General features: G+C 41.9%; 1 long non-coding RNA gene across 3 annotated transcripts; it reads right to left on the bottom strand.

The window, feature by feature from the left end:
• Nucleotides 1-54,223: 54,223 nt before the first annotated feature.
• On the bottom strand, nt 54,224-101,900 carry LOC149976925 (uncharacterized). Of its 3 annotated transcripts, none has more exons than XR_016487366.1 (3): nt 101,607-101,900; nt 101,177-101,238; nt 54,224-57,286 (listed from the first exon to the last, which is right to left on the bottom strand). It is a non-coding gene; the product is annotated as an uncharacterized LOC149976925 (long non-coding RNA). The 3 variants fall into 3 exon arrangements; XR_016487367.1 differs by lacking the exon at nt 54,224-57,286 and adding an exon at nt 86,354-88,349; XR_016487365.1 differs by lacking the exon at nt 54,224-57,286 and adding an exon at nt 88,358-90,570.
• Nucleotides 101,901-128,129: the final 26,229 nt, after the last annotated feature.

The following is a 128,129-nucleotide window of genomic DNA, read 5'->3' as shown; positions in this document are numbered from 1 at the left end:
CTGCACCTCGTTACTGTGGCACATCATATGAGCATCCATCCATCCTCTCTGTACCATAGACTAACCATTCATTCATCCTCACTATCTCCAACAGCATGGCCATCTATCCATCCTTAGCGTCCTACAGAACCTGGCCATCAATCGCCGGCATCTCCTCAACGGGAATACTGTTCCTGTTAATTCCTTTGCTATTTATCTCCCTAGCCTTCCATCACATTACTTCAAAAACATCAATCGCTACCTACTTCTCGCACAAACAGTGCAAGAACAAGTTAGTCAAAAGTTGCATCAGAACCTTCCCACCTAAAAGTTTGGAGTACAAAAGCTGCATTTTTTTACACCATTCCCCAAAGAGGACCTCAAAGTTCCCCTGTACCCCCCTGCACCTCCCTTCCCTCCATTCTTGTAATATGGAGGGAGAGAGAAAAATGTTGAGAGCCTTTTTTCAGCAGCTGCTGTGTGTGTCTCTGTTGAGGTTTTCCTAATTACCTCCCAAAGGAGCTATGCTGCTGTCAGACAGAGACAGAGAGAGAGAGAGAGAGAGAGAGAGAGAGAGAGAGAGAGAGAGAGAGAGAGAGAGAGAGAGAGAGAGAGAGAGAGAGAGAGAGAGAGAGAGAGAGAGAGAGGGGATAGAGCAGAAGAAGACAGAGAGAGGGAAAGAGAGAGCGAGAGAGCGAGAGAGCGAGACATGCATGCAATCCCTCTCTCAGCCCTGTGCTCCATGTTGGCTGTCACTTCAGCTATCTTAGTGGTAATAATGCGCACATCTCCAGTATGCACTTTAAAAAAATGTATCAGCCCGCTGCCTCTCCAAAGAGGCTAGATCTAATTGGTCATAGCATAAGCATATAATAACTCTTTCATCATGCCGTGTTACTGTAGTCTCTTGACATTTTGATGTCGAAATTGGAATAATGGCATAACTAATTGCATTTGTTGAACATTTCTCTGCAGGTCTCAGTAAGCAACTTGATTGGTAAACCTCGGGAGGCCATGTTGGTCTGGACAAGACCATGCTCAGAACTTCATGGTTCCTCTTAAAGTAGTTAATGAAGTATTTATCAAGTGTAAGTATGGTTCTTTGAGATATCATGATATTTCACCATTACTTTGTGTTGACAGATAAGACTTGCTCATTTTGTTGGATTCCCACTCTGAAAAGTGAGCTGCACGTGTCGCATTTACCTTCCGTTAGCATTGATGTTAGCATTGTTTTTAGCCTGCTACACCAGAAGCAGCTAACAGAGGCAGAAATCAGAAGTACAAGCCACTTTATCAGTTGAGGCTACTTCGGAGACGTGTAGAAACACTTGAAATTGTCTTGAAGCTTAAAATGACACTCGCTTCACTGACATGCTACTTCTGCGGCCAGTATAGAGTGTCTCATTGATTACAGAGAGTCTGTTTTAACTGTGGATCAACGCTTGGCAAACCGTCTCATACGGTCAAGTCCAAAGTTATTACTTGAACCCCAATAAAAGCTACTAAGGTGGATGTCTGAGCCCCTGTGGAAGTCTAATTAGCATAGAAAAAAAATCCCCATAAAAATCTGTCAGTTTAAGCTAGAGTTGTGCTCGTGGTTACTGAAGGGAGCTACAATATGTTTTTTTTGCATTGGATATGCAATCAACCGCATCCACCTATGTCACACTTACTCATCTGCAGTGAAAGGTGACATATCTAGAGAAGTGTTTGTCAGACCATGAGACATCCCGAAAATCGGTCTATTCACAAAATCATCTGTAGAGTCCAAACTATTATGACCCATCTATGGATAGATGACACTCTCAACAACAGGATGGTGTTCTCCGTTTTGCTCTACGACCCCCACAAGTGTCTTGGGACTTGTCTGAAGTCGGCACAGCTGATCTGCCAGCTTCTGTCTGTAGTGTCCGAACCGTTTGGGCTACACACTAATATGACACCTCTGTGGAAACACATACATGTCGGTTATTTTACTCTACGATGCCCACAGGCCTCACAAGACTGGTCTGAAGGTCCCCGGTACCAGTTGAAAAAATGAATGGAAGTATATATAGAAACCGTTTAGCGCTAAAACTAAAGGGTTAAATATAAAAAATATAGAATCTCTCAGATATAGGACAGACACTTCAGAACAAAAAGAACAACTCCCTTTAGATTTTTTTGGGGACAATCTGTTGCTCCATGAGGTGAATCTGTTATTCAATGTGTTTGTATAGGCGAATAGCAGTAAAGCTTATGGTTTGAGTTAAAGAGGGATATCCATAGGTGCAGACGAAGCATATCAAGGATCTGGAAACATTCTATATGGAGGAATGATTTAGATCTTTCCCAATGTGTTCTCCAATTTCATAAAACATTTTAGAAAAAGGCTCAATGTCATTATCCATGTAAGGGGAGGGTGCTGGAGTATTGAAAACAATGTTTACCTCTATCTTTTTTCTATGTTTTATTATTAAACAAAATCTCTTTCTCTGAGCTATTGTATTAGTAAAATATAATATAATTTCCTTTTTTTTTTGCATACAATATAGCTCAGTATTTGTATATTTTTTGCTAATCTTTATCAAGGGTGCCAGTAATTTTGGACCTGACTGTATGTCACTTACAAGCCCAATGTTATTTCATCAGAGGGAGACTCTAGTGATTCAGTATATTTTTGGAAACAATTATTGTCATAGCACTAAAAAAATGTTCCCTTCTATACTGAATAATGAAGAGAACTCAACTCGATCATCTCCCTTCAATACAGTACGCTCAATTTCAATACAGGTATTCATGCATATTTCTAAAGTGTAGCATGTCTCTTTCCTGTGCGCTGCTTAGTCCCTGGTGGTCTATCACTCGTGCAACCCAAACAGAGAAGCGAGGCAAGAAGTGTCATCACGCAAGAAAAAAACAAGAAAATCAGTTGTGAAAAATCTGAAGGTAAATTTCGCCTCCATAAATTCACTCTTGGTAATGAAATGGGCCTATTTATTTATTTATTTATATCAGGGGCATTACCTCAGTGGCATATTATTTATCTGGGCCCCTTGCAGCCGGCATTAGTAAATGTGCACAGACAGCAGAGGTTACCTTGAGCCAGCCGCTGGACCTGGGGGCTGTATGTCTTCATTTACCCCAGTATCTGCAGATGCCAGGAATAAGGGAAAGTTATTTTCTGTGTCTGGCCCGCAGGGAAAACTGAGGCTAATGATCTTGGCCATGTTGATTGTTACCTTGCTCCTAGAATAGCAGTGCTTTTAGAGGAGCTGCATGCACAGCGAGAGAGAGAGAGAGAGCAAGAGGGGCACGCTGGGGCCGACACCCCAGAACCCCGGTGGCCACTCTGTGATTATTCTGCACCTATGGGTGTCCCTATTAATCATCAGTCTGACTGCTATACAGAGATTTTGGAGGTCATGCTGTACATGAAGGTAACATAGTTGCCTAGATAATTGTAATGCATTTGTGTGATTACACACAGTAACTACACTGGTAACTCATTGGAGTTTCCTTTCATGAATTCAATTATGCACTTTGAATTAAGTACAAGTTTTATATTAATGTCAAGTGATTAAAAACAATAACAGGGAACATTATGGTCCTGACATTTATTTTCAAGTGACTATAGAAAAGGATGCGCCCATTTTGTCAGGAGAAGCGACCTGAAACATCAACATGTTGCGTAACCATATCGGTTGTGTGGTGTCTCCACAACGGTTGGGTAAACAGCTTTGAGCAGACAAACTCATGAAAATGATCTGTTGTATCACAAACGATGTGTCAAATGCACTGTACATAAGTGGTACAAACTGTGTGAACTAAGCCATTGCGTAACCACTCTGGAGTAAACGTTTAGACATTTTTGGAAGAACTAAAGCAAATTCTTGACCTCCTCCCTCATTCACCAGTAGCGTTTTCTTCCCACCATAACCATGTCTAACTCCCTTGCCCTCTTCTCTCCCCTTCATGACAATTGCAGAGGTGCAGACCATTGTAGATGCCCTAGAATTGGAGCCACACTGCCTAAATGAAGGGTTATTAGAGTTAAACACAGGCCGACAGGCCATCCACTAATCCTGAGGGTGGACATTACTGAGGAAGCTAATGGAGACATTTGTAATCAGGCTCTCCTGCTTGACGCTGATCTCTCACTCCCGGGTCATCGGCCTGCTTCAACAGATTTGTAATGGGAATTCCACAGTGGAAATGATTCACTCCGGTTGAATTATCATCCATATCCCAGCAGCTCTGGCGGCAGTCTCCTTCTCCTAACCCCAGCGGACTGACTTACTGTCCCTCCCTCCGGCGATGCTTTGCACATGCTAAACCCCATCTATCTCTCCTTTTGCCATTTTCTTTCTCTTTTTGTATTTTTCTCCTCTCTCTCTCTCTCTCGCTCTTCTCTCTGGTCCGGGTCCCCGCAGCAGCCGCAGGTGCATTTAGGGGCACATAGGGACTGCCAGGGGCCTGAATGGAGCCCTTTATAGGGCCCTTCAATAGCTCCCTGTTCCCACTGTCATAGGAAACCACTATCATGGTTGTTATGATCTAGAGCCCTGGCATTTGGCTCCCCTAGCGAGGCGGGCTGCGGGACCCACTCAGGGGTTTATGATGGTACATTCCAATCAGGCCCCAGATTCAGATGTCCGGACAGGCTAGATAAGTAACTGCAGCACCCCGAGCACGATGACAGAGTGGGGGAATAAACAGGGAAGCAAGACACCCTTCTTAGTTAGGATTTATGGGGAATATAACCCAGTGAAATGAACAGGGAGATAAAATGGTCAGTGCATTGTCACTACTAGCTACTATACCAGGGCTGACTGCATGGAGAACCAACCACCTAGCTGGAAACATAACTACTGTACTGTATGTTAGGAGGTCTCTGCAGTACAATAGTCCTTATGTGTACGACTCGTCATGTTTTGGTACTGGCTCAGAGGATTCAATAATGCATCTGACAATTACTAATTTACTCTAATCTTCATTAGTGCTTTGGGCCCATGAGAGCCAAGTGAATTATTAATCATTAGAATCGATAGAAACCTATAGGACTAGAATAATCACCTGGAAGCCTGTATGGTGTGTCTTTTCGACAACCAGATGGTGGTCACAGCCTATGATGATGACGACAGTGACAGCAGCGTTTGATATAGTAGCCCAGCTAACAATAAATGTTCCCATAACTTTGGAAAATGTTCTCATAAGAGTCTCATAAGGTCATAGGTCTTTTTCATAGGAATGTTCCAGTGATGTGCAAGGACTGTTTCCAAGAGCCCATTCCCTTAATGTCAAACAGAACTTACCTAGAACGTGGTTACCATGTTCTGAGAATATTTTAGATCAATGTTCTAAACATGTTTCATTGGAACGTTGCAAGAATATTCCAGTGTCTAGTTTTCTGAGGGTTAGGAGAATATTCCATAAACATCACATCAAACATACACAGAACAGAGTTGCCATGTTGTCAGAATAAACTATTTTAATGTTCTAGACACGTTTCATGGGAACGTTGCAAAAGCATTTCTGTGTCCAATGACGATTAAAACATAGGACTTTCTGTCATGGTCCCCTGGAGGTTTTGTCTAGTCTAGTTTTTGTCCAGGTTTTTGTCCAGCATGTTCCGGGACATCCCTAAAGATGTTTTTAGGATGTCGCTTGATGGTCCGAAAGAAAAATTCACCCCCCAAAAAATATGTATTTCTGTAGACACAAGCCCATCAGGGTCTAATTGTTGTACCACTGATCTATTTACAGTTATTTGTCTGTTGTCAAGGTTAGGGACACCCACACACAGTGCTTTTAACATACAATGTTTTCAACTTAAATATTCAACACACAATTACATTGTGGATGTTCATTTATACAGGAAATATTACTCAACATGTTTTAACCTGGGATTTGACAACAGCTTAGCCACAAAGTGATAAGCCACACAAAGTCAAAGAACCGGACTGCCAGGTGCTGAAGCGTGTAGCCGTAAAAATCTGTCCTCGGTTGCAACTCTCACTACCGAGTTCCAATCTGTCACCGGAAGAAACGTCAGCACAAGAACTGCTTGTCAGGAGCTTCATGGCCGAGCATCCACACACAAGCCTAAGATCGCAATGCCAAGCGTTGGCTGGAGGGGTGTAAAGCTCGCCACCATTTGACTCTGAGAACGTGGATTCACGTTCTCTGGAGTGATTAATCACGCTTCACCATCTAGCTGTCCGACAGATGATTCTGGGTTTGGCGGGAGAATGTAACCTGCCGCAATATATAGTGCAAACTGTAAAGTTTGGTGGAGGACGAATAATGGTCTGGGGCTGTTTTTCATGGTTTGGGCTAAGCCCCTTAGTTCCATTGACAGGAAATCTTAACACTACAGAATACAATAACATGCTAAACTATTCTGTGCTTCCAACTTTGTGGCAACAGTTTGGAGAAGGCCCTTTCCTGTTTCAGCATGACAATGCCCCCATGTACAAAGTGAGGTCCATACAGAAATGGTTTGACAAGATTGGTGTGGTAGAACTTGACTGGCCTGCACAGAGCCCTGACCTCAACCCCATCGAACACCTTTGGGATGAACTGGAACGCCGACTGCGAGCCAGGCCTAATTGCCCAACATCAGTGCCCGACCTGACTAATGCTCTTGTGGCTGAATGGAAACAAGTCCTTGCAGCAATGTTCCAACATCTAGTGGACAGCCTTCCCAGAAGAGTGAAGGCTGTTATAGCAGCATAAGGGGGACCAACTACATATTAATAACCATGATTTTGGATGAGCAGAATTCAGAAGAGAAAACTGGACACTCAAACATCAGGGGAACATTACAAAAACAGTCTCTCTCCCTAATCATACTTTATCACTAAGAGTACATACTTGGAGTAGGTTAATCCTGTAAGACATTATGGTAGTCCTTTATTTGGTCGTTCACCTAGAGTAGTTTGAATGTCAGCCCTCCACTTCGTCCTTATGTATTCATGAAGGTCCTTCTTTGACCGGTTTCAGGAAATGCTTCCAAGTCCTCATCATTGTCGATGCTATTTTGAATGAAAAAGCCCTCGAAAGGGCAATTTGTTAATTATTAATTGACACATGCACTTATGCACCACGGAGATGATGATAGGCTTCCAGGAATTCCAGCAAATTCCAAATGACTTTCGATGTCCGCTAACTTTTGTCCTTTGAGTCCAAAAAACAACATAAGAAAACACTAATGGGGCAAGATAATCTATTGACGTTAACCCCATAGTGGACACGTGTATCCAACCTTCTCCACACTGATCCTTTATTATAAAAAAGGCAACAACAAAGGGACAGTTGTCCTCTACCAGATGCATTACCCATCACTCCCATCTGGATGAGGGGGTTTTAGTGCTGGCACTCTCACTCAATCACAGGTGCCTCTATGGATTTCCCAAATGTATTCACCCTGCCAAAGACACCATTGCCTTATTAAAGTCTCCCACCACCAGTCTATGGGGCTACCACTGAAGGAAAATGTAATGGACAGGCTGACAGAGGAGAGTGTGAGGAATGGGTGACGTGTATTCATTACTTGCTCCCTGTTGACGCCTCGAGATGGAGAGATAAAGGTTGTCGACTGTTCACCTGTGGTTTTTAGGGAGGATTTGGATGACTGAGTGAGTAGGCCAGCGCTAGAGACCTTGATGTTTCACACCCTTACACACAACATATAGATTTTTTTACTGTCACCCTTCAATGTGTTTGTACAAGGCTGAACAGTGCATTACAGCACATCTGCATGTCTCTATGTAGATGTGTGTTCATGGTCATAATTCGATATATGACCAACATCTGCGTCAGTAAAATTGGGCTATATTCAGTATAGTCATGCATAAAGGCAGATTCTGTGACAGTTGTGTAAAGTGGAATAGCTCATGAAAAAACGTTACACTTTTGAGCAGGCAGCAAAATACCAGTTATCAAGGACAACCTGGTCCCTAGTTTATTAAGATCCTAATATTGGGCATGTATTGTATGAGTAATCAAGTAATTGCCAAACTGGTGGTGATAAAGGGTTTATTAGCTGCTTACAAACATTGAATACATGTTACATATATTGTCCTCCATTAGATGTGACAAAAAAATCTACACAACTGTGCCATTTACCCAGCACTCATAGTACAGTCACCGTGCGGGGGAGCCACGCAGCAATTAAAAAGTGAGGAATATTTAAAGATAAAAAAATACTATGTTAATCTGCTGGTCACTCCCCAGCTCCTTATACTAAAACAAGTACATGTCCCTGTGCTAAACTCATCATTTATATAGCAAATAAACTATATGCTAACACTCGGTTTGCGTCAGCTATATGCTAACATTCAGTTAGCACCAGTTAGCACCACCTATATACCTACACTATAGCAAGTTAGCTACATGCTAACACTATATGCTATATGCTAGCACTCAGTTGGCTGGTTCGCTCCTTGTATTCTACTCATCATATCACTACACTCTTAGAAAAAAGGTTTCCAAAAGGCTTTTTCGACTGTCCCCATGGGAGAACCGTTTTTTGGTTCCAGGTAGAACTCTTTTGGGTTACATGTAGAACCCTCTGTGGAAAGGGTTCTACATGGAACCCAAAATGGTTCTACCTGGAAGCAAAATGGTTATATCTGGAAGCATAAAAGGTTCTCCTATGGGGACAGCCGAAGAACCCTGTTAGAATGTGTTTTACTAAGAGTGTGTGGCCATGGTTTCAGATGGTGAATCACTGTGTAAATATGTATCTATTGATTTGTTTTTGCATCTGCAACTATGACCAGTGGCTTACTGAGAGGACGTAACATGACACTCAATCTTGTCTCTGAAGCCAAGGAAATGGAATCCTCTGAATAATGTAAACATCAATTCGAGTTCAAACATTTCTGCCAAAGATTATCAAAAGGGAATATTCAAGGTTGGGAAATATCATGAGTGTTGACATGTCAGGATGTAAGGAGCTCTGAATCAAGATGGTTCAAGCATTCCACAATTAGGAGAGACACCAGCAGCATCACATACACAAATCTATGGGCATGTCTTCAAATGCATATAATCAGAAACCTTTTTAGTGCAATCATATCCTTCCAGATTCAATGGTTTATGCTGTGAGATCAAGGTAGGTACAAATTATAAGTATTACATGTAGAAGTAAAATAGAGACAGTTGTCCCAGACATATCTGACATCAATACATTCTAAGAAATAAGGCTGCAATCTAAGAATCTAATAAGGATGTTTATCCTTTACTGAGGATTTTTTTGTCCTCATTTGTGCTCATAGCATTTTAGATCAATCAATCAGTACACATTACCTTGAATGTCAACAAGGCAGGGAACTTAATGGAAACAATGAAGAAGCAACATGTTTACAAAGTGTCAAGCTTTGATGGCTTGAAAATGCTGTTAGTCTCAAATAGTGTGTCAAAAAGATTGTTGAAAATGCATTTGCAATGTCTTCAATAAGTCTTTCAGACCTTCTGAAACGCTTTGCAGAGACACAACACAACCCAATCACTGTGAGGAACAGTTGTTTCTTGTGAAACTTGTAAGGGTTGTGAAGCCGTCTCTGTAATTTACATGTCCCGCACTGATGCCAGAGACTGCTCTTTTCCGACAGCCAGGAAATACAGCCCCTTCACTGTCCACAAGGGAAGAGTCAAACAAGGGTGTAAAGAATGGAGCAGCCTCTGAGACTGCTGATCAACATACACCAAACTTTCTCCACAGCGCTCTGCCTCTGTTCCCTGTCTTCCACAATTAATTATTCATATGCAGAGCATCCATTTGAATAAGAACCAGTTTGGCAACAGGACAGTGAACGTTATTAGGCTGTGTTAATGAATCCATCCTGATTGCTAGATGGCTGGCTGATGCTGGTTTCCATTTGTTGTTTCAATTAAGAAGACCATGCTCTGAAATATGTGACTGACATTTCGGAATGCAATGGCAGAGATCTATGAAGTTGTTCAAAAGAGGTCTTGCAAAGCACTGATGTCAGAGAGTCTTTGACAGTGTACTCAGAGCGGAAGGTCTGAAAAGGAAGGAAGAATGAGGATGCATGTGTGGAACAAACACAAGTCATAGAAGAAAGGTTGACCCTTTCCTCTGGTTGTTAGCGACTATCAAGGACAAGGTGCCAATCATCCGAGTTGACCCCGGCTTGAAAAAATCTCCACAAAATGTTGTTTTACAAGCCGGGGAGTGAATCAAATACTTTGACTTAATTGTTTGTTTTCCCCTCAGCCATTGCAGTGACATGTGCAAGGTTTTTTTCAATATGTCTCGGAATAGCATTGTATGGTTTTTCGTCTCTGGGAATTTCGAGGAGCACTCGCAATTCCTTTGATATCCCCACTCAACGCTGGTAAAAAAAATGCATCTGAGAATGAGCTCCTCTGATGTGCTAACGGATACTTCGCACTCACACATGACAAGATGTTTTACATGACTCAGCCTTTATGCAAACTTTCTGCTTACCACTTAGAGAGTGCTGTGCATCAGTGGACATGTTTAGACTCCTCCAAAGGGAGAGGAAGCAGCATTATAAGAGGTGATGAGCAATGCAGTTTCCTATGCAGAACCCCCCCACCCCCCAACCCCACCCCACACCTGCTGAGTTTAGGTGATGGAATTTGTTAAGTGAAATCATTATCTCTGAAACTTAAAGTATTCTTCATTAAATAAACAAAGCTCTTTTGGTGTTTTTTGACTTGAAGTGTTTTGAAATGCAGCCATGTTCCACTCTGACAGAGATTCTATGTATTCATGCTGCATGGCGAGAGGGCCCTCCTCTTGCTTCGATGACAGGGAGGTAAATTCCTCTGGTTTAAGAGTGATGAGAATATCTGAGTCTGGTGGAGAGTCTCATCAGTCTCTCTGGCAGTGTTTGCTGATCTGGTGGTTTTGCGTTAATAACTCACCCCCTCACACAGAGCGGCAGCCCTCCCTGTCAGGGATCAAGCTACACAGCCACACAAGAGAGGAGAGAGAAGATTGTGTGCCGGAGATCATGGAGAAATCATGGAGTTGTTTACGGCCGAATCACTGGGCTAAAGAAGTGGTTGGCCCTTGTCAAAGGCAGATCGTCAAAGTGTTGGCAAATTATGGACTGATTGGTAATGGAACACAAACACTTTCTGATAAGCTTTCAAAGATTTTCATTAAAAGATCACTAAATATTTATGAATTTTGCAGCACCATGTTTTAAGAGAGAATTGGAAAGAATAGTGTCTATAGAGTTGTAGATCTTTGATGAAGTGTTTGTAAAATATCACTATAGCTACGGTTTCTTAGAACTGAAAATTCCAATCAAAACATTAAACGTACATCATCACGCACAGCGCCGAGAATCAACAATTAAGATAGGAATCTAGGATGTTGACATCTTCGCTCCAGCAATCCAGAGGACGGCAGGGTAGTGAAAATCATGACAGAGTCAAAACAAATTGATGTGCTCCTCATCTGCATATTGATTGCGAACTTCATCAGGCATCGCTAATGAGTACAGAAAAAATGTCTTTCACAATGAGATTGGTGATTATGATGAAGCCACCCACCACCCAGTGTCACATGCAGCCCTATAAATCAAGATCTGAGCACATTTAAACATAACGCAATCAAGTTAACACTTTTTTTCCCTACCTGGAGCAGAGAAAATTGGCTTTGTAGTTGTTTACAAAAAAATGATATATGAGATTGTTTAAATGTATTATGATTACTACTTAATGTCACATTTCGATTATGCCTAGCTCATAACTGATTTCCACTTGTATATTTATTTGTTGATTGCATGATTTGGTTTGAGAACTACTACATACTGTAGCATCTGACAAACACTTCCCATCCTATATACGCACGTGTAAGTCTCCAACTGTGATACCCTTCTGTCCGTTTACAATAATGGAAAAAAATGCTTGTTGACTACTGTAAACAACTTACTTAACCCTCAATTTACTCTTCAGAATAAAGAACATGTATAATAACAGTAATATTGAGAGGCCGTAACTTCTCAGTGTCACTTGTCTCGGTGTCAATTGATGCACGGAAATGCCTTCCTCGTTGCTAAAAACAAACAATCATGAAGCAGAAAAAAACGGAAACAATGTCTTGAAGCATAGCTCCTTGGCTCTGGGGGATTCTCCCGCTGGGACCTTGGGATGTTTGAGTTTGTCCACATTAGTTTTGGGCTGTAATCGACACTGGCGAGTGTTTTTCCCGGGCTTGTGCTCCCAAGACATACCCGAGTCAACTATGTTTGCAACAAACCAATTACCTGGCGCTCCAGAACTCCCATCCCATCTGACTGGTTGTCAGGGAGAGTTCCCAGTTAGTCTCTTAGTTCTCCTAGCTGCTCTAATCTCATTGAAGTCACAGCCTGCTAACCCAAATCCTTCAACCGTTTTAGAGCAGGAAGGGTAAGAGGAATGATTGAAGACTCTTGGAGCCTCCTGCTTTAGTAAATAAGGCCCAGAATGTGGTGTCCAACATTTCAAAAGATGACTAAAGGTTCCAAAATGGATCAGGACCAGAAGCTGAGCGACATAATGACTGTTATTTGCCCATTTATTTTTAAGATAGTGGTCTGCCCGCTTATCAAGAGTCAACCAGTCATTTTGACTCAGCTGTTACCACATAGTATTGTGTGAGCTGATTTAGCATGTTATACTTCAGTCAATGGTCACAATATTTTCAGGAATATTGGTTCATCAATCACCAGAACATCAATTTGCCAAAATGAAGTTAGAAAATCCTGGTGCTCATCAACCACTTTGTGGACCAGAAAACACTCCCAGATTGCTTCAGCTTCTCTTGGGTTCCTTAAAATGAAATTTCCCCAAAAAACATTTGTAACACTTCTAGGTCAGTGAGATGTGTTTCACACATACAGTAATTGGCCCCGTAATGTGGTTAATAGTTCTGACTAGATACAGTGGCAGAGTTTAGCTGAAATGTACCTTTAATGGGTCAACAAAGGTAAAGTGAAGTCAGTCATCTGAACGGAATTGCTGACATTTACCGCTCGATGAGAGCTTTTTCCTTGTAAAGGAGGGAGGGAGGGCACGGAAATTACAGCAACTACTAGGAATGGGCTCCCCGGGGAGAATACCAATCTGGCCATTTATTATTTAGGCCGAGGAAGTATATTTTTGTTTACCAAGCTTGAAGAGTTCTGCTGGACCGATCAAGGAGGGGCTTTTGGGAGTCTAAAGTCCTCTCTAGATTTCCCAAAATTCCCTCTCCACTGTATTAGGAAGTAATGGACTGTGTCCATAAGCCAACCACCCAAACTCCTCAACTTAGCACCCACACCATTGGCTTAAACTGGGGGAGTCTGACAAGGGAGATTTGTTGTGTTGGCTAAATCACAGCACAGCTTCATCCAACCCCTTGAGGCTGTTAGCAACTCAGATGGACAGGGAAAGTAAATACAACTGGTTTTCATACCATGATGCAACCAGGTTATAAAAAATGGATGCAAGTGTGTGTTACAATCAAGAGAAATTACAAAAAAAATTAATGGTAATACAGAGATATAGTCTTGTTTCTATCTGCAGTTCTTTGAGAGTCATTGGCTTAATCAATAATGCAGTGCAAATGGCTGCCGGGCTGTTCTACTACAGCAGGGAGCTGTGAGGAAAGAGATCTCTAACAGCTCCCATTGTTATTAATAGAAGCCTATTAATTAACCACGGCCGTGTCATATATAGCACAGACAACAGACCCTGGCTCAGCTGGAGAGGGCTGTCCGTGCGCAGCCAGCAAAGGTGTATCTGGCCCAGTAACAGTTGCTCTGGGTCTTGCACCTGAGGTCTGCTCGGCCCAGACAAACCTTATCCTCCCCATCAGCACGGATACAAATTAGTGTGGCGTCCATCACTTTGGCTGGGCATGTTTCAATGGCAGCCCATTCTGGAGGCCCTGCTAAGTCATTGAGACAGGTTTCTTCCCACTTCCTGTGTTGACTTCCTCAGTAGGCTAAATTTTGGGTTTTGCCCTAACACTACACAGCTGGTTCAAATGATCAAACCTTGATGTTTTTACAGGCAGACAGAATTGTACGATATGTTATAGACAAGTATATAATTTTCCCTTGATTGCCTATTCTACATGACAGCCTACATTAATAAGGGTTGTTCCTAAAAGCAAATATAAATATGGTAGCCCAGAACATGTACATTACTTTAGATGCAGCATCTGGCTTTTTCCATGGAGTGGTTTGTGTTTACTGATGCCCACTGACAAGCTAGGGTTTTTGCATCATTCACAGGCGGCTTCGCTTATAAAGAGTACTGTATTGACTCATTATTTCATAGTACTCTACACAATGGTATGCTGTTGAGGAACAGCATATCTGTCACAGCTGTTGAAAGAAGAGGACCAAGGTGAGTGTACATTTTCTTTGGAAAATGACGCCGAACAAAACAATAAACACTACAAAAACAAACCGTGAAGCTAAAGGCTATGTGCCCTAAACAAAGTCAACTACCCACAAACACAGGTGGGGAAAAAGGGCAGCCTAAGTATGGTTCTCAATCAGAGACAACGATAGACAGCTGTCCCTGATTGAGAACCCTACCCGGCTAAAACATAGAACTACACAACATAGAAAACCCACCCCAAATCACACCCTGACCAAACCACAAGAGACATAAAAAGGATCTCTAAGGTCAGGGCGTGACAATATCACTCTATGACACAGAGAAAAAAAAAAGGTGATGTGTCAAACTCTGAATGTTCTTTTTATGGTTTTTGTTCGGCATCACAACATTGTTTGTCTGGTACTGCACCCTGATACTAGTTCATCAGCTATCTTACCATGTTGGTCAATAAAACAAATATTGCATTTTTTTCAGGAAAGGTTTTGTGTTCAGAAATAGTTATTTAGCCTAGCCAACATGCACAGATTTATTTAGCTAGTTAGAACCTTATGGTGTCTCAAACTGGCATATAGGCCTACTGTTGATCACTGGCATTTGGTGTGTCATAAACAGTTTTCTTGCCCACATATTAGAAACGATTGAACCATTAATGTTTTAAAGACAAAACTAACCTGAAATACTTTTGTAACCAACTGGGTGTTCTCAGAGACAACCTCCCTTTACAAAACATGAGGATTTTCTAAAATGTGAACAACTATGTGATGATAATGGCACTACAAGCTGTAAGACCCACTCTCAGAAGATTGTTCCTGCTGGCTGAAAAATTGCCTGTAAACCATAGCCTTGTTGCAGTCAAAGGCAACTTCATTATTTCTCTAACCTTTTGTAGAATGCAAGAGGGATCAATGAAATTGCAATGGCCTTACGACTTCTATAGTGCACTCTCTCACATATTGATTAGATAGTGTCTGTGGCTGCAGTCAATAGCCAGTGGATGTAACTTGAGACCAGCGTAATCCAGAGCCGAATCACTGGGAAAGGACTATCAGCAAAAGGCCACTACAAGCTCCCGCCAAGCATGGCCATTAAAAGATGATTGCGCCACCCATGAATCGCTCAATAGAAACAGCCGCCCAGACGAATCAAAGTTGTTTTCGCTCTCACCAAGTCTCACTGTCCAAAAGTGGATCACATCTGAAGTGGATGAAGATGAATACTAAGGACAGGTAAATGTTAAGGCTGACATGAGAACATGGAACACTGTCATCTACCAGGTACATAACCGTATGGTGGTTTAACATTTCTGATAATATTAACCGTATGTTATCTAAGTGTAATTATAGTGGCATATAAATAGGCCTTCATTGTAAATTAGAATGTTCTTAACTGTCTTGCCTAGTTAAATAAAGGTTAAATAATAACATAAATCTCAGCCTTCAACACAATAGTGGCCTCCAAGGTCATCACTAATCTCAGGGCCCTGGGTCTGAAACCCTCCCTACACAACTACAGTTGAAGTCGGAAGTTTACATACACCTTAGCCAAATACAGTGCCTTGCGAAATTATTCGGCCCCCTTGAACTTTGCGACCTTTTGCCACATTTCAGGCTTCAAACATAAAGATATAAAACTGTATTTTTTTGTGAAGAATCAACAACAAGTGGGACACAATCATGAAGTGGAACGACATTTATTGGATATTTCAAACTTTTTTAACAAATCAAAAACTGAAAAATTGGGCGTGCAAAATTATTCAGCCCCCTTAAGTTAATACTTTGTAGCGCCACCTTTTGCTGCGATTACAGCTGTAAGTCGCTTGGGGTATGTCTCTATCAGTTTTGCACATCGAGAGACTGAGAAATTGTTCCCATTCCTCCTTGCAAAACAGCTCGAGCTCAGTGAGGTTGGATGGAGAGCATTTGTGAACAGCAGTTTTCAGTTCTTTCCACAGATTCTCGATTGGATTCAGGTCTGGACTTTGACTTGGCCATTCTAACACCTGGATATGTTTATTTTTGAACCATTCCATTGTAGATGTTGCTTTATGTTTTGGATCATTGTCTTGTTGGAAGACAAATCTCCGTCCCAGTCTCAGGTCTTTTGCAGACTCCATCAGGTTTTCTTCCAGAATGGTCCTGTATTTGGCTACATCCATCTTCCCATCAATTTTAACCATCTTCCCTGTCCCTGCTGAGGAAAAGCAGGCCCAAACCATGATGCTGCCACCACCATGTTTGACAGTGGGGATGGTGTGTTCAGCTGTGTTGCTTTTACGCCAAACATAACGTTTTGCATTGTTGCCAAAAAGTTCAATTTTGGTTTCATCTGACCAGAGCACCTTCTTCCACATGTTTGGTGTGTCTCCCAGGTGGCTTGTGGCAAACTTTAAACGACACTTTTTATGGATATCTTTAAGAAATGGCTTTCTTCTTGCCACTCTTCCATAAAGGCCAGATTTGTGCAATATACGACTGATTGTTGTCCTATGGACAGAGTCTCCCACCTCAGCTGTAGATCTCTGCAGTTCATCCAGAGTGATCATGGGCCTCTTGGCTGCATCTCTGATCAGTCTTCTCCTTGTATGAGCTGAAAGTTTAGAGGGACGGCCAGGTCTTGGTAGATTTGCAGTGGTCTGATACTCCTTCCATTTCAATATTATCGCTTGCACAGTGCTCCTTGGGATGTTTAAAGCTTGGGAAATCTTTTTGTATCCAAATCCGGCTTTAAACTTCTTCACAACAGTATCTCGGACCTGCCTGGTGTGTTCCTTGTTCTTCATGATGCTCTCTGCGCTTTTAACGGACCTCTGAGACTATCACAGTGCAGGTGCATTTATACGGAGACTTGATTACACACAGGTGGATTGTATTTATCCTCATTAGTCATTTAGGTCAACATTGGATCATTCAGAGATCCTCACTGAACTTCTGGAGAGAGTTTGCTGCACTGAAAGTAAAGGGGCTGAATAATTTTGCACGCCCAATTTTTCAGTTTTTAATTTGTTAAAAAAGTTTGAAATATCCAATAAATGTCGTTCCACTTCATTATTGTGTCCCACTTGTTGTTGATTCTTCACAAAAAAATACAGTTTTATATCTTTAAGGTTGAAGCCTGAAATGTGGCAAAAGGTCGCAAAGTTCAAGGAGGCCGAATACTTTCGCAAGGCACTGTACATTTAAACTCAGTTTTTCACAATTCCTGACATTTAATCAGAGAAAGAAATCCCTGTCTTAGGTCAGTTAGGATCACCACTTTATTTTAAGAATGTGAAATGTCAGAATAATAGTGGAGAGAATAATTTATTTCAGCTTTTATTTCTTTCATCACATTCCCAGTGGGTCAGAAGTTTACATACACTCAATACCACAATAAGTTGGGTGAATTTCGGCCAATTCCTCCTGACAGAGCGGGTGTAACTGAGTCAAGTTTGTAGGCCTCCTTGCTTGCATGTGCTTTTTCAGTTCCGCCCACACATTTTCTATAGGATTGAGGTCAGGGCTTTGTGATGGCCACTCCAATACCTTGACGTTGCTGTCCTTAAGCCATTTTGCCACAAATTTGGAAGTATACTTGGGGTCATTGTCCATTTGGAAGACTAATTTGCGACCAAGCTTTAACTTCCTGACTGATGTCTTAAGATGCTTCAATATATCCACATAATTTTCCTCCCTCATGAAGCAATCTATTCTGTGAGGTGCACCAGTCCATCCTGCAGCAAATCACCCCCATAACATGATACTGCCCCCCCCCCCCCTTGCTTCACGGTTGGGATGTTGTTCTTCAGCTAGCAAGCCTCCCTCTTTTTCCTCCAAACATAACGATGGTCATTATGACCAAACAGTTCTGTTTTTGTTTCCAGAGGACATTTCTCCAAAAAGTATTATCTTTGTCCCCATGTGCAGTTGCAAACCATAGTCTGACTTTTTTATGGTGGTTTTGGAGCAGTGGCTTCTTCCTTGCTGAGCAGCCTTTCAGGTTTTGTCGATATAGGACTCGTTTACTGTGGATATAGATACTTTTGTACCTGTTTCCTCCAGCATCTTCACAAGGGCCTTTGCTGTTGTTCTGGGATTGATTTGCACTTTTTGCACCAAAATATGTTCTTCTCTAGGAGACAGAATACGTCTCCTTCCTGAGCTGTATGACGGCTGTGTGGTCCCATGGTGTTTATACTTGTGTACTATTGTTTGTACGGATGAACGTGATACCTTCAGGTGTTTGGAAATTGCTCCCAAGGATGAACCAGACTTGAGCAGGTCTACAATTTATTTTCTGAGGTCTTGGCTGATTTCTTAGGATTTTCCCATGATGTCAAGCAAGGAGGCTCTGAGTTTGAAGGTAGGTCTTGAAATACATCCACAGGTACACCTCCAATTGACTCAAATGATGTCAATTAGCCTATCAGAAGCTTCTAAAGCCATGACATAATTTTCTGGAATTTTCCAAGCTGTTTAAAGGCACAGTCAACTTAGTGTATGTAAACTTCTGACCCACTGGAATTGTGATATGGTGAATTATAATTGAAATAATCTGTCTGTAAACAATTGTTGGCAAAATGACTTGTGCCATGCACAAAGTAGATGTCCTTACTGACTTGCCAGAACTGTATTTTGTTCATTAACATGAAATTTGTGGAGTGGTTGAAAAACGAGTTTTAATGATTCCAACCTAAGTGTATGTAAACTTCCGACTTCAACCGACTTCAACTGGTCCTAGACTTCCTGACTGGTCGACCCCAGGTAGTGAAGGTAAGCAACAACACCCCCCCCTACGCTGATCCTCAACACGGGGGCCCCACAGGTGTGCATGCTCAGCCCCCTCCTGTAGTCCCTGTTTACCCATGACTGCATGGCAACGCACATCTCCAATTCAATCATCAAGTTAAATTACGACTTACAACAATTACTAACAACGACTAGAAAGCCTACAGGAAGGAGGTGAGTGCCTTTGCGAAGTGGGGCCAGGAAAATAACCTTTCCCTCAAAGTCAACTAAGTGAAGGATCTGATCATGGACTACAGGATACAGCAGAGAGAGCACGACCCCATCCACATCAACCGGGCCGTAGTGGAAAGGGTCAAAAGCTTCAAGTTCCTTGGCGTAAACATCACTGAGAATTTGAAATGGTCCCTTCCCAATGACAGAGTGGTGAAGAAGACGAAACAATGCCTCTTCAACCACAGGAGGGTGGCGAAATTTGTCTTGGCCCCTAAGACCCTCACCAACTTTTGCAGATGTACCATTGAGAGCATGCTGTCGGGCTGTACCACCGACTGGTATGTCAACCGCAGGGCTCTCCAGACGGTGATCTGGTCAGCCCAACGCACCATCGGGGGCACACTGCCTGTCCTCCAGGACATCTACAGCACTAGGTAACACAGGAAAGCCAAGAAGATCATCAAGGACCTCAGCCACCTGAGCCACGGCCTGTTCACCCCACTAAAATCTAGAAGGTGGAGATCATACAGGTGCATCAAAGATGGGACCGAGAGATTGATTAACAGCTTCTATCCCCAGGCCATCAGACTGCTAAACAGCCACCACTAGACAACCTGCGCCCAGTACCCTGCCCTCTGCCCAGTACCCTACTCTGCCGCTCAGTCACTGTCACTAGCCGGCTACCACGGGTACTCTACCCTGCACCTTAGGGACAATTGCTGCTGCCTTTTGTACATAGCCATGAACACTGGTCACTTTAATAATGTTAATAATGTTTCTATACTATTTCTCTAATGCTGTACTATATATTTTATGCTTGTTGACATTTACTGCATTGATTAATAGGAACTAGGAACATAAGCATTTCGATGCACTTGCCATAACACCTGCCACGTACGTGACCAATGCATTTTGATTTGATAATGTATCAAGACACTTCAGCTATATTTTTTATACAAGATTATCAAATGTAATATAGTGTAAGAATTCATGCATATCTGAAAACGTAGGACATTAAAAAAAGTGGCATCATATAATGGAGAGTCTTGGATCTGACAACCATCAAATGAGCAATAAATACTATCAGATGTAGGCGGAATCTTCTCAAGAGTAGGGCGATTCCATTGGGAGGAAAGATGTTTGACATATTGTTTTTACATTTGTATCACAAACAATAATACTTTTTTTAATCATAATGAAAGTGGCCATTTTAGGGCCTTTATAGATCTACAGTACATTCGGAAAGTATTCAGACCCCTTGACTTTTCCAACATTTTGTTACGTTACAGCTTTCTCTTAAAATTTATTAAAAAATCTACACACAGTACCACATAATTACAAAGCAAAAACTGGTGTTTAATAAATTTTTGCAAATGTATAAAATATTAAAAACTGAAATATCACATTTACATAAGTATTCAGACCCTTTACTCAGTACTTTGTTGAACTCATCCCAAACCATCTCAATTGGGTTGAGGTCGGGTGATTGTGGAGGCCAGGTCATCTGATGCAGCACTCCATCACTCTCCTTCTTGGTCAAATAACCCTAACACAACCTGGAGGTGCGTTGGGTCATTGTCCTGTTGAAAAATAAATGATAGTCTCAATAAGCGCAAACCAGATGGGTATGGCATATCACTGCAGAATGCTGTGGAAGCCATGCTAGTTAAGTGTGCCTTGAATTCAAAATAAATCACAGACAGTGTCACCAGCAAAGCACCCCCACATAATTCCCCCTCCTCCTCCATGCTTCACTGTGGAAACCACACATGTGAAGCTCATCCGTTCACCTGCTCTGCGTCTCACAAAGTCACGGCGGTTGGAACCAATAATAAAAAATGTGGACTCATCAGATCAAAGGACAGATTTCCGGTGTATGTCCATTGCTCATGTTTCTTGGGCCAAGCAAGTGTCTTCTTATTACTGGTGTCCTTTAATAGTCGTTTCTTTGCAGAAATTCGACCATGAAGGCCTGATTCAGTCTCCTCTGAACAGTTTATGTTGAGATGTGTCTGTTACTTGAACTCTGTGAAGCATTTATTTGGGCTGCATTTTCTGAGGCTGGTAACTCTAATGAATTTATCCTCTACAGCAGAGGTAACTCTGGGTCTTCCTTTCCTGTGGCAGTCCGCATAAGAGCCAGTTATATCATAATGCTTGATGGTTGTTGCACGGTCTTGAGATTTTCCGCATTGACTGACCTTCATGTCAAGGTACTGATGGACTGTCATTTCTCTTTGCTTATTTGAGCTGATCTTTCCATAATATGGACTTGGTCTTTTACCAAACAGGGCTATATTGTGCACACCAACTCGTCCCCTGGTCACAACACACGTGATTGGCTCTACCACATTAAGAAGGAAAGAAATTCCACAAATGAACTTTTAAGAAGGAACACCTATTCATTGAAATGCATTCCAGGTGACTACCTCATGAAGCTGGTTGTGAGAATGCCATGAGTGTGCAAAGCTGTTGAAAAGACAAAGGGTGTTAACTTTGAAAAATCTCAAATCTCAAATATATTTTTATTTGTTTTACACTTTTTTGGTTACTAGATGATTCCACATGTGTTATTTCATAGTTTTGATGTGTTCACTATTATTCTACAATGTAGAAAATAGTAAAAAATAATGAAAAACCCTTGAATGAGTAGGTGTTTCCAAACCTTTGACTGGTACTGTATATATATATATACACATAAACTCAGCAAAAAAACAGTCAACAGCGTTCATTTTCAGCAAACTTAACATGTGTAAACATTTGTATGGACGTAACAAGATTCAACAACTGAGACATAAACTGAACAAGTTCCACAGACATGTGACTAACAGAAATTGAATAATGTGTCCCTGAACAAAGGAGGAGTCACTGCATTAAGTACTGCAGTGCATCTCCTCCTCATGGACTGCACCAGATTTGCCAATTCTTGCTGTGAGATGTTACCCCACTCTTCCATCAAGGCACCTGTAAGTTCCTGGAAATTTCTGGGGGGAATGGCCCTAGCCCCCACCCTCTGATCCAACAGGTCCCAGACGTACTCAATTGGATTGAGATCCAGGCTCTTCGCTGGCCATGGCAGAACACTGACATTCCTGTCTTGCAGGAAATCACGCATAGAGCGAGCCGTATGGCTGGTGGCATTGTCATGCTGGAGGGTCATGTCGGGATAATACTGCAGGAAGGGTACCACATGAGGGAGGAGGATGTCTTCCCGGTAACGCACAGCGTTGAGATTGCCTGCAATGACAAATTACCAAAACATTCTCTATGATTTGGCCATTTTCCACACAACGTACAATGTATAAACATCAAACACATACTAGGAAAACTCTTCACGTTACAATGTTTTTGTAATAACGTCATCTATTAACCTTTAATAACAAAACAAAAATGACGTACATTTTCATATTCCATCTTTTGTCATGACCACCATTGTGGCTGACGGAAACCATTGTTCCAAAATCCCTTTATTTCATGTTTAATGTTCTGAGGTTGGTTCTCCATATTGAGGGGACACAGGAATGTTGTGTGGCCTAAGATTTACCAGGGGCGTGAGGGGTCATAAAACTCCCACATCTTCAGACCCCTAGATCTCTCCTCCTCTGTTGAGGTTGAGAGATAATCTGTAGGGTTGTGGTCTCCTGTAACCTGACCTGATCAGGACAGTCATGACAATGATGATGCTGTGACACACCGCTCCAGACCATGACGGACCCTCAACCTCCAAATCGATTCCGCTCCAGAGTACAGGCCTCTGTGTAATGCTCATTCCTTCAACGATAAATGCGAATCCGACCATCACCCCTGCTGAGACAAAACCGCAACTCGTCAGTGAAGAGCCAGTCTTGTCTGGTTCAGCGACGGTGGGTAGGCAACGTTGTTGCCAGTGATATCTTGTGAGGACCTGCCTTACAACAGGCCTACAAGCCCTCAGTCCAGCCTCTCTCAGCCTATTGTGGGCAGTCTGAGCACTGATGGAGGGATTGTGCATTCCTGGTGTAACTCGGGCAGTTGTGGTTGCCATCCTGTAGATAACATTTTTTGCTAAAAGTATTATTATATTATTGATCGATTGACTATGATTTTTCAAATCAGCCAATATTGCTATCTGCAGCTACTCTAGGTAAATGTTACAATTCTTCAGCCATTCCTGGACCTGGACCAAAAACAAGGTACATCAAATCAAATTGTAATTGTCACATACACATGGTTAGCAGATGTTAATGTGAGTGTATTGAAATGCTTGTGCTTCTAGTTCCGACAGTGCAGTAATATCAGTTAGGAATCTAACGATTCTCCAACAATTACCTTATACACACAAATCTAAAGGGGTGAATGAGAATATTTACAGTACATATAATATATGGATGAGCGATGGCCGAGCTGCATAGGCAAGGTGCAATAGATGGTATAAAATACAGTATATACACATGTGATATGAGTAATGTAAGATATGTAAACATTATTAAAGTGGCATTATTTAGAGTGCATTGTATAAAGTGACTAGTGATCCATTTATTAAAGTGGCCAGTGATTGGGTCTCAATGTAGGCAGCAGCCTCTCTGAGTTAGTGCTTGCTGTTTAGCAGTCTGATGGCCTTGAGATGGAAGCTGTTTTTCAGTCTCTCGGTCCCAGCTTTGATGCACCTGTACTGACCTCGCCTTCTGGATGGTATAGGTGTGAACAGGCAGTGGCTCGGGTGGTTGATGTCCTTGATGATCTTTTTGGCCTTCCTGTGATATCGGGTGCTGTAGGTGTCATGGAGGGCAGGTAGTTTACCTCCGGCGATGCGTTGTGCAGACCACACCACCGTCTGGAGATCCTTGCAGTTGTGGGCGGTGCAGTTTCCGTACCATGCTCTCGATTGTGCATCTGTAAAAGTTTGTCAGGGTTTTGGGTGACCAGTCAAATTTCTTCAGCCTACTGAGGTTGAAGAGGCGCTGTTGCAGCGAGGGTTAACACATTTTAAAAAACAGCACCAAAATAAATGATCTAATGACTCTCTCTTCGCAAGCAAAATCTGCAGCGCTGGGAAGGTTGTTTCCCCCTCATATTTAACACTCCATTGGTTGCAATTATTTTTTATAAAATATTTTAAATTGAACAATTCTAAGTTTTGAATCAGGTGTCGTTTTGCGTATCAGTTCATAAGCAATGTTCCATGGAATAGGTACATCGAAAATCTCTTCCTGACTATTTTGCAACCTATATGGCACAGCTGTAAATGTGTTGGTCCTTTAATGAAACTGGTATATATTTTTAATTATCACAATTTTCTGTTACCAAATTTGGTCTTTATTGCAGGGCTAACAGAGAAGTTCCTTACTTTTTCCCCCTTCCACTTGCTTCTTCCATTTTTGCAGTAAAGCTGCAATTAGTTGGTTGTAATTTTGGGTAGAGCAGACATTTCCATGTATTGTTGTTAGCTGCACGTGTGACACAACTCCACCAGTTCTATTTATGATATACTGTGGGGCAAAAAAGTATTTAGTCAGCCACCAATTGTGCAAGTTCTCCCACTTAAAAAGATGATAGAGGCCTGTAATTTTCATCATAGGTACACTTCAACCAATGACAGACAAAATGAGAAAAAAAATCCAGAAAATCACATTGTAGGATTTTTTATGAATTTATTTACAGGCCTCTCATCTTTTTAAGCGGGAGAACTTGCACAATTGGTGGCTGACTAAATACTTTTTTGCCTTTGACATTATACCTTTTTTTTACATTTTTATTGAAAAATAATGTTTTTTTTTGTCAATTAGTATATTTGAGTTTAACCACACTATGTTGTATGATTTGTTCTGTCTTTTCTGGTGAATTAAACTGAAATTGCAACAAACTTTCTATGGCTTGATTTAAAAATCACAATATTTTGGAGATTATTTCATTTTCAAATATCCAAAAGTGAGAGGTTGCAATCTGAATAAAGGGGAAAAGGCCATTCTTGAACATGGGGTGAGACATTCTTATTAATTTGCTAAAGAACCAGTTCAGATTTACGCATACTTTTTGTGTGACTGACACCTTTATCATTTATGCCCTCTAAAATCATATTCATTATGTAAACAGGCCCTTTAAATTTTGGCTGGCTTGCCATTTCAAATAAAATTGAATATTTTTTGCTCATATAATTAAAAAAAACAGGTCGCTAGGTGTAGTCAAGACCATAATCAAATAGGTAAACTGGGACTTGACTGAAGAGATAATCAGGGTGATTCTTCCACAAATAGACAGGTTGTCAGAGTCGTGTGTATAGGTGGCAGGGAAGTCAGGCACAGGAGAATTAAACTGAGTGTAATGGAGTATTTAATAACAAATAAATTAAACATACTCCAAACACTAAATGTAACAATAAACAAAGTGGGTACGAGGACCCGTCACACACCAATACAAAAACAACACTGAATAACAAACAATCTCTGACAAAGACATGAGGGGAAACAGAGGGTTAAATACACAACAGGTAATGAATGGGATTGAAACCAGGTGTGTAAGCAGACAAGACAAAACCAATGGAAAATGAAAAATGGATCAATGATGGCTAGAAGAACGGTGACAGCACCGCCCGAACAAGGAGAGGCTTCGACTTCAGCAGAAGTCGTGACACAGGTATTTTTCTTTCCATGGTAGCAAGATCTTCTATAAAAAATGTATTGGAGTGAGATAATTTCTTATTTTCAGGATATGTATACCGAGTATGTCCACATCCCCATCAGACCATTTTATTGGTAAACTACACAATACTGTAAAAGTTGTGTTTTTTTGTGATCCAATACGTTCTCATAATTTGGTTATAATCCAGAGAGGTTAGAAAAAGTATCTAGATCCTCTATGGCTGTGGAGGGGTCCAAATTGTGGTTTAAAAGAAAACATGAATCATCAGCGATTTCAACCCCTAACATTTCGATGACAATAATAAATAGATATGCCGATAGTGGACAACCTTATTTTGCTCCCCTTGACAGTTTAAAACTTTTTGAGAAGTTGTCATTATTTACTATTTTACACCTAGGGTTACTAGACCAAACTGTAACCCATTCTCCAAAAGGTATTCCAGGCATCCAGTCATAATTTATCAAAGGCCTTTTCAAAGTCAGCTATGAATACCAGGCCTGTTTTCCCAGATTTTTCATAGTTTTCTATTGTTTCCAGTACTTGTCTTACATTACCTCCAATGTATCGTCCATGTAAAAAACCTGTCTGATTAGGATGAATAATATTCGACAATACCTTTTTAATTCTATGCGCTAGGCATTTTGCAAGAACAGGCCTCCAATTTTTTTTAAATGGACTGGATCTTTATATTTACCACTTGGATCCTGTTTCAGTAATAATAAAATCAGTCCTTTTTGTTGAGTGTCCAATAATCTACCATGTATATAGAAGTGGTTAAAACATTATTAATAACAGTCCTCTGAGTATATCAAAAAAGGTTTGGTATACTTCCACTGGTATGCCATCCAGCCCTGGAGTTTTCCCAGATTTAAAGGCTTTAATTGCGTCATGATGTTCATCCTCTGTAATTTGGCCTTCATATGAGTCTTTCTGTTAATTTTACATCATTAATATACTTTTTTCTCCATACAATTAGCTTCGGTTAGTGGAGATGGAGGAGACTAAAATTAAAACATATCCTTAAAGTACTTTACTTGCTCTTTCAAAATATTGTTTGGTTAATCAAGAGTAACAAGTTTCAGTAAATTATTTTTGGTACCATTTCTAAGTGGAAGATTAAAAAAGAAGTTGGTGCATTTATCCCCATTTTCCTTCCAGTTCGCTTTATTTTTGTAATATATTACACTTGATCTTTCTTGAATAAGTTCCTCCATTTACTTTTGTTTTTCCTCTAACTTATTCTGAGCATCAGTATTTATTGCTATATATCTGTACTATTAGTCTTTCCATTTTCTTTGTTAATATGGACTTGAATATGTACTTTGCTCCGTTCGTCTTTCCCTCAATCCTGACTAGTCTCCCAGTCCCTGCTGCTGAAAAACATCCCCACAGCAAGATGCTGCCAACCCTATGATTCACCGTAGGGATGAGGCCAGGTTTCCTCCAGACGTGATGGTTGGCTTTCAGGCTAAAGAGTTCAATCTTGGATTCATCAGACCGGAGAATCTTGTTTCTCATGGTCTGAGAGTCCTTTAGGTGTCCTTTGTCAAACTCCAAGCGGGCTGTCATGTGCCTTTATCTGAGGAGTGGTTCCGTCTGGCCAATGTATCTCATAATTGGTGGAGTGCTGCAGAGATGGTTGTCCTTCTGGAAGGTTCTCCCATCTCCACATAGGAATTCTGGAGCTCTGTCAGAGTAACCATCAGGTTCTTGGTCACCTCCCTGACCAAGGCCCTTGTACCCCGATTACTCAGTTTGTCCAGGGCTTCCAGCTCTAGGAAGAGTCTTGGTGTTTCCAAACTTCTTCCATTTAAGAATGATGGCCACTGTGTTCTTGGGGACCTTCAATGCTGCAGACATTTTTTGGTACCTTTCCCGAGATCTGTGCCACGACACAATCCTGTCTCTGAGTTCGACAGGCAATTCCTTTGACGTCATGGCTTGGTTTTTGCCCCAACATGCAGTGTCAACTGTGGGACCTTATATAAACAGGTGTGTACCTTTCCAAGTCCAATACATTTAATTTACCACAGGTGGACCCCAATCAAGTTGTCGAAACATCTCAAGGATGATCAATGGAGACAGGTTGCAGCGGAGCTCTATTTCGAGTCTCATAGCAAAGGGTCTGAATAGTTATGTAAATAAGGTATTTCATAATTAAAAAATAAATACATTATCAAACATTTCTAAACACTGTTTTCTCTTTGTCATTATGGGGTATTGTGTGTAGATTGATGATATTTTTATTGATTTAATCGATTTTAGAATAAGGCTGTAACGTAACAAAAATGAGGAAAAGGTCAAGGGGTCTGAATACTTTCCGAATGCACTGTTAACGTGCCATCTATAAGACCTTGTAATTTGTGAACGGTACATGGTAGAGACAACATCTTGTTGTCATGATACTCCGTATAGTGGGCTCTAAAATATGGAGTGTCTTTATTTTGAAATGCAATTTTCCATATTAATTTATTCAACATTAAACATATTAATATTCATATCTCAAAAGTACCCTTTGTGATTTAGCTTATTTTTAGACTCTTCAAACACATAACATGTCCAGAGTGGGCTCTAAGCTACTTTTTATGAAATTATACACTTTATACATAGAAATTGGCATTATAGGTCATTAACTTTTCACAGCCTTCCTGTAGGATTGCAGATTCAGCAAATCACCAGCAGAGGGAATTTCCTTTGAATGGATTTTCCCATTCACTGTGTTGGTGGTGCTCATAAAATGTATCGTAACTTTAAAAGTATACGAGAGCCCTGTTTGCAAACGTGATGTACTTGTAGAATATGTAGTTTAAAACAATATGTCAAAAAATGAACTAAATCAAAAAGGGTACTTTTGAGATTTTAATATTGATAGTTTAAATGTTGAGTAAATTCATGTGGAAAATTTTATTTCAGAATGTTGCAACATTTATTTTAGAGCACATTATTAGGAGTATAATGCCACCAAGGGGTTGTCTGTATCATGTACGGTTCACATATCATTGTAAAGAGCCGCTTTCATCAAGATTTTCTTAAAAATGGTTTGTGTTACAAATGTAAAAACCATATCTATCAAACATCCTTCCTCCCAATTCACTTTTTATTTGACAATGGCCAGAACAATCTAAGACATCACAAATATTTTCAGGCTACACTGTCATGGCATCGGCCAGGAAGTAATGTCTCCATGATTAGGATGCTGATGGAGAGCTGCCGTTGAGGCAAGACGAAGCCCTCCCTGGAGTCAAGCCGAGGTATAAGACCCCCCCCCCCCCCCCCCCCCCCTCACCCGTCAGGATTAAAAAGGACGTTTAAAAATGCCATCCATCTTCTTAGTAAATCTCCCATTCACTGAGGGTTACCGCCTCTGAGCCCCACTTGTGTTCAATCAATCCCCCTATTCCTTCTAATGTTTTAAACAGGGTCTACTCAGGGTCCCAGATGCAAGATGTCAACCGGTCTCTGAGGGAGCTTTGACCATACGGGTTGATGCGAGGCTCAGGGTTATTGAGGTTTTTAAGCTCACCAGATCACCTTCGGTCACTGAAAAGTGATTCAGTTCCCCTTCAGGCCATACAGGCTATGTCAAAAGCTTCGTGTTTGCATCTGGCAACCCATTAAATTAATGAATCTCCATTCTCTCACTGTCAATGGGCAAATCTCCCTGGACAGGTCTTAGTGAGCTTACAGCTCAACCAACCACAGTCTGTGCGGTTGCCAGATTGGGTGGAATAAACACAACCCGGCCTTACATGCATGAATGTGGGATCTAACTGTTGTTATAGTTAGATTCAAAATAAATAAATATGAAAGCACACTTATGGAGAGAGTAATTCATCAGCAGAGAAGCTGTGTGCGCTCTTCCTAATTGTTATGTAGTATTGTTACAAGAGTCCATTTTTTTTTTACCTTTACAAGTCAGTTAAGAACAAATTCTTATTTTCAAAGACAGCGGGTTAACTGCCTGTTCAGGGGCAGAACAACAGATTTGTACCTTGTCAGGTCGGGGATTTGAACTTGCAACCTTCCGGTTTCTAGTCCAACGCTCTAACCACTAGGCTAACCTGCCACTCCATGATCAACAGCAAGTAAGAGTTTTTTTCCCCAAGGCAATTATCTGTCTACAGTATTTACATAACTGTTTTGTGAGTTGAGCGTAATAAATGTGTATGATTAAAGTAACCAGGTCCTTTGTTACTCCATGGGGCGGCAGGGTAGCCTAGTGGTTAGAGCGTTGGACTAGTAACCGGAAGGTTGCGAGTTCAAACCCCCGAGCTGACAAGGTACAAATCTGTCGTTCTGCCCCTGAACAGGCAGTTAACCCACTGTTCCCAGGCCGTCATTGAAAATAAGAATTTGTTCTTAACTGACTTGCCTGGTTAAATAAAGGTAAAAAAAAAAAATTGTTGAATTAATTAGAATGTAATGACAGCTTTTTATGGTAGAGAATATGGCGGGCAACCAATTAATCACCAATCTATGAATAATATATGGCTACGTTCATCACTTAGATTATGGTAATGTACAGGAACGGCTGAAAACCCTCTAATTCATTGTAGGGTGTGTGTCTCAAATGTCTAGTTTACCATGCCCTGGGGTGGTGCAAATGGCTGAGACCATTTCAGTTACTCTTGTTGAGGTAGAAGTTAAGCCATTTTACAATGGCTTTTGACACCGTCTCAGCTCTCTCTCAACGAGCGTACTAAGTACTAAGTTGGCTCTGATGTAAAAAATACAAAAAATCAACTAAACAAAATTGCGATCCAATTAAATCTCTCTCTACAAGCCAGGTGATCCAATTAAATCTTTCTCTCATCTCTACATACTGTATATCTCTACAAGCCAGGCCAGATAGTCGGTCTTCTTGGTGTCCAGATCAGGTGGCTAAATCCTTTGGTATTCAGCTCTGTGTCCACTTCATAGATTCACTCAACATGCTGTTGCCACTGGGGAACTCTCACTGTTGCCAGATCTAACATGCAATGTGTAACACATTTTCAGAGTGTAATGTTGGTCCGAAGGCCAGTCGATATCACAGCTCTGGCTGTAGAGTACAGATATGGCGGCCTGCCGAGTGGTGCAACGGTCTACCATGCTGACCACATCGCGAGCTTTGCAAAATAAATGTACACATGAATGTGATATCGACTGGCCTTCAGACCAACATTACACTCTGAAAATGTGTTACACATTGCATGTTAGATCTGGCCACAGTGGGAGTTCCCCAGTGGCAACAGCATGTTGAGTGTAAGGGATTTCCTCCTCTTCGTCTGAAGAGGAGAGGCGAGAAGGATCAGAGGACCAATATGCGGCGTGGTAAGTGTCCATGGTTCTTTTAATAAGAAATACTCAACATGAACAACTGAATACAAAAACAATAAACATGGAACGAACGAAAACCAAAACAGTACCGTGTGGTGAAAAACACAGACACGGAAACAAACACCCACAAACAAACAGTGAAACCCAGGCTACCTAAGTATGATTCTCAATCAGAGACAACTAATGACACCTGCCTCTGATTGAGAACCATACTAGGCCGAAACATAGAAATCCCAAAATAATAGAAAAACAAACATAGACTGCCCACCCCAACTCACGCCCTGACCATACTAAATAATGACAAAACAACGGAAATAATGGTCAGAACGTGACAGTACCCCCCCACCCCACCCCCCCACCCAATGGTGCGGACTCCGGCCGCAAAACCTTAACCTATAGGGGAGGGTCTGGGTGGGCGTCTGTCCGCGGTGGCGGCTCTGGCGCGGGACGTGGACCCCACTTCACCACAGTCTTTCTCCGCCTCATTGTCCGCCTCCGTGGCCTCCTAAACACGGCAACCCTGCTAAAACAACGGAAATAAAGGTCAGAACGTGACATTGAGTGAATCTATGAAGTGGACACAGAGCTGAATACCAAAGGATTAAGAAGACCCACTATCTGGCCTGGCTTGTCCACATGTAGAGATGAGAGAGAGATTTAATTTAGTTTAGTTTAGGATTGTTGTTTTTTTTACATCAGAGCCAACTTAGTACTTAGTACGCTCGTTAAGAGAGAGCTGAGACAGTCAGTGTCAAAAGCCATTGTAAAATGGCTTAACTTCTACCTCAACAAGAGTAACTGAAATGGTCTCAGCCATTTGCACCACCCCAGGGCATGGTAAACTAGACATTTGAGACACAATGAATTAGAGGGTTTTCAGCCATTCCTGTACATTACCATAATCTAAGTGATGAACGTAGCCATATATTATTCATAATTTGAGCTGGGATATAAACATTGGGTTGTTATTTTACCTGAAATGCACAAGGTCCTCTACTCTACTCTACAATTAATCCACAGATAAAAGGGTAAACCGAGTTTGTTTCTAGTAATCTCTCCTCCTTCAGACAGGCTTCTTCTTCTTTGGACTTTATATGATGGTTGGCAACCAACTTTAAGGTGCATTACCCACACCAACTACTTTAAGGTGCATTACCCACACCAACTACTTTAAGGTGCATTACCCACACCAACTACTTTAAAGTTTAGCTAGCTATCTAAATTGCCATAAATGTTAAATGCTTTTCGACCAGTCCCAAAATTAATATAATTGGTTCAGAGTTTGTTTTGATATTTCAACCTGCGTGTCGTGATCGCGTCTGGTGTGTGTGGACAAAATCAACATGTGCTCGATGGCGCACGCACGCAAGTGGTGTGGTCAGCATATAAGACACTGCATCGCCTTGCTTGAGGTGTCACTACAAATCCAGGTTTGATCCGAGGCTGTGTTGCAGCCGGCCGCAACCGGTAGACCCATCAGGCGGCGCACAATTGGCTCAGTGTCATCCGGGTTAGGGGACGGTTTGGCTGGCAGGGATGTCCTTGCCCCATCGTGCTCTAATGACTCCTGTGGCGGGCAGGGCGCATGGACGCTGACACGGTCGCCAGTTGTACTGTGTTTCCTCCTACACATTGGTGTGGCTGGCTTCAGGTTAAGGAAGCATTGTGTCAAGAAGCAGTGCGGCTTGGCAGGGTCAGGTTTTAGAGGACGCATGGCTCTTGACCTTCGCCTCTCCCGAGTCCGTACGGGAGTTGCAGCGATGGGACAAGAGTGTAACTACCAATTGGCTATCACGAAAATTGGGGTGAAAAAAGGGTTAGAAAGTACAATTATTTCAATTTAAAAAAAAAAAAAAGACTATAGATATGGCATAATTGACTCTTTGGACAACTGTTCTTCAGTGTTGGCATGTCTTAGACACAGTTTTATAATTACACAATTTATCTTTTCTGAACAATGTTATTTAACCAATCAAGGGTGCAGACAAGACAAAAAGCTACCAGAAATAATTTGATTGTGCTCTCTTCAGTACGGTACTAGTCCATTAAGTATTTACTAAATGTGTTCTAGCTTCATTTATAGAAGATTATTATATCCTTTCAGGACTTTGCCTTATAAAAGTAGCTGTACCAATAGCTTCATTTGTGTCTCCGTTCTAACATTTAGACTGAAACCTGCGATTTTGTTCATGAAAAGTACATTTCATCCTAAGATCAAAGTTTCCATGAGAAGAAATCTGCCGGCCTTATGTAAATGAATGGGATAGATTGGCTCCAATTCATGTATTAGATCTATACTAGGTTGTTTTATGTGCAATAATTTAAAAAGCATTATATTATGTTGTGAGTTGACAAGCAGCCATCCCACTGGGCAAAAACTGGTTGAATCAATGTTTTTTCCACGTAATTTCCACCCCAAAAATTGAATGTGGTTTCATTGAATCAATGTGGAAAACTTATTGGATTTGCAAAAAGTCATCATCTTAGGGAATTTTGTATTTTTTCACCAAAATATTCACCTAAATACAATGACAGTGACATTTTTAGTTGTTTTCACATTGAATTCACATTTGTTGACAACTGACATCTGTGCCCAGTAGGATCATCTCCACCAAAGTATCACATTTACTTTTAAAAGGATGGAAGTTGGGTCCACAATAGGTCAAAACACCACAGTACAAACATCGCTCCAATCATTTTTGATCAACTAACTAATTTTACTCTTAAAAGTCTATTGATGAAATTCAACAACTTTCGCATTATGAATGAGCATGATGACATAATTGCCTAATGGTTTTACCTACAGTGACCCAAAAAGTAATTTATCAGTTTAATGATTGCAGGTCCTCCTCTTCTATACCACCACTCTTTCTGCTATTGTTAACTTATATTTCACCCTCTCCTGGGCATTAACTATGAGAATAGCTGTAAAACAGCATCTATTTCCTGAATCAGATACGAATAATTATATTTGGGATGTTTGTTGTGCTTTCTTTTTACCATAAGTGAACTTATTGGCTTGCCTATCGAACAAGCATTGCGAGTAGTTGGTCAAGGAATTTGTACAGTACATGTACTGTAGTCAGGAAATTTGTTTTAAATCTCTAAGTGATAGCAACAATTGATTTGTGTCTGAAATTCAGCACGATGGTAACATTTACATTTTTAGCAGTTTTTTCACTTAGTCGGCTCAGGGATTCAAACCAGCGATCGTTTGGTTACAGGCACATTGTTCTTAGCCACCATGCTACATGTAATACAAGTGTTAGCAGCAGTGGGAATACATTTATTTTTGCAAACATGCTTTTGGAAATTCTTAAAAGGGACAGAACGTTACATTTTGAGGAGCGGTTATTCAAGATATTGATTGAAAATGAGACAACTTGCATCTGACACCTTTTCTGTGACTTGAAAAACAGGCCCTTTCCCCCACTTCCACAGCATGCAGTAACATTACAGCACCAATACATACAAACTCAAGATATGTCACAGTTTCTACACTTCATATCTCAAATCAGATCGAATCAGATCAAATCAAATTTTATTGATCACATACACATGGTTCACAGATGATAAAGCGAGTGTAGTGAAATGCTTGTGCTTCTAGTTCCGACCGTGCAGTAATATCTAACAAGTAATCTAACAATTTCACAACAACTACCTACAACTACCACTACAAGTGTAAAGGAATGAATAAGAATATGTACATGTAAATATATGGATGAGCGATGGCCGTGCGGCATAGGCAATATGCAGTAGATAGTATAGAGTACAGTATATACATATGAGATGAGTAATGTAGGGTATTTAAATATCCCATTTTTTATTATTAAAATGTCTAGAGATTTGAGTCACTATGTTGGCAGCAGACACTCAATGCTAGTGATGGCTGTTTAACAGTCTAATGGCCTTGAGATAGAAGCTGTTTTTCAGTCTCTCGGTCCCAGCTTTGATGCACCTGTACTGACCTTGCCTTCTGGATGATAGCAGGGTGGTTGTTGTCCTTGATGATCTTTTTGCCCTTCCTGTGACATCGGGTGGTGTAGGGGTCCTGGAGGGCAGGTAGTTGTGCAGTCCTCACTACCCTCTGGAGAGCTTTATGGTTGTGGGCAGAGCAGTTGCCGTACCAGGCGGTGATCCAGGCGGTGATACAGCCCGACAGGATGCTCTCGATTGTGCATCTGTAAAAGATTGTGAGTGTTTTCGGTGACAAGCCAAATTTCTTCAGCCTGCTGAGGTTGAAGAGGAGCTGGTGCGCCTTCTTCACCATGCTGTCTGTGTGGGTTGACCATTTCAGTTTGTCCGTGATGTGTACCCCAAGGAACTTAAAACTTTCCGCCTTCTCCGCTACTGTCCCATCGATGTGGATAGGGGGGTGCTCCCTCTGCTGTTTCCTGAAGTCCACGATCATCTCCTTTGTTTTGTTGACATTGAGTGTGAGGTTGTGAGGTTCCTGACACCACACTCCGAGGGCCCTCACCTCCTCCCTGTAGGCCGTCTCGTCGTTGTTGGTAATCAAGCATACAACTGTAGTGTCGTCTGCAAACTTGATTGGAGGCGCGCATGGCCACCCAGTCATGGGTGACCAGGGAGTACATTAGAGGGCTGAGAATGCACCCTTGTGGGGCCCCCAATGTTGAGGATCAGCGGAGTGAAGTTTCCTACCATCACCACCTGGGGGGCGGCCCATCAGAAAGTCCAGGACCCAGTTGCACAGGGCGAGGTAGCGACTCAGGGTCTCGAGCTTAATGACGAGTTTGGAGGGTACTATGGTGTTAAATGCTGTCATGATGTTGGCCTCTTTGGGTATAGCAAGCCCCATCCCCCTCTCCCTGCCTCCCCCTGCCTCCTTCAACTAGGTTGCTGTGGTCAGAGAGACGTCATAAACTCCTGAGGATCTCCTCATGGACACACAGTATAGAGAGAGTACATTTTCATAGAGGACACAGAACTTGAGATACGAACGAATTTCATGTTCCGGAGAAAGTATGAAAGATCGGTGAAGAATCCAGCTACGAACTGGTCCGTTTGTCACAACTTGGGGAAGCTCATGGGAGACGGTGTGGCCACATTACCACAACACTGTTTATATAATAGCCTCAGATATGAGGTTTACATCTAATTGTTGTATAAGATGAATGAGTGAGTATGATACTGTTTGTATAATTGTGTAATATGATTTTGGACTGTTTTAATTCCCTTTTGATTTGAACTAAATCAGAGGACCGCCCCTGAGCCCAGTTAGGGTCAGGCCTCCTGGGACAGCCCTTTTTCTGCCTTCCGAATAAAACCCCCACTCGGGTGTTCGATCAGCAGACCGAGCTTACCTCAATTACGAGAGGGCTAAAGGTTGCAGACCATGATTTTCTCCATTAGGAGGACAAAGGTAAGAGACCATTGCTGAATCTTTTAACCACACCACGTGGTTAAACTCTTAGACTATCGATACCGACAGAATAAGAACAAGTCTTTCATATTAATTACTAGTCTGCAGCTAGGAATTCGGTATCATTGAACGCGAAGAACGACAACCACCGAAACATCCATTCTATAACGAAACGAATGTCACTCTGAACTATCTCCTATAACCACGACACTTTTCACCAGCGATCAAGACGACACACTGAGCATAAATATATATACTGATTGCAATTGTTCCCGAATGAGTGAGCTTCCATGTGCAAAGGATTATTATTTCAATTGTTATAATTATCACTTTGTAGTGACTTCTTAGTCGACCCCCACTTCCCCTTTTGTCTAACAAGCCGCCATGCCGGTTTAGCACACTAGGGCACATTCTCATTTCATGTAACCACATTTACCTTGTTTGTTTGTTTATGCATTTCTGTGAAATACTTAGTTAGTAATAAATACATGATTTAAGACAATTGATGTATGGATGACTCATAGTGGAGACTGGGTTTGTGCAGATAACCAACAATTTACGACGTTTGGAATGAGACTAACATGAGGTAAAGTAAATAATTCATTAATTTGAAGATTAATTGATCAGATGAAATATCTGAAAAGTTATTTTAGGAAATTATAACTTTGTAATCTGAATATTTTTCCTTGGTGCCCCGACTTCCTAGTTAATTAGTTACGTGATTAATCAGTTGATCGCGTAATAACTAATTGCAGAGAAACTTTGATAAAAAACTATCAGTCTTCAGTCAATGATAGTAAAGACACGACAATGCTGAGCTGTAATCGATGAACAGCATTCTTACATAGGTGTTCCTCTTGTCCAGATGGGTTAGGGCAGTGTGCAGTGTGCAGTGTGATTGTGATTGCGTCTTCTGTGGACCTATTGGGGCTTTTGGAGTGGGTCCATGGTGTCAGGTACGGTGGAGGTGATATGATCCTTGACTAGTCTCTCAAAGCACTTCATGATGACGGAAGTGAGTGCTACGGGGCTATAGTCGTTTAGCTCAGTTACCTTAGCTTTCTTCGGAACAGGAACAATGGTGGCCCTCTTGAAGCATGTGGGAACAGCAGACTGGGATAGGAATTGTTTGAATATGTCCGTAAACACACCAGCCTGCTGGTCTGCGCATGCTCTGAGGACGAAGCTAGGGATACCATTTGGGCCGGCAGCCTTGCGAGGGTTAACACCTTTAAATGTTTTACTCATGTTGGCTGCGGTGAAGGAGAGCCCGCATGTTTTGATAGCGGGCCGTGTCAGAGGCCCTGTATTGTCCTCAAAGCGAGCAAATAAGTTGTTTAGTTTGTCTGGGAGCAAGACGTCTGTGTCCGCGACGGGGCTGGTTTTCTTTTTGTTATTCGTGACTGTTGACCCTTCCACAGACATCTTGTGTCTGAGCAGTTGAATTGAAACGGTTTAATCTGAAATGAGGCGCTGGCACTGACTTTATATCTAAAGTCCGTTGCCCATATTTGATATTTTCTACATTTTAGTAATTTAGCAGACACTCTTATCCAGAGCGACTTACAGTAGTGAGTGCATACATTTTCACATTTAAGACTGGTTCCTCCCATACATTAACACTGAGAGAGAGATACAGTGCCTTCTGAAAGTATTCACACCCTTTGACTTTTGCCAAATGTTGTTATGTTACAGTGGTATTAAAATGGATTTGCCATTTTTTTGTCAACGATCTACACAAAACACTCTGTAATGGCAAAGTGGTAGAACAATTCTATAATTCTTTAGGAATTAATGAAAAGTAAAACACTAGTATATCTTAATTTGATAAGTATTCACCCCCGTAAGTAAATACATGTTAGAAACACCTTTGGCAGCCTTTACAGCTGTGGGTCTTTTGAGGTAAGTCTCTAAGAACTTTGCACACCTGGGGCATACAATATTATTCCGCAAAAAAGTCTTCAGGCTTCAAGTTGGTTGTTGATCATTGCTAGACAGCCATTTTCATTTCTTGCCATAGATTTTCAAGCAGATGTAAGTCAAAACTGCAACTGGGCCACTCAGGAACATTCATGTTGTCTTGGTAATCCACTCCAGTTGTGATTTGGCCTTGTGTTTTTAGTCACTGTTTGCCGAAAGGTGAATCTGTCTCCCAATGTCTGTTGGAAAGCGTTGTACTCAGTTATGTGTTGTGCTGGATTTGCCCCAAACATTATGCTTTGTATTCAGGACAAAAAGGTTGTTTCTTTGCCACATTTCCTTTGCAGTATTACTGTGGTGTCTTGTTGCAAACACGATGCATGTTTGAAATATTTGTACTCTGTAAAGGCTTCCTTCATTTCACTTTTCATTTAGGTGAGTATTGTGGAGTAACTACAATGTTTTTGCTCTATCCTCAGTTTTCTCCCATCACAACCATTAAACTCTGTAACTGTTTAAAAGTCACCATTGGCCTCATGTTGAAATCCCTGAGAGGTTCCCTTCCTCTCTGGCAACTGAGTTAGGAAGGATGTAGTGACTGGGTGTATTGATACACCATCCAAAGCTTAATTAAGACCTTTACCATGCTCAAAGGGATATTCATTGGTTGCTTTTTTTAACCCATCTACCAATCGGTTCCCTTCTTTGTGAGGCATTGTAAAACTTCCCTGGTCTTTTTGGTTGAATCTGTGCTTGCAATGAGGGACCTATCAGATAATTTCAGATACATTTTTTATTTTGTGAGGTTTAATCTTAGTAGTAATTCAAAGATCATGTTACAGTAACCACTATTATTGCTTTAATTTAAAATAAATGTGTAAAAAAGTCTAAAAACAAAATCTCACTTGAATCAATCTTAAATGCAGACTGTTACACAACAAAATGTGGAAAAGTCAAGGGTTGTGAATACTTTCTGAAGGCACTGTCCTAATGTCTATTCACAGACAGGAGATGACCCCCCTCTTCGTTCCGTGACCCTGTCCACACTCACACTGCGTGCTGGGTAAATCGAGTGTGTGACGATGCTCTGATGTATTGGACAGTCCCCAGAACACTGAGTCACTCCGTCTCCCCAAAGTGCCTGTGACGTACAAAATCGTAAAATGAAACGTTTGATCAAAAAAAAGGGCCTGAAAGCAACACATTACGGATGGTAGTCATACATCTAAATCAAGGAAACCTAATTAGAGCTGATCCATTATGTGACGAGAGGTGTCTTATTTTCGTGTGGTTGCAATATTTATCAGTGTTATAATTCTTGTCTTGTTGGATCGCGCCATTCTTGCCGCCGCCCATTTCACGAAATATGGAATGCTCCACTTTCCTGTGTAAGGGTGAGATATCATGCTGATGAATTAAGTGGCTATGTCATTTATGGAGTATAAAGGGAATGAACCCCAGAATAGAGGAGTCTTTCATCTTTTCGGATAAGACTGTCCTGATTACATCTAAATGAGGAGCAACATTTAGAAGACTATCATTAAGCCTACGTAAGGTGGGGCGGGGGCTGTCTCTTGAATTTCCTGTGACAGTGTACATTAGCTCCTGCACCTTGCTCTATTAGAACGGCAAATTATGATGGTGTTGGTTTCTTGTGTAGGAGAAAGGGAGCTAATGTTCCCGTCCTTGTGTCCCATAACCCCTCGCTCCCCCTTCCAGTACACGTGAGCCACGCCACACTGTGCCAAGTTCCCCCTGGGAGCTCGCCTTTGCATCCCGGGCTCTTTGAGTATCTTTTTAGACTCCAATTCCAATACATTTGTTCCACTCTACCAGATCTCATTCATTTTAGCTCTCTAAGCCGCCTGCCTCACGCCTCCCTTGGGGCATGCCTTTGAAATGCTGTAAGTCTCTTTTTCCCCCAGTACAGTAACTGGGGCAGTCAACCTTAAAACTAACTAAGTGTAAAAGTATCTGTTTACAAAGGAGCCGGGTTGTCAGTGTCGTGACTTGCTTACTCCTCTCTAGTCTTGGAGGGATGATAGATTTTCCTGTGGAAAATGAATGTGTGTTTGTGTGTGCCATTGAATGAGTGTGTGTGTACATATATGTGTGTGCATTCCACTAAGCTAAGGACTCTGGGACTTAACACCTCCCTCTGCAACTAGATCCTGGACTTCCTGAAGGGCCGCCCCCAGTTGGTAAGAGTAGGCAACAATACGTCTGCCACGCTGATCCTTAACACTGGGGCCCCTCAGGGGTGTGTACATAGTCCCCTCCTGTATTCCCTGTTCACCCACAACTGCGTGGCCAAACACAACTCCAACACCATCATTCAGTTTTCTGACGACACAACAGTGGTAGGCCTGATCACTGACAACGATGAGACGGCCTATAGGGAGGAAGTCAGAGAACTGGCAGGACAACAACCTCTCCCTCAATGTGAGCAAGACAAAGGAGCAGACCGTGGACTACAGGAAAAGGCGGGCCAAACAGGCCCCCATTAACATCAACGGGGCTGTACTGGAGTGGGTCGAGAGTTTCTAGTTCCTTGGTGTCTACATCACCATGAACTATCATGGTTTAAACATACCAAGAGAGTCGTGAAGATGGCACAACAAAACCTTTTCCCCCTCAGGAGACTGAAAAGATTTGGCATGGGCCCCCAGATCCTCTAAAGGTTCTACAGCTGCACCATCGAGAGCATCCTGACCGGTTGCATCATTGCCTGGTATGGCAACTGCTTGGCATCTGACCTTAAGGCACTACAGAAGGTAGTGCGAACGGCCCAGTACATCACTGGGGCCAAGCTTCCTGCCATCCAGGAGCTATATAGTAGGCGGAGTTAGAGGAAGCCCATAAAATTGTCAGAGACTCCAGTCACCCAAGTTATGGAATGTTTTCTCTGCTACCGCATGGGAAGCGGTACTGGAGCACCTAGTCTATGACCAAAAGGCTCCTCAACAGCTTCTACCCCCAAGCCATTAGACTGCTGAACAATTCACAAAAATCGCCACCGGACAATTTACATTGATCCCCCTTTGTACACTGCAGCGACTCTCTGTTTGTTTGTAACCTATGCATAGTCACTTCGCCCCCACCTACATGTACAGATTACCTCAACTAGCCTGTACCCCTGCACACTGACTCGGTACCGGTGCCTGCTGTAAAAAGTCTCGTTATTGTTATTCTTATTGTGTTACTTTTTATTATTACTTTTTATTTTAGCCTACTTGGTAAATATTTTCTTCTTCTTGAACTGCACTGTTGGTTAAGGGCTTGTAAGTAAACATTTCACGGTAAAGTCTATACTTGTTGTATTCGGCGCATGTGACAAATAACATTTGATTTGAATGAGTGCTTGAGCGTGTGTGTGTACGTGTGCATTTGAATGAGTGTTTGTGTCTGCCTTTGACTGAGTGTGTGAGCGTGTGTGTGTGTGTATGAGCATGTGTGTGTGCGTGTGTGTCTGTATGTGCATGTGTGGAGCTGGAGTGAACAGGAAGGATTAATTGTATTAGAGGCTGGTTCACATCAGTGATGATGAGGTTTGTTCCAGATTAAATCCTCAAAGGAGGGGCAATTAGAATGTTTAACACTTTCCGCATCACAAGTAATTCCTCCACACTTCATGGTATTCATAGAATACCATAGTGCTAGTGGTTATGGCTTCTGTAAATACTGTACATGTAGGTAGAGTGCATGTAATGATATGAATGAAATACCATGCCTAATGTATTTTATATTTTTAGCAGCATGTCGCTCTTGACTATAATGATGGAGTTTTATCATGATGGATTTTCATGATGGACAAGGTTAATATTATGTCATTCGCCAGGTCCTCAAGCCCTGTATATTGCATTGGTAACCCATCTCATCCATCTTCCATGTTCAACACCCCACCGGGTAACACACAGCAGCCATTTTCTTCAAGGGCTCTCACCATACATCAGTTAATGGCGGATCACAGCCAATTCTATCATGGAAAATAAAAGTTTATGTTAGACATACAGTGAACAGCAAAGCACCTGTTGTCATGTGTTACTGACGAAACTCAGAGGGTGACTTCCATTGAGTGGAAAGGGGATCAATAAACCCATCAACTTCGGGACACACTCAGGACCTGAATGATTCAATTCATGTTCCACTTTTATATAATTAAACAAGCATGAAATTCTAGTGCACAAGATAAACATTTCATTTGGGAGCTATTTCATGTTTTTATTTTTTATTTTAATTGAACTTTTATTTAACTAGGCAAGTCAGTTAAGAACAAATTCTTATTTATAATGACAGCCTAGGAACTGTTACATGTGTCATGTCTCAAAATCATACATAAACAAATGCACATGGCATATAGTTAATTCCATGCCGTCCCTAGGAGGGGTGCGTCACATCGTGCCAGGCTTTTTTAGCTATACTCAACTTGAGTGGGTTGAGTCACTGACGTGATCTTCCTGTCAGGTGGAGAAGATCTTCGTGGGATATACTCAGCCTGTCTCAGGGTAGTCAGTTGGTGGCCTGTTGATATTCCTCGAGTGGTGTGGGGGCTGTGCTTTGCCAAAGTGGGGGGGGGGGGGGGGGGTTATATCCTGCCTGGTTGGTGCTCTCCGGGGGTATTGTCGGACAGGGCCACAGTGTCCCCCGACCTCCCCTGTCTCAGCCTCCAGTATTTATGCTGCAATAGTCTATGTGCCAGGGGGCTAGGGTCACTCTGTCCTTGTCATATCTGGTGAAATTCTCTGGTCTTATCTGTTGTCCTGTATTCTCCCTCTAATTCTCCCATCTCTCTCTCTCTCCCCTCCCAGAGGACCTGAGCCCTAGGACCATGACTCAGGACTACCTGGCTTGATGACTCCTGGCTGTCCCCTTCCGCTCTAAGAATGGAAATACATTTCCGCTAAGGCGAAAGGCAGGCGGGAGGAGACGAGATCAGGTGGGAACATTCTAGCCAATGATCTTGTCGAAATATCAATACACTTGTAACAACCTACGCATTAGGGTAGCCTAGTGGTTAGAGCATTGGACTGGTAACCGGAAGGTTGCAAGTTCAAATCTCTGAGCTGACGAGGTACTAATCTGTTGTTTCTGTCCCTGAACAGCCAGTTAACCCACTGTTCCTAGGCCGTCATTGAAAATAAGATTTTGTTCTTAACTGACTGGCCTAGTTAAATAAAGGTTAAAACAATTAATGAAACTTAGATTTAATCAAATAAATCTCACTTATCAAAACAGCAATTAACTTTCATCTTGACCAGATTCTACTTTCTCATTGCTCCCCCATACAAAATCTCCTCACTTGGTCTGCTTAACGGTACAAGTTTGTTATTTGCACAGACAGAATTTGGGCAGAGTCGAACCTCTCGCTTCGCCTCTTCCTCTCTGTTAACAACCAAACCAAATGACAACACCCCACAGGGCACAGTATCCCTGTCACGCCTGCCTCGGGGCATCGGAGGAAAAGCTGCCCCCTACTGGCCTGCTAACACCACTTTCAGCAGGAATGTGATTTTGCCTGAGGGCCTACCAACAAACAGGCCCAGGCCTGTTTAGCCTAATTTTCCAACAGAGATGGTGTGTACTTCCTTGTTCTCGTATTCCTCTGTAGCAGACTCGTCTCTCACCTCAGAGAAAACACTAACAGCTAATTATGTCACATTTGGAATGAGGCAACAGTAATATGGCGAATCAAATCAAATCAAATTGTATTGGTCACATACACGTGATAAGCAGATGTTAGCATGTGCTTCTACGCCTACCCAATACACACAAATCTAAGTAGGAATGTATTAAGACTATGTACATATATGTCAGAGCGGAACAGACTAAGATACAGTAGAATAGTATAGAAAACAGTATATACTGTACATATGAGATGAATAATGCAAGATATGTAAACATTAAGTGACTAAGATACCATATAATAGTATATAATACAGTATATACATATGAGATGAGTAATGAAAGATATGTAAACATTATTAAGTGACTAAGATACCGTAGAACTGTATAGAATACAGTATATACATATGAGATGAAAAATTGCAGATATGTAAACATTATTAAAGTGACTAATGTTCCATTCCTTAAAGTGGCCAGTGATTTCTAGTCTATGCAGCAGCCTCTAATGTGCTTGTGATGTCTGTTTAACAGTCTGATGGCCTTGAGATAGAAGCTGTTTTTCAGGCTCTCTGTCCTAGCTTTGATGCACCTGTACTGACCTCGCCTTCTGGATGATAGCGGGGATAAACTCAAGAAACAGTAATATGGCTAGAGTCAAAAGCTAAATGTCATCTGGCACAACATGGAGCTCATGACACCATCATAATGAAGTAATTTGTTGTACGCTACTGAAGAGGGATGCTTATGGAAAGTGACATTTTGATGACCTCATTACTACAGCTTTTTGACAGAGTGGTTTCTGAGCATTTGACTGAAAGAAAACAAAGGATGTTGTTGGAGAGAGCACTGTATGCTAGTAGATTTAAAGTGGATGTCCTTCCAAATTACAAATAATATTTAACTAGCAAGTAATGTAATCTATGGATCCAGACTTTGCCAAAAAGCCTACTTACAGTACACAGAGATTAACATTGGCTTAGCATCTTCCCTCCATGACATCAGTGGACCCAAGGTACAGTAGCATGCTCCAAATACCATCGAAAATCCAACTCTGTCTATTCAAATGAAGTTGCAACAAAACACTCAAGCTTGTCCAGTTAAAAGAGATCTGCAGATAAGCATCGTCATATCCTGACCATAAAGCTCCTGAAAACAGTGGTCCTGAAACCAGCTGTACTGAAAACAGCTGTCCTGAAACAGTCTCTCCTGATTGAACTGAAGATTCTGGCACAATCTTCAGTTCAACCCTTTAAGCTTGAGTACACTGGGATAATATAACCAGAGAATACAACATAGATATATTAAATCAGGCCAATTCTACTATCTAAATGTGAATGTTGCAGGACTCCCAGAGATGCAGGTGTGTCTCTTTAAAGAACAACTGTTTTTCTCATGACACACTGAATTTTAACATCTGATTACCATCCAGGTGTCTATAGTTAGAGCAGACCCGGACAGAACAACATGTTGGTTTCTCATAATATCAGACATCAAGACATCAGTCTGATTTCCCTCTTAATTACCAGTTAAATGTTGCTATGTTAGTAAGCTAATTACTACAAACTAGCAGAGTAGAATCTGCAGACTCTTCAGTCTGAGTGATACAGTAGGAGGTGCAGCCCTGGCTTTTGTCCAAATTTCAGTTTGTAATAAACTTGCATAAACCACAAAAACCACAAACTTGTCAGAAATAAAAGATCAGGGAACTTGGTCCGTGCAATACGCTGAAACATAGGGTTTCAAGTTGAACGTATATGAGCACCAGAGAAAGATGTTTTAATTGATTGAGAAATAGCCTACAGTACATGCCTATGTAAATAAAAGCTGCTTTTGAAGCAGATCTCCTTAAGAAACTATCCCTTTGATGAATTTCATGCTCATTTTATTATTTAAAAGTGGAACATAAATTCCATCACTCAAATTACGAGTGTGTCCTTCAACAAGTTGATGGTTTTATAGACTGAAATTATTAACATACAGTGCCTTGCAAAATGATTCACCCCCTTGGTGTTTTCCTATTTTGTTGCATTACAACCTGTAATTTAAATGGACTTTTATTTGGATTTCCTGCAATGGACATACACAAAATAGTCCAAATTGGTGAAGTGAAATGAAAAGAATTACTTGTTTCAAAAAATTATACAAAAAAACGCCCAGAAAAGTGGTGCGTGCATATATATTCACCCCCTTTGCTATGAAGCCCCTAAATAAGATCTGGTGCAACCAATTACCTTCAGAAGTCACATAATTTGATAAATAAGAGTCTGCAACACCACTAAGCAAGGGGCACCACCAAGGAAGCGGCACCATGAAGACAAAGGAGCTCTACAAACAGGTCAGGAACAAAGTTGTAGAGAAGAACAGATTAGGGTTGGGTCATAAAAAAATATCAGGATCTTTGAACATCCCACGGAGCACCATTATTAAAAAAAATTGATGGCACCACAACAAACCTGCCCAGAGAGGTCTGCCCACCAAAACTCACAGACCAGGCAAGGAGGGCATTAATCAGAGAGGCAACAAAGAGACCAAAGATAATCCTGAAGCAGCTGCAAAGCTCCACAGCGGAGATTGGAGTATCTGTCCATAGGACCACTTTAAGCCGTACACTCCACAGAGCTGGGCCTTACAGAAGAGTGGACAGAAAAAAAGCAATTTCTTAAAGAAAAAAATGTGCAAACATGTTTGGTGTTTGCCAAAAGGCATGTGGGAGACATATGGAAGAAGGTACTCTGGTCAGATGAGACTAAAATGTAGCTTTTTGGACATCAAGGAAAATGCTATGTCTCGCGCAAACCCAACACCTCTCATCACCCCGCGAACTTCATCCCCACAGTGAAACATGGTGGTGGCAGCATCATTCTGTGGGGATGTTTTTCATCGGCGGGGACTGGGAAACTGATCAGAATTGAAGGAATGATGGATGGAGCTAAATACAGGGAAATTCTTGAGGGAAACCTGTTTCAGTCTTCCAGAGATTTGAGCCTGGGACAGAGGTACACCTTCCAGCAGGACAATGACCCTAAGCATACTGCTAAAGCAACACTCTGGTGATTTAAGGGGAAACATTTAAATGTCTTGGAATGGCCTAGTCAAAGCCCAGGCCTCAATCCAATTGAGAATCTGTGGTATGACTTAAAGATTGCGGTACAGCAGCGGAACTCATCCAACTTGATGGAGCTAGAGCAGTTTTGCCTTGAAGAATGGGCAAAAATCCCAGTGGCCAGATGTGCCAAGCTTATAGAGACATACCACAAGAGACTTGCAACTGTAATTGCTGGAAAAGCTGTCTCTACAAAGTATTGACTTTGGGGGGTGAATAGTTATGCACTCTCAAGTTTTCCGTTTTTTTGTCTTATTTCTTGTTCGTTTCACAATAAAAAATATTTTGCATCTTCAAAGTGATAGGCATGTTGTGTAAATCAAATTACACAAACCCCACAAAAATCAATTTTAATTCCAGGTTGTAAGGCAACAAAATAGGAAAAATGAGAAGTGGGGTGAATATTTTCGCCATCCACTGTACAGTGTGCTAACATATCATTGTTTAATTACACTATCGGTCAAAAGTTTTAGAACACCTACTCATTCAAGGGTTTTTCTTTATTTTTACTATTTTCTACATTGTAGAATAATAGTGAAGACATCAAAACTATGAAATAAAACATATGGAATTATGTAGTAACCAAAAAAGTGTAAAACAAATCAAAATATATTATATATTTGAGATTCTTCAAATAGCCACCCTTTGCCTTGATGACAGCTTTGCACACTCTTAGCATTCTCTCAACTATCTTCATGAGGTAGTCACTTGGAATGCATTTCAATTAACAGGTGTGCCTTCTTAAAAGTTAATTTGTGGAATTTCTTTCCTTCTTAATGCATTTGAACCAATCAGTTGTGTTGTGACAAGGTAGAGCGGTATACAGAAGATATCTCTATTTGGTAAAAGACCAAGTCCATATTATGGCAAGAACAGCCCAAATAAGCAAAGAGAAACGACAGTCCATCATTACTTTAAGACTTGAAGGTCAGTCAATCAGGAACATTTCAAGAACTTTGAAAGTTTCTTCAAGTGCATGATGAATGATGAAACTGGCTCTCATAAGGACCGCCACAGGAAAGGAAAACCCAGAGTTCCCTCTGCTGCAAAAGATAAGTTTGTTAGAGTTACCAGCCTCAGAAATTGCAGCCCAAATAAATACTTCACAGAGTTCAAGTAACAGACACATCAACATCAACTGTTCAGAGGAGACTGTGTGAATCAGGTATTCGTGGTCGAATTGCTGAAAAGAAACCACTACTAAAGGACACCAATAATAAGAAGAGACTTGCTTGGGCCAAGAAACACGAGCAATGGGCATTAGACCAGAGGAAATGTGTCCTTTGGTCTGGAGTCCAAATTAGAGATTCTTGGTTCCAATTGCTGTGTCTCCCAGAACGGATGTGTATTTCCACATGTGTATTTCCCACCATAAAGCATGGAGTAGATGTTATGGTGTGGGGGGGGGGGGATTTGTTGGTGACACTGTCTATGATTTATTCATAGACAATTCAAGGCACACTTAACCAGCATGGCTACCACAGCATTCTGTAGCGATACGCCATCTCATCTGGTTTGCGCTTGTTTTTCAACAGGACAATGAGCCAACACACCTCCAGGCTGTGTAAGGGCTATTTGACCAAGAAGGAGAGTGATGGAGTGCTGCATCAGATGACCTGGTCCTGCCAATCCCCCGACCTCAACCAAATTGAGATGGTTTGGGATGAGTCAGACTGCAGAGGGAAGGAAAAGCAGCCAACAAGTGCTCAGAATATGTGGGAACTAACCTTTGACCTGAAGTGTAAATGGTGCTCATAAGGCTACTGCATGAGTCAATTAATAAATAATATGCTACACTTGATTTAGGCTACATTATTGCATGCTACATGTTTCTGATCATTGATAGATGAGCAAACTAGTAAATGAGCTACCACTAACCAAATATATAGACAGAGATTCGGTGAAACATTTGATTGATTATGAGACAAGTCACAGGATTTTGGTCGGGAGTACGACAGGCTACTACACGAGTGAAGAGCAAGCAGACTTGTTTAACATGCTAGCAAAATGTTCTGATCAACTAATATATGAGCAACTAGAATAAAGATGATCATTAGCACTCACCTCAACTCCGCTAACATTTCCCCAGCCTAATTGTTTCCTAATATCCAAACGGAGATTCAGTGAAAACAAAAATCTGACATTGATTGATTTATCTAGAGGAGTCCCCCATGCTTGTCTCAAAGTAGCGTGCCTGCGCTGTCCGAATAAAAACGGTGCTTAATGATGATCTAGGTGACCAAACACGACTATTGCTTTAAATGAGTATAACAGTTGAATGTGACTTTGGGAGTTTCAGTATAAACAAGAATTTGATACATGCCCTCAACTACTTTTTATCCAATATTTTCATAATTCAATTGATAATAACTAAGATTAGTTTTCCTCTCTCTGAGCTTTTTATAGACCTAATATCTGTTTCCTCTTCTCCTCACTCCATTGCTACCGGCCTCCGCCGCGATGTTCTCAACATCAGATTAAATCAATGTAGCCTGTTTTCTATAAATCTGGCATTTTCTTTCAGATTCAGGCTAATTCAATTTATTTTAGGTCGAACCAGGCCTGGACTCGTGCTTCAGCTCACCAGCTTGGGTCAGACCTGGATCAAATTTTCAGTTCTGATGAAAACTCTAAACTGCATTCAGGTCTCAAGGCTACTTTGTGTGAAGTAAATAAACTAGACTAAAGGCTTACATGTGTCAACCTGTTTGAATTATGTGCTATTTCACATTTTTCTAATCTGCAGCTGAGCATGTTGTGTATTTTGTGGAATTGCACAAAAATATATTTCGGGAAATGTGAAGAGTGGTCTCAGAACTGTCCCCAGGATCCCGGTTACTGATGTTAATCCCTAGCACAGAGCACCAGCAGCACATGTACAGCTAGCTAACATCTGGATCATGGTTGCCATATCTGCTCACTAATTTGTATCTCCATATGGAACGAGATCACTCAGTCCCATGAGACCTGTTGGCCCCGACCACAGCCACTCAAGCTCCAGAAAATGGCGTTTAAATCCTGCATTATGCTGAGAAGAATCTGGTATCTTTTAATCCCCACATTAATACCAGTCCAGTCTGATGACAAATTTCACTTCAGGAGAGGGATGCTCCTAGAGGTCACGGGTCAGCTAAACTGGTGAGGTTTTCTGGAGTTAAATGTGGGAGGTAAATAATTAACAGTACATCGTTTGGCTCTGGGTTCAGTTCAATAGAAACTTGTCCCCTCAATAATTCAGGTTGTTAGCCCTTTTATCAAGAGTTCCATCAAATATGTATCTTACTCTGGGACCTCTCCCTCTCTAATCTACCTACCCTAGCTCATTTCTGATTATCGTTATGGCCAGTTACAATACGGCTACCTGACATGGATCAAACAAGTATGTTTAGGCGTGCCACTCCTTCCCCTTCCCCACGTCCCATTGAACACGTCCACGGGAGAGATTGATTTGATGGCCAACATTAATTATGTGCCTAGACATAAAGGCAAATTAAGAGTGATATAGTGAAGGATAAATCGACTTGTCAAATTTTCCAAGAGTGAGCGAGTAAGCACTTGGTGCTGGACTTGCACCATAAGGTATTGCGTTATTCCTGCCACTACTGACGGTTGAGTCACACTGTGTGTGACTGCCTGTCCCTGGACAACCATTTCACTTACAGCACATGCTCACTGGACCGACCGTTCTGTCTGTGCTCACCAGGGCTCTGGCCTAATGGGCCCTAAATGGGAACACTTGTGGTGATGCTGTGGGAGTTGACAGATTTTGACACTTTGTGTACTCTGTAGTGGAACACAAGTATATCATGTATTCAGTCAAGCATCTGTCCTCCTGCATTGTGTCACTATAGGCTGAGGATGTTTCCTCAAGCAGGTGCAGATGGCCTGAGTCTTCGTGGAAATACCTAGACACGATCGGTGAAGATTATACAACGGGTGGGTCTAATCATGGATACTAATTAGTTAAAACCGCATTCCAGCAGGGCGTATATTCCACAAGTTACCACCAGCTAAAGGTATGACTTTTTGCCTATTTACTCGGTTACATATCACTGCTCAATCCACAGTCTCATCAAGCCCAGCCAGACAATTTATAAACTTGATCACTGTAAAAAGCATCTAGACATTATCTCCCATTTCTTTTAGAATAGCAATTGGTTTTCAATAGCAGAGATTTGTATAAACCTTGCTGTTTGTCTCTGACATTTGCAACATTGTTTCAGTGTTGAAATTCGATCTTCAGCTGTCCCATAGTAATGAACGTGTAGGGGTCAAGAGTCGGGATGAGACAGACAGGTAGGCAGCTTTTTTCAGCCAGTTGAAATCAGGATTCAGCCTAATTTTTATGGATATATATATACAAAGACATTTCAATAGAAAACAGGTAAAAACGAAACAAAGTGCACCTAGTTTGCAGTCTTTCCAGCTTCAGTTTGAAGTGATTGTGTTAGCTGTGTTGTTGGCTAGCTCCTCTGAACAACAGTGTCCTGACAAGAAACCACATTTTCTATGTCAGGTGAAATCAGGCATCATTAGCTCATTGTTATGGATGTGTCCAAATAAATATCACCAAAAAACAGGTTAAACAAATTAAAATGCAGCTACTTTGTTGTTATTCTGGCTGCACTGTTTGACGTGACTGTTAGTTAGCCGTAGTTGGCTAGCTAGCAAGGGATAAGAACAAACGACTGGGTTGCGTCCATAGATACAGAACAAAAAGACTTAACGACTGGGTCGCGTGTTTGGCAACCAAACCGTTAGAACGAACGACCAGCTGGCTTGTGTGGCAACCCTAGATTTGTGTCGGGACTACTTTGTGGAGGGATGAAATAGTTGTAATAAATGCATCAAAATAACAATTTTAATGAGTTCAGCTCCTTTCCCTCTCTTTGGATCTGACAGGGAAGGCTGCCTGCTGTGGAAGGTTTGGACCGATCGTCAGGAGCAGTAGTCGTATGCTATCCTGCTTCACGTGAGCCTGTGAAAGGGGTAGGAAAGATCGGATTTCTCCATCCCTTTCTCTGGCCGTTGTATTGGGCAGTTCAATGGTGAAAAATGTCTCAGTCCCTGGAGCAAAAACTTTGTGCTAGCCAGGAGCACAAGTACAGGACATAAATAAGCTGCTCCCAAACATTTTAAACCTGCATCAGGACATCAACAAGCAGCTCCCAAACATTTTAAACCTGAATCAGGACATCAACAAGCTGCTCCCAAACATTATAAACCAGCATCAGGAAATTGAGTCTATCATAGTTCATGTGGTAGGCCGTCTTTGTAAATAAGAATTTGTTCTTAACTGACTTGCCAAGTTAAATAAAATTGGGATTCAATGACATTATTAATATCTGGCCCTGTGCCCTCCCTAAATCGTTGCATTGAACGTTTCATCAGACTTTTAGTGTGCAGCTCTGTGTGTGTAACATTTATTGACAATTTTGATACCTTCTTGAAACAAAGCCTGTTTTATAAGGATATATATACCCAAATAATTTGGGTTCCTGGATTCTTTCACAGCATTATAAGGCTGCATTGAGACAATGACTTATCAATGACCCAACCCAGCTCAGTTAATTGCTACTATTGTTTTGCTGTGTTGTCATAATGCTTCAGCAAATGTACATTATCTCAAAGGCATTGGAAGACACAATGTAAGTAACCTAATGTGTGTCCCTATAACTGCCCTGAATGCCTCTGCTGATCCTATAGATATTGTATGCAGTAATCATGTGCCTATGAACTAGAGTTATACTGTCATCACTGATGTGGTGTGTCCTAGTAGGAAGTCCACTGTGTGCAGCTCACCCTGCACTAAAATAAATAATATGAGCATGTCTACTTCTGCTAAGCTTCCCAGTAAAGCAATGAAAACAATCAAGCATCCCAGAAAAGTGGTAAATATAGCCCACATTAACATATGTAGCTTAAGAAACAAGGTTGATAAAATCAATAATTTGCTAGTAACAGATGACATTCATAATCTGACAATTTCTGAAACTCACTTGGATAATACCGTTGATGATACAATGGTAGCAATACATGGTTATAACATCTACAAAAAATACATAAATGCTAAAGGTGGAGGTGGAGGTGTTGCTGTTTACATTCAGAACCACATTCCTGTAAAGCTTAAAGAGGGTCTCGTTAAATATTGTTGATGTAATATGGCTGCCTCACCTAAAGCCCATTCTGGTGGGAAGCTGCTATAGACCACTAAGTGCTAAGTCAGTATCTGGATAGCATGTGTGAAATGCTTTATAATGTACGTGATATCAACAGAGAGGTGTATTTTCTGGGTGATTTAAATATTGACTGGATTTCAGCAGGCTGCCCACTCAAGAGAAAGCTTCAAACTGTAGCTAGTGCCTGCAACCTGGTTCAGGTTATCAGTCAACCTGTCAGGGGAGTTACAAACAGTAATGAAATCATCGACATTTACTGATCACAGCTTTACTAATGCTGAAGAAGTATGCTTTAAAGCAGTATCCAAATCCATCGGATGTAGTGGCCACAATATAGTAGCCATATCTAGGAAAACCAAAGGCTGGGCCTAATATAGTGTATAAGAGATCATACAATAGGTTTTATAGTGATTCTTATGTTGTTGATGTAAAAACATATTTGTTGGTCTGTGGTGTGTAATGTGGAGCAACCAAACGCTGCACTTGACACATTTATGGAATTGCTTATTCCAGTTACTAATAAGCATGTACCCATTAAAAATGACTGTAAAAACGGTTAAATCCCCGTGGATTGATGAGGAATTGAAAATGTGTATGATTGAGAGGGATAAGGCAAAAGGAATAGCAAGTAAGTCTGGCTGCACAACTGATTAGCAAACGTACAACAAATTGAGGACTCATGTGACTAAACTGAATAAAAAGAAGAAACTACACTATGAAACAAGTATAAATGGCAAAGAATGTGAGTAAATAGCTTTGGAGCACCCTAAATGACATTTTGGGCAAAAAGGCAAACTCAGCTTCATCATTTATTGAATCAGATGGCTCATTCATCACAAAACCGAATGATAATGCCAATTACTTTAATTATTTTTTCATTGGCAACATTAGCAAACTTAGGCATGACATGACAGCAACAATTGCTGACACTACACATCCAAGTATAACTGATCAAATTATGAAAGACAAGCATTGTAATTTTTTATTCCATAAAGTGAGTGTGAAAGAAGTGAAAATATTATTGTTGTCTATCAACAATGAAAAGCCACTGGGGTCTGACAACTTGGATGGAAAATTACTAAAGATAATAGCGGACGATATTGCCACATCTTCAATGTAAGCCTACTAGAATGTGTGTACCCTCAGGCCTGGAGGGAAGCTAAAGTAAGTCTGCTACCGAAGTATAGTAAAGCCCCCTTTACTGGCTCAAATAGCCAACCAATCAACCTATTACCAACCCTTAGTAAACTTTGGAAAAAATAGTGTTTTACCATTTTACTGTAAACAAATTGACAAAAGACTTTCCGCATGCTTATAGGGAAGGACATTCAACAAGCTCAACAACATTGTCGATCATAGTCTGATGATGGAAAAACGTATGTGTTATGGCTTGACACCTCCTGCTATATTATGGATAAACAGTTACCTGTTCAACAGAACACAGAGGGTGTTCTTTAATGGAGGTCTCTCCAACATAATCCAGGTGGAATCAGGAATTCCCTAATGCAGCTGTCGTGGCCCCTTCATTTCTTTACTAATGACTTGAGAAAATCCAGTGTGGCTATGTATGGGGATGACTCAACACTGTACACTTAACAAAGAGCTGCAGTCAGTTTCAGAACGGGTGGCAAAGAATAAATGAGTCCTAAATATTTCAACAACTAAGATCATTGTATTTGGGACAAATCATTCACTAAACCCTAAACCTCAATCTTGTAATAAATAATGTGGAAATTGAGCAAGTTGAGATGACTAAACTGCTTGGAGTAACCCTGGATTGCACACTGTCAGGGTCAACACATATTGATACAACAATAGCTAAGATGGGGAGAAGTCTGTCCATAATAAAGTGTTGCTCTAGCTTTTTAACTACAAGGCAGGTCCTACAGGCCCTAGTTTTGTCGCACCCACCTGGACTACTGTTCAGTTGTGTGGTCAGGTGCCACAAAGAGGGACCTTGGAAAATTACAATTGGCTCAGCACAGGGCAGCACAGCGGGCCCTTAAATGTACACGAAGAGGTAACATGAATAATATGCATGTACAGTAAGTCTCTCATAGCTCAAAGTGGAGGAGAGATTGACTTCATCATTACTTGTTTTTGTAAGAAGTGTTGACATGCTGAATGCACCAAGGTGTCTGTTTAAACTATTAGCACACAGCTTGGACGCCCATGCACACCCCACAAGACATACCACCAAAGGTCTCTTCACAATCCTCGAGTCAAGAACAGACTATGGGAGGCGCACAGTACTATATAGAGCCATGGCTACATGGAACTCTATTTCACACCAGGTAACTGATGCAAGCAATACAATCGGATTTTAATAACTGATGAAAATGCACCTTATGGAAAAGCGGGGACTGTGAAGAGACACACACAGGCACAGACACACATACACATTATAAGTCACGCATTCTACACACACGTACACATGGATGTTCTTTGTAAATATGTGGTGGTGGAGTGGTGACCTGAGGGAACACACTAAATGTTTTGGGAAAAGTGTTATGAAATGTAATGTCATGTAATATTTTAAACTGTTTAACTGTCTTATGGTTGCTGGACCCCAGGGTGTTCCTTAATAAACACAAATACAAATATAAATCATAGTTTGAATATGTTAGTAACCTGTTGTATGAAAGTGATAATGCCTGAGAAGCCAGTGTTTGGAGGAAATATTGGCACAGGCGTTGTTAGGCGTACAAGAAGTAAACCCTCACTGCTTCACGACAACACTAACCCTGGACATAAATGAAGGTTGGTTGCTGTCATTTATTACATCGACAACCATAATCACAAAATGGCAGACGTCATGCTGTGCCACATTGAGAAACATAATCTGGGACTATTATCGCTGTACGGGTCTCGTTGTAAACATGTTAATTGTCAGGAACACCACCTGCACACAAAATAAGTCCATTACCAACCATGATAACACTTCATTTTAAGAGATCCTTATTACAGTGTAATTACATATGGAATTACACTGTAAAAAGTATTGTAATTAACTGTAATAATTCACACTGTAATCACAAAATGTAACTGGTGGTAATTGCAGTCTGTAATTACAGGGGTGTTACAACGCATACTTGTCACAAATGTTGGAATTGGAATTTGACTGGAATTAAAATGGAATTGACCTGCTTATACTGTTCATATTAGTAATTTAATGATCAGAAAGTGCAACAATGTTACAGTGCAAAGCCATGCTGCATGCATAGAGTCCTATGAACCATACTGTAGTATAGGCACTCACAGATATTTAGACTTCTATAAATTAGCCAACTGAAAACCGACCACCTCAAATCAAATCAAATGTATTTATATAGCCCTTCTTACATCAGCTGATATCTCAAAGTGCTGTACAGAAACCCAGCCTAAAACCCCAAACAGCAAGCAATGCAGGTGTAGAAGCGCGGTGGCTAGGAAAAACTCCCTAGAAAGGCCAGAACCTAGGAAGAAACCTAGAGAGGAACCAGTCTATGAGGGGAGGCCAGTCCTCTTCTGGCTGTGCTAGGTGGAGATTATAACAGAACATGGCCAAGATGTTCAAATGTTCATAAATGACCAGCAGGGTCAAATAATAATTATCACAGTAGTTGTCGAGGGTGCAACAGGTCAGCACCTCAGGAGTAAATGTCAGTTGGCATTTCATAGCCGATCATTGAGAGTATCTCTACCACTCCTGCTGTCTCTAGAGAGTTGAAAACAGCAGGTCTGGGACAGATAGCACGTCCGGTGAACCGGTCAGGGTTTCATAGCCGCAGGCAGAACAGTTGAAACTGGAGCAGCAGCATGGCCAGGTGGACTTGGGACAGCAAGGAGTCATCATGCCAGGTAGTCCTCAGGCATGGTCCTAGGAGAGAGAGAGAGAGAGAGAGAGAGAGAGAGAGAGAGAGAGAGAGAGAGAGAGAAAGAAAATTAGAGAGAGCATACTTAAATTCACACAGGATATCGGATAAGACAGGAGAAATACTCCATATATAACAGACTAACCCTAGCCCCCGACACATAAACTACTGCAGCATAAATACTGGAGGCTGAGACAGGAGGAGTCAGAAATCCTCATTGACACAACTCTGCAATAAAGGGTTCTGGAGTCTGATGCCCAGGTCCAATGGCAAAAAACTTTACATTGTTCAATCATTTAACATGTTGTATTTGACAATGGGTCAACTACTTTAACCATCAATGACATTTTTTTTAAGACACATTAATAAAAAGTTATTGTTAAAATTGTTTAATAGTCATTTGTGCTTGTCAAATTGTAAGCTTGAATTGGTTGAATAATGGTTTATTCTGTATATAGTGCCTTCAGAAAGTATTCAGACCCCTTGACTTTTTCCACATTTTGTTACGTTACAGCCTTATTATAAGATTGATCAAATAAAATTAAATCATCATCAATCTACACACAATACTCCCTAATGACAAAGCAATATACATTTTTTTTAGAAAGTATTCAGATCCTTTGCTATGAGACTCGAAATTGAGCTCAGGTGCATCCTGTTCTCATTGATCATTCTTGAGAAGTTTCTACAACTCCATCGGAGTCCACTAAATTCAATTGATTGGTCATGATTTGAAAAGGCACACGTGTCTGTATAAGGCCCAACAGGCGACAGTGCATGTCAGAGCAAAAACCAAGCCATGAAGTTGAAGGAATTGTCCGTAGAGCTCCGAGACCGGATTGTATCGAGGCACAGATCTGGGCAAATATGTACCAAAACATTTCTGTAGCATTGAAGGTCCCCAAGAACACAGTGGCCTCCATCATTCATGAATGGAAGAAGTTTGCAACCACCAAGACTCTTCCTAGAGCCGTCAGAGAGGTGACCAAGAACCTGATGGTCACTCTGACAGAGCTCAGGAGTTCCTATGTGGAGATGGGAGAACCTTCCAGAAGGACAACCAACTCTGCAGTACTCCACTAATCAGGCCTTTATTGTAGAGTGGCCAGATCGAAGCCACTCCTCAGTAAAAATGACAGCCTGCTTGGAGTTTGCCAAAAGGCCCCTAAATGACTCTCAGACCATGAGAAACAAGATCCTCTGGTCTGATGAAACCAAGATTGAACTCTTTGGCCTGAATGCCAAGCGTCATGTCTGTAGGAAACCTGGCACCATCCCTACGGTGGAGCATGGTGGTGGCAGTATCATGCGGTGGGGAGGGTTTTCAGCAGCAGGGACTGCTAGACTAGTCAGGATTCAGGGAAAGATGAACGGAGCAAAGTATAGAGAGATCCTAGATGAAAACCTGCTCCAGAGCGTTCAGGACCTCAGACTTGGGTGAAGGTTCACCTTCCAACAGGAACAACAACACTAAGCACATAGCCAAGACAATCCAGGAATGTCTTTGAGTGGCCCAGCCAGAGCCCTGAAACCTGAAAACAGCTGTGCAGCGACACTCCATCCAACCTGACAGAGCTTGAGAGGATCTGCAGAGAAGAATGGGATAAACTCCCAAAATACAGGTATGCCAACTGTCACGTTCTGACCTTAGTTCTTTTGTTATGTCTTTGTTTTAGTATGGTCAGGGCGTGAGTTGGGTGGGTTGTCTATGTTCCCTTTTCTATGATTTGGGATTTTTGTGTTTGGCCTGGTATGGTTCTCAATCAGAAGCAGCTGTCATTCGTTGTCCCTGATAGAGAACCATACTTAGGTAGCCTGGTTTCACTTTTGAGTGGTGGGTGATTGTTTCCTGTGTCTGTGTTTGTACCACACGGGACTGTTTCAATTTTCATTTGTTCATTCATGTTGTTATTTTGTATTTTTGTAGAGTTCAGTTTTATATATTAAAATGAACACTTAACACGCTGCACATTGGTCCGACCTCTCTTACTCCTCGTCAGAAGAAGAGGACAATCGTTAGCATCATTCCCAAGAGGACTCGAGGCTGTAATCGTTGCCAAAGGTGCTTCAACAAAGTGCTGAGTAAAGGGTCTGAATACTTATGTAAATGTGAAATTTTGAAGATTGATGAGGATTTTGTAAATGCTTTAAAATCAATTTTAGAATAAACCTGTAATGTAACAATATAAGGGCACAAGGCCAGACCCAGATGCAGACACAACAGAGCAGATGGTTGAAGTCTTAGATGTTTATTAATCCAAAAAGGGGTAGGCAAGAGAACTGGAGTACAGTAGGTACCGAAGGGCAGGCATGCTTGAGGTCAGGGCAGTTAGAATAGTCAGGCAGGCAGGAATGGAGTCCAGAAAGCAGGCAAGGGTCAAAACCGGGAGGACCAGCAAAAGATAATAGAAAAAAGAGTACTGGGAAAAAAAACATTGACTTGACAAACATACAAGACGAACTGGCACATAGAGACAGGAAACACAGGGATAAATACACCAGGGAAAATAAGCGACACCTGGAGGGGGTGGAGACAATAACAAGGACAGGTGAAACAGATCAGGTTGTGACAAACAAAACATGGAAAAAGTCAAGGGGTCTGAATGCTTTCCGAATGCACTGTATATGTGACCGACCAGCTCGATTTGGTCCTATGTTGCAAAATTTGAAATTGTGTTTTTTTACATTCGAAAAAAGTAGAGACTCGGAAACTAGAAAATGGCATATCATACACGGCAGTTGAGAAACAATGGGAAAGTTATTTTGCTTTAAACATTGATAAACTTGAAACCCCACTTTTGAGAAATCGGCCTTTGAATTGTTTGGTACACCTACTGGAGAGCTTTTCTACACCCACTCAACATCGTTCAGCATTATTCGCACCCTCTTAAGCTTTAGCCCCATCCATCTCTTTAAGGACGTGTGACACATATGCACTTTCCTGAAACTAGTCACATATGAACTTGAAATGGTCATGGACAAACTTTTATTCCATCATGTGACGTTCTAAGGGTTTCCCTGTTGAGGGACATTCTCACTTTAGGATGGGATGCATTGGTGCAATTATGCATCCCAGAAATAAAGACAGAATTTCAAGATCTACCTATATGCACAACACGCTCAAAATAATGATGACCTCGAACATGCCCACATGTGGTGACAGTGACGTCATGTAACAGTGCGCAAAGAATGGGGTTAAGAAGAAGGTCAGTGGGCAAAATCCAAACATGACAGATTGCCACGAAAGAAACAAAGTCAAAACAGGAGAGAGAAAGTACGTTTTCTATGCAATTTATTTAGCTTTTTTGGACAATCTAGCATAGGTGGACGATCTAGCATCTGCTGGATGATCTAGCATAGGTAGTTAGCTAGTATTTGCTAGCTAGCTAGCCTAGTGTTGGCTAGCTAACTGTAGATAGCAAAAGTAAACTGGCGTGTTTGCTAGGCCTCCCAACTAGGCTAGCTAGCTAGTTACCATCTACAGAATAGATTTTCCATGCAATCTAGATTTTTGGGGGGATTAGCTAGCACGCTAGCTAGCTAGTTTTCTAACCTTGATTATCCATCTAGCTAATGCTGGCAAATATGCTATGATCGCTACTCGCTAGCTAACTAGCAAGCTATTTAACATTAACTGTGCTCAATGGTCTTATCTTCCCCGAACCTTGTTCTCAGGGCATGTTGTTGTTACACCTCTGTAATTACAGACTGCAATTACCACCAGTTACATGCTGTTATGACTATGTTATGACTATGTAACTATGCGTTGTTACAAATAACTACAGTACTTGTTACAGTGTAATTACACATGTAAATAGGCTGCAATGAGGAGCAGTCTAAGTGTTACCACAGTTGGCATGTGAGTAAAGGCATGGCGTATTAAAAACATTACAGCAAGTGTGATGGAAACAGGAAGCGTCAGTACAATTTTATAAATGTTGACAGACAATTTGTTCGTTCAACATGGTCGAATATTTTGTGTCTCTAAAATGTATTTATGATTTATTTTACAATTGTTGATAGAATAACCATTTTGTTGAGGTAAATTTTCAGTCACGCAACGCTTTGTTCTGTGGTCCTCCCACTGCGACTTGGAAAAGCATGCACAATTTTGGCCACAGGGTTGTGAAAGTGCACGTGATGAGCTTGATGCATCTTTCCAATAAATATAAAGGATCTTATTTTGTATGCTAGTTACATGATGATCGGTGCTTAGCTGCCAATTAACAAATACAAATGATCTTGCTCTTAGCCATCTCATCATATAACCTACCCTGTCCAGTGTCCACCTCATCAGTGAATTGTTGTCTAGAGAGCATGCGAGAAAACCAGATTGTGCAAGTTTGCCATTTATCGCAACAGTTAGGTGTCGTTGCTAATGGTCTCTGATCACTGTCCTTTTGCATGTATTAGAGATGCCAAACAAATGAACACTGATACTCGCTTAACAAGCTTTTCTTCATGATATGTATTACCCTGACTTCTCCTCTATCAGTTACATGCCTGACCCTGAATTAGCTCGAGAATTGTTTTCATCTATTTTCATCTCTGGCAGACAAACATGCCCCCTTTAAATGGCCTAGAGTAAAAAATGGAACAAATCCTTGCTTCTCTACAGAACTTTCACATCTTTTTATGATGAGAAATCAGGCCTGGATTAAGGCTAGGCAAACTGACTCTGTAGCTGATTAGCAGTTTTTCAGGTAATTGAGAAATATATGCCCTTCCTCAGTCAACAAAGCTATATCTAGCTACTTTCTAAGTTCTATCTCAGACTCTGCTGCTGATCGGTCAAAATGTTGGAAAACAGTTAAGGCACTGAAGCATGGACATTCCTCTCCTTCCCTGCCTAAGCAAGTTGTGTAAAACTCTGGGATTATTACTGAGAAAAAATAGATAAGTGATACTTTTAATCATCATTTTATCTCGCAGGCTTTTTATATGAAAGAAATTGTGGTTTAACTGACCCTAGTCAGCCAGTCAACTGCCTGCCCCTCTCTAGTTGGCTCGATGGAAGTTCTGTCAATTTTTACTGAATTTTAGTTTTCATTTCAACAACTTTCTACTTGTGATGTGCTAGACGCCTTGCAAATCCACTGGGGCTGGTTTGATTGATCCTTTGTTGCTTCAGCTTTCTGATCCTCTGATTGCAGAATCTTTAACACATTACAATTATTTCTGGTACCATCCCAGGGTCTGGAAGTCGACCCATGCTGTATACTTCCCCTTTGGAAAGGTGGTGACCAGTGTAACCTAAATAATTATCGCCCCATTTCCGAACTCTCTTGCCTAGCAAAAACGAATCCTTGGTAAATACAAAATTTCGATCCTTTTTAACGATGACATATATGCACACCAGTCAGGTTTCAGACCAGGTGATAGCACCACCTCTGCTACTTATTTGGTTTTATTTATGTTATGTTCTTAATTGTTTGGATAAACATTGTGTAGACCTTTTTATTGACCTGTCTAAAGCCTTCGACATTGTGGATCACTCATTACTTTTTCAGAAGCTTTCATCAATTGGCTTGGACCAGGCTGCATGTAGCTGTTTTGGAAATTATTAAGTACAGAACACAGTGTGTATTTACTGATGGTGTTAAATCAGGTTTTCTGGACATAACAAAGGGTGTCCCACGGGGATCGATTCTTGGTCCATTTCTTTTCACTATTTACATGGACAATATTGGTTTATCTGTAAAAAAAAAAAAAAAAAACGTTCACCTATATGCAGATGCAGATGCTATTTCCCCCACAGATAACCCGGCTCTGTCAGAGCTTCAATCTACCTTTATTGCCCTGCAGAAAGCCTTTGTTGAACTAAAATTGACACATAATGCAGGTAAAACCAAGCATATATTATCTACTATGCATACGTACTTTGGATGGGTCCCTCATTGATCATGTCCTCGCATATAAATATCTGGGTATCTGGATTGAGGAAAAGCTATCTTTCAAAAAGCATATTAATGACTTGGTTAAGAAATGAAGAATGAACAGGTTTCTTCTATAGGAACAGGTCCTGTCTTTCATTAAATATCAGAAAATGTACATTTCAGTCAACATTTATTCTGGTAATTAACTATGGTGACATTGTCTATATGAATGCAGCTTCCCCTGTGTTGAAGCCACTGGACACAGTTTATCACAGCGCATTGCATTTTATTACGGGCGATAGGTTCAGTACAGGTCATTGCGTTTTATTACGGGCGATAGGTTCAGTACACGTCATTGCGTTTTATTACGGGCGATAGGTTCAGTACACGTCATTGCGTTTTATTACGGGCGATAGGTTCAGTACACGTCATTGCGTTTTATTACGGGCGATAGGTTCAGTTCACGTCATTGCGTTTTATTACGGGCGATAGGTTCAGTACACGTCACTGCGTTTTATTACGGCCGATAGGTTCAGTACACGTCACTGCGTTTTATTACGGGCGATAGGTTCAGTACACGTCATTGCGTTTTATTACGGGCGATAGGTTTAGTACACGTCACTGCGTTTTATTACGGGCGATAGGTTCAGTACACGTCACTGCGTTTTATTACGGGCGATAGGTTCAGTACACGTCATTGCGTTTTATTACGGGCGATAGGTTTAGTACACGTCACTGCGTTTTATTACGGGCGATAGGTTCAGTACACGTCATTGCGTTTTATTACGGGCGATAGGTTTAGTACACATCATTGCGTTTTATTACGGGCGATAGGTTCAGTACACGTCATTGCGTTTTATTACGGGCAATAGGTTCAGTACACGTCATTGCGTTTTATTACGGGCAATAGGTTCAGTACACGTCATTGCGTTTTATTACGGGCAATAGGTTCAGTACACGTCATTGCGTTTTATTACGGGCAATAGGTTCAGTACACGTCATTGCGTTTTATTACGGGCAATAGGTTCAGTACACGTCATTGCGTTTTATTACGGGCAATAGGTTCAGTACATGTCATTGCATTTTGTATTAGAATGTGGCTGGCCTTCCTTAAAGTCTCGTAGATCGATGCATTGCGCTCTTTTTGTCTATAAAGCTTTCTTGCATAAACTTGTGCCACCCTTTACCTCATTGTTAACCTATACTGTAGATGTACGGGCTACGGGACCCAGGCTCAAGGATGGCTAACTCTGGAGAGCCCTTCGATCTCCAATGAGTTGGGTAGATCTGCTTTTAGTTTTTTTGTACCTTACATGTGGAATGATCTACAATGCACTTTAAAATGAGAGGGAGGAATTTAAGCCTTCTAGTGCATTTCAAACGGTTTTTAGGGGACTTTTTTTTACTGAAGAATGTGTCTGCTTTTTATGATTGTGTTTTGCTTTTTGTGCATTGTTGTGTATAATAACATGTGTTTTAATATGTAAATGAATGCGTAGTTGAATGTGTTTATTGATTTGAATGTGTATTGTGGTGCTATACAGGGCTCATCTGGAAAAGAGACCTTGGTCTCAGCATTGACTCCCTGTCAAAATAAAGATTCATATATTTATTATCTGTAGAGTGGAAAATGCAATAGAAACATTAAAAGTAAATGTTTTTTATTCGGTACATGAAATCTTAAGCCCAAACTCACAGCTTTTTATCCACAACAAAGTCAGACTGGTGGAAATACTCTTCTGGTGGAGAAAGTGTGCTTCCACCAGACTGACTTTGTTGTGGATAAAAAGCTGTGCGCTTACACCTACGTTTTCATGAACCAAATGAAAAACCTTTACGTGAAAATCTGTCACAAATTAGATGGAAATCTTGCTACAGAGAAAGTAATTTTTTAAAGAAAGCATAAAGTGTTTATTCATATCATTACAAACTCTTTACATTACACTCCTGGTTGCATATTTATTTAAGCAATGTTAGACCTGTGCCTTTCATTCAGACACCTGGGATGAAAGCGCTATGATGAAATTGTCACCCCACATTAGATCGCTGTGGTATAGCGCAAAGTCAAGACGCATGGGAGAGAGTGAGAGTAAGAGGGAGTAGGTGATATTGATCATAATAAGCATGGCAAATGACCTCCCAATTATTTTTTAGACGGGAGCCATATGACTTGGGAGGAAGCAGGCCTTTTCCATGAATGAGCAATGAGTGGGGCTCTGTGAGCACGTCCGCAACCAGCGGCACTCTGGTGTCCAGGGCCCCCCGACATACTGAGTGATTGAATTGTATTTCTGATGGAGCAATCCTCGACATTTTAACTTAAAAGCAGAGCGCCATAAAACAAAACAAATTCCAACACGCCGAGCCCTCGTGATTAATGTAATTTAATATCCTTATGCAGGCCGAAATGTTGTATTCCCGAGTGACCATGAGGCATGTCTGATTGACAGTGATAAAGAAAGTAGGGGTGTTAACCCCAATGTCATTGTCAATCTGCATATCCGTTATATCGCAACTGTGTAATTTTCCCACTGATGTATCGGCTAAATGATTCCTCCTCTCCTAGTTGAAATGGTGTGGTTGAAGATCAAGACCGTTAAATGTATGAATACTTTGGGGTCTACATGAAACGCACAACATTAATATCTAGTCACTTTTAAGCAAGAAAACACCACTTGCACATTGATTAAAGCACACAATAAGAGCATGCAATACACTAGTGTTGGCATTCCATGTTTGTCATGATATACTGGTTACGCTGGCCATGAAATGTCATGCTCTCTTCTGAAAGTCCCAAAGGTATATAATGAAAACTGTACATCAAGACAGAACATAACCAAAGGCCATTGTTGTTTCAGGAGCAGAAGAATTGCCTTCCCGAAGTATGTCTTGTACTTTACTGTACCTTATTGTATTGGTAGTGGGCTTGTTTTTGCTTCCACAGTTGCATGAGAGCAGAGCTACTTCTTTTTGTCTTACATGTGACAGGCTTTTTATCACATTCTGATGCCTCTAGCTCACCCTCTCTGTTAATTCCAGCAGGCCTTAAATAGGTTTCAAACCTCTCCTCCAGGGTGCGCTCTCCACCTCCCTGTCCCACCCTTACTTTTTAACACATTATTCTGATGAGCGACGGAAGATATCTAAAAACCTGACAGATTTGGACAGACTGAGTTTAATTGCAGTTTACTAACGTCACATATCCGTCTATCCGTCAGCACAGGCTAAAAAGGCGTCCTCTTAAGGGCATGGAGTGACTCGTGAAGTCAAGGAACAACTGGCAACCTGTACATTTGAAAGCCATATTTTTCAGAATTCCTAAACTGTTGCCATAGCAATGCTTTTTATAGCCTGTGTCGAAACTCATTAAGATGCTTGAGTGGTGAATTTGGGGAATTGAAATATATTCACAAGTTTTTTTTGTTACATTTTTTGTAGTCTAAAAACACATTACATCTTGGTTGGTGAGGAACTCAAGTAGGCATTTGAGAAATGTATGTGTGGATGTGAAATGTGTGCGTGTATGAGTAGTGCTGACTGTGTGAGGTCACACCGCCATTTTAGAGCCTCAGGTCATTAAATGTTAAACGAGTGCTCCGCAGAAGACATTTGGGAGAGGCCTGCATTTTGATTTCAATCGTAAATTGTCAGAAGCAAACTACCTGTCAGGACAAGAATAGTATTTTTTCATCTTTGTCAACTATTTCCATACTGAGTAAGTGCATCTGAGACCAAGAAGAACTGCAACCCGGTTTCAGAAATGCCTTTGCTTTCCTTGGTCAGTGGTATTTATGGTGCTTCTTGAGTAGGTTGTGTTACGATGCGACAGGTTGTGAGTTCCCGTCCCTGTCGGAGAGAAATTTCCACTCTATCACGTTTCTGACTACGGCTTTACAATATGTATATTTCATCTATACCTCACCAAACTCTCATATCAAATATCTAAAGAAGAATCCAGTTTAGTCTTTTTTAAATTGTAAACTTAAAAATGATTATAATACACATAACTAGGGAGAGAGCAGCACCTCAGTCCTGGTCAGCACAGTCATCATCCAGCTAGCTATAAGCTGCTATGCCAAAATGTAACTCCTTCTCTGTATCCTCACTTGAGCTCAAATCAAATACAGTTTGACAAGTTGCTGAATACTGCCAATTATCAAGTCCCTGAATCATGTCAGCTTAAAAAGAGACTAACATCTCACTGAGTTTATTCACCATAATGTGTACGTGTATGTATTTGTCAATTTCCTCCACAGTGTGCAATTTGTTTTCACGCAATCATTGCCAGAAAATATGAATCACGAATGATGCATGATGCCATCTTTAAAATGAACCCCTCAGTGCTTGATTTGTACAGTTATATTTTTCCTTACCTCCCCATCCTCTTTTATCCATTGCCTTTTTAAATGATTCAAACGGTTGTGATAATCAAATGGAATGGATCCCATGGTTTCTGTATCGTCTCTAATTCCTCCTGTTCATCGTCATCACACATCCGGCTGTCCTGAATTGTATCTGTGAGGCCTCCTCTCCAGAGTGTCTTTATAGCAGCCTTAAGGAGGACGCAGTGCTTCTGGCCAAGAAAACACAGAGAGAGCAGTGGAACCAACTGATTCCTGCTGGCAGACAACGAGACTCAGGCAAGCAGGCAGCCACTAGAGGTTTGCCATATACTGTATGGGGGCTGCTGAGGGGATTCCCCCCCTCCATCACAACCACCCCTCAGCATTGCCGCATTTTCTGCTTGCGTCAAATAAGCCAGCTTGAACTGCTTAATTATATTATGTAAGCCGTGAGATCAAGGAGCATATTGAGAGCTTCCTCTTAAGCGCATCAACGTGTGTGAGTCTGTGTGTATGTTTGTGTTGGGAGTGGTGGTGTAAAGAATGAGCAGTGGCCCTAGCTCTTGAGCACTTCATCATATTATTTTCTTTCAACCGCCTCCAGACGGGGGCGTGCCAATCTCCCCTGATCAAACTCCCCTGATCTCTCCGAGAGAGAGCTTACTGGGGCTCAGTGTCTGCTCTGAGAAAGCGCCTCAGATGGAATGTTTACTATTTGATAACATGTCACATCAGGATCAAATTGTTGACAGGCACTTCCTACAGTTGTGTGAACAGGTTGGAATGGGAGTAAGCCTCAACAACCCATCGCAAGCATGCTTGACAAAACACGGACAGAAGATGCTTGCTGGCACCAGTTTTGCAGCTTAGAAGGAGGAAATGTGTTTTTTGGGGGCACATTGCAGAGGATAATGTGTTTTTTTTATAAAAACCTTCACAGGATGAGTAACATCCTTGAGTGGCTGACATGACACCCTGAATCATTTCGAAACTATTTTGTGGTTCCCAAGGGTAGACCAAAAAACTGGTGACGTGCTGAGTAAAAAAAAAAAGAAAGATTGACAACGTGACGGTTTAGTGCTGCAATAATTTTACCTTCCCCTTTAGCACTTTTCAAACAGTGGAATGTAAGGATTTGTTCTTGTTCAGCTTGAAACAACGTGGCTCTGCAACAGTAAGCCAACTTTGAACGGTCTGCAGTTTCCATTTGAAAACAACACAATGATCGAAAGAACGAACAGGCATTCTATTGGAGTAAAAGTAAGGTGCACTTAGGCTTGGAAAATAGCAACATCTTACATAACTGGACTGCTATTTTCACAAGCTGGTGCAGGACACTATTAATTAACATTGGACAACAGTAAAGGTACATAATAAAACAAAACATTGGATGCATTGGGCCAAATAAACCAAATTGGTCATCAGTTTTTATTTTAACCTTCATCTAACTAGGCAAGTCAGTTAAGAACAATTCTTATTTTCAATGACAGCCTACAGGGGAACAGTTAACCTTTGTTAACCTTGTTCTACCTTGTCAGCTCAGAGATTCCAACGCTCTAACCACTAGGCTACCTGCCGTGGTTAGAGAGTGTCACATAAATGTGTCAAATAAATGTATGTACTTACTCATAAGTGATATGCAGGCTCTATTATTTTTAATCAAGATACCTTTATTCATGTAGTTTTCTCATTTCTTTTTCCCTATGACAGTGTAAAGTAACACCATAACCTGTCCCGTAGATGGCAAGGAGTAGCACTGAACATCTGGATTCTATGATTTTGATATTGAGGTATCTGGACCAGAATGCTGCTATTCGGTTATTTTCCGAGGAAAGAAAAAAACAGCCTTACCGATCTGATCCTGTATTTCAAAAAAGAGGATAACAGAATCCGGATCATTCTGATCCAGATGAAGCGTTTTGATAAACTGAGCCGCACAGGCATGTGCTCTTGAAGTCAGCTCTCAGCAATTTGCTGTGATTGGGTTGTGGTTAACAGGCGGTGAAGAAACCTTAATGCACTTCTTCCAGTCTGTAGTAGTGAGAACTTCAGTCACATTTCGACACCTCTTAAAGAGCTCTTAGGGGTACATTAAACAGCACAAAAGACCCCCTGACATTTCTTCGTTTTCACACTTGGCTAGGAGATCATACATTTGGCAGGGTTGAATTGAGTTTAATCCTACTGCATAGAAGTGCACTTTGATCAAGTTTCATTATCAGTGATCTACAAAGTCTGAAGGAATATTCCAAAGGTACAAGAATTAAGTTTACTGTTATAAAATCAGTTAAATGATTTGATAGTTCATTGACAGTATGGCAGTGTGCTGAAAAACCAATACTTTTATGCTACATAGGATATTCATTTTGGTACACTTAAATTATGCCTTATGCATTGTAAAACCATTGCATCAAAATTATAAACCCCTTTACAATTTTAAACACAAGGTCATTTAAATAACCCAAATCACATATATGCCGTGCACTGGGCTCAAACTGAATTTGAAAGTAGCTGATTAAGCTTGTCTGGTGCAATGGAATAGTCCCAAAAATGCAAACCTCGCCCATCTGGCATTGTAGGGGCAGCGCTCATCCCAGGTCTGACGCGGTAAGGGTCAAATCTGTTATTGTTTTCATAATTGCCGCGGTGTTCATTTACAGTGGCAAACAAAACTGTTCTGGAAGAAAATGTGTGATGTGAGGAAAATGCAGTCTGTTTAAAAATAAACGCAAGGAATGGTTGATGTATTCACGGGAACTGTGGGTCCTACAAGTTGGCTGCACAATAATTACATCTCCCGGGGATCACAGGGAAAACGTTTTTTAAATGAAAAGCCGGCAAGGCAAGAGTTACATTGGGTGTTGCTGGTCTCTCTTTCACTCGAAAACACAGAATAATTGCAATATCTCTCCAGCATACAGACAGATCATGTGGAACCACTTGTCATGTTGTGTTCCTGCTGCCATGTGTTGTGTTTTCAGGAGGCGGGGGGTAATGGAATTAAATGTTTCTATTCACACTCCTAGAGGGTAAGGCATTCAACCCCAACCGAATGAAAACATTAAGCTGGCAGAAACCTTGGTAGGTCTACCACCTCAAGGATTTGCTAAAGTTAGTCGCCATGGTAGCGGAATCAACCACTGTGTATTTGCTCTACAGAGGGCAGTCAAATAAGTTGTAGAGAATCGCAGCATTGTAATTGTTTGCTGTTTCAACACAAGGAAGGACACAAGCTGTAGTTATGGGCAAGTATTCACAAAGCATCTCAGAATAGGAAGGTTGATCTAGGATCAGTCCCCCCCTGCTTATCATTTTAATTTAAAAGGAAAAAGCACTCCTACTCTGAGACACTTTCTGATTACAGGCCCAACATGATGTCGAAGAGAGGAGAAGTGCCTGCAAATGAAAGGTTTGCTGATCTTACTTTGAATGTGTAACGGTGGTTGGTAACCTTCAATCTGGCTGTATCAAGAGGATTATAAAAGCTTTATGGGACAATCATCAACATTTGAAATGCATTTTCAAAATACATACAGTGGGGAGAACAAGTATTTGATACACTGACGATTTTGCAGGTTTTCCTACTTACAAAGCATGTAGAGGTCTGGTTTCCCACTGGGCACATACTGGTTGAATCAACATTGTTTCTACACCATTTGAATTAAATTATGTTGAACCAACTTGGAATAGATGTTGAATTGACCTCTGTGCCCAGTGGGTTATGAAGTTGTACTGAATATAGCCCGAGAGGAGGAGGATTGACTCCATTCCTGTGTTCCATTGTGCTTTTATGTCACTCTCTACCTGAGGAAATACCACTATGTATTGTAAAATATATATGTTTTTAAACAAATTGTGTTGGCCGAGCACACAGTCCTATGACTGGTAACTTGATTTGCATTTAAATTAAACAATATTGACCAAAACATTTGGCTGATGAGGTTTCTCAGCAGTGAGTGTATTGTGTAATTTACCATGGCCTTTGAAATGTTTGACTTATACGTATATTGATTTGTTCACTCACATGTTTGAGGTAATTGCTTGATTTTACAACGTTACATTCATGAGCCCATGTTCACTGAGTTGGTGTTTGCAAGGTAGGACAGACACTACCTTGTGTATCTAGTATTTATTTTGTCTATCATGTATTGGACCCTTGGTAACAATTTAAGCTGCTCTTACAATAGTGTAGTTGCACTGTAGTTACTCTTGTAGCAATATTGTATTAAATCCTTAAGTCTATTGACCCCCAGTGCATCAATCTAAGTAACAGAAAACAATACATCTGCATTCAAATCCATCAGTTTAAGCTAGAGATATCTGTATGAGCTGCGTCTCAATCCACCACATCCCGAAAATCGGTATTCTCACAACCTACAAACTACATGCGACTATATGGAAAGATGAGACTCTCACAGACACGATGGTGTTCTCAGTTCTGCTCTACAACCACCACAAGACTCGTCTGAAGTCGGCACCACCGATGTGCCAGCTTCTAGCTGTAGCATCTAAACTGTTTAGGCTACAAACCTTTCCACTATGGAAAGGGGAGATTCTGCATTTTGCTCAACAACCCCCGCAAGTGTCACAGGATTCGTCTGAATGTAACCAGTACTGGTTAAAACATGTTTTATGGAAGTATGGAGGTAGTTCTTTGCCAACAAAAAAAAGGCATTAAATATGTATCCCAAAAACTTTCTTATCTCTCCTTGATATAGAAGAGACACTTCAAAATCGTATTCCTTCTAATTTATTTTTTGATTGAATAACACATAAAAGTTTAAACAGGACACTGTGTTTTGATGGGCATTGGTAGTAACAGCAAAGTTCTATATTTTATTTTGATACCTACAGGGGTTTTAAAAATCCAAAATCAAATAGCTCAATGATCCATGCTGTGACCATCTTAAAACAATTCCATATGTTAGCTTAGTATCTTGAAATGGTAATTCAATCACGTTAATGAATAAAAACTGATTGTTGCTATTTGAATACACCCATTAACACATGTATTGAACTAAAAGCATTTATTCAACAGGACGAACTTAGGAAACAATTCATGTTTACTTTAAATAGGTTACCTTCCCCTTCGTCATAACGCAATTAGGGTTTCAAACGAAGACCCTTGACCTGTACGTACAGTACATACAGTCCATGCAGTCATTTTTTAATTATCAGACAGCCGCAAACAGCCCTCCACCATTTCCTCAAGGCCTTGATCTCAACGCCCAATTCATTACATTTCATTATAATGCACAAAAATAACATTCACCCAGGTTTTTAAAAGGGCCAATTAGGGGTTTCCAACATGCTTATGAAGTCATTTCTGTGGTTACTACTGATGAGTGTCCGGGGAAGTCTCCTTCCATCAGTTAAGATGAGTTTGTTAGTCACAGACCTGAGCGGGTTGGCGAAATGCGCTGGGACAGGCTTTATTCTCTGCGCCGTTTCTTTTCCTTTTTCCTCGCCATCCCACACTTAATTGGCCATTATCTATTGGTAAGCCCTCCCATCCCGGCTTAAACCTCAAGTAGCAGCCACTTCCAGCTTCAACAGACAGGTGTAAGACAGAAGACAGCTTTAAAGGGAAAATCAATTCAAAAACTATCTTTTGGTATTTTTTTCATTACTCCACTGTTGATACAGTCACAAAATGTTTTGCATGTCAGAAGGCACGTTTGCAAGATATTGGACTTTCAAGAAGTAAAATGTCACCAGCCATATCACCACGATGATCTGGCCGGTGACCATTTTGTTTGTCTATTTTGAGTTACTGTCCAGCTAAATAAATAAAACAGTAAGCCTAAACCTGACATCTCTGGATTTTCCACCCAGAGCTGAACTGCTAGCTTGTCTTGTTGTTTTCCGCCAAAGTATCCAGCAGGCCCTTATCCAGACATACAAAAGTTAGCAGCACCTGCAAATGAGACTATGTCTGTGGACAGATCCTTACAGCTTGTACTGGGAAATGATGCTTGTTGTTGTGTAACCTCTCTCAGAGCTAAGAAGAAGGGAGACCTATCTGCAGGCTAGTTTGTCAACATGCTGACTTTTCTTGGCACAGGAAAGGTGATTTGGAACTCTCTGCACCACATGTGTTCTCCTCCACCCCTAATGGAAAAAACAGAGTCATTATTATCTAATTAGCCAGACTAATGACACGGTAGAGAAAGCCACGAGGCCAAGACATCAGTCTCCTTCATGCTGTCCTGTATCTCAGTAAGGCTGCTTGGTAGACTATGTTAGAAAAATGTTGCTTTCAAAACCTCCTCTCTAATACCACCAATTTACCATCAAATCATTCATTATACTAAATACTTACAATTCTAGATTTTAGGGATGATCTAGTCTTTAAAGTCCATTTTTACTCCATTTCCTTAAATGCTTACGTAGTAATTATACCCTGAACCTAATTACTCACACATAGCAACACAAAATGGACCACTTACCGTGGAACCTTGATTTCCAGGCTTCCTCACAATAGCTCCAATTAAGAAGCCGCAAACTATACTTGAAACTGTGGTAGCGTGAGACTCTCCCAGTAGTGTGAACTAGTGCTGCACAAATGTTTTTCTACTGTTATTTTTATATTTTATAGTTATCACCCAGTAACTACCGTAGAGATATAATCAAAGGGGTGCCACATGACTTGCAGATTGATACTCAGTTTGTTATTAACACACTTTAACAGTTAATATCTTAGTGAATTTTGTATTCTTACTACTGTATTTTGAAATGTCCTTATAATAGCCATTCAAATTCTCATGCACCAGAACTACTGTAGTTTCTATGTCTGCATCAGATTTGACTGTGCTTATTTTGGGTGCTGGAGATGGCACACACCTTAAAGCTAACTGTCAGAAGCTATTAGAGTGAATTAAAGGGTCAGTGCAAGGCTAAATGGAGGGTTAGAACTGACATGTCCTTGGTTAGCACAAGCCAATGTGTTCAAGTCAAAACAACGTCAGCCACTTTAATTAGGCACGCAGTAGGCGTCCAAATGGACAGCAGCAGTAACCACCCATTCATTTGAACTACCAGGTGCTACCCTTCACCTTTAACGCTGCCCAGCAATTAACGTCATGGAGAATAAGAACAGGTTGGCAAGAACAAGAGGACCATATTTTTACCGCCACTCAATATACTTGTGTAACATAGCTTTTGATGTGATCTGTTGATACTTTATACAGTTGCTTAACCCAGCGGTTCCCAAACTGTGGGGCATGCCCAGGGGTCAGCAGGGTTTCCACTTACTCTTGAAAGTTATAATAGTATAATAATAGTATATTTATGCTGCAGAAGTTTATGTGTCGGAGGGCTAGGGTCAGTCTGTTATATCTGGAGTATTTCACCTGTCTTATCCGGTGTCCTGTGTGAATTTAAGTATGCTCTCTCTAATTTTCTCTCTCTCTCTCTCTCTCTCTCTCTCTCTCTCTCTCTCTCGGAAGACTTGAGCACTATGACCATGCCTCAGAACAACCTGCCTGATGACTCCTTGCTGATGACTCCTTCCCCTCCTTACTCCCCAGTCCACCTGGCCATGCTGCTGCTCCAGTTTCAACTGTTCTGCCTATGGAACCCTGACCTGTTCACTGGAGGTGCTACCTGTCCCAGACCTGCTGTTTTCAACTCTCTAGAGACAGCAGCAGCAGTAGAGATACTCTGAATGATTGGCTATGAAAAGCCAACTGACATTTACTCCTGAGGTGCTGATCTGTTGCACCCTTGACAACCACTGTGATTATTATGATTTGACCCTGCTGGTCACCTATGAAAATTTGAACATCTTGGCCATGTTCTGTTATAATCTCCACCCTGCACAGCCAGAAGAGGACTGGCCACCCCTCATAGCCTGGTTCCTCTCTAGGTTTCTTCTTAGGTTCTGGCCTTTCTAGAGTTTTTCCTAGCCACCGTGCTTATACACCTGCATTGCTTTCTGTTTGGGGTTTTAGGCTGGGTATCTGTACAGCAATTTGAGATGTCAGCTGATGTAAGAAAGGCTTTATAAATCAATTTGATTTGATTTGATGCACAAGGTGCAATTTCGAAATTGGGTAGTGCAAACCGTTAGAGAGACATTTATAACTTGTCAGAAATGTCCAGATCAACTAGCCCATGTCAGCTAAAGTTTTTTAGATAGGTTTTTTAGCCTATACATTTTATTATAATGTTTCAGCCTCTCAAACATCACATAAATACACATTATACATGGCAAAATGTATATAATTGCAAGAAAATTAACTTTAAAACTGCTAAATGTTCTCTCCACCAGCAAGAGGGGTGTGAACAGTTTGTGTCATGAACAGTGTGTGTCATGAACAGTGCTTGTGGCACGCCAATGCTGGAAAGGGGGCCTGAGTGAAACAGTTTGGGAACCCCTGACTTAACCATGTGCACATCCAGGGTTATTGATCAAATATGAACTTGTGCTGTAAGGTGCGTCTCTATACTGTAAATGTAAAAGGTATGTGACCGACCGGATCGATTCAGGCTTATGTAACAAAATTTGAAATGGTATATTTTACATTGGATAAAGCAGAGACCCGGAGCTAGAAAATAGTATATCATACACTACAGTTGAGGCACAATGGGAAAGTCATTCTGCTTTGAATGTTGATAAACTTGTAACCTCACTTTTGAGAAAATGGCCTTTGAATGTTTTGGTACACCTATTGGAAAGCTCTTCTTTGTCTATACCCATTCAACATCGTTCACACCCTCTTAAGCTTTAGCCCCATCCATCTCTTTAAGGGTTGATCCGAGCGTTCTGTCCTAACAACAGCAGTCAAACACTCAAGCTAACTGGCTAACGTTGGCTGGCTTCCTAGCTACTTACAGACACAAATGAGCAAACAGCTCACTCTGACCATTTAACTCATCCTAACATAGCTGGTTAGGCTGTTTTTATGTTATCCAGAGCGGTGGTGACTGCAACTGTGCTGCTGGCAGCAATGTATGCTTTTTTGACAACATTTACTGACACCGGCCATATTCAATGGGTGTTGAGCGTTTGTAAATCCGTCAGTTATTCTGCACTCTGGCACACTCAGACGAGAGTGCTCTGAAATCGGAGTAGATAGCCAGAGCGAATTTACCAGCTACATCTATCAACAGTTGTCACAGTGACATCGTTAACATTCTATTTAAATGGTTGCTTGCATAGTGGAGTCTTTTGTTAAGACATGTAGCTAGCTAGTTAATCAATAAACCATAATCCCAACTCATGACGTTACTACCCTGCATGAATCTGCAGGTAGCTAACCAACCAGGTTCAATGTTAGCTAGCTAGCATTAGGCTATAACTAACAAAGAAAATGGCTGGATACGAATAATATTACTACACAGATCATACACTTAAGGTTAGCTAGCGAGCGAGCATTTTGCTAAAAAAAGTTTACGCTAAAATGTCCTTCCTGTGAAGTAGTGACGCGCGACTTACTGGTAGTTTCCTGAAACGAGTCACATTCTTGTGATGGAAATCTCTGGTGAGAATATTCAACAATAGCCTGGGGGAGTACCATGCAGAGTACTCCCCTTTGGAGACACTGGCACCTCTCAAGGTTGACTTTAACCTGAGAACCCTCTTGAGGTAATCCTTATTGCCACTGTTGCCCGCAGGGTTGATATGGACTAAAACCAGAGCTTCAAGCCTCCTAAATTACTAAATGCACTGCAAAACGTGTTTTAGAAACACATTCAGATTGCATATAGAAGCCTAGGTGCCTAATTCTAATCCACTCAAAGTGAAATGTTACTCTATTATTGCCTCATGATTATATAGCTAATGTGCAAGTTTTAGTGTTGAAATAGGCGGAGGCTTGAATCAGGTCCAATATCCTATATTCCAGGACTTCTATAGTAGGACTTAGATCAAATAGAAGAGATGGACAAAGGATAAATAATATTTTCTGTAGAAAATGAGAAAAAGACAGCATTTACTGTTTCTGCATTAAACTGGTGCCAGAAATTGCAAGAGAAAACCCTGATGCCTCTTCACTGTTTGTTTCTATAGCAACCACATGACAAAAATGGGACAAGATGCACAAAAAGAGCAGAAACCCAAATAATAAAATAAATATAAATAAACATAAGCTTGACTGACAGCAACAGAATAATCAAGCTACTTTTCAAGGTATAATTATTTTAACAATGATAGGATTTATTTCCCCATATAATCTAAAACAGAGACAAAACAGCAATTTCAAACTACGACATTACACAACCCAGGAAAATTCAGTGCAGTACTTGAGAATGTAAACAGACAAGCGGATAACCATCAAAGTGATTTCTCGAAAGGAGATCAGAACAATGTGCACCTGCTATTCATGCATTGAACCCTCTATATTCTACAGTAGTGCATCAATACGTTACAAGTATACTTGTACAAATACCTCCTAATTCTCAAAGTGTGTTTGTTAAAACTTTTTTCTTGTTCTTGCCTTCCAAGTGGAGCCATAAGCAGAATATGTTCATACTTCACTGTTTCTTTCCACAGAGCCTCACAGTAAGATACATGTACAAATCATACCTGTGTTTCAGGTTTACGGGGTTCAAGCATACCTCAAACAAAATACTTGGTTGTGAGATATTTTGGGCAGCCATAAATTGTGTCACGTTCGTCGTAAGGAGGAGACCAAGGTTCAGCGGGGTAAGCGTACATTCTTCGTTATTACAAGAACGAACACTGAACAAATTAACAAAATAACAAAACAAATCGTATCAAGCCACCATAGACATACATACTACCTAGACCTACAAAACCCCTAGACATACAAAACCCCTAGACAGTACAAAAACTAGCATACCCACCCTAGTCACACCCTGACCTAACCAAAATATAAAGAAAACAAAGATAACTAAGGTCAGGGCGTGACAAATTGACTGATACTAGCAAAGAAAATAAAAAAGTATATGCTGTTGCAGGTAACAAGGTATAATTCCTGAAATGTGACTATGGAATAAAAACATGTAATTGTTATTTTTATTACATTTTTCTGTGTATCATACTCCAGTTTGCCAATTTTCAATCGAAAATAGCAGGTACATGCTCTTGGTTACCTTGAGGGTCATGTATCCCATGTATTTCCTTTATCCCACCTCAGCACATTCAGGAGCACAATCCCCTATGTCTACCTGTGATAGGCCACTCCTATTCTGAACGCCTCAGTGTTTCTAAACGTACAATATCTAATGAGACAAATTGCCAAGACCAGGATCAAGAAATCCATTACCCAAGATGCACGGTTCTGCGGGGGGGGGGGGGGGGGCATTGCAGTTCCCACTATTTGCCTTACTTTGGGGACTGGGAGAGGGCGGATTAGGGCTGGGACACAGAAGTGCCTGTGTGTCTGGTTGAGGAGAGCGAGAAGCACAGGGAAAGCTAGTACACAATCTGAAACCAAACCTCCACGGGACTCATTACAACAAAGTTTCTACACAGACAAATCAGGATAGAGACAATTTCAACTACTGTATTGTTGTGATAGCGGTACACTCCAAGATAGTTTAATATGTTGGCTGGAACATGGGGAGAAGCCCGAACACAAAGACAATGGCAAGGACAATGTTGTTCATGCAGCTATAAAGGTAGTGATATAGTGAATTTACTTGATTTAGGGACTACATTCCTGATTTTAGTTAATTATTTAGGATAATGAAGGATGTCAAATTTCTCTCCAGTGGGCTCACATGCACTTCACTGTCCCTAATTGGTTGGTAATAAGCGTGTAATTAGTTCCCGATACACAGGCCCTATATCTTGGGGATTTTAAATATCATTCTACACGAATTCATGCGTGACAAATTAACTAATTGTTTTGGGATTTTAGGGCATCCCAAAATGCAAGATGTCACGTGTGTTATCCCGCAAATTTGACCTGAATTTTAAACAAAGTACTTTCATGGCAACATGATCTCACACCCGCTGCTTTTTATGAGCAGTTTTCTACACTCAAATACTAGAGTCTGCAGGCTCTGGATGGGCATCACAGCCTAGTTTCGGGCATATAACTATGACAGATAATAAACTAATTAGATTTAGACACTAGCATTCAGTTTAATTGCTTCAGATTGTCTCGAGTATACATTTTCATTGAGGCTGGCATAATTAATTGTGACCAATTCTTACTGATCAAACATAATTCTGTTGTATTAAATTAATTTAGTAAGGGTCCAGATTATGGGAAATAAATGCAAGTCTTACTTAAATCTCCAAAAGGACTTAGTTTTAATGAATCTCTTGACTGTTGCCAATTAATTTGATTAGATTGAAACAGAAATTACAGCTGGCAAACAATCACATGATGACAACACTATATCAGCATTCAATCAACAGCTCAATGAAACAATTAGGATCGAGGCCAGGGAGAAAATCGGCTCACACATCAAAGGTCTATGGACTTTGTCCCCGCTTCTCCGCAAATGATGACAATCAATAAGGGGAGTGTCTAGTTTCCCTGAACAGGAAGTTGTACCAACTCCTTGCAATGTACCACGTTCATTTTCAGTTTCCTCAAATTGATATATTTATATTCATTTCCATTGTTATTCATGCTGTCAGATTTGGTATCCGAAGAGCCTCATGTATACTTAGAACCACACCTTGGGCTCTAATCCGTATTGCAGAAGTCCAGCGCTGCAGCGTGATTGAAATTTAAAGGCAATGTTCCCACTGTAGCGGAGACTACATTCAACGTAAACGCTGCATATATCGGCTCAATGGGAAATTACCTTTACATTTCAGCAATACATATTGAATAGAGCCTCTTGAGCTCTAAGGAATTCCATTACTAGAGTGATAATGGTGGATCCAAATCTTTTCAATAGAGCTGTACTATTTAAAAAAAAGTATTTGCCTGAATTTACCTCTTGTTCCCCTGAAAACTGTAAGTGGTGTTTCCTTTGTACACGTTGATTGAAAGGAACTTGAAAAAGCCTCACTCTTGTTCCTTCTGTGAAAGTACAACTATTGGGCCTACGTCCGCCTTTGTAAACAGCAGTACGTTTTTCCAACAGCTATGTCCCAAGAAACAGCTGTCATCATTCCACTTTTAATAGCTAAACTAGTCTTGTTTATGAAGTTTTCTCAAATAAAATGCAACACAATTTGCATTCTAGGAGAAAGTGCTTGGCTCTTTAAATTTCAGCCCAGGCCCCAGGGCTGCCCTGGATCCAAGACAGCTTCTTCAGTTTGAAGGAAGAGCACTTCTGACATCTGGAATGTTTAAGCAGTCACCAGCGAGAAGCACTTTTTAAGAAAAACAAGATGGCTCTGGGACGGCAACGGTTGGCAATACTTGAGCGCAGCTGCGGATGTCATCAGACTTTGCTTTTGGGTTGGAAAAAAGAGCACACATCATCGTTTCTGACAGTCTTGAAAGATTACTGACATGTGCATGTTCTGCCCACGAAGAGACTGGGCCTTGGAGACACAAGTCCCATCAGCAACACTCCGATTGAGTGGCACTCACAAGAACTCCCTGAGGACAACAACTTCAAATAGAAGAGAATTTAGAGGAGACCAACTCCATTTGAAGACAAACAAATTGTGAGATATCTAGGATATGCTGCTGGTATTATACCGATTAGGATCAAACCCATAGATATCTCACGATTTGGTTGTCTTCAAATGGAGTTGGTCTCCTCTAATTTCTCATCTATTTGAGTCACCATCAGTGGACTTTTCCAGAACCTTTGACAAGTTTCAGTACCCTTCTTTGAGTCTGGCTTGAGAGATTCTTCTAATGGAATGTTCTTCTCCTATAGACCTGCATTCCAGTCAGACAAACCAGCCTGTCTTTGTCTGTCATTGTCAGCTGAACTGAACTAAAATAAAGATCGCAACCCCTTCTTCTGATTCCAACCATCAACTTAATTTAATCTATTAGAGATGTGCATACCAACCGCATTAGAAAGTAGGCTCATGTGGCACGTTTCAAAGCCACAGAGACAACGGAACATTACGGTATACGTCATATATTATTTCAGTATAGCTTGAGTCCACATATACTGTATATAGCACAACATTGAGAGTAGATGCGGAGAGGTGAAGAGAAGAAAGGAGAGGAAAAGAGAATGACCAAGGTGAGGAAGACAGACCGAGGTGTGGTGTGGCATGTAACAGTGCCACAGTACCTGGCGTAATTAGGGGACAGGTGTGCTGGCGGAGCCCATCCATCCAAAGACAAGTGACCCACACTGGGGCCTCTTTCCAGCTCCTTAGCATAGCTCTGGGAGCCTCTGGGTCCCCTGCCATGGCTATCAAAGCCTGGCCCTGTGGATGAACAAATGGGCCGAGTGAAGACGAAGTGGATACTCTGCTGCAGATATGTGACACTATTGCCAGCAGCATACCACCCTGCATCCCACTGCTGGCTTGCTTCTGAAGCTAAGCAGTGTTGGTCCTGGTCAGTCCCTAGACGGGAGACCAGATGCTGCTGGAAGCGGTGTTGGAGGGCCAGTAGGAGGCACCCTTTCCTTTGGTCTAAAAAAATATCCCAATGCCCCAGGGCCCTGTGTAGGGTGCTGTCTTTCAGATGGAACATTAAACGAGAGTCCTGAATCTCTGTGGTCACTAAAGATCCCATGGCACTTAGCGTAAGAGTAGTGGTGTTAACCCTGGTGTCCTGGATAAATTCCCAATCTGGCCCACATACCATCACGGTCACCTAATCATCCCCAGCTTACAATTGGCTCATTCATCTATGATTCAGGCTTCACCACATAGCACTCTGCACTCACAGCATAGGCAGAGCCATTGAGCAGTCCAGCAGCTGTTTCGACACGCGATGAGAGCGAGTGCAAATTGTAGAGAGATTTAAATTATAAATGGAATATTATTGTTTTTGGAGGGTGGTGCTGTTGCTTATTTTGTGTTGCTACTCAGCGATGATCTTTCATCTTGGTAGTGACTGGCCTGTAGTGTCTGCGTGAAACGCTCTGGCTTTTGCCTTTTGTTAATGCCCCTGACATTTTTCTCTAACATGCATTTTTACGAGAATGTCTGGACATTAGCATGTAGCACTCGATGTGCTGTGCAACTGTGTGATGCTATGTTTTTATCACGGGAGGTTTGATATAGCTATGACACCAGAGGATTGTTAGAGTGCCAGAGAAGAGCAAGGACCAAAAGCAACGATGACAGAGAATGTTAAATGTTCTATTTGAGGGTGTGCTAAATAGAATTAGGAATTAGAGTACTCGACTGGACATAAACCTTCTTTTGATGGGATAAAGGTCAGGCGTTTTGGTCAGGTAAGTTGGTCAACCATGGTTTGACAGTGCTGTGATAAGATATTGTGTAAAATAATGAATTTGAAGAATTTATCTGCACCGTGTGTTTGCTATCTAGCTAGCCGGCCAGCCCATTTTAGAGAAATTATACCATTAATTATTCAAATTAACTGCCAATATGCCAACATTCCATTCAAACAATGCAGTCAATCCCGAGCCCTTCATTGGCTGAAATCAGTTGATTGGACTTAAACTTAAAGTTGTAAATGCAACAAGTACTGATATTGTGTCATATAATAGCACTCACAACTTTCCAAGAAGATTTAGACATGTACAGTGCCTTGCGAAAGTATTCAGCCCCCTTGAACTTTGCGACCTTTTGCCACATTTCAGGCTTCAAACATAAAGATATAAAACTGTATTTTTTTTGTGAAGAATCAACAACAAGTGGGACACAATCATGAAGTGGAACGACATTTATTGGATATTTCAAACTTTTTTAACAAATCAAAAACTGAAAAATTGGGCGTGCAAAATTATTCAGCCCCCTTAAGTTAATACTTTGTAGCGCCACCTTTTGCTGCGATTACAGCTGTAAGTCGCTTGGGGTATGTCTCTATCAGTTTTGCACATCGAGAGACTGAAATTTTTTCCCATTCCTCCTTGCAAAACAGCTCGAGCTCAGTGAGGTTGGATGGAGAGCATTTGTGAACAGCAGTTTTCAGTTCTTTCCACAGATTCTCGATGGGATTCAGGTCTGGACTTTGACTTGGCCATTCTAACACCTGGATATGTTTATTTTTGAACCATTCCATTGTAGATTTTGCTTTATGTTTTGGATCATTGTCTTGTTGGAAGACAAATCTCCGTCCCAGTCTCAGGTCTTTTGCAGACTCCATCAGGTTTTCTTCCAGAATGGTCCTGTATTTGGCTCCATCCATCTTCCCATCAATTTTAACCATCTTCCCTGTCCCTGCTGAAGAAAAGCAGGCCCAAACCATGATGCTGCCACCACCATGTTTGACAGTGGGGATGGTGTGTTCAGCTGTGTTGCTTTTACGCCAAACATAACGTTTTGCATTGTTGCCAAAAAGTTCAATTTTGGTTTCATCTGACCAGAGCACCTTCTTCCACATGTTTGGTGTGTCTCCCAGGTGGCTTGTGGCAAACTTTTTATGGATATCTTTAAGAAATGGCTTTCTTCTTGCCACTCTTCCATAAAGGCCAGATTTGTGCAATATACGACTGATTGTTGTCCTATGGACAGAGTCTCCCACCTCAGCTGTAGATCTCTGCAGTTCATCCAGAGTGATCATGGGCCTCTTGGCTGCATCTCTGATCAGTCTTCTCCTTGTATGAGCTGAAAGTTTAGAGGGACGGCCAGGTCTTGGTAGATTTGCAGTGGTCTGATACTCCTTCCATTTCAATATCATCGCTTGCACAGTGCTCCTTGGGATGTTTAAAGCTTGGGAAATCTTTTTGTATCCAAATCCGGCTTTAAACTTCTTCACAACAGTATCTCGGACCTGCCTGGTGTGTTCCTTGTTCTTCATGATGCTCTCTGCGCTTTTAACGGACCTCTGAGACTATCACAGTGCAGGTGCATTTATACGGAGACTTGATTACACACAGGTGGATTGTATTTATCATCATTAGTCATTTAGGTCAACATTGGATCATTCAGAGATCCTCACTGAACTTCTGGAGAGAGTTTGCTGCACTGAAAGTAAAGGGGCTGAATAATTTTGCACGCCCAATTTTTCAGTTTTTGATTTGTTAAAAAAGTTTGAAATATCCAATAAATGTCGTTCCACTTCATGATTGTGTCCCACTTGTTGTTGATTCTTCACAAAAAAATACAGTTTTATATCTTTATGTTTGAAGCCTGAAATGTGGCAAAAGGTTGCAAAGTTCAAGGGGGCCAAATACTTTCGCAAGGCACTGTATGTTCTGTTTACATATATTTTAGAGGCTATTTATAGAGAAAATTTGTATAAAACCTGTATAAACTGTATTTATAATTATGTGACATTATTTAATTGTATTACACAATTGTATTACATCCAGAGTGAAGAGAGAGAGGGAGAGCACTTAATTGTGTGGTGAGCACTACCAGCTACGCCGTTCTTTCCTCAAGTCATTATGTAACTCTATCATGACACCATTATTCTCCATTCACCTTGCTTCTCCCATTTATACAATCTCAGAAAAAAAAATATTTGAGCTTTTATCAGCCCTGTGCTTCTACAATCCTGGATGCTCCGTCGCCTAGGCAACCAAATCCCCCACCACCAGTATTAATGCCTCAAGCTGGAACTGTTACAATATTACTTCACTTATATTCTTTATTTCCTTTTTAAAAATTAATATACCAAAAGTGTTTTCCTGCATGTGCAGTGCACAATGCTGTGACACTGTGACATATTAGACTGTTTTATTTCATTAATGAGTGATATTGTTCTAATGTTACAATAATAATAATAATAGATGTATTTTATATAGCGCTTTTCATTACAAGTAGAATCTCAAAGTCGCTTTAAAAAGCAAGTAAAATGTAGGGATCTGGATGTGGGCAACCTAGACAGAACATAGTAGATAGGGACAACTTTGTTCATAAGTAAAGTCATAGGTAACATCCTAATGCTTCCACACTCCCGTGCTTTAATTAAGGCCGTACCGTGACGATCTGGTGGTCCCCAGAGACTAGGCAGGAAAACAACAAGCTATAACAACACCACATGGCCTCTACCAAAGCCCCAAAGCCATCAGGACAACATGCACTCACCGAGAAGAACGTTATTTTGAAAGTGTAGCTTAAAATGGCTTCTGACAAGATAAGATTAGTTCTACAAGTGGGAAGTAAGTTGTGCATTGCCGTTGAGTCGGCTAAAGTGCCTTTGCTTGTGAAGAAGTCCCAGGAAAGCTGTGCATTTGAAGAGGGGACATATTTGAGATATCCAGCCATGTGTCGCTGTTGTCACAAGGTATCAAATGGGATTAATTTGATAAGCCTCACCTGCAAAATTGTTTTGTTTTTGTTGTGGGAAATGAAGGTGTTAGTAGAATGCTTGACAGCACAATGCACTATAAAAAATACATCTATAAAAAATAAATGTTGCACTATATGAAAATCTTGCAAAAATCACTATTCCTTTATGTCTTTTAAGTACATTTTTTAAAATGATCGATTCTGACACTGGCAGTTCAGTTGCCGGGATATCATTCTATGAGGTAATATTGTTTTGGCTGGAAGGAGAAAAATAGTTTGATAACGTCTTGCTCAATAACAGGCATACAGTATCCTTACCAATTCCTGACAGAAGAGCAATCAATACATGTACTGTAGTACTGCTTGAGTTCATTTGATTATTTGGTGTGAGTCCACAGTCAAGAGTCTACGGGGACATTTTTAAAATCATCATCCTCACTTTGGCCTTGATACACTGACTCCCCACTCAGCTCAGCCCAAACCGTAATCTGACATTTTCATGAAGCTTTGGATCATTGTGGACAGTCCTGTCAGTTTAGCGATACCTCTGGAAAACAAAGTTCTTTGTGTTGATGAAAGACACTGTTAATTGAGCTCGTTAGACACCCCCCGGTTAAAAAGTACACCGCGATCTTGGCTTTAATTGACTTTATTGCAGCGTCTGTGGGAATCAGCTGGATATTGCCTAATTTCTTGGAGAGTTTATGTAACAATTTTATGGTCATATTTTGTTCCTCATACAACCTCTGACAATTTGAGAAAAAATGTTCCCCCTGAAATGCATTAAGGAACAAACAGTGCAGTTTAATCTAAATAAATTGCCCCCAGTTGGAGGCAATAATAATGGAACGCAATAAGCAATAAGCTGCTGTCTCAAAATAAAATGAAGGAGGTAAATATCCTGTTGGCTCCACGCTTGACTTCGCTTGCATCAGGAGACATGGGATTTGCCCAGCCTACCAAAAAGCATTAAACTTGATTTAACACCATTAATAGGAGTAGTAATACGAGAGTGTAGCACCGACTGAGGAGACGTGGTTCCCTTGTTACTTTCTGGAAACCTCATTTTGTGACAGCAGGGTTTTATTTTGTCAGATGACAGGCCTAATGACGCTCTCTGTGTCCAAGTGTCGTACAATTACATGTCAACCGCTACACAGTGATGACACGGTGTTATCCCTGGGAAGCTCATAGCCACGATCTTGTCTAATTATGTGTGTTACTATGCACACAAACAGCCTCTCTCGCAGCCTGTTCCATTAACAAGCAACAGAATTGGGATGCTCTCGTGTACTTTGAACTATGTGGCACATTTAGCTATTAGCGCAATTAGGCAAGGCTGGCACAGTTTAACCACCACTTGCTATTTTGTTTTGTATTAAAGGCTGTTTTCTGTTTCTTTGCTCTGTAGACTTGGGGATTTAAAAGCTCTCATTAGAATTTGCACTTTCAGCTGCAACTCTGAAATTGTGGTTTAAACTGAACAAAAATACACTATATATAAACTCAGCAAAAAAAGAAACGTCCTCTCACTGTCAACTGCATTCATTTTCAGCAAACTTAACATGTGTAAATATTTGTATGACCATAACAAGATTCAACAACTGAGACATAAACTGAAGTTCCACAGACATGTGACTAACAGAATCAAAAGTAACAGTCAGTATCTGGTGTGGCCACCAGCTGCATTAAGTACTGCAGTGCATCTCCTCATCGACAGCACCAGATTTGCCAGTTCTTGCTGTGAGATGTTACCCCACTCTTCCATCAAGTCACCTGCAAGTTCCAGGACATTTCTGGGGGAATGTTCCTAGCCCTCAGCCTCTGATCCAACAGGTCCCCGACGTACTCAATGGAATTGAGATCCGGGCTCTTTGCTGGCCATGGCAGAACACTGACATTCTTGTCTTGCAGGAAATCAAGCACAGAACGAGCCGTATGGCTGGTGGCATTGTCATGCTGGAGGGTCATGTCAGCATGAGCCTGCAGGAAGGGTGCCACATGATTGAGGAGGATGTCTTCCCTGTAACACACAGCGTTGAGATTGCCTGCAATGACAACAAGCTCAGTCCGATGATACTGTGACACACCACTCCAGACCATAACGGTCTGGTCCAGCGACGGTGGGTTTGAGAAACACATCGTTTGCCGGTACAGGCAAAACACCTGTCTCAACGTCAACAGTGAAGAGGCAACGGGATGCTGGCCTTCTAAATCAAAATCAAATCAAATGTATATATATAGCCCTTCTTACATCAGCTGATATATCAAAGTGCTGTACAGAAACCCAGCCTAAAACCCCAAACAGCAAGCAATGCAGGTGTAGAAGCATGGTGGCTAGGAAAAACTACCTAGAAAGGCCAAAACATAGGAAGAAACCTAGAGAGGAACCAGGCTATGAGGGGTGGCCAGTCCTCTTCTGGCTGTGCTGGGTGGAGATTATAACAGAACATGGCCAATATGTTCAAATGTTCATAAATGACCAGCAGGGTCAAATAATAGTAATCACAGTGAACAGGTCAGGGTTCCATAGCCACAGGCAGAACAGTTGAAACTGGAGCAGCAGCATGGACAGGTGGACAGGGGACAACAAGTAGTCATCATCCCAAGTGGACCTTGGGCTCAGGTCCTCCAAGAGAGAGAAAGAAAGAAAGAATTAGAGAGAGCATACTTAAATTCACACAGGACACCGGATAAGACAGGAGAAATACTCCAGATGTAACAGACTGACCCTAGCCCCCCGACACATAAACTATTGCAGCATAAATACTGGAGGCTGAGACAGGAGACACTGTGGCCCCATCCGATGATCCCCCGGACAGGGCCAAACAGGCAGGATATAACCCCACCCACTTTGCCAAAGCACAGCCCCCACACCACTAGAGGGATATCTTCAACCATCAACTTACCATCCTGAAACAAGGCCGAGTATAGCCCACAGAGATCTCCGCCATGGCACAACCCAAGGGGTGGCGCCAAACCAGGCAGAGTTCTTCTGTCCAGTGTCTGTGTTCTTTTGCCCATCTTAATCTTTTATTTTTATTGGCCAGTCTGAGATATGGCTTTTTCTTTGCAACTCTGCCTAGAAGGCCAGCATCCCGGAGTCTCCTCTTCACTGTTGACGTTGAGACTGGTGTTTTGCCGGTAAGTACCGGCAAACTATGTGTTTCTTTTGTGGGAAAAACTCATTCCGCAGTGGGTGGGCCTGGCTCCGAAGTGGGTGGACCCCTGCCCAGTCATGTGAAATCCATAGATTAGGGCCTAATGAATGTCCTATATGAACTGTAACTCAATCAAATCATTGAAATTATTGCATGTTAAATTTATATTTATATTTTTGTTCAGTATGGTTAGTTAAATAGCTAGCCGGACTATCTGCATTGACCCTTTTTGCACTATATTCTTTGACTCATATCATATGCTGCTGCTACTGTGAACTGTAACTCAGTAAAATAGTTGAAATTGTTGAACGTTGTGTTTATATTTTTTGTTCAGTGTAGTTTGAAACTTGACTAGATTGAAGCTTCATATTTGTAATGACAAACAACCTTTTGGTCTGATTTGAAGATGTGGGATTCCTAGACACATTCACACATTTTAGAAAATTGCTCTTAGTTTACCAATAGTGTGTTGCATTTTAATTGTGTTGCTAGTTGTGTTGAACACCACCAAAGAAGAACTCTAACAACTCTCCAGCTACTGTAGTCTACAGTACGTGAGGCTTGCTGTCTATACTTGACAGTTAGATGGGTCGATAAGCCAAACTACGCACTACATTGAAAAGAGAGCACCCAGAAGAGTTTATGTGTAATGTATCATGTATGTCTTGCAGCCTCCCTGCCTAACTATGTGAATGATATTCACCACAGAGATAAGCGTCATCTTCCACTACTGGAGTTACAAACGTTGATTTCCCCCACCAGGCTTCACACAGTGCAACTTGACATGACATTTATTCATTTTGGTCGTTAAAACTAAAAAAGTTTTGGTCACAGCTGGTCTGTGGGGCTTTGTTTTCACTCTGTCACCTGTTCTGTCAAAACAAGGATTCAGACGGTGTAGACAAACCCTGGTCTCTCACCTAGCAACATGTCACCCCAAAATAATACATGAATCCTCCCACAAACCATTACCAGACAGGTGGTTCTTGGAGAATGTCAGTTTGGGGTAGTTTCTGGATTTTTAAGGTTGTATAAGGTAGATTGGGGTAGTACCGATAATTAGTAGGACCTTATTGTAGTGTAATTTAGGTGTCCAACTCTGCCAATCATATCACATTAGTGTTCATCTTTTATTTAACTAGGCAAGTCAGTTAAGAACAAATTATTATTTACAATGACGGCCTACCAAAAGGCAAAAGGCCTCCTGCGGGGCTGGGATATTGAAAAAAAAAAAATATATATATATATATATATATATATATAAATATAGGACAAAACACACATTTTGAGTGTTTGTTGTAGCTCTTTCCAGTCGCTAGCTGCAGTGAACTGAAAAGACCCATGGATGTGTGTGCTTTCGGGACCTTTAATAGAATGGACTGGCAGAACGGATGTTGTATGTGGACGATGAGGCCTGCAGTAGATATCTCAGATAGGGGGGAGTGAGGCCTAAGAGAGTTTTATAAATAAGCATCAACCAGTGGGTCTTGCGAACGGTATACAGAGATGACCAGTTTACAGAGGAGTATAGAGCGCAGGCCTGTGTCCTATAAGAAGCATTGGTGGCACATCTGATGGCGGAATGGTAAAGAACATCAGGTAGAGCACCCTTACCTGCTGATCTATAAATTATGTCTCCATAATCTAGCATGGGTAGGATGGTCATTTGAATCATGGTTAGTTTGGCAGCTGGGGTAAAAGAGGAGCAATTACGAGAGAGGAAACCAAGTCTAGATTTAACTTTAGCCTGCAGCTTTGATATGTGCTGAGAGAAGGATAGTGTACCATCTAGCCACACTCCCAAGTACTTGTATGAGGTGACTACCTCAAGCTCTAAACCCTCATAGTTAGTAAACACACCTGTGGGGAGAGGGGCATTCTTCTTACCAAACCATATGACCTTTGTTTTGGAGGTGTTCAGAACAAGGTTAAGGGTAGAGAAAGCTTGTTAGACACTAAGATAGCTTTGTTGTAGAGCGTTTAACACAAAATCCGGGGAGGGGCCAGCTGAGTATGAGCCTGTATCATCTGCATATAAATGGATGAGAGAGCTTCCTACTGCCTGAGCTATGTTGTTAATGTAAATTGAGAAGAGCGTGGGGCCTAGAATTGAGCCTTAGGGTACTCCATTGGTGACCGGCAGTGGCTGAGACAGCAAATGTTCTGACTTTATACACTGCACTCTCTGAGAGAGATAGTTAGCAAGCCAGGCCAAAGACACCTCTGAGACGACACCAATACCCCACAAGATTAAAAATAGCAGGACAACATTGCTTAGAATCAAGGGCAATGGTGACATCATTGAGGACCTTTAATGTTGCAGTGACACATCCAGAACCTGAACAAAAACCAGATTGCATACCAGAGAGAATAAATACTATAGATATCAAGAAAGCCAGTTGATTGAGCCAGTTGATTATTGCTAAGTTTTTCCAACAATTTTGATAAACAGGCTAAATAGAAATAGGCCTATAACCGTTAGGATCAGCTTGATCTCCCCCTTTAAATAAAGGACGAACCGTAGCTGCCTTCCAAGCAATGGGAACCTCCCCAGAGAGGAGAGACAGATTAAAAAAGGTTGGTTATAGAATAGGCGATGATATGGGCAGCAACCTTAAAGAACACTAAACCATAGATAGCCCAGTATAAATGTGTAGACACAGTCTACACAGTTCTTTGCCTTTGATTATCTGTTCTCGCCAGAACACTTTCAAACTTTCCCAGCAGAAACTGTGTGGGAAAAATAATGAGAATGTGTTCTGCAGCCGTTTCACAGCTGGAAATGTCCTGAGCACAGGATGAGCCCATCTTAAGTAATAACCTGACGCTATGACTCATCACAGCTTATTGCAGCACATTGGGGGGCTGCTGAAGTGGTATTATGCTATTGAGCTTCACACTCTTCTTCTGATGTTGGGCCCAAATGGTACCAGTCGCCCAGCTAGCACCCACTTACCTGCTCGATTGATCATTTGTCCCTTTGGTGATTTACTGTGCCGCTCAAAAGCCTTGGCTGGAAAGCGTTCTCCTTGGGTTGTTTCCTGCTAGTTTACCAGCCGTTTGGAGAGAAAGCCATTAATATTGTTTGTTTCTACGGAGTGCAAACATGATAATATTCGTGGGGTCCAGTTTATTAAAATGGCATCAGGCTACAAGCAGTGACAATTGTTGAATACAGAGAGGCAGCGAATTACTTACCTGCATGTTTAGATTTCCAAGGGTATTTTGTCACTCCTCAATATATTGTGGTGTTCATCTTATAACTTTACTAACGTAAATTTAAAATGGAAATATGGTTAATGCCAACTAGCATTTTAATGTATCAATGCACAGGGTAGCGGGGAGCTGCACAAAACAACCAATCTAGCGTGAACTAGCTAGCCATAAATTACAGTCCAGTGGGAGGTGTCTCCCAGAGAGATAATCACGAGACGAGAAATGGGGCATTCCCCACTAGTTATATCCCTACAAACCTATGTATAGCTCCCTCTCCCTCTTCTATTACATGACAACCCCATAAACTATGAACGTGGTATGAACGTGACTAGTGCTGCCAGCTTGGGGCAGGGTCTGCCCACCTTTAATACCTCCTGAGGGTCGCAACAATATCATGCAGCTAACACAGAAACACGAGCTCAGGTTACGGAGCTAAAAATGACCTGACTGTCATTCAGCTTATTCATTCAAGCTTCCATAATTGTATAGTAACATCAATGGGAAAACACAGTATAAATGTTGCATTTTGTATAGACATAGATATAAAAAATATATTTGTAGCTCAGACAGTCCTTTGAAGTTTAGGCAGATATTTTAAATGGTCAATAAAGACAGTATATGTTTCTGCTGTAGGACTACAAGTCCCAGGTGTGAAGTATAAATCTTTTTTTTTTCATCATCCAACGGCTGCTTGGTTAAATTTTGCTCTGAAGACACGTTCTGCTATTTCTCTCAGAATCCACGGATATACTGTACAGTACGTTTGCTTCTTTATGATGGCTAAAATGTTTACACTAATGATAAGAGAACACAGGTTTCAGCCACAGAATGATGTTGTCAGTTATGTGGCAAAGTCGATTATGTCATGACATCTTGATGTCTCTCAGTGTATGTATGAAGTGATCATATCCCTAGCTGAGGGCTATTGTTGATACAACCCAGCATCTTGTGCGTCACTGCTATGATATAAGTCTAGTGTCCCAGGATATCTACATTACTTCAGAAGAATGTTAATGACTGGACCTAAGTAGATACAAGTTTATACAGTAAATTCAAAGCTTCTTCCCTCCATTGACATTACAAGATCTGACAGAATCTTCTGGAACGTCAAGCCAATAAACTCTTTCTAAACCACAACACAAACCATTACACTCGGTTTGGTTTGCATTTCAGATCTTCATAGGCTGTAGGGGGCAACGAGGTGAGAGCCTTTTTAGAAAGCAACGCTTGCGGTTTGATGTCCACATTTGGGGCTATTGACTGGCTTGCTTTTGGAGACAATAATCAGGGTGCGATGTCACAGGCACACAGCAGATCTACCTCTGAGAATAGATTAGTTTGAGCCGAGAGTCATTGGTATTCCTGTCCTCACAGGCCTTAGCTAGACAGACAGGACGGGGCTGCTTTTTCTTCTAGGGTCAGTGGTGGGAGGGAATGAGAGACAGAAAGGTGGTGGACAAAGAGAGAGAGAGAGGGAGGGAATGAGAGAGGGAAAACGAGAAAGAAAAAAATGGAGGGACGGAGGGAGAGAAAGAGAGAGTGAGATGGAGGGAACGAGAGAGACGGAAAGAAAGACAGAGGGGGATAGATAAATGGGAAAAGGGAGAGAGTTTCTAACAAGGCTGGCGGTACTGTCATCTTCACATGTGTTACCGCTTGACAGGAACCCTCACAAGACACATTTTTGTTGTTGTTGCCAGAATAGATATCTACTACGTACCGTGCATACTTTGGACTGTTTGGAATCCATCTGAGTATTTGTTACTGTCTAAATAGGTGCGTGTGCTTCTGAGCCTTTGTTTGTATTGTATTGTGTAGAAATGCATTCTGTAGAAAACCACATTCAAATCTATTATTACCACGTCAACTTCAGATGAGCTCTTATGAATTAACACCACGCAACGTTTATCACCCCCAGCACATAGAATGGAGTGGTTATTAAAAGTTCATCATATTCCTGAAGAATTAGCCTGCTTTCATTTTTTATGGCAGACTGAAGTCTCATCGTGGGGTGGCAGTGGCGGTGGTGAAGACGACGACGGCAGCTCAGCCGGATGACTCATTTGGACGGTATAAAAAGACCACCGTTCTGTCAGCGGTCTGATCAAAGGCAAGAGGCTGCTCATGTTGTGAAAGAGAACTTATAATGCATTCTCACACAGCCGACGACAGAGGCAAAGCTGCCTATTTATTTCCACTGAGCGCGTAATGAGAAGACTAGTGAACTAGTTTGTTTGCCCAAGACTAAATAAGCATTAGTGTAACATTAGTGTATTTTCATCCCCCCCCCTCCCCCCGTTAGCTTAATTTTTATATTTTGTAGAGCGTCACGAATGTGTCTCCCTTCCTTCAAGAGTGGATTTACTCCTTAAGCGTGCTCAATGCAAATCAAGTTTAGAGCCTCCTCCATTTCATCAGCAGCCTGGCTAAATTTGTATGGATTTTTTTTATTTCCTTCTAGTAAGCCGAAGGCCTTTCATAATGATCTCTTCATGGCTGTTCAGCGCCGATGATTCATTTATTGGTGTTGACTTATTGTCCAAAAACAGTTGTTTCTACACCACAGATCATAGTTCAGGTTCACTAACCTAGACCTGTGTTTCTTCTTTTTGCTCTCATTAGCTCACTCCGTTGCTCAGAAGGATAGGGTGTCTGTGGACTCCTTCCTCCTCTGTTGCTCAGAAGGATAGGGTGTCTGTGGCCTCCTTCCTCCTCTGTTGCTCAGAAGGATAGGGTGTCTGTGGCCTCCTTCCTCCTCTGTTGCTCAGAAGGATAGGGTGTCTGTGGACTCCTTCCTCCTCTGTTGCTCAGAAGGATAGGGTGTCTGTGGCCTCCTTCCTCCTATGTTGCTCAGAGGGATAGGTTGTCTGTGGCCTCCTTCCTCCTCTGTTGCTCAGAGGGATAGGTTGTCTGTGGACTCCTTCCTCCTCTGTTGCTCAGAAGGATAGGGTGTCTGTGGACTCCTTCCTCCTCTGTTGCTCAGAAGGATAGGGTGTCTGTGGACTCCTTCCTCCTCTGTTGCTCAGAAGGATAGGGTGTCTGTGGACTCCTTTCTCCTCTGTTGCTCAGAAGGATAGGGTGTCTGTGGCCTCCTCCTTCCTCTGTTGCTCAGAAGGATAGGGTGTCTGTGGACTCCTTTCTCCTCTGTTGCTCAGAAGGATAGGGTGTCTGTGGCCTCCTCCTTCCTCTGTTGCTCAGAAGGATAGGGTGTCTGTGGCCTCCTTCCTCCTCTGTTGCTCAGAGGGATAGGTTGTCTGTGGACTCCTTTCTCCTCTGTTGCTCAGAAGGATAGGGTGGCTGTGGCCTCCTTCCTCCTCTGTTGCTCAGAAGGATAGGGTGTCTGTGGCCTCCTCCTTCCTCTGTTGCTCAGAAGGATAGGGTGTCTGTGGCCTCCTTCCTCCTCTGTTGCTCAGAGGGATAGGGTGTCTGTGGCCTCCTTCCTCCTCTGTTGCTCAGAAGGATAGGGTGTCTGTGGCCTCCTTCCTCCTCTGTTGCTCAGAGGGATAGGGTGTCTGTGGCCTCCTTCCTCCTCTGTTGCTCAGAAGGATAGGGTGTCTGTGGCCTCCTTCCTCCTCTGTTGCTCAGAGGGATAGGGTGTCTGTGGCCTCCTTCCTCCTCTGTTGCTCAGAGGGATAGGGTGTCTGTGGCCTCCTTCCTCCTCTGTTGCTCAGAGGGATAGGTTGTCTGTGGACTCCTTCCTCCTCTGTTGCTCAGAAGGATAGGGTGTCTGTGGCCTCCTTCCTCCTCTGTTGCTCAGAGGGATAGGGTGTCTGTGGCCTCCTTCCTCTTCTGTTGCTCAGAGGGATAGGGTGTCTGTGGCCTCCTTCCTCCTCTGTTGCTCAGAAGGATAGGGTGTCTGTGGCCTCCTTCCTCCTCTGTTGCTCAGAGGGATAGGGTGTCTGTGGCCTCCTTCCTCTTCTGTTGCTCAGAGGGATAGGGTGTCTGTGGCCTCCTTCCTCCTCTGTTGCTCAGAGGGATAGGGTGTCTGTGGCCTCCTTCCTCCTCTGTTGCTCAGAAGGATAGGGTGTCTGTGGCCTCCTTCCTCCTCTGTTGCTCAGAAGGATAGGGTGTCTGTGGCCTCCTTCCTCCTCTGTTGCTCAGAGGGATAGGTTGTCTGTGGCCTCCTTCCTCCTCTGTTGCTCAGAAGGATAGGGTGTCTGTGGCCTCCTTCCTCTTCTGTTGCTCAGAGGGATAGGGTGTCTGTGGCCTCCTTCCTCTTCTGTTGCTCAGAGGGATAGGTTGTCTGTGGACTCCTTCCTCCTCTGTTGCTCAGAAGGATAGGGTGTCTGTGGCCTCCTTCCTCTTCTGTTGCTCAGAGGGATAGGTTGTCTGTGGACTCCTTCCTCCTCTGTTGCTCAGAGGGATAGGTTGTCTGTGGCCTCCTTCCTCCTCTGTTGCTCAGAGGGATAGGTTGTCTGTGGACTCCTTCCTCCTCTGTTGCTCAGAGGGATAGGTTGTCTGTGGCCACCTTCCTCCTCTGTTGCTCAGAGGGATAGGTTGTCTGTGGCCTCCTTCCTCCGCTGTTGCTCAGAGGGATAGGTTGTCTGTGGCTTCCTTCCTCCTCTGTTGCTCAGAGGGATAGGTTGTCTGTGGCCTCCTTCCTCCTCTGTTGCTCAAAGGGATAGGTTGTCTGTGGACTCCTTCCTACTCTGTTGCTCAGAGGGATTGGTTGTCTGTGGCCACCTCTGTTGCCAGGCATTGTTCTTTTTCCACTTTTATGCCCTTTGGCTTGTATTGACCCCCAGGCTGAGACTTGAATTATGAGGTAAGCACCTACTGCCACCTGAAAACCTGCTACAGAGTCTTGCAAAAGTATTCATCCCCCTTGGCGTTTTTCCTATTTTGTTGCATTACAACCTGCCATTTAAATTTATTTTTATTTGGATTTCATGTAATGGACATACACAAAATAGTCCAAATTGGTGAAGTGAAATGATTTTTTAAATGTTTTTATTTAATAAAGGTAAAGGTGGTCGGTGCATATGTATGCTATGAAGCCCCTACATAAGATCTGGTGCAACCAATTATCTTCAGAAGTCACATATATATATATATCTATATATATATATATATATATATATATATATATATATATATATATATATATACATGCATACATATATATTATATATACCTGCTCTGAAAGGCCCCAGAGTCTGCAACACCACTAAGCAAGCGACACCGTGAAGACCAAGGAGCTCTCAAACAGGTCAGGAAAAAAGTGGAGAAGTACAGATCAGGGTTGGGTTTTAAAAAAATATCCGAAACGTATTATTAAAAAATGTAAAGAATATGGCACCACAACAAACCTGCCAAGAGAGGGCCGCCCAACAAAACTCTGTCCATTGGACCACTTTAAGCCGTACACTCCACAGAGCTGGGCTTTATGGAAAAGTGGACAGAAAAAGCCATTGCTTAAAGAAAACAATAAACAAGCGCGTTTGGTGTTCGCCTAAAGGCATGTGGGAGACTTCCCAAACATATGGAAGAAGGTACTCTGGTCAGATGAGACTAACATTGAGGATTTTGGAAATCAAGGAAAAAGCTATGTCTCGCGCAAACCCAACACCTCTCATCACCCCGCGAAGACCATCCACAGTGAAGCATAGTGGTTGCAGCATAATGCTGTGGGGATGTTTTTCATCAGCAGGGACTGGGAAACTGGTCAGAATTGAAGGAATGATGGATGAAGCTAAATACAGGGAAATTCTTGAGGGAAACCTGTTTCAGTCTTCCAGAGATTTGAGCCTGGGACGGAGATTCACCTTCCAGCAGGACAATGATCCTAAGCATACTGCTAAACACTTGAGTGGTTTAACAGGAAACATTTAAATGTTTTGGAATGGCCTAGTCAAAGCCCAGGCCTCAATCCAATTGAGAATCTGTGGTATGACTTAAAGATTGCTACACCAGCAGAACCCATCCAACTTGAAGGAGCTGGAGCAGTTTTGCCATGAAGAATGGGCAAAAAATTCAGTGGCTAGATGTGCCAAGCTTATAGAGACATACCCCAAGAGACTTGCAGCTGTAATTGATGCAAAAGGTGTCTCTACAAAGTATTAGTTACACACTCAAGTTCTGTTTTTTGTCTTATTTATCGTTTGTTTCACAATAACAAATATTTTGCATCTTCAAAGTGGTAGGCATGTTGTGTAAATCTGATGATACAAACCCCCCAATGAAAATATATTTTAATTCCAGGTTAAAAGGCAACAAAATAGGAAAAATGCCAAGGGGGGTGAATACTTTTTTTAAAGCCACTGTATCTCTTCGTCCTCTATTCACAGTGGAGGATGAAGTCGCCTCTAGTTACATTTCATTAAGCATTGGTCAGTGGTGCATTTTTCTCCCCTAATGGGAAAGGTTAGGAGGGTAGGCTGATCCTAGATCTGTGACTAAGGGAGACCTCCACCGGAAGCTATCCTCAGATGGCCAGCGTAACATTTATGCACAGTTCTGAGGACAGCATAATCTGGTAAAAACATAAGGCTTTATAATAGACAGGCTATGATGGAATATTATAACTGTCTGTTCCAAGCCTGTGTTTTGTTTGGAAAAAAGGACAAATGCAGAATAAAAACAGTCCATCCATCAGATTATTCTAATCCCCAAATGGTAAATCTGAATGTCATTGTCACGCTCATCTTATTTACTTTGAGGCCTTACGAAAACATGACCCATTCAATTGTCAATGGGGTCAGAACTATTTAAGACAGTCCATTCCTTGAGGGGTATGATAAGTAACATTCAAAATTGTATGTATTCTGTCCTATCCAAGAAAACATCCTCCCCTCGGAATCAGTTTCCCTAAAGTGTTCGATGCTGTCACGGTGAGTGAATGAGGACCCAAAAGCGAACTAACTTAAACAGAGCTTCTTTAATAACCAAACATAGGTAGGCTCAGATAGACCGGCAGATTCCGACAGGACAGGACAAGGTTACAGCAAACATGACGATAGTCTGGCTCAGGCATGAAACACAACAAACAAGAATCCGACAAGGACAGGAGCAGAAACAGAGAGAGATATAGGGACCTAATCAGAGGGAAAAAGGGAACAGGTGGGAAAAGGGGTGACGAGGTGGTTAGGAGGAGACAAGGCACAGCTGGGGGAAAGAGGGGGAGAAAAGGTAACCTAACAACGACCAGCAGAGGGAGACAGGGTGAAGGGAAAGGACAGAGACAAGACACAACATGACAGTACATGACAGTACCCCCCCACTCACCGAGCGCCTCCTGGCGCACTCGAGGAGGAAACCTGGCGGCAACGGAGGAAATCCTCGATCAGCGCACGGTCCAGCACGTCCCGAGAGGGAACCCAACTCCTCTCCTCAGGACCGTACCCCTCCCAATCAACGAGGTACTGGTGACCACGGCCCCGAGGACGCATGTCCAAAATCCTGCGGACCCTGTAGATGGGTGCGCCCTCGACAAGGATGGGGGGGGGGGGGGGAAGACGAGCGGGGGCGCGAAGAACGGGCTTAATACAGGAGACATGGAAGACCGGGTGGACGCGACGAAGGTATCGCGGGAGACGAAGTCGAACTGCGACAGGATTAATGACCCGAGAAATGCGGAACGGACCAATGAACCGCGGGGTCAACTTGCGAGAAGCCGTCTTAAGGGGAAGGTTCTGAGTGGAGAGCCAAACTCTCTGACCGCGACAATATCTAGGACTCTTAGTTCTACGCTTATTAGCAGCCCTCACAGTCTGCGTCCTATAACGGCAAAGTGCAGACCTGACCCTCTTCCAGGTGCGCTCGCAACGTTGGACAAAAGCCTGAGCAGAGGGGACGCTGGACTCGGCGAACTGAGATGAGAACAGCGGAGGCTGGTACCCGAGGCTACTCTGAAAAGGAGATAGCCCGGTCGCAGACGAAGGAAGCGAGTTGTGGGCGTATTCTGCCCAGGGGAGCTGCTCTGACCAAGACGCAGGGTTGCGAAAAGAAAGACTGCGTAAGATGCGACCAATAGTCTGATTGGCCCGTTCTGCTTGACCGTTAGACTGGGGGTGAAAGCCGGAAGAGAGACTGACGGAAGCCCCAATCAAACGGCAAAACTCCCTCCAAAATTGAGACGTGAATTGCGGACCTCTGTCCGAAACGACGTCTGACGGAAGGCCATGAATTCTGAAAACATTCTCGATGATGATTTGTGCCGTCTCTTTAGCAGAAGGAAGCTTAGCAAGGGGAATGAAATGAGCCGCCTTAGAGAACCTATCGACAACCGTAAGAATAACAGTCTTCCCCGCTGACGAAGGCAGTCCGGTGACAAAATCTAAGGCGATGTGAGACCACGGTCGAGAGGGAATGGGAAGCGGCCTGAGACGGCCGGCAGGAGGGGAGTTACCGGACTTAGTCTGCGCGCAGACCGAACAAGCAGCCACGAAACGACGCGTGTCATGCTCCCGGGTGGGCCACCAAAAACGCTGGCGAATGGAAGCAAGCGTACCCCGAACGCCAGGGTGGCCGGCTAACTTGGCAGAGTGAGCCCACTGAAGAACGGCCAGACGAGTAGGAACGGGAACGAAAAGAAGGTTCCTAGGACAAGCGCGCGGCGACGGAGTGTGAGTGAGCGCTTGCTTTACCTGCCTCTCAATTCCCCAGACAGTCAACCCGACAACACGCCCCTCAGGGAGAATCCCCTCGGGGTCAGTGGAGGCTACTGAAGAACTGAAGAGACGAGATAAAGCATCAGGCTTGGTGTTCTTAGAGCCCGGACGATAAGAAATCACGAACTCGAAACGAGCGAAAAACAGCGCCCAACGCGCCTGACGCGCATTAACCTTTCTGATCTCCCCATCCCGGATCCGGGTTCGTGAATACAGACTCAAGCTCATTACCATAACGCAACGTTAACTATTCATGAAAATCGCAAATGAAATGAAATAAATATGCTAGCTCTCAAGCTTAGCCTTTTGTTAACAACACTGTCATCTCAGATTTTCAAAATATGCTTCTCAACCATTGCAAAACAAGCATTTGTGTAACAGTATTGATGGCTAACGTAGCATTTAGCATTAACATTCAGCTGGCAACATTTACACAAAAAAACAGAAAAGCATTCAAAAAAATCATTTACCTTTGAAGAACTTCAGATGTTTTCAATGAGGAGACTCTCAGATAGCAAATGTTCAGTTTTTCCTGAAAGATTATTTGTTTAGGACAAATCGCTCCGTTTTCTGCGTCACGTTTAGCTATGAAAAAAACCCTGTATCCAGGATTGTGTAAATCTATCAGCAAGCTCATTAGCATAACACAACGTTAACTATTTATGAAAATCGCAAATGAAATGAAATAAATATGCCATCTCTCAAGCTTAGCCTTTTGTAAACAACACTGTCATCTCAGATTTTCAAAATATGCTTCTCAACCATAGGAAAACAATAATTTGTGTAAAAGTAGCTAGCTAGAGTTAGCATTTCGCGTTAGCATTTAGCGTTAGCATTAGCGTTAGCATCCAGCACGCAACATTAACAAAAACATAAAAGCCTTCAAATAAAATCATTTACCTTTGAAGAACTTCTGATGTTTTCAATGAGGATACTCTCAGTTAGATAGCAGATGCTCAGTTTTTCCAAAAAGATTCCTTGTGTATTAGAAATAGCTCCGTTTTATACATCACATTTGGCCACCAAAAAAAATCCATAAATTCAGTCCTCAAAACGCAAACTTTTTTCCAAATTAACTCCATAATATCGACTGAAAACATGGCAAACGTTGTTTAGAATCAATCATCAAGGTGTTTTTCACATATCTCTTCATTGATACATCGTTCTTGGACACATGCTTTCTCCCCTGAATCAAATGGTAAAGTGGAAGCAGCTGGCAATTGCGCACCGAATTCGACGCAGGACACCAGGCGGACACTTGGGAAATGTAGTCTCTTATGGTCAATCTTCCAATGATATGCCTACAAATACGTCACAATGCTGCTAAGACCTTGGGCGAACGACAGAAAGTGTAGGCTCATTCGTTGCGCAATCACAGCCATATAAGGAGAGAATGGAAAACAGAGCTTCAGAAATTCTGCTAATTCCTGGGTGATGCATCATCTTGGTTTCGCCTGTAGAATGAGTTCTGGGGCACTTACAGACAAAATCTTTGCAGATTCTGAAACTTCAGAGTGTTTTCTTTCCAAAACTGTCAAGAATATGCATAGTCGAGCATCTTTTCGTGACAAAATATCGCGCTTAAAACGGGAACGTTTTTTATCCAAAAATGAAATAGCGCCCCTAGAGCTCTAAGAGGTTAAGTCGTTTGGCAGAACGGATGTACTCAAGGTTCCTATGGTCAGTCCAAACGACAAAAGGAACGGTCGCCCCCTCCAACCACTGTCGCCATTCGCCTAGGGCTAACCGGATGGCGAGCAGTTCGCGGTTTCCCACATCATAGTTACGTTCCGACGGGGACAGGCGATGAGAAAAATACGCGCATGGGTGGACCTTGTCGTCAGAGAGGGAGCGCTGAGAAAGAATGGCTCCCACGCCCACCTCTGACGCGTCAACCTCGACAACGAACTGTCTAGAGACGTCAGGTGTAACAAGGATAGGAGCGGATGTAAAACGATTCTTGAGGAGATCAAAAGCTCCCTGGGCGGAAACGGACCACTTAAAGCACGTCTTGACAGAAGTAAGGTCTGTGAGAGGAGCTGCCACCTGACCGAAATTACGGATGAAACGACGATAGAAGTTCGCGAAGCCGAGAAAGCGCTGCAGCTCGACGCGTGACTTAGGGGCGGGCCAATCAATGACAGCTTGGACCTTAGCGGGATCCATCTTAATGCCTTCAGCGGAAATAACAGAACCGAGAAATGTGACGGAGGAGGCATGAAAAGTGCACTTCTCAGCCTTCACAAAAAGACAATTCTCTAAAAGGCGCTGGAGGACACGTCGAACGTGCTGAAGATGAATCTGGAGTGACGGTGAAAAAATCAGGATATCGTCAAGGTAAACGAAAACAAAGATGTTCAGCATGTCTCTCAGGACATTATTGACTAATGCCTGAAAGACAGCTGGAGCGTTAGCGAGGCCGAAAGGAAGAACCCGGTATTCAAAGTGCCCTAACGGAGTGTTAAACGCCGTCTTCCACTCGTCCCCCTCCCTGATGCGCACGAGATGGTAAGCGTTACGAAGGTCCAACTTAGTGAAAAACCTGGCTCCCTGCAGGATCTCGAAGGCTGAGGACATAAGAGGAAGCGGATAACGATTCTTAACTGTTATGTCATTCAGCCCTCGATAATCTATGCAGGGGCGCAGAGACCCGTCCTTCTTCTTGACAAAAAAAAACCCCGCTCCGGCGGGAGAGGAGGAGGGGACTATGGTACCGGCGTCAAGAGCTACAGACAAATAATCCTCGAGAGCCTTACGTTCGGGAGCCGACAGAGAGTATAGTCTACCCCGGGGGGGAGTGGTTCCCGGAAGGAGATCAATACTACAATCATACGACCGGTGTGGAGGAAGAGAGGTGGCCCTGGACCGACTGAACACCGTGCGCAGATCGTGATACTCCTCCGGCACCCCTGTCAAATCACCAGGCTCCTCCTGTGAAGAAGAGACAGAGGAAACAGGAGGGATAGCAGACATTAAACATTTCACATGACAAGAGACGTTCCAGGAGAGGATAGAATTACTAGACCAATTAATGGAAGGATTATGACAAACTAGCCAGGGATGGCCCAAAACAACAGGTGTAAAAGGTGAACGAAAAATCAAAAAAGAAATGGTTTCGCTATGATTACCAGAAACAGTGAGGGTTAAAGGTAGCGTCTCACGCTGAATCCTGGGGAGAGGACTACCATCCAAAGCGAACAAGGCCGTGGGCTCCCTTAACTGTCTGAGAGGAATGTTATGTTCCCGAGCCCAGGTCTCGTCCATAAAACAGCCCTCCGCCCCAGAGTCTATTAAGGCACTGCAGGAAGCTGACGAACCGGTCCAGCGTAGATGGACCGACAAGGTAGTGCAGGATCTTGAAGGAGAGACAGGAGTAGTAGCGCTCACCAGTAGCCCTCCGCTTACTGATGAGCTCTTGGCTTTTACTGGACATGAAGTGACAAAATGACCAGCGGAACCGCAATAGAGACAGAGGCGGTTGGTGATTCTCCGTTCCCTCTCCTTAGTCGAGATGCGGATACCTCCCAGCTGCATAGGCTCAGCACCCGAGCCGGCAGAGGAAGATGGTAGTGATGCGGAGAGGGGGGCAACGGAGAACGTGAGCTCCTTTCCACGAGCTCGGTGACGAAGATCAACCCGTCGCTCTATGCGAATAGCGAGTTCAATCAAGGAATCCACGCTGGAAGGAACCTCCCGGGAGAGAATCTCATCCTTTACCTCCGCGCGGAGACCCTCCAGAAAACGAGCGAGCAAAGCCGGCTCGTTCCAGTCACTGGAGGCAGCAAGAGTGCGAAACTCAATAGAGTAGTCTGTTATGGATCGATTACCTTGACATAGGGAAGACAGGACCCTGGAAGCTTCCTCCCCAAAAACAGAACGATCAAAAACCCGTATCATCTCCTCCTTAAAGTCCTGATACTGGTTAGTACACTCAGCCCTTGCCTCCCAGATTGCCGTGCCCCACTCACGAGCCCGTCCAGTAAGGAGAGATATGACGTAGGCGATACGAGCTGTGCTCCTGGAGTAAGTGTTGGGCTGGAGAGAAAACACAATATCACACTGGGTGAGGAACGAGCGGCATTCAGTGGGCTTCCCAGAGTAACACGGTGGGTTATTGATTCTGGGCTCCGGAGATTCGAAAGCCCTGGAAGTGGCCGGTGGATCGAGGCGGAGATGGTGAACCTGTTCTGTGAGGTTGGAGACTTGGGCGGCCAGGGTCTCAACGGCATGTCGAGCAGCAGACACTTCCTGCTCGTGTCTGCCTAGCATCGCTCCCTGGATCTCGACGGCAGAGTGGAGAGGATCCGAAGTCGCTGGGTCCATTCTTGGTCGGATTCTTCTGTCACGGTGAGTGAATGAGGACCCAAAAGCGAACTAACTTAAACAGAGCTTCTTTAATAACCAAACATAGGTAGGCTCAGATAGACCGGCAGATTCCGACAGGACAGGACAAGGTTACAGCAAACATGACGATAGTCTGGCTCAGGCATGAAACACAACAAACAAGAATCCGACAAGGACAGGAGCAGAAACAGAGAGAGATATAGGGACCTAATCAGAGGGAAAAAGGGAACAGGTGGGAAAAGGGGTGACGAGGTGGTTAGGAGGAGACAAGGCACAGCTGGGGGAAAGAGGGGGAGAAAAGGTAACCTAACAACGACCAGCAGAGGGAGACAGGGTGAAGGGAAAGGACAGAGACAAGACACAACATGACAGTACATGACAGATGCTTTCAAATGTGAAACCAATAGCAAATGGATAGCGACCCAGTTCACCCTACTGCGTTTATATCACTTAATTTGTTCTTCCCTTATTTTCATGTCATGTGGGTGTGGCCGGCGAAAAAAGGGGTAGAGAATACATGAGATAAAACAATTTCTAAGCCAGTAAATCCTCCAGTGACAAACTGAGATCTGATTTAGATTTGAATGAAGCGAGTGCCAGGGAACATGCTCCATTGAATGTGCAGTTCCTGCAATAGCATCCTCGGTGGGGAGAAAAGCGAATGAAAGATGGCGAGTCCCAATAGACCTTACACATAGTATCAATTCTGAGAGAGAGAGAGAGAGAGATAGAGAGAGAGAGAGAGAGAGAGAGAGTGAGTTCCAGGCTGAAGACAATCTGAGCCACACTGGAGGAGTCTAGACAGCTTTGGCTGAATTCAGCTTGAAGGGAATATATTTCATACAGTAATAATTCCACACTGTATATAACGTTGAATAATCCATGTGCTCAGTAAATTTGACTCCATTTATCCGCGCTATCTATCCAATTCCCTGAGGGTATCGGACAGAGGGAGATATAATATAACGTAAATCTTTGAAAAAAATACCACCTAGTTAGACCTTGGCCTTGACCTACAACCTCCACAGTTTGTCTGAACTGGACAGCAAATCAAATCAAATTGTATTGTTTCTGGAACTGTGTCATTACGCACACCTGGTCCCCATTACCACTGATTGTAGTTGTATAAATGTGCCCTTTGTTTCTCCATTGGGCTGTCGATTATTGTTCCAATGTCTGATGGTGGTATGAGTACCTGTGCCTTGATGTTTTGGCTTTTGTGCCGCTTGTATTGTGCAGATGATTACGGGTCTCGTCCTGTGTTGTATCATTGTGCACTTGTTTGTGTTCGGGTCTCGTCCCGTGTATTTATTTGAGGTACTCCTCGCTCTTTTGTTTGGGTCTCAACCCTGTGTTTTGTATACATGTTTGTTTGGGCTTCATCCCCGTGCCTTTACATGGCACGTTGTAATTTGGGTAAATAAAAACACCTATTACGCATTCCTGCGCCGGTCTCCCGATCCCTTTACACCAACGTGAAAAAAGCAGACAGCTCCATTTCTTGTTTTTAAAATTGATGGATAGCCAGGGGCACACTCAAACACTCATTAATTACAAAAGATGCACTTGTGTTTAGTGAGTCCGCCAGACAAGAGGCAGTAGGGATAATCACATGTTCTCTTGCTATGTTTGTGCATTTTACAATTTTCCTGTCCTGCTAAGCATTCAAAATGTAACTAGTACTTTTGGTTGTCAGAAAAAATGTATGGAGTAAAAGTACAATATTTTATTTAGGAATGTAGTGAAGTGAAAGTTGTCAAAAAATATAAAACGTAAAGTACAGATAGCCTAAAAAATGACTAGTACTATAAAGTAGTACTATAAAGTATTTTTACCTAAGTACTTTACACCACTGGGTACCGGTACCAAGTCAATGTGTGGGGGTACAGGTTAGTCGAGGTATGGGGGGGGGGGGGGGTCACTGTAAATAGTCCAGTTGGCCATTTGATAAATGTTTCAGCAGTCTTCTGGCTTGTAGGTAGAAGCTGTTAAGGAGCCTTTAGGACCTAGGCTTGGCACTCCGGTACAGCTTGCCGTGCGGTAGCAGAAAGAACAGTATATGACTTGGGTGACTGGAGTCTTTGACAATTTTTAGGGCCTTCCTCTGACATTGCCTAGTGTGTAGGACCTGGATGACAGGACGCTTGGTCCCAGTGATATACTGCCCTATGTAGCGCCTTACGATCGAATGCCGGGCAGTTGCCATACCAGGCAGTGATGCAACCGGTCAGGATGCTCTCAATGGTGCAGCTGTAAAACTTTTTTAGAATCTGGGGACCCATGCCAAATTTTTTCAGTATCCTGAGGGGGAAAATGTGTTGTTGTGCCTTCCTCATTTTATACCTTTATTTAACTAGGCAAGTCAGTTAAGAACAAATTCTTATTTTCAATGACGGCCTAGGAACAGTGCGTTAACTGCCTGTTCAGGGGCATAATGACAGATTTGTACATTGTCAGTTTGGGGATTTGAACTTGCAACCTTCCGGTTACTAGTCCAATGCTCGAACCACTAGGCTACCCTGCCTCCCCTCATGACTGTCTTGGTGTGTTTGGACCATGATAGTTCGTTGGTTATGTGGATACCAAGGAACATGAAACTCTCGACCTGCTCCACTACAGCCCCATCGATGTTAATGGGGGCCTGTTTGTACCTCTTTTTCTTGTAGCCCACAATCAGCTCATTTGTCTTGTTCACATTGAGGGAGAGGTTGTTGTCCTGGCACCACACTGCCAGGTCTCTGACCTCCTCCCTATAGGATGTCTCATCGTTGTCGGTGATCATGCCTACTACAGTACAGTACTACAGTACTGTTAACTTAATGACGGTGTTGGAGTCGTGCTTGGCCATGCAGTCGTGGGTGAACAGGGAGTACAGGAGGGGACTAAGCACGCACCCCTGAGGGGCCCCAGTGTTGAGGATCAGAGTGGCAGATGTGTTGTTGCCTACCCTTACCACCTAGGGGCGGCCCGTCAGGAAGTCCAGGATCCAGTTGCAGAGGGAGGTGTTTGGCCAGCAGCATACCACCCTGCATACCACTGCTAGCTTGCTTCTGAAGCTAAGCAGGGTTGGTCCTGGTCAGTTCCTGGATGGGAGACCGGATGCTGCTGGAAGTGGTGTCGGAAGGTCAGTAGGAGGCACTCTGTCCTCTGGTCTAAAAAAATACCCCAATGCAGTGAATGGTGGACACTGCCCTTTGTAGGGTGCCCTCTTTCGGATGGGATGTTAAACGGGTGTCCTGACTCTCTGAGGTCATTAAAAGATCCCATGGTACTTATCGTACGAGTAGGGTTGTTAACCCCGGTGTCCTGGCTAAATTCCCAATCTGACCCTCAAACCATCACGGTCACCTAATAATCCCCAGTTTACAATTGGCTCATTCATCCCCCTCCTCTCCCCTGTAACTATTCCCCAGGTCGTAGCTGCAAATGAGAACGTGTTCTCAGTCAACTTACCTGTTAAAATAACGGATAAATAAAATTTGTCCCAGGGTCCTTAGCTTAGTGATAAGCTTTGTGGGCACTATGGTGTTGAACGCTGAGCTGTAGTCAATGAACAGCATTCTCACATAGGTGTTATTTTTGTTGAGGTGGGAAAGGGCAGTGTGGAGTGCGATTGAGATGGCATCATCTGTGGATCTGTTGGAGCAGAATGCGAATTGGAGTGGGTCTAGGGTTTCCGGAATGATGGTGTTGATGTGATTCATTACCAGCATTTCACAACACTTCATGGCTACCAACATGAGTGCTATGGGGCGGTAGTCGTTTAGGAAGGTTACCTTTGGTTTCTTGGGCACATGGACTATGGTGGTCTGCTTGAAACATGTAGTTAATACAGACTCGGTCAGAGAGAGGTTGAAAATATCAGTGAAGACACTTGCCAGTTGGTCCATGCATGCTCTAAGTACACGTCCTGGTAACCCGTCTGGCCCTGTGGCCTTGTAAATGTTGACCTGCTTAAAGGTCTTGCTCACATTGGCTACGGAGAGCGTGATCACACAGTCTTCCGGAACAGCTGGCGCTCTCATGCATGCTTCAGTGTTGCTTGCCTCAAAGCAAGCATAAAAGGCATTTAGCTCATCTGTTAGGCTCACGTCACTGGGCAACTCGCAGCTGTGTTTCCCTTTGTAGTACGTAATAGTTTGCAAGCCCTGCTCTGACGAGCATCAGAGCCGGTGTAGTACGATTCAATCTTAGTCCTATATTGACGCTTTGCCTGTTTGTTGGTTCGTCTGAGGGTATAGTGGGATGTTTTATAAGGGTCCGGATTAGTGTACCGCTCCTTGAAAGCGGCAGCTCTAGCCTTTAGCTCATGCGGATGTTGCCTGTAATCCATGGCTTCTGGTTGGGATATGTACACACGGTCACTGTGGGGATGATGTTGTTGATGCACTTATTGATGAACACGGTAACAGAGGTGGCATACTCCTCATTGCCATTGGATGAGTCCCGGAACATATTCCAGTCTGTTCTAGCAAAACAAACCTGTAGTGAACCATCCGTGTCATCTGACCACTTACGTATTGAGCGAGTCACTGGGACTTCTTGCTTTAGTTTTTTCATGTACGCAGGATTCAGGTGGATAGAATTATGGTCAGATTTGCTAACTGGAGGGCGAGGGAGAGCTTTGTATGAGTCTCTGTATGTGGAGTAAAGGTGGTCTAGAGTTTTTTCCCCTTGCAAATATGAAATGCTGGTTGAAATGTGGTAAAATGGTTTTAAGTTTACCTGCAGTAAAGTCCCGGGCTACTAGGAGCGCCGGTTCTGGATGAGCATTTTCTTGTTTGCTTATGGTATTATACAGCTCATTGAGTGTGGTCTTAGTGCCAGCATCAGTTTGTGGTGGTAGATAGATAGCTACCAATAACTCTCTTGGTAGATAGTGTTGTCTACAGCTTATCATGAGGTACTCCACCTCAGGTGAGCAATACCTCAAGACTTCTTTAATATTAGACATTGCGCACCATTTTAAACTTGATACAACCTGTCACTCCCACGCTTTATTCTTACCCATTCTAACCCCTATTCCAACTATAGACCTTTTACCATCTTTAACATGACCTCTCCCTCTTCAGTCAGGTCTCTCCGGCTACAAACTCCCAGCTGAACCACCCAGGGCTCGACTTCAGTACAACAGCATCGTGGGCCCTTTCTCTCCACCTCAGGGGACTGGTTGTCAGATAGATGGGCCGTGGTAAAGACGTGAGAAGCAGAGCTCACTGACAGACTCCTGGATGAGGTAGTGAGACGCTCGATTCAGCCACAGGGAGAAGAGGGATGGAGGGATACTCTCGGTTGCCTGGATAGATATCCCTAATTTACTGTAACCACAAACCTCTGGCTAGACATAACAATGGCAACACATTAAGGGGTGAAGATGGATTGTGTCGCAAAGGTGGAGATGGAGGAGGAAAGAGACAAGGCAGAAAGGACCATGATGACCTTGATATGCTCGGATCTTAACAATAGAGCGCATTGAATGAGGCGATGTGACAATACCCATTGAAAGTACAATATTTTCAAAAAGTTGGTTTGAATGTTTGACTTCAAAAGGGTGCCAGATGGGTTTTTCATGCTGGCATTCTGTGTTAGTAATGTGTGAGTTTTCATGCGTACTGTTTGCTGCACAAATAAAGCTCTCTCCCTCTCCTCACTAACACAGAAAGGTCACTTTGTGGGAGGAGCGTCAACATCTAACAACACATCAACAGAACAAGGAGACATGGAGACCATTGGAAAGGTTGCTGGGAGCCAGTTGAGTGTTCAATCTTTATCAGCGGGAAACCAAATCTAAAGTGGGAATTGAAAGGAGCATTAACTTGGAGCCTTCCAAACTACAAAGAGCATAACATGGATCATTAGGCCAGAGTCCAGGCCGGGTTGTAGCAACTCTCTCCAGCAGTTGGCATGGATTTGCAGTAGGTCCAACGACCAGGTGTCCATAAAGGTGCCTGCGAAGACCAACAATAAATATAAGAGGTGGTGGAAGTAGCATTTGATGGAGCACTGGAGCTTGATATGGTAATTCTATACAGTCACTCTCCTTGACCTCTAGCAGCTGTGTGATGGCTCAGCTGGGCTCAGAGGTGTGAATGTGGCATGGTTTATATGCTTAGTCATAATATATGGTAGCAGTAGCAATGTTGTTTTCCATTGCACTGTGAGCAACGGAGCTGTCCGTGGTACCAAGTCTATGAGAAAGCATGTGCTGGTGCTGTCCGTGGTACCAAGTCTATGAGAAAGCATGTGCTGGTGCTATCCATGGTACCACCCTATGCAAAAGCATGTAGCCTGATCATGCTGTCTGGGGCACCATCATATGCAAAGTCATATAATGGTGCTGTCAGTGGTACCAAAGCTGATTAGTTATTTCACAGTGTTGTCCATGGCACGTGGTGAGATGGCATGATATCAATATTTTTCACACACACCAACAGAATGTGGGATTTGAGCTGGCCTATAACACAAAAGCGATGTCAATTCCGTGCACATTTTCAGATGAGTACCTCTCTCCCAAAGAAATGAGTTTGAGAAGTTAACCAAGCCGCTGCTCCATAAAACACTCATTCTTTCTCTTTTAGAACAACCATTCCATCAAATGTATCCCAAACAACCATGGCTGAGGCAGAGGCCATTACTAAAGACTATTTTGAATAATGTCCTGCTAAAGCACAAATGCTATTTGCTGATGGTGGAGTGCTCTGGCATATCTTTGAAGGGGGGAAAGTATCGCTTTAGGGGTGAACAGGGAATGCAAAATAAATACATCAATCGTATAATTCCCACAGGACAAATGAAACAGGGAGTGTTTTGGGATAAAATGAGAGGGAGGGACAACACAATAATACAACTATCCTCAGACTAGTAATCAAATGCATAAAAATGGCAATATCAAAAGAATCCTCAGGCCATGAGCAAAAAAAAAGAGCCCTGCAATGGCACAAATCACGACTGTCATTTGCATTTGTGTGAGAAAGTAACGATGCGATCATAAAACAAAACTTGGCACCAAGGAGACTACACAGTAGTCCAATAAAGTAATAAAACATTTATCATAATACTAACGAATAATAGAGACAACTCAATGGTTGTAATTTTGTGGCACAGACGGAATTCCGTGGCAACAGTTAACTAGCTCATCAGTGCAGTGGATTTGATTTGATAGTGTGATAGCATACAGGACATGATGTGAAATATGTAAAACAAAATATCTCCATGCCTCACCTTTCAGGTACAGAAGGTCCCACAAGGAGGAAAATATGTGTTTATTACACACAAGCTTGGTATCAAAAAACACACGGATGGGTCCAAACATGATCACTTCTTCAGGTAAATACTTGATTCATTCTTACTTTACAATATCACTAGTCTAGCACTAGTCTAGTATCACTAGTACTTTACAATATCACTAGTCTAGTATCACTAGTACTTTACAATATCACTAGTCTAGTATCACTAGTACTTTACAATATCACTAGTCTAGCACTAGTCTAGTATCACTAGTACTTTACAATATCACTATACATATCACTACACATACTGGTACCCAGGCTACAATACATCTAGTGACAATACAACTACAGTACAGTACATACCTTTCCCTGACAATATATGAAACTTAATTTATTAAATGGGGCTGCATGGCTTCATAAAGTAGATGAGGCAAACACGGTCAGATCACACAGCTACTCTCAGTCCAGTGTGTATGGAAGGCAGTCCTCTTGTTTGTGTGTGTGTGCTTGCGTGTCTCTATTTGTTATCCTCAGTCCTTCATGTCTCCAGTCCTGGCAAAGGGCGACAGGTTCTCAGGCCAACTTGGCGCTGCGCTCCTCTCTGGGCCGTAATTGGGTTCAGCGCCAGAGAGGACTGTGGGTATAATTGGAAAGCACCCAGGAACCTGTGTGGAAGGTTGTCCAGTCCACATCTCTCTTTGGGTGTCTCTCTCTCTATGCTTCAATTATTTCCAATGCGCTGAAACACTCCCGCCACAGGTCCACCGAGGAGGCATCCTGTATTCCACTCCTACAGGAGAGTCAGACCAAAGAGATCCTATAACGTATTTGTAATGTATTCTATATGGCCCAGATTCTGACCCGAGTTAAGCGCACATAAATGAAACGTTGTTCCCTGTTTATGCACTTTTCTGTCTTTGTGTATTCAGACCTGAACTTAAGCATGAGAATATCATGCTATTCCCCTTTTTCTCATTTTGTGTGGAGTTTGAATAAATTAGGGTGTGGCGGAGGTGTGTCTACAGATACACTGTATTCTGACCTTGACTTAATTCTCTCATAATTCCACAACACGAAACCATGAATAAGGTCAAGCGAACCTACTTAATTTTTTACGATGTGAACAACTGCATTCTCCATTAACTGTCATTTACAACTTGATAAGAACTATTGATAAGGGCTAGGTAAATGAGTAATCAGTTTGGATGAGGGAATTGTGAATATCAATGACACTTGTTGTCATGGATCCTTCAGGAAATGTCATTATGCGCACCTGGCCCCTATTCCCAGTGATTATTAATTGTATAAGTGTGTCCTTGGGTTACCATTGTCCTGACGATTATTTTTACAATGTCCGTTGGTTTGTGTGAGTACCTGTGCGGTGTGTTTTGCCTTTTGTGCCCTTGTGGATTGCGCAGATGTTTACGGGTCTCGTCCCGTGTGTTAATCATGGTGCACTTGTGTTATTTATTTGCGGTACTCCTTGCTCTTTTGTTTGGGTTTCAACCCCGTGTTTTGTATAGTGTTTGTTTGGTCTTCGTCCCTGTGCCTTTACACGGCACGCAGTAATTTGGGGTATAATTTAAACAACTATTACGCATTCCTGCGCCTATCTCCAGACCCTTCATACCAACGTGACACTTGTTTTAGATATATTTGACCTTACACATCTCTAGAGACATGTGAAACCAGTCATATGACAGCAAACTGAAGCATTTCATCATATCAACTTTCCTACAGTAAAGTTTATGAAATGCTGTGCCATTAGGCAGAATTTAAATTGTACAGCCTTTTAATTTGCAGGGATTGGCACTCTCGAATGTCTTAATTATAGGCTACCCCGACTACCCCGAATTATAGGCTACTCCGTTTCCCATTTCTATTAGGTGAAATATTAGCCACTATCAGTTTAGTGGCTAAAAAGGAATGTTTTATATATTCCTGAGAGTAGTTTTAACGTTCGACTTGGAATTGAATCAACTTTACTGCCCATCCCTGCAAATCAGTAGGCCTAATAATAACACATATTCATCTGCCGATTTACTGTTAGTTCCCTTCAGTTGGTATAGCCGTCACGGCCATGTGGTTGTTGGTATAGCCGTCATGGCCATGTGGCCATGTTGTTGCTGCTCCAGATCATTATTAACAGTTGATAATATAAATAAAGACATGTAGGCTAATTGAATTGCTGCAGAGAGCAGACAAAGCTGTACCAGTTTGAACCCGACGCATGGCGAAAAGCCCATTATGCAACTTCATAAGGTAAGTCTGAATACATGCTTTTAGTTTTCCATGTTGAACAATTTATCGATGAATCTTGAAAAGCTTTCCAAGGATTATTCCATAAGGTTGTGTTTCTAGGGTGATATTGGTTCTTGTAAGATATATTACATTTTCTTCCATATCTTTATAATGTTCTTAACTATATCATTTGAAAATAGACAAGTATAAAGATTCTGGGGATGAGCATGCCCATCTTCAATATGTACCCATTGTTCCCCTTTAGTGCATTCAACTATATGTCGCAAGTAAAAGCCTTGGGTCGCGAGTTGATTCAATTCCAAGTCGAACATTAAAACTACCCTCAGGAAAATGTAAAACATTCCTTTTTATTGTATGAAATTTATTTGCCCATAAAGAATGTCTTTGGTGGGGTTAATTTGTATTACAATGTTTTAAAAACATTGTCAGGCAAAACATTCTAAAGAAGGTTATTCTACCTGCATGATTTATGGGAAGATTACTTAATTTAATAAAATCTGCTTTCATATCGTTGAGCAATGGAAAAGTTATCTTTATATATTTGTTGTTTGTCACTTATTAAGCATTCTAAATATTTCATATTTTTGTGGTCCACTTAAAGGATTGCTGTAAATCATGAGTCATTATTTTTATTCTTCTATTGCCATTAATTCATTTCTTTCGACATTAATTTTATAACTTTCGATTTTTGAAAATTCTGAAAATATTTTTAGCAAAGGGGTCATTGAGTTTTCAATACTGGTCAGGTATATCAGGAGATCATCTGCAAATAAGTTTAGTTTATATTCATGTTTACCAATACTGATACCTGTTACATTTAAATCCTGTCAAATTCTTTCTGCAAGCAGTTTGATTGTCAGTGGAAACAGGAGGGGAGAGAGAACATCCCTGTCTTGTGCCCCTTTCTAAAGCAATTTCATCAGATAATGTATATTCATGTATATTTTTGCTTTAGGATAGTTATACAATAATTGTATACAATTTATTATTTCAGCTGAAAAGTTGAAAGCGTCCAAAGTTTTAAATAGAAAAGGCCATTCAAGACAATCAAAAGCCTTTTCAGCATCAACAGCCATTATTGATAAATCTATATCCTGGTGCCTTTCTCCGTCCGAATGTTTTAATGGTATCTAATATTTCTTCTGAAGTTATCATTTTTTCTCTGCTGATAGTTGCTTCAGATTTGTTGAGACTAAGAAGGCTATAGGATCCGTCAGACTGTTTCATTCGGATTTATATACATTTTCATATAAACGTTTAGTAATTAATCACATTGTTGTTTCTAATTACCGCTTTTGTATCTTTATCTTTTAAAATTATAACTGGTTTAGCATGTATTCGTTTTGTGAGAGCTGTGAGATATTTACCAGGTTTATTTGTCATGAAGAGGTAGGCTTTATTTTCGTTTAACCTATAGTTGTTGGCTCTCTTCAGAAGTAAATTATCATATTCCTGCTTAAATTCCTGAGTGGCGCAGTGGTCTAAGGCACTGCATCTCAGTGCAAGAGGCATCACTACAGTCCCTGGTTCGAATCCAGGCTGTATCACATCCGGCCCGTGATTGGGAGCACAATAGGGTGGCGCACAATTGGACCGGCATCGTCCGGGTTTGGCCGGGGTAGGCCGTCAAATCAAATCAAATGTATTTATATAGCCCTTCGTATATCAGCTGATATCTCAAAGTGCTGTACAGAAACCCAGCCTAAAACCCCAAACAGCAAGCAATGCAGGTGTAGAAGCACGGTGGCTAGGAAAAACTCCATAGAAAGGCCAAAACATAGGAAGAAACCTAGCGAGGAACCAGGCTATGAGGGGTGGCCAGTCCTCTTCTGGCTGTGCCGGGTGGAGATTATAACAGAACATGGCCAAGATGTTCAAATGTTCATAAATGACCAGCATGGTCATATAATAATAATCACAGTAGTTGTCGAGGGTGCAGCAAGTCAGCATCTCAGGAGTAAATGTCAGTTGGCTTTTCATAGCCGATCATTAAGAGTATCTCTACCACTCCTGCTGTCTCTAGAGAGTTGAAAACAGCAGGTCTGGGAAAGGTAGCACGTTCGGTGAACAGGTCAGGAATCCATAGCCGCAGGCAGAACAGTTGAAACTGGAACAGCAGCACGGCCAGGTGGACTGTGGACAGCAAGGAATCATCATGCCAGGTAGTCCTGAGGCATTTTCCTAGGGCTCAGGTCCACCGAGAGAAAGAGTATTAGAGAGAGCATACTTAAATTCACACAGGACACCAGATAAGACAGGAGAAGTACTCCAGATATAACAAACTGACCCTAGCCCCCGACACATAAAGTACTGCAGCATAAATACTGGCGGCTGAGACAGGAGGGGTCAGGAGACACTGTGGCCCCATCCGATAATAACCCCGGACAGGGCCAAACAGGAAGGATATAACCCCACCCACTTTGCCAAAGCACAGCCCCCACACCACTAGAGAGATATCTTCAACCACCAACTTACCATCCTGAGACAAGGCTGAGTATAGCCCACAAAGGTCTCCGCCACAGCACAACCCCAGGCTGGAAGATCACGTCAGTGACTCAACCCCCTCAAGTGACGCACCCCTCCTAGGGACGGCATGAAAGAGCACCAGTAAGCCAGTGACTCAGCCCCTGTAATAGGGTTAGATACAGAGAATCCCAGTGGAGAGAGGGGAACTGGCCAGGCAGAGACAGCAAGGGCGGTTCGTTGCTCCAGAGCATTTCCGTTCACCTTCACACTCCTGGGCCAGACTACACTCAATCATATGACCCACTGAAGAGATGAGTCTTCAGTAAAGACTTAAAGGTTGAGACTGCGTCTCTCACATGGGTTGGCAGACCATTCCATAAAAATGGAGCTCTATAGGAGAAAGCCCTGCCTCCAGCTGTTTGCTTAGAAATTCTAGGGACAATTAGGAGGCCTGCATCTTGTGACCGTAGTGTATGTGTAGGTATGTACGGCAGGACCAAATCAGAAGGATAGGTAGGAGCAAGCCCATGTAATGCTTTGTAGGTTAGCAGTAAAACCTTGAAATCAGACTTTAACAGGAAGCCAGTGTAGGGAGGCTAGCACTGGAGTAATATGATCAAAGTTTTTGGTTCTAGTCAGGATTCTAGCAGCCGTATTTAGCACTAACTGAAGTTTCTTTAGTGCTTTATCCGGGTAGCCGGAAAGTGGAGCATTGCAATAGTCTAACCTAGAAGTAAGAAAAGCATGGAATAATTTGTCTGCATCTTTTTTTGGACAGAAAGTTTCTGATTTTTGCAATGTTACGTAGATGGAAAAAAGCTGTCCTTGAAGTAGTCTTGATATGTTAATTGTTAGATTCAACAGAAGATCTCTTTGTTTCTTGGGACCTAGAACAAACATGTCTGTTTTTCTGAGTTTAAGAGTAGAAAGCTTGCAGCCATCCACTTCCTTATGTCTGAAACACAGGCTTCTAGCGAGGGAAATTTTGGGGCTTCGCCATGTTTCATTGAAATGTACAGCTGTGTGTCATCCGCAAAGCAGTGAAAGTTAACATTATGTTTTCGAAATGACATCCCCAAGAGGTAAAATATATAGTGAAAACAATAGTAGTCCTAAAACAGAACCTTGAGGAACACCAAAATTTACAGTTGATTTGTCAGAGGACAAACCATTCACAGAGACAAACTGATATCTTTCTGACAGATAAGATCTAAACCAGGCCAGAACTTGTCCGTGTAGACCAATTTGGGTTTCCAATTTCTCCAAAAGAATGTGGTGATCGATGGTATCAAAAGCAGCACTGAGGTCTACACAAGGACAGATGCAGAGCCTCGGTCTGATGCCATTAAAAGGTAATTTACCACCTTCACAAGTGCAGTCTCAGTGCTATGATGGGGTCTAAAACCAGACTGAAGCATTTCGTATACATTGTTTGTCTTCAGGAAGGCAGTGAGTTGCTGCGCAACCGCTTTTTCAAAAAAAATTGAGAGGAATGGAAGATTCGATATAGGCCGATAGTTTTTTTAATTCTCTGGGTCAAGGTTTGGCTTTTTCAAGAGAGGCCTTATTACTGCTTCTTTTAGTGAGTTTGGTACACATCCGGTGGATAGAGAGACGTCTATTATGTTCAACATAGGAGGGCCAAGCACAGGAAGCAGCTCTTTCAGTAGTTTAGTTGGAATAGGGTCCAGTATGCAGCTTGAAGGTTTAGAGGCCATGATTATTTTCTTCATTGTGTCAAGAGATATAGTACTAAAACACTTGAGTGTCTCTCTTGATCCTAGGTCCTGGCAGAGTTGTGCAGACTCAGGACAACTGAGCTTTGAAGGAATATGCAGATTTAAAGAGGAGTCCGTCATTTGCCTTCTAATGATCATGATCTTTTCCTCAAAGAAGTTCATGCATTTATTACTGCTGAAGTGAAAGCCATCCTCACTTGGGGAATTTGGGGAATGCTGCTTTTTAGTTAGATTTGCGACCGTATCAAAAATACATTTCGGATTGTTCTTATTTTCCTCAATTAAGCTGGAAAAATAGGATGATCGAGCAGCAGTGAGGGCTCTTCGATACTGCAAGGTACTGTCTTTCCAAGCTAGTCGGAAGACTTCCAGTGTAGCGTCATTTCTATTCCAATTTTCTGGAAGCTTGCTTCAGAGCTTGGGTATTTTCTGTATACCAGGGAGCTAGTTTCTTATGACAAATGTTTTTAGTTTTTAGGGGTGCAACTGCATCTAGGGTATTGCATAAGGTTAAATTGAGTTCCTCAGTTAGGTGGTTAACTGATTTTTGTCCTCTGACGTCCTTGGGTAGGCAGAGGGAGTCTGGAAGGGCATCAAGTAATCTTTGTGTTGTCTGTGAATTTATAGCATGACTTTTGATGCTCCTTGGTTGGGGTCTGAGCAGATTATTTGTTGCAATTGCAAACGTAATAAAATGGTGGTCCGATAGTACAGGATTATGAGGAACAACATTAAGATCCACAACATTTATTCCATGGGACAAAACTAGGTCCAGAGTATGACTGTGACAGTGAGTAGGTCTGAGTCTAAACCCACTGAGTCGATGATGGCTCCGAAAGCCTTTTGGAGTGGGTCTGTGGACTTTTCCGTGTGAATATTAAAGTCACCAAAAATTTGAATATTATCTGCTATGACTACAAGAAAGGAATTCAGGGAACTCAATGAGGAATGCTGTATATGGCCCAGGAGGCCTGTAAACAGTAGCTATAAAAAGTGATTGAGTAGGCTGCATAGATTTCACGACTAGAAGCTCAAAAGACAAAAACATGTATTTTTTTGTAAATTGAAATTTGCTCTCGTAAATGTTAGCAACACCTCCGCCTTTGCGGGATGCACGGGGGATATGGTCACTAGTGTAACCAGGAGGTGAGGCCTCATTTAACACAGTAAATTCATCAGGCTTAAGCCATGTTTCAGTCAGGCCAATCACATTAAGATTATGATCAGTGATTAGTTCATTGACTATAACTGCCTTTGAAGTAAGGGATATAACATTAAGTAGCCCTATTTTGAGATGTGAGGTATCACAATCTCTTTCAATAATGGCAGAATTGGAGGAGTTCTTTATCTTAGTGATATTGCTAAGGCGAACACCTTCACCGTATTGACCATCAATGTCAATAAGAATTTGTTCTTAACTGACTTGCCTCGTTAAATAAAGGTTAAATAAAAAAATAAAAACATTTTACTTTCCTCTTTACCTTGTAAATATTTTTGATGGTCTTTTTCTAAGATTTTATTTTTGTGGAGTATAAGATTATAATTCCCCTAATGTACGCCTTAAAGGCATCCGAAATTATATTGGGGTCAGCATTTCCTTGTCCACATTTGTGATGGTAAAGATGATATTTTTCACTTCCAGAACATGCACTCTGTTCATTATCCATTATTCTATTGGTATAATTAAGCATGATACCGGAGAATGATCCGATATCACTATATCGTTCATTTTTGAATCCAGTAAATTATTGAGCGAACTTTTGGTAACGAAAATTTAGTCAATTCTTGAATAGCTTTTCTTACGTTCAGAAAAAAATAATAGTATTTTGTAGTTGGGAATAGTAATCTCCAGGGGTCCAGTAAATTATTTGTAACATTAACATTTTCAGTCTCTTTGGAGGCTCCCTAAATTTGCCTTTTTTATTACTCCGTCTGTCAATCTTGTCTTATAAATGTGTGATTTAGGTCACCTGCTAAAATAATAGTTCCTTTCTGTATTTGATCTAAATTAGCTTGAATTCAAACTAAAAACAACAGATTTGCCCCTGGTAGGATATACAATGAAATCAATGTGTATTTTCCACCATGTAAGGTACAATTTAACATTAGAAAACAACCTTATTGGTCCATATGCTGGGCTATAAGAGAAAATTGTGTATTCTTATTTATCAGAATACCTACACTTCTGCTGTTACTAAAGTAGGTGGCAGCTTAGGCCTCACCAACCCAGCTTCTCTTTAACCCCCTAATGTTTGTTTGTTTGCATTAGATGCCTCTTTATCCACTGCTTCCGCCTATGTTGCACTTCCGCATCTGAGAGCTAGAGTGGTGTTGCTCAGACCATGAGACATCCCAAAAATCAGTCTTCTCACAAAATCGTCTATAGCGTCCGAACGGTTTGGCCTACAAAACTAAAATGAGACTCTCACGAACACAAGGGTGTTCTCTGTTTTACGACCCCCAGAAACATCTTGTGATTCGTCTGAAGTGGGTACAGCCAATCTGCCAACTGTCTGTAGTTTCCGAACAGTTTGGGCTACACACTAATATGACCTCTCTGTGGAAAGGTGAGACTCTCAAGAACATGTACAGTACATAGTGTTATTTTTGTTCTAGGATACCCACAGGCCTCACAAGACTCGTCTGGGCGAATCGAATGGACAAGCCTTGGACCTTAATCTCCTTTCCCCCCTGTGCCCTTAATGTTGACTTTGGTCTGATAGTTCCACAGCTTAAATATTAATATGCGAGGGTATTTAGCGTTCTTCTACTTCACGCCAATCCAATGACATCGCTCCAGATTCTACGGCGACACATCCACTCCAAGTTCCGCCGATATCAGCTTGATCACGTAGCTAGAAAGGTCCCCTTTTTCCTCGTCCTCCGGTAAGGACAATATTCTCATATTATTTTGTCACACTTTGTTTTCTAGCTGATCCAGTTCATCTTCTAAAGTTTGCACTTTTGTTTCCAGATGTAATCTATTTATTTTTTTCACAAGTCAGACGTGGTTTTCGGACATGTGTGACGTTTCACATGAATTTTTCACGTGAACAAATCACATTAAGAATAGAAGCGTGAATCAGACATGGTTTTTGAACCTGAAGTTTCACATAACTCAGACATGTGGTTTACCAACATTTCACATGTGATATTAGAAGTTTCACGTTTGCTTTTGTAAATGGCAGGATAAGAACCCAGGTATCCCATGGGAGAAGCCAACATCTTAACCATTCTACCAAGAGAGCCAACACTATTTTTGAAATAACTACCATGACTGACTCATGTCCGCTACACTTTCATATGTGCAATTTCACATTTTAATACCAACCAGGGCTGTCAAACTATATATTTTTATTGAGTTTATCACAGGATTTTCTGTGTTTAATCAGGATTCATTGAAAATTACTAACTTAATTTATTTAAGCTGTAATTAAAATATATATTTAAAAATGCATTACAAGAATATTGCCATTATGATTTTGTCTAAAGTAATGGTTAGCAAAATCAGGTAAATTGATAACCACACTTTCTTTAACCTCAAAGTCAACTTGTTTTGACAACACATTGTTGTTTTTATCTGTAAAGATGATGTAGTTTGGATGTTTTCCGTGTTTTTTCAATGCTTTCAGACAATGCAATAAAAACTAAAGTTAACCTGCGTTACAGTGCCTTCAGAAGGATTTCACACCCCTTGACTTTATCCACATATGTTACTTACAGACCCACGCACGCACACACGCACGCACACGCACACAGAGAGTAGATTGACAGTAATTTGCCATTGCTTGCATGGCATTTCATTCTTCAGCACCCCTTATTCGAGTGTGTTTGAATGTCTCTCTTAACTATGGAAACACACAGTCCCTGTTGGAAACAACACACATACAAGTAACTGCCAAAATAAAGGAAACATCAACAAGTGTCTTAAAGGGGAACTGACTCCTAGAACCAACTTCTCTGGTTACAAAAGGCCTATGTAGCATCAATACAAGTCAGAAACATTAATTATAGTGTCAAAATTGACTGAAAAGTGTAAATAGGATAATAAAGTCAGTCTTGTTTAAAACGAGATTTGGAAGTGAGTGCGTCACGACGGGTATGGATGGGTTGGGTATGGATTACTTACATTTCCCACGTTTGTCAACAATGTCCAATTGCCCAGAGACAACAAGGTGTGGTCCGCCCCCAGCTGCCATGTGTTGTGAACATGTTTCCAAGTCTGCAACGCACATTTTATTGGCATAGAAGTGAAAATTTACTTTCATAAAGTTGTTGCAAACTTTGAATGCATTCAACAATATTGCACAAGATGGCAAGGAATGGATTACATACAACAAACCTCAAAGTATCTACTCACAACACACCAGTTACAGCCATTATGTCATACGTTGAGAACATGCATGTTGTTTGGGTTAGCGCTTGTTCTCGATAACTCAGGCACTGGCGGCATTCTGCCTTTACTGTAATGGAACTGGGGCCAAGGGCTAGGTTTAGTTAGTGTAGGAGCCATTTTGACCTGTTTCTGTGTTGTGTATATGTTGTCTGTCATGGGTTATTTTAACTTGTTTTGTACACTAGCGGGCACTATATGTTGCGGTCACTGGTCACATGTCAGTGTATTCGGAAAGTATTCAAACCCCTTGACTTTTTCCACATTTTGTTACGTTACAGGCTTATTCTAAAACATGATTTGGAAAGACACACACCTGTCTATAAAAGGTCCCACAGTTGACAGTTCATGTCAGCACAAAAACCAAGCCATGAGGTCAAAGGAATTGTCAGAGACATGATTGTGTCGAGGCACAGATCTGGGGAAGGGTACCAAAAACATTTTGCAGCATTGAAGGTCCCCAAGAACACAGTGGCCTCAATCATTCTTAAATGGAAGAAGTTTGGAACCACCGAGACTCTTCATAGAGATGGCCCCCTTGCCAAACTGAGCAATCAGGTGAGAAGGGCCTTGGTCAGGGAGGTGACCAAGAACTCGATGGTCACACTGACAGATCTCCAGAGTTCCTCTGTGGAGATGGCAGAACCTTCCAGAAGGACAACCATCTCTGCAGCACTCCACAAATCAGGCCTTTATGGCGGAGTGGCCAGACGGAAGCCATGCCTCAGTAAAATACACATGAGAAACAAGATTCTCTAGTCTGATGAAACCAAGACTGAACTCTTTGACCTGAATGCCGAGGAAACCTGGCACCACCCCTATGGTGAAGCATGGTGGAGGCAGCATCATGCTGTGGGATGTTTTTCCACTGGCAGGGACTGGGAGACTAGTCAGGAGAGGGAAAGATGAACAGAGCAAAGTACAGAGAAATCCTTGATGAAAACCTACTCCAGAGTGCTCAGGACCTCAGACTGGGGCAAAGGTTCACCTTCCTATAGGATGAGAGCCAAGACAATGCAGGAGTGGCTTCGGGACAAGTCTTTGAATGTCCTTGAGTGGCCCAGCCACAGGCCGGACTTGAACCCGATCTAACATCTCTGGAGAGATTTGAAAATAGCTGTGCACCGACGCTTCCCATCCAACATGACAGAGCTTGAGAGGATCTGTAGAGCAGAATGGGAGAAACTCCCCATATACAGATGTGCCAAGCTTGTCGATTCATACCCAAGGAGACTCAAGGGTTTTTCTTTATTTTTACTATTTTCTACATTGTAGAATAATATTGAAGACATCACAACTATTAAATAACACATATGGAATCATGTAGTAACCAAAAAAGTGTTAAACAACTGAAAATATATTTGAGATTTGAGATTCTTCAAAGTAGCCACCCTTGATGACAGCTTTGCACCCCCTTGGCATTCTCTCAATCAGCTTCATGAGGTATGTTTCTTCAACAGTCTTGAAGGAATTCCAACATGTGCTGAGCACTTGTTGGCTGCTTTTCCTTCACTGTGCGGTCCAACTCATCCCAAACCATGTCAATTGAGTTGAGGTCGGGTGATTGTGGAGGCCAGCTCATCTGATGCAGCACCATCACTCTCCTTCCTGGTCAAATAGCCCTTACACATTCTGGAGGTGTGTTTTAGGTCATTGTCCTGTTGAAAAACAAATTATACTCCCACTAAGCGCAAACCAGATCGGATGGTGTATTGCTGCAGAATGCTGTGGTAGCCATGCTGGTTGAGTGTGCATTGAAGTCTAAATAAATCCCTGACAGTGTCACCAGCAAAATACCCCCACATCATCACACCACCTCCTCCATGTGTCACTGTGGGAACCACACATGCGGAGATCATCTGTTAATCTACTCTGCGTCTCACAAAGACATGTCGGTTGGAACCCAAAATCTCAAATTTGGACAGATTTCCACTGGTCGAATGTCCATTGCTTGTGTTTCTTGGCCCAAGCAAGTCTCTTCTTATTATTGATGTCCTTTAGTTGTGTTTTTTTTTACAGCAATTCGACCATAAAGGCATGATTCACACAGTCTCCTCTGAACAGTTGATGTTGAGATGTGTCTGTTACTTGAACTCTGTGAAGCATTTATTTGGGCTGCCATTTCTGAGGTGCAGTTAACTCTAATGGACTTATCAAGTCGTATTTGTCACATGCGCCAAATACAACAGGTAATACAACCTTACAGTGAGATGCTTACTTACAAGCCCTTAACCAACAATACTGTTAAGAAAAAATAAATAAAAATAAACAAATAACTAAAGAGCAGCAGTAAAATAACAATAGCGTGGCTATATACAATGGGGTACAGGTACAGAGTCAATATGTGGGGCCATCGGTTAGTCAAGATAATTGAGGTAATATATACATGTGGGTAGAGTTATTAAAGTGACTTATGCATAGATAATAACAGAGAGTAGCAGCAGCAGAAAAGGGCGGGTGGGGGGGACAATGCTAGGAGTCTAGGTAGCCGTTTGATTAGATGTTCAGTAATCTTATGACTTGGGAGTGTTGGACTGTTGTTTCTCTTTGCTTATCCTCTGCAGCAGAGGCAACCCTGGGTCTTTTTTTCCTGTGGCGGTCCTCAGGAGAGCCAGTATCATCATAGTGCTTGATGATTTTCGCGACTGCACTTGAAGAAACTGTCAAAGTTCTTGAAATTTTTGAATTGACTAACCTTCATGTCTTAAAGTAATGATGGACTGTTGTTTCTCTTTGCTTATTTGAGCTGTTCTTGCCATAATATGGACTTACCAAATAATGCTATTTTCTATATAACACCCCTACCTTGTCATAACACAACTTATTGGCTCAAACGCATTAAGAAGTAAAGAAATTCCACAAATGAACTTTTAACAAGGCACACCTGTTAATTGAAATGCATTCCAGGTGACTACCTCATGAAGCTGGTATAGGGTTGTAATGTACCAAAATGTGGATAAAGTCAAGGGGTCTGAATACTTTCCGAATGCACTGTATAAAGGTAGCGTCTGTGACCAGGAAGGGTTAGCACAGGTGAGAAGAGAGGTCATAAAGTTATTACCTTATCACATATACAGCTTATGGAATATATCTCTCTGCACCTTTTGTACAGGAATATGTGTATTGGAGCTATTTATATTTTATATACGCAAGAAATGGGAATTTTACCCAAAAAGAGTAACGTTTGGAAAACTGATTCTTGTGGACGTTATGGATGGCTCTCTCCTATGCCAGTGGCTTTTCAAAAGGAAGTGCCACTACAAAGGTAAGAACTTAACCCTTGTTGAAAATTGGACTAATAGATCATTGCATGCAGCATGTCGGATTTTTTTAATCATATGCCTTTGACAACAAACAAGGATTGTGGCAAACATTTCCCAGAGAAATGAGAAGAATCCACAAGCCAAATCTCATTGTTTTTTACAAACATTGTTTTGTAAATTGTACCATTGTATAATAGGAATTGGAGTCAGTGCTTCATAGGGGAATGGTATCCAATATGGTGATGCTTCATTTATGAACATTACAACAGAGTATTGGGCTTTGTATTATCTTCGCATTGGTGAAAAGGCGAAGACTGGCGTTGTGTCATTGAATAAACATTCTGGTGAACGGGCTGCGTGAGTTGAAGATAGATAGTAAAGGAAGAAGTGGAGATCACATTCTCTCCCAGAACAACTGCTCTGATAAATGCTATGTTTACTGAATATATTCACCGAACATTTAGGAATGTGACAGATACTGTTGAAGTCGGAAGTTTACATACACTTAGATTGGAGTCATTAAAACTCATCTTTCAACCACTCCACAAATTTCTTGTTAGCAAACTATAGTTTTGGCAAGTCGGTTAGGACATCTACTTTGTGCATGACAAGTCATTTTTCCAACAATTGTTTACAGAAAAATTATTTCACTTATAATTCACTGCATCACAATTCCAGTGGGTCAGAAATGTACATACACTAAGTTGACTGTGACTTTAAACAGCTTGGAAAATTCCAGAAAATGATGTCATGGCTTTAGAAGCTTCTGATTGACATAACTTGAGTCAATTGGATGTGTACTCAGTGCCTTTTTGCGTGACATCATGGGAAAATCAAAAGAAATCAGCCAAGACCACAGAAAAAAATTGTAGACCTCCACAAGTGTGGTTCATCCTTGGGAGCAATTTCCAAACACCCGAAGGTACCACGTTCATCTGTACAAACAATAGTATGCAAGTATAAACACCATGGGACCATGCAGCCATCATACCGCTCAGGAAGGAAACGCATTCCTTCTCCTAGAGATGAATATACTTTGGTGTGAAAAGGGCAAATCAATCCCAGAACAACAGCAAAGGACCTTGTGAAGATATCTATATCTACAGTAAATGAGTCCTACATCGACATAACCTGAAAAGCCGCTCACCAAGGAACACGCCACTGATCCAAAACCACCATAAAAAAAACAGACTACGGTTTGCAACTGCACATGGGGACAAAGATTATACTTTTTGGAGAAATGTCCTCTGGTCTGATGAAACAAAAACAGAACTGTTTGGCCATAATGGCCATCATTATGTTTGGAGAAAAAAGGGGGACGCTTGCAAGCCGAAGAACACCATCCCAACCGTGAAGCACGGGGGTGGCAACATCATGTTGCTTTGCTGCAGGAGGGACTGGTGCACTTCACAAAATAGATAGCATCATGAGCCAGGAAAATTATTTGGATACATTGAAGCAACATCTTAAGACATCAGTCAGGAAGTTAAAGCTTGGTAGCAAATGGGTCTTCCAGATGGACAATGCCCCCAAGCATATTTCCAAAGTTCTAGCAAAATGGCTTAAGGACAACAAAGTCAAGGTATTGGAGTGGCCATCACAAAGCCCTGACCTCAATCCTATAGAACATTTGTGGGCAGAACTGAAAAAGCGTGTGCGAGCAAAGAGGCCTACAAACCTGACTCAGTTACACCAGCTCTGTCAGGAGGAATGGGACATAATTCACC

The sequence above is a fragment of the Oncorhynchus mykiss genome, chromosome 16 (assembly GCF_057628025.1).
Source record: "Oncorhynchus mykiss isolate SJ-2025 chromosome 16, ASM5762802v1, whole genome shotgun sequence".
Taxonomy (NCBI): Eukaryota; Metazoa; Chordata; class Actinopteri; order Salmoniformes; family Salmonidae; genus Oncorhynchus; species Oncorhynchus mykiss.
This window is presented reverse-complemented; position numbering and strand designations above follow the sequence as displayed.